Consider the following 144,179-nt stretch of genomic DNA (forward strand, 5'->3'; position numbering starts at 1 on the left):
GTTTTTATTTCAAGGCAACCTTTCCAACCCTTTGTGTCTTGGACCCTTGGACAGTCAGTCATGTGATACCTATAGGCTCCATCTCAGAATCATGTATTTAAATGCATAAACAACACACAGGATTAAAAAGAAAATCAAACACATTGAAATATAATTGTCAAAATGTATAAAAATTGAGTTCACAGAGTTCAGGGAAAGAATTATTTTGATTTTTTGTGAGGTCTTAAAAGTTTCCTAAGTATATACAGTGTTATATTATCTACAAAACATGCTTTAACCCCTTTGCCTCTGCACATTGCCATCATTTTTCCAATCTTGCTGATAGAATGATGCTTAAGAGTCATGGTGGAATGCTAAGCAAAACAAGCCAATCCAGGAATACATTGTACACAATAACAGCAAGATTGTGCAATAATCATCTATGAAAGATTTGGTTCTCAGTGATTTAGTGATCCAAGGCAATCCCAACAAACTTTGGGTAGAAAATACCATCTACATCCAGAAAAAAAGAACTATGGAGATTGAAAGTAAATCACATTATATAAGCTCACTTTTTTCTCTCTCATGGTTTTTCCCTTTTCTCATTTTTCTCTCCTAACATTATTCATGAAATATGCATTTAAAAAGTTAATATATTTAACTAGAATTAAGAGAGTTATAGTGGGACAAACAGGGCTTGTTGAACCCCGTATGGAGAGCGATAATGATTCCTCATTACATATAAGATTAACCAGTAATTTAAATACTTTTATGTTAAGGAAAAGTCCTTCTATTCCCATATTTCTGGATAGTTTTAATGTAAATTGTTTATTTTTAATACACTTTGCTTTATGAGACACATTGGGAGAGAAGAAACAAGAGAGAAATACAGGAGAGAAAAAAAAGTTGTGAACGTAGCATGTGTTGATTTACATTCAATCTCCATCATTCTTTTTCTGGATGCAGATGGCATTTTCTATCCAAATTCTCCTGGGATTGCCTTGGAGTTTTGGGATGTTCTTAATAGAAATGGGTATATTTTATCAAAAAACTTTTCAGTTTACCAAACATCTTGCTCAATCAACCACAGAATCACATGTTTATTACTTGAGTAACAAGCGCTCCTTGATGTGAGAAAATTTTATGGTTAATATTATGAGGGAATGTATGTGACTTGAACCCCAGCCTGTATCTACTCTATTCCCAGATCAAGCAGGAACCATAAGTCAAACAGCGAGCTATTTGAGACAGAATACCAAATAGCAGGAAGGGATAATAGGATCATTGTGATGTGAAGATGTCTTTCAGAGTCAGCACCATCCCGGGAACTTTCCTCCCAGAGGCCTCTGGGAGTCTCCCAACTTATGTCCATGTCATGACAGCATATGGTCCTTGAGTTCTTTTAGCAGGAGAAGTCGTCTCCCTCCCAGAGCACAGCCCTGCTTCCCTGAATAACTTCCCTCTGTAGCTGCTCCTTTATACTTCCATTATTGTGGAAATTTTATAGCATTTCCTTCAAGCTGCAATCCTTAAGGCTAGTCAACCCAGCATCTTCCATCTTTAATCTGCTTCAGGATTACATTTAGCAGGTACATACCAGGGCCCCCATAAGAAGCTGTGACCCTGATTTTTGTTCATTTTCTCAATAGAAAAGTCTTCCTCACTCCTATGGAAGGATAAGTAAATTCCTTTGACCTCTTTTTTATGGGATACAGTGTATCTGCACATGGTTGACACCTTGTATTGAATCTAAGACTGGAGAAAACACTTGTGTCCTTTTCTATATCTCATTTCAATTCTTTGTCACCCATTGGGTGGTTCCCAGATAAATTGAATTTACATTGTCTCAGGAAGGCACTAAAAATACTGTAAATGTACTTTAAGAGCTAGCAGCCCTTCCAGAAAACCAGAAGTTGTATATATGTATACATAAAACACATGTGTATGTGTTTTATCAATGTCTCTTGTCATGATATGCTTTTTAAGATTTTTATTTTCATGCATTGTTGAGTCAAGGAAGATAGGATATAAAAGCAAAGCATATGAGGGCAATTAGATGTCATGACGGTGGATAAAGCACCAGCCCTGGTCAGGAAGACTTGAGTTCAAATCTGACCTCAAAAACTTAACATATTAGATGTGTAATCTTCAGCAAATCACTTGACTCCAAATGCCTCAGACATGTAGCAATGACATGATCAGTGCCATCCTATAATCTGGTCCCCTAAAGCTCTATCCTAGACACTTTCTGATTTTGATATCGTATACCACCCTCCACAAGGTACAAGCCAGACTTACCAAGACTCAGGTTGGATGTCAGTGACCCTGAAGGCTGTGGTGGAAGAGATACTTAGGCTTTACCCTGGAAATAGATAAGCTACTTGCTTATCTTTACCATGTAGCATTCACAAAGGAGATGACAATGTATGATGCTATTAGCACAAGTTCTTTGATGCTTAGTATGGTGGAGATAATGTGTGCATTCACTAATCACTCTAGATGTCTCTTGTCAACTCCCAACCTCACCTCAAAAAAAAAAAGGCAACTTCAGGAAGTGACACTCAGTAAGAAGAGAAATATAGTCTATGAACTCTACAGGAGGACTGACTAAAAATCACAGAAGAAAATTATACCTTAGGAGAACTTCATGAAGACTCAGGAGGACAGGGTTTCCAGTAAGTATGAGCTGGGAGCTCTCTCTTTGCCATGTCATCTATGAGTGCCTCATTACTTTTATGCTTTGTTCTGCATTGATCTTATGTATTATTTGTGAGAGTTTAACCTATTCTTTAGAGGGGGAATGTTTTTGTAACTAATAATCTTATCATCTTAATAAATACCTTTGCCAAAAAGTTGACCAAGACCATTGATTGATCATGAGAGGGAAACATCTGTAGGGGCTTATGACAATGCTACTACAAAACCCATCCTTTAAAGTTCACTACATGGAGACTTCCTGCCAAGATGGCGGCGTGGAGACAGACAGCTGCTTGAGCTCCTCGTTTTCTCTCAGAACTTACTTCATGACAAGCCTCTGACTTAATGCTTGACCCAGAAAGAAATCCACAAATTATCACCAAGAGAAGACATCCTTGAAAGTCGCCAGAAAAGGTCTGTGTTTGTTCGGGGGAGGGTCAATCAGACTGGGCGCAGACTGAGGGCAGACAGCCAGAGCAAGACAGGCAGCTCACACAGCTCAGACCGGAGGGGGAGGGGTGTGATCTCGGCCGTTTCTGCGAAAGGGCTTTTGCCCCAGTGTGGATGCTCCATCTTGGCAGCAAGCCAGGAGCAGCGGAGAGGGTGTAAACACCGGAGGTGAAGATTAAAACCCCAGAAAGCCAGCGTCTCTCAGAGCCCGGCCACCCCCAACCCCCACCTGGACTGACTTGGTGCGTTCTCGGAGCCTCAGAGCGCAGACTCAGTACAGTCATTGCTGTTCTGTTAGTGGCTCTCTGCTGCCCTACCCCCAGTCTGTAGAGGAAGCCCATTAATACCATCCAGCCCCATCCCCCGCAAAACAGACCAATTGTTTCTCTTGTCAGTTTGTTTTCTTTGATTCCTACTCTGACAAAATGAACAAAAAATTCAAAAGGGCTCTCACCATTGACAGCTTCTGTGTGGAGAGGGAGCAGACTTCAAATGCTGAGGAGACTAGGAACAGACTGTCCCCAGATGTATCCCCTGGGAGGGATATAAGCTGCTCCTCAATACAAAAGAACCTCATAGAGGAAATCAAAAAGGCTCTCACAAGAGAGCTGGAAGAGAAATGGGAAAAGGAAAGGGAAACTTTGCAAGAGAGCCTGGAGAAGTCATCCCATGCATTCAAAGACAGAATGGATAAAGAAATCAAATCATTGAGAAACAAGATTAGTGAGCTGGAAAAGGTAAACAACTCCAAGGAAAACAGGATTAGTGAGCTGGAAAAGGTAAACAACTCCAAGGAAAACAGGATTAGAGAGCTGGAAAAAGAAATCAGCTCTCTAAAAAATAAAATGGATAAAATGGAAAAAAATTCCATAGAAGATAAAAACTCAATTGGACAATTACAAAGAGATATAAAAAAAGTGAGTGAAGAAAATACATCATTGAAAATTAGACTGGAACAAGTAGAAATGAATGACTCAAGGAGAAACCAAGAGGGAGTCAAGCAAAACCAGAGAAATGAAACAATTGAAAAGACTGTCAAGTACCTTACCAGAAAGACAACAGACCTGGAAAACAGATCCAGGAGAGACAATTTGAGAATAATCGGACTCCCTGAAAAATGGGAGGAAAAAAAGAGCTTGGACACCATTTTCGAGGAAATTATCAAAGAGAACTGCCCAGACGTTTTGGAAACAGAAGGTAAAATAGACATTGAGAAAATTCATCGATCACCTACTGAAAGGGACCCTAAAATCAAAACGCCAAGAAATATAGTGGCCAAGTTCAAGAACCATCAGACAAAGGAAAAGATATTGGAAGCTGCTAGAAAAAAACAATTCAGATATGGAGGATCCACAATAAGGATAACACAGGATCTAGCAGCATCCACATTAAAAGAACGCAGGGCCTGGAACATGATATTCCGAAAGGCTAAGGAACTTGGTATGCAGCCAAGAATAACTTACCCAGCAAGAATGAGCATCGTTTTCCAGGGAAGAAGATGGACATTTAACGAAATAAATGAATTCCATCTATTTTTGATGAAAAAACCAGACCTACATAAGAGGTTTGATCTTCAAATACAGAACTCAAGAGACTTCTAAAAAAGGTAAAAAGAAATCTTGAGAACTATACTTCTGTCAAAAAAATATGTAAAGAACATATGTACAATTTGTCTTAGAAACTAGAGGTGGAAAGGAGATTATATCATAAAAAAAGTATAAAGTGGTGGTACTACATCTCATGAAGAGGCAAAGGTAACCTATTATATCTGAGAGAAAGAAAGGAGGGAGATGAACATAGCGTGTATCAATAGACATATTCGATTTATGGTGAAACTTCTTCCACTTCATTGAAAAGTGAAAGGGAAGGAGTAAGCTAAGGGGAAGGGAATACAGTAATTTCGAGGAAAAGGGGTAAAATAAGGGGAGGATCTTTAAGGTGGGGGAGGGATCCTAAAAAGGGAGGGCTGTGAAAAGCAAGTGGTGTTTACCAGTTTAATACTGGATAGGAGGGTAAAAGGGAAGGAAAGGGGAAAAGCTTAAGCAGGGGTTAATAGGATGGCAAGCAATATAGAATTAGTCCTTCTAACCATAAATGTGAATGGGGCAAACTGCCTCATAAAGAGGAAGCAGTTAGCAGACTGGATTAAAAGTCAGAATCCTACTATATGTTGTTTACAGGAAACACACCTGAAACAGGATGAGACATTCAAACTAAAAGTAAAAGGGTGGAGCAGAATCTATTATGCTTCAGGCAAAACCAAAAAAGCAGGAGTAGCCATCCTCATCTCAGATCAAGCAAAAACAAAAATTGATCTAATTAAAAGAGATAAGGAAGGGCATTATATCCTGCTAAAGGGAAGCATCAATAGTGAAGCAGTATCAATATTAAACATGTATGCACCAAGTGGTGCAGCATCTAAATTCTTAAAAGAGAAATTAAGAGAGCTGCAAGAGGAAATAGATAGCAAAACTATAATAGCGGGAGATCTCAACCTTGCACTCTCAGAATTAGATAAATCAAACCACAAAATAAATAAGAAAGAAGTCAAAGAGGTAAATAGAATACTAGAAAAGTTTGATATGATAGATCTTTGGCGAAAGCTAAATGGAGACAGAAAGGAATATACTTTCTTCTCAGCAGTTCATGGAACCTATACAAAAATTGATCATATACTAGGGCATAAAAACCTCAAAATCAAATGCAGTAAGGCAGAAATAGTAAATGCATCCTTTTCAGACCATAATGCAATCAAAATAACATTTAATAAAAAGCCAGGGGAAAATAGACCAAAAAATAATTGGAAACTAAATAATCTTATACTAAAGAATGATTGGGTAAAACAGCAAATCATAGACATAATTAATAACTTCACCCAAGAAAATGACAATAATGAGACATCATACCAAAATGTGTGGGATACAGCCAAAGCAGTAATTAGGGGAAGTTTTATATCTCTACAGGCCTACCTGCATAAAATAGAGAAAGAGAGGGCCAACGAATTGGGTTTACAACTAAAATTGCTAGAAAAGGAACAAATTAAAAACCCCCAGACAAACACAAAACTTGAAATTCAAAAAATAAAAGGTGAGATTAATAAAATTGAAAGTAAAAAAACTATTGAATTAATTAATAAAACTAAGAGTTGGTTTTATGAAAAAACCAACAAAATAGACAAACCCTTAGTAAACCTGATTAAAAAAAGGAAAGAGAAAAAGCAAATTGATAGTCTTGAAAATGAAAAGGGTGAACTCACCACTAATGAAGAGGAAATTAGAACAATACTTAGGAGCTACTTTGCTCAACTTTATGCCGATAAATTCGATAACTTAAAAGAAATGGAAGAATACCTTCAAAAATATAGCTTGCCCAGATTAACAGAGGAAGAAGTAAGTAGTCTAAATAGTCCCATCTCAGAAAAAGAAATAGACCAAGCTATTAACCAACTTCCTAAGAAAAAGTCCCCAGGACCAGATGGATTTACAGGTGAATTCTACCAAACATTTAAAGAACAACTAACTCCAATGCTATGTAAACTATTTGAAAAAATAGGGATAGAAGGAGTCCTACCAAATTCCTTCTATGACACAGACATGGTACTGATACCTAAACCAGGTAGATCGAAAACTGAGAAAGAAAACTATAGACTAAAGTTCACTACATGAAACCTTGAGACTAATAGTAGCCAACCACCCTCTGGGAACCCTGAATCTGGATTCAAGTGAATTGGGGAGTGGCTTCACAAGGGGGATACACTCAGGTGCCTGCTCATGGTATAGGGGTAATCCTGGACTCTCAAAAATGCCAACAGCCCCAACAGCCCCAGGAAGCTAGAAGAGCCTTGAGCATAGATCTGACCTACATTCTGATGACCAGTCTCATTAATCTCAGAGGGACTTATTACTGGGCTTGCCACAGGGCAATAAATTCTGGTAAAAATATATGAGTAGTGGAAAAGTTGTGTTGTTTTTCAATAAAGAAAATATTTGCTCATAAAATCATGGATCTTTGAAGATTCATTAATTAAACTGATCATTTTCCTTATAATGAGTTATTCTTTTTACTCATCTTTGGATTCTTGGAATAAATCCTATTACATAATAAATAGCTATGCATATTACTCTATTCTATTTGCTACTGTTTTATTTTATATTTTTGTACAGGTACACATTAATAATGGCAATTCTCCAAGACTAAACTGTACCAAGCTGGTGCTGATCTACGTATAACTATATAGTTACATTTGGGAGTTCGTTCTTCCAACAACAAAGCCATAGATGTAGTTCCCTCTTCAAACCATTAGTTATATAGAACTCCTGTTCTTTCTCTACTTTATCTATGCCAGGTTTGGGGATTGAAAATATATTTGCTGGGGCAGCTAGGTGGTGCAGTGGATAGAGCACCAGCCCTGAATTCAGGAGGAGCCGAGTTCAAATCTGGTCTCAGACACTTAACACTTCCTAGCTGTGTGACCCTGGGCAAGTCACTTAACCACAGCCTCAGGGGGAGGGGAAAAAAAAAAAAAAAAATATATATATATATATATATATATATATATATATATATATATACCTCCCATAAGTAGAATGCTGTTGTCTTATTCCATTTTTGAAAAATGTATATGAGAATTATTTTTTCTTTGAATGTTTGATAGAATTCATTTGTGAATCTACCTGGTCCTCATACCTTTTTACAAAATAACTCATTAACGCCCTATTAAGTTAATCATTCTGTGAGTGGCTTATTTAGATTATTTTTCAAATTATATAAATTATCTAGACTTTAATACTTATCTTTTTTCATATTTCCATTTGTTAGTCCACAATAGCATATTAGTTTCTGGAAATTATCTTTTTGTTATTTCCCCTTTCTCATTTCTATCATTGGATTTTACTTTTTCCTTTGGCTAAATTTGTTAGAAATCAGTCATTTTTATTGATCTTTTAAAAAGGCTTCTACTTCTTTTACTAATTCAATCATTCTTTTATTTTCTATTTTGGTACTTCCTCCTACATCCTATGATACTTTGTTTTGTCTTTTTTTTCTAGCATATTAACCTATCCATTTTATAATTGTTTTAATATAAGCATTCTGAGACATAAATTTGCCTCTCAATATTGCTGTAGTACATCTATAAATTTTGATAAGTTGTATTTATGTTGCCATTATATGTAATTTTCATTGTTTCTCCTATTTCATCTTTAATCCAAGCATTATTCAAATAAGTCACTTACCGAGTCTCTCCACGTAGGCCCTATTTTTACTTATTTTCTTTAAGTACTATTTTTATTTCATTGCATTCTTATCTGAAAATGTAGTGCTAACATTTCTGCCTTTTTAAACTTGTAATTTCTCAGTGCCATAGAATACAACCAATTTTTGTGATTCTTTGGTGGGAATTTTTTTAAACATTGCTTTTCCCATTGTATTCTCCACATATTGTCAAATCCAATTTCTTCAGATCTCTGAATTCTATAACTTCTTTATTTAATTTCTCATATTCTCATATGAGGTTTTAAAATCTGATAATTTCCTAATTATTTTAACAATATTTTCCCCTTATAAATTTAGGTGTACAAATTTTTAATAAAACTCAGAACTGAAAGGAAACTTAGGGAGCATCTGATCTACTCCCTTCACACCATAGATAAGAATACTAAGCCCCAGGCAACAAGGTGGCAGAGTAGATAGAGTACCAGCCCTGAAGTCCGGGGGACCTGAGTTCAAATCTGCTCTCAGACACTTAATACTTCCTAGATGTATGACCATGGGCAAATTATTTAATCCTAATTGACTCAGGGGGAAATAAAAGAATACTAAGACCAAGAGATACTAAGGATACCAAAATCCTATTGAAAGCAAGTACCAGAGCCAGGATCTAAACAAATACTCTATGTTTAGTGAATTTAGCACCATAGTAGGTTGCCTCTTCAGTGCTATTCTTTCACTTGGATGGGCACTTTTGCTTTTTTCTCTTTTAATGCCTTCTAGTTTGGATTCAGTTCTGTCTGGTGCCATAGTTAAGGTTCTGAGTCATCTGGACTGTTGATATACAATACATCCTCTCAAACCCATAAGCATATTTTTGCATTAGGTGTGTTTCCTATGGGCAATATATTATTGGGTTGTTTTCATCCATTCAAGTAGCCTTTTTCTTTTAATAAGTGAATTGCATCAATATATATCTTCAGGATAACAGAATGAATTATCTTCTTCTTTGTCAAATTATTCAGTTTGTCAAAAAAGAAATACAATCTATTGTATTCTTCTATTCATATATTCCTTATATTCATAAATGGTGACAGCATGATATAGTTTAAAATAAAGACTGAAAAGTATTAAAGTTGAAGTCACAATTTCTACCATGTTTAACATATATTAGATTACTTGCCATCTAGGGGAAGGAGTGAGGTTTCACAAGGGTTAATGTTGAAAAATCATTCATTTGTTTTGAAAATAAAAACCTTATTAAAAAATAAAGTTGAAGTCACAGAATTTGAGTTGTAACCTCATTCTGCAATTACTCCCTCTGTGAGACCCTAACCAAGTCACTTTCCATTGGTGGACCTCAAGTTGCATCTTTAAAATGAAGGGATTGTATTTTGTGACCTCTAGCATAGTTTTTTCTCTAAATTATAAACCCTTTTCCAAGCCTAGCATGCACATTCACCAAACAATAGATATGGTGCCTGTATAATATTAACTCAGATTTTGGGGGGAAAAATTTTAAAAGCTTTAACTTTTCATTAGTTATTACCGCTATTCCTTTGTTCCTCATCATGAGATAGCATCAAGCCTTTGAAATTACCTCCTTCTCATTTGCCCTGATATCATTTGCTTTCATTCTTATACTATACCACCCAGAATTAGCTTTACCAACTACAGATATCTAGGTTTTACCCTAAATCCCTCTTCTTCCCAGCAGCCCATCTGAATTATTCAATTATTAATCAAAACATTTTTTTTAATTCCCTATGGTGATTGCCTTAAGAATATTTGCTAATCATAGTTGTAAAGTATCTCTTGTTCCCTTCTCAGTTTTGTCAGATACTGCTTTAAGACTGATTTTTTTTTACTGGCACAAATTTCTTAGTTTATTTATGCTTTTCACTGACTGCCTTTTCCTTTGAAAAGAACTTTGCTGGGAAAAGGATTTGGGGGTGATGTCCTATATCTCCTAACTTCAGTAGATAATATTCTAGCTTTTTGTATCAATTTTTTGAAATGAGTTTTTGAAAAAAAAAATCTGTTAATAACATTGGTATTATTTGACACATCTTTCTTCTAGGCTATTTATAAAAGCATCTTCTTGTTTTCTCAACTCCTAACAGTGAGTGAACTGAGTCTGGGCAGATTGGAAGTTCAACAATCCTATAAACTGTCAACTTGCAATTTGTCCCTAGAATTGTACCATGATTTTAAATTGGTTTGCACTTTACCCTAACCCTGCTTTTGAGTTTATGTAAATTATATCTAACAGTAATTTTCAACCCTACCTTCCAACCATGATTTGTCAAGCCCCAGTATTTATTCATGCTGCAATTCTGCTTTCCTATGGGATCATTTCTTGATGTGATGCATTTGTACTGATTCAGGAAGGTTATTGTATAAAAAGTCGATACTTACCTTCAACTAAGAGCACTAACAGAGAGCCCGGTATCCTCCAGTTGGCAAAAAGCCCCGTCTATGTCCCTACCTTATTCCAGAGTTGTAGAATCTAAGGCTCTGGAGACAACCAAGTAGCAAAATCAGTCTGTATTCCCGCATATATCCTTTGCACGATAAATCTGATTTGAACTATTAGCAGTGAATGTAGTAGCATGTTCCATGACTGAGCTCAGACCTGGGCCATAGATTGGCCTTCAAGGTCCAGCTGGCATAAGTCAAGAAAAGAATGAGCATAGGAACTCTATAGGGGAAATTTGTCAAAGGACCAAAAAATAGAAGTGGGAAAAAGGTTATGGTTTGGAAGAGCAATGGAGCTTTGGCAAGCCATGGCCAGAAAACTTATTCCTCTTTCTCTCTCATGATCTGATGTGATTAGAGGAAAGGATGCTCATTTATAAACAAAATAAGGCCAATGGTAGCCATTAAGGGAAAATGACAAAACATATTGAACAGTGGACTGGATTTGTCTCTTCCTACTTCAGCTAAAGAAATAGAACCAATGAGGTTGGAAACTGAAAGACTGAGAATGCTTAAGCATGCCCACTAAAAATGTGTCTGAATGGAAAAGATAGGTTGGAAATTCATTTCTGTGGTAGGGCCACAACCCTTCTCCCTTGAGGATGAGGGACAGATGGAAAAAGGTCAAGGGAAGAAGGAGCTCCATTTACCTTTGGGGATGCCCTGTTTTGCTTGAATGGAAAAAGTCCTACTTTTTGGAGTTACCCTTCTCCCTGATCTCCCTCTAACTGGCATTAATATGTGTTTCTTGACTGTTGAAGGCATGTCATCAATCACTGCATCAACTCCAATCTTGGATATGATCCATTCCAGAAAATCTCCTGTGGAAGTGTAGATCCCTGGCCGTTTTGCCCGGGCACAACCTGTGCCCCAGCTGGTGATGCCAGTCACCACAAATGTGTCAGTGCTTTTGTCCTTGCACATGAGTGGCCCACCACTGTCCCCCTGCACAGAAGGGAAACACTGTTACCATCCTTGTTACAAGGACCCCTGGTTCCTGCTCCCTCCCTAACATGCACATGGGTCTTCTCATCTCACAAGGTCACTGTCCTCCAAGAACATGCATTCACAGTGCTCTTAGGAACACAATCACTGCTCCATCAAAACACATGAATTATCAGGACACACACACACACACACACACACACACACACACACTCTCTCTCTCTCTCTCTCTCTCTCTCTCTCTCTCTCTCTCTCTCTCTCTCTCTCTTTCGGGCAAGATCCTGGGTGTTAATTTGGTATTGGAAAGCTCCCAAGGCATTCAGGAAGTGATCTACATGTCATGGGAAGGCACTGAATATGGAATAAAGGACCTAGCAGGCCCCACCTCTTGGGTTTAGGGAAAGATGTCCAGGTGAGAATTTATGAAGAAGAAAGTCTACAGGTACTAGTCATTCTCATGAAAGAAAGGGTATACAGAGCTATTCTCTCAACAGTCCTCCCAGAGAGCTATATAAATGATAAGTGGCTCATTGGGCAAAATTAGTTTTTGAATTAGGCATAAGGGTCTTAGCTGGAAAGTGGGATCTCAGGGTTTTGATTGGGTGGGCTAAGGGATGGAAGTAACTGAGGGCCCCAGGGAGGGATGTTACCTGGCAAGTGTCTATTTTACCCTCTGGGTAGCCAGCACACAAGTTGGTGGAATGAATGAATCCATGGTACCAGTCAGTCCCGTTGCATATTTCCAAATTAATGATTTTCACCTCTGCTTCCTGTAGAATACTTGCTGGCTGTAAAGCTGTAGCCAGAGGGCTCTGATCAGATTGGTCAGCAAAGCCCCAGTCCCATTGATTCCCACCCTCACTTCAAAATCTTTGACTTCCCATGGCCCCCAAAGCCATGACCTTTGGTCAGTTTCTGGGACCCCTCAACCTTTCATCACTCTAGGATGCCCTAAAGTTCTCTACATTCTCCATGATCCCATGTATACAGAAATGTATACTTTAAGACCAAGGCAAAGAGCAACCAAGAGGTTGTGAGGTCAGCAAGGAAGATGGCATCAGACATGGAAGGGTCCTGGACTACTGAGAAGAGACCCTGGCTTCACTGGCCAGCCCCACAATCCTACTTGTCTCTGTGCACACCAGACTCTTGTCCAATCCAATTATTTGATCAGAGAGAAGTTAAAATGGCTGGAGGAATTTCTGTCTTTCTGCTCTCATGGTATTTGACGGAATGGAAAAATACTGAAGAGAAAAAACTCTAATGTAATAATAAAATCCAGAGTAAAAGGCTTTTGGGTTACAGTTTAAAACCAATTACAATTGATACCAATGAGTCAGAAGGAGAATCATCTGATGGGACTGATGTGGCAACACAAGCTATATAGAAGACACAGAAGTGAGAAAAAGTACCTGAAGGGGAAATCTCACAGAATGAGTCTAGTCCTTGAAATATAGAGTCAGGAATAATAAATGTCCTCTCCCCACCCTATACTAGCTCCTATCCTGTCCCTGACTTGTTCTGTCCTGTTTCTTTTCTTGGATCTATCCCACCTCCTCCTGCCCTTGATTCTGCCCTGGTCCTGAGCCCATCTTCCTCTGCACTTTCTACTTATATTCCATCCCATTCTAGGGATTAAGGGCCTGCCTGGAGCCTCCTGATAGATATCACACACCATGAGAAGAAATACTCCACGAAAGCCCCCAGAAAATGTTAGTCTGTTTCATGTGCCAATAAAGCTCCCTTGAAGCTGTGTGAAGATCAGAATGGGAGGATGAAGAGATATCATATCTTTAGGCCATGCAGAGATTTAATTGCCCCTTTGGAAGACTTATTTGTTCAGTGCTATTTGTTGCAGTGGGTGAATTAATACTGCTTACTTTATTCATCCCTAATATTTTGATTAAAGATTTATATGAAATGTTTTAGAAGTGAGAGATGTAAGGAAGAGAATATGGGGAGGGGTAAGAGGGAAAGGACCGGTAACCCCATTTCACAAAAAGTCTGTAATTCTAGTGAAACAAGCATCATTATCCACAAAAGGACAGAACCATACAGAGAGAAGCAGCCAGCGTGGGCAGAAAGCCAGAGAGAATTGGTGGTGGTTATCCCAGAACACTCTCTGCTCTTGGTACTGTGAACAGAAAATTAAGATAAGTATTTGATTTGACAGCACCTAGTCCTTTCTACTAAACAGGACTGCACTCAGACAATACCTTGAAAGATTTCCTGGGAGGCAATTTCTAAGAAAGACCTAAAACATCTCTTATTGACAAAAATAAAATTAAAATTTATATAGGTTTTAAAACAAAGATCAAATCAGCAGAACTTTATCTGCCTACTCAATACTGACACAAACCAAAGCTTCAGCTATTGTGACTTCATCGGCCTTCCTAACATTTCAATGGACTTATGATAACATGGGGGGAGTGGAGGGGGAATTTTTCCACTAGGGTAAATATGAACCCAACCTAGTTTGTTCATCCAGCCATGTCCCTCTAAGCCATGTAAATGACTCAGTAAATCTTCCACAGGCAATCCATCTCTGATGTTTTCCATTTCACATGGGTACCAAGGCCTTAGCCATTTGCTATCTTCCACTACATAACCAACCCAACCCAACCCTTTCCTTATCACCCAAGTCTTTGATGAGGGACTTTTTGAGCACTTCTCATATACAAGTCAATATTGGTTGGACAGTCAACAAACATCTATTAAGCCCTCATTCAATGTGCCAGGTTTTTACCAAGTATTAAAGAATGCAAAGGAAGACAAAAAGCATCCCTACCTTAAAAAAAATACATTTTTTTGGATGCGGAGAAGTGGTAAATAGGTATATACATACATTTGTTGTTTGGTTGTTTCAGTCACATCCAACTCTTTGAGCCCATTTACAATTTTCTTAGGAAGATACTGGAGTGGTCTGCCTTTTTCTGCTCCAGCTCATTTTAGAGAGGAGGAAACTGAGACAAATAGGGTTAAGTAACTTGCCCAGAGTCACACAGAGTTAGGAAGTGTCTTAAGATGGATTTGAACTCACTTCTTCCAGACTTCAAGCCCAGTGCACGCTATCTATGACATCACCTAACTGCCCATACATACATACAGTGGATGGAATGTCATCTCAGAGGAGAAGGAACTAGCAACTGGGGGGATGGTAGACATGGCTGGGGGATCTCCTGCAGAAGGTGAGAATTGAGCTCAGAACTGAAACAGGAAAAACAAAAGGTAGAGGTGAAAGGGTGTCATGAGGACAGCCAGTATAAAGACCTGGAGGTGAAAGATAGAGTCTTTGAGGAAGTTCTAATGGACCCATGTAGCAAAAAGAAGGAGAAAGGGAAGGAAAAGGAGAAGGAGAAAAAGTAGTAGTAGTAATAGTAGTAGTAGTAGTAGTAGTAGTATAACAGTAGTAGTAGTAGTAGTAGCAGTAGCAGTAATAGCAGTAATATAGCAGTAGTAGTAGTAATAGTAGTAGCAGTAGTAGCAGTAGCAGTAATAACAGTAGTAGTAACAGTAGTAGTAGTAGTAGTAGTAGTAGTAGTAGTAGTAGTAGTAGTAGTAGTAGTAGCAGTAGCAGTAGTAGCAGTTGTATAGCAGTAGTAGTAGTAGTAGCAGTAGTAGTATAGTAGTAGTAGCAGTAGCAGTAGTAACAGTAGTAGTAGTAGTAGTCAGTCAGGAGCTGAGTGAAGAATAGACTGGAGTGGAAAGAGACTTGAAGGAGAAAAATGAGGCAGAAAATTATTGCAACCAACCAGGTAAGAAGCAATATGGGTTCAAAGGTGGCAATTGTCTTAAGGAAAGTATCAGTAATAAAGCAATTTGCCAAAGTGATAGGTTCGAGGGAAAGGTGATTCTTTCTGTTTGGGACCTTCTAAGTGTGAGAGGCCTGCAGGACATGCAATTGGAGATGTCCAAGAGACAGCAGGTGATTCAAGCCTGAGATATGCTGTAGCCCTCCTGTGCACAGTGTCACCTATAACTTGAATTAGAGACTTTGTAGGTATGGTGCATTAGTAGGAAAATATGAGGATTCAGCAAGATTCTTTATGACATTTCGATATCATTGAAAATCCTGAACACATTGTTGTTCAAGCTGGAAATTATTCTAACAAATTTTGAAAGCAATTGGGAATTATGCTAATAAAGTGACTAAAAGCTATTAGATAATATTTGTAAAGCTTAACACAATGCCTGGCAAATAGTAGGTCTTAAGTTAATGCTTATCCCCATTCCCTGAAAGGTCTATGCCCTTGACCCTGAGATTCCATTGCTAAATTTATTAAGAAGAAAGCCCCAATAAGCTCCAAAATATAGCATCACTTCTTGTATAGTAGCAAAGAACTTGAAACAAAACCCCCTATTGAATGAGGAATAAATGAACAAACTGTAGTACATGAATATTATGGAATATTATTGTTCTTTATGAATCAGCTAATAGGAAAATTATGGAGTATCTTGAGTAATGTGAACCTGAAGAAAAATCCCAGTTTTTTGGCTTCCTGCTTTGAGAAAAAGAACATACCATTTTGGATTCTGAAGAGAAAAAGTCTCCGGAAAGCAGCTAATATATAATAGAAAACCTTTATCATGTCCTTATTTCCAGCTCACTACACTAGAGATTTCAGGTATTTCCCCTTGGGAGAAATCTGAGAATCTGTCTCATAGTTGAACTGAGTTTTCTCACTCCCATTGGGAGAGCTCATTCACCCTGTATTGTCTGATAAATATTCTCCTATGTATATTTTCTCTAATTTCTACTTTGTTATGGCTTGGATAAATGGGTTTATTTATTATTTGCTAGGATGTTCATTATGAAACTGACATTTGGTAGCAGAAAAATTAAGACAGAAGCTTTAGTGAATTTTCTTCCCCATTAAGGGACAGTGATCAGGGTCTAAAAATAGTTTGGGTCTAAAAATTATTTCCCCAAGATTAACATTTAAGAGAGAAAACAGGTATAAGTCTAGTTCAATATACCCTCTCTTTGAGGAAAGTAGAATGTTTAGCTTCTGGCCCCAGTCTCCTGTTTCATCCCTTGGGAGAAATCAAAGTCTCCTTTCCCTTGGAGGAAAGTGGAAGACATTCTAGAGATTTCTAATCTTGCCACCCTGTAAATCACGTGTAAATGGGCACATATAACCTACATGGGCAAAACAGAGTATACCCACACACACACACACACATGTGGAAAATTGTAAATGAACTGATGCAGAATGAAGTAAACAGAGCCAGAAAAACAGCATATATAGTGACTATAACAATGGAAGTAGAAAAAATATATAAAATAGTTGAAAATTTATTACTATGAACAATCTGTTTCAAAGAAATGAGAATAGTTGAAAATTGATTACTACGAACAATCTATTTCAAAGAAATGAGAAGAATCCAGAATTGAGGGCAGGGGGAAGAAAGTGAATGAATCCATGATTGTGAAACATTATTTTATTTTCAGATATTTTAATGTACAATTGGTTTTGCAGATTTCCCTCCTTCATCTCTTATTTTTGGTAATCTTTGCTATATGTATTGGTCCCCTGAGAGGGATAAGGGAAGAGCTATCAAGGGAAATTGTATGAAAATAAAACATTGTTTAAAATATATATATATATATACATACATATATATATATATGTATATATATATATATATATATATATATATATATATATATATTTAAAACCAAAAAAACAATTTCCCAGGATATGGAGTTATCTACTATTATGGTATTCTGGACTTACTTAATTGTTCTTCTGACTGATACATCCAAGACATATCTATTAGTGAAATAACTCTTCAGGCTACCTATCCAGCTGAAGTAATAACCTGGTAGAAAATGCTCTAATTATATGCCTTATAAAACTGATTCTCATTGAAAAAAAAAAAAAATGTGGACTCCCTTACTTGTAAATCTTGGTATCTCCAGTACAGATAATGGCATGCAGTAGGCATTTAATAAATCTTTGTTTGTTAAATAATAATGTAATATGTCTAGGGAAACCAGCCAATTGCATGCTACTGAGAAGGCAAGCAGGTAGCACATGAGAATTGGGTCAGAAGGTTTTGAGTCAGGATTCCACTACTTCCATCTAGACCTTTGTTGATTTGCATAGGAATCAAGGTACTATTAGAGTTGAAAATAATTGTGTCATCCAAATTCTACAGATTTTTTTTTCCAGTACTAACTGCAGTTCTCCAGATGCAGGATGCAAAAGGAATGAAATCTAACAGTGTCAAGTTTTGACAATGTAAAAGGAATTTTTTAACCCTAAATCAGATAGAAGGCTGGGATCTGGAAAACTGTCTAGGGAGAAAGGGGGGGAGGGGGAAAGTTGCATAAATAGAAGCCTGAGGGCTTCTCCTGGCTTTTACTTTAGCTTTTAATTACTTTAGCTTTTTCCCCCCAGGAAGAGGCCTCCTAGCAGCTGCAGTCCAGCAGGTGGTAGAAGAGAGCAGTAGATGATAATTATAGAAGAATAGCTAAAGACCAATAGATGGGAGCAGAGAGTAGCTCAGCAGAAGTTAAGTAAGCCTAAAGAAGCAGCAGTAGCAAACACAGGTATCATGTAGATACAGGGAGAATTAAGCAAAGGAATACATTGTGGCAGAGAGACAGAACTACAAAGGAATCAGTATCAGTGAAAAAATCAGCATTGGCTGCTCTCTACAGCACTGAGGCAGAAAATTTCCCAGACACCAAATGGATCTGGCCATGTATGTTTCTGGGGAACCTTTTTATGTTCCCAGTCACATTCATACCTTTTAAGGATACTGTCTCTCAGTGGGTAGCAGATATGGTAGCCAATAATAAGCCAATAATAATGGAGTTGTACTCCATGTAATTGGAAGGAAATCTTTTTGCATGTTTTGCTATGCTATTTTTAGAATATCTTTTGCTTTGAATTTCTGTATTCTCTGGTTGACATCAAAGAAATTCATGTGCAAGCCCTGTCCCAAAATCCATTGGTATGAAACTCTCTCCTTATTGGGGGAGATGAGTCTTCGCCCTGCTTGAGGGATGAGGTAAAGTTTGTGAGAGTGAAAGAACTTCAGTTCTTATCCAGTTTTCTATGGGACTCTTCAAGCCTTTGAGGCATTTCAGGCACTTATGGCTTCCAGCTTCAAGAGGAAAAATGGAAAAGGCCAACACCACTTCTGGTTGTTGAAGAGAGAAAAGACTTCGGGAAAGTGTGAGATGAGTAGCAGGAAATCTCCATCATGTCCCCATCCCCAGCCTGCTATTTGAAAGACTTCAGAGAATTTCCACTTGAGAGAGATCTAGGATTCTTCTCTTGGGTGAGCTCCATCACTCTGTATCATCTGATATGTATTCTCTTATGTGTACTTTTTCTATGATTTGGATAAATGAGTTTTTTTGCTATTCTCTGTTTATGTTCATGATGGAAGTCCTATTTAGTGAGAAAGGGGTAAAGACGTGAATATATTGTTTGGAGTCCTCCATCCCCCATAAAATGACAAAATGATCAGAATGTAGATGGAACTGAATCATATCCCCCAGACAAATAATAATTAAGGGAGCAAATATATTTCTAGCTTGGTACCACTCTCCATCTGAAAAAAGCAGAGTGACTGCCTTTAGCTCCAACCTCTGCTTTTCTCTCTTGGAAGGAAGGAATGAAAGTATTTTTGAGAGAAGTGGGGGAAAGAAACTAGACATATCTATTCTGCCTCTATTTAAGCCACATAGTGATATACCCATGCTACAGATAGAAGGATGGCACTTGCTACACAGAGAGTTTGCTATACATAAGGACTCTCTGAATATTGGTAGAATTTTGTGATTTATGGTTTGAAAAGATATTGTCCCCTCCTTAAACCTGGAATATCACAAGTCTATAAATAGAAGAATTTAAATAAACATCACCTGTAGAGAATCAATTTTCTTCTATCTGGGCTCTGCATTTAACATCCTCAAAAATGTTAGTGAGGGCCTTATGTAAATTCTTCCCTGAGTGAAGGTCATATGTGTGTATATGTGTGTGTGCATGTGTGTGTGTGTGTGTGTGTGTGTGCTTCCCTTGAGGCTAATGCTTAATATATCATTGACAAAATGGATCTCTGGGGTGAAATATGACAATTTTATGATTTAAAAACATACATTTAGCATATCATACTTAATAAGAGCCTTTAGAGACCTATCTAGCTCTGCTCTCTACTTTTTTTTTCCAATCAAGGAGGAATACACATCAGAGAATAATCTCTTTTCTGCATCTCTCAGGAACATCTATGTTTAAAGATGTGTGATCTGAAAGAAAAATTGAGGAAACTTGCCTATTTCTTTCTCATTAGGGGGGAGTAGGGGCTCAAAATGGGCATCTAAAAACATGTAGAAATATGGAAGAGAAAGGTGCATGTGTCAGTCATTGCTGGTGAGTAAAGAATGGAGTCTTTACAATCCAGAGGCCAGAAAACTGGACTTCAATTTCTGAAAGAAGTCTTGAATATATTATTAAAAGGATAGTTAAAGAATATTTAGAAAGCAGCAGCAATCACTAAGGATGAAGTCAGCCTGACTTCATTAAGAAGAAGCTATAGAAACCTAACCTTGTTACCTTTCAGTACAGTTAAATCAGGGTACTACCATAAGAGATCATAAACATGGCTTTATAGGATATTCAGCAGGGCAATATGTGATAGTCACTGTTTGAGATACATAGAAAGGCAAAAAATGTCTGTCCTCGGGGTTTATACATTCTAATGAGAAAAATAACATGTAATTAAGTGCATATGGATATAGACAAAGTAGGTTGTAAAATAATCTGATAGGAGAGGAAGGGATAGGAGAGGAAGGCACCTGAAGGAGCACTGAGGGCTGAAAAAAAGAGATAATAGTTTTTTTTTTTTAAGTTTGAAAAGATCAAAGAATAGGGAAAGATTAAAGTGATGGGAAATGGTGAGTGGATGAAGGAATTTTGATGTTTTTTTTTCTTAAAATAAGATTTTAATTATTATTATCTTCTATTTCTAAATCATCACAGTTATAATAAATAGTCTTTCCCCTCTCTTTCCCAGCCCATATGACAATTTTTTTTTAAAGAGGAGAAAAAAACAAAAACAGTGCAACTTGTTAAAGCATTGGAAAAGGTCCAAAAACTTGTGCAACATGTGATACCTGTGGACCTCCCCCTCTTCATAAAGAGGTGGATGATTAGGGGGATCTTCCATTATCTCTTCATTCATGCTTAATCTTTATAATTTTGATATTTTCACTTCAGACTTTTTGTTTTGATGTTTAGTTCTTTCCATCTACTTGTTGTACTGTTATTTTATTTGCTTGGCTCTGCTTATTTTTCTGTATCAGTTCATATAAATCTTTTCATTTTTCTCTGTATTTATCACATAATTTCTTACGGTACAGTAATATTCCATTATATTCACATGTCACAATTTTTAGGCAATCCCTAGTTAAAGGGAATTTTGTTTTCAATTCTTTGATATCAGAAAAAGTTTTGTTATATTTTGCTACATATAAGGACTTTCTTGTTATCATGAGCTTTCTTGGGGTATAATAGAGTTTCTGATTCAAATCTGATGTACGGGGCAGCTAGGTGGTGCAGTGGATGGAGCCCCAGCCTTGAATTCAGGAGGACCTGAGTTCAAATCTGGTCTCAGACACTTAACACTTCCTAGCTGTGTGACTCTGGGTAAGTCACTTAACCCTAGCCTAAGGGGGGGGGGGAGAGAATCAAATCTGATGTACATCTTAGTCCATGTGTACATAATTTTATTTATTTGCATAATTTCAAATAGCTTTCCAAAATGTTCATCTTATTTCATAGCTCTATCAACAATGTCTTTGCCTGTTTATCATTATACAATCCTTCAAATGTTAATTATTAGCATTTTTGTAATTTTTGTCAATTTGCAGTGTCTGTGGAGAAACTTCAGGTTTCTTTTGATTTTTATGTATCTTATGAGTAAGTTAGAGAATTATTTCATATAGTTGTGGAAATTTTGCAATTATTTTAAGTACTGTATATTCATATCCTTTTAACATTTATCTATTGGAGAATAGCTTTTCTACATGTGTATTGCATACCTGTATATAAAATATATGTATCCATATATAATTATTTATTTATCTTAAATACTAAACTCTTATTGGAGAAATTTTATACAAAGATTTTTTTTTGTCCTATGACTTTCCTTCTTATCCTAGATGCATTAATTTTGCCTAAACAGAAGCTTTTCAGTTTCATGAAAACTTATTAATTTTCTCTTTTTTAATTGTCTTTATGCCTTAAGTTCATGCCTTTATGCCTTTATCTCTTGTATAATTATGAATACATTTCTGACTCAAAGCTGTGAAAGGCATATGATCTGTTTATCTTCTTTTCTTTTTTTTTATAGAATCATCTTTAAGATCAAGGCCTAGGGGCAGCTAGGTGGTACAGTGGATAGAGCACTAGCCTTGAATTCAGGAGGAACTGAGTTCAAATCTGGTCTCAGAACTTAACACTTCCTAGCTGTGTGACCCTGAACAAATCACCTAACCCCAGCCTCAGAAAAAAATAAATAAATAAAAAATAAATCAAGGCCTGATGTCCATTTAGAGTACATTGTGGAATATCTATAAGACATTAGCTTAAGCCTAACTTCTCTGCTTGACTAGCTTTTCAGTTTTCCTAGCAGTTTTTTTTAATCAAATAAGGAGGTTTTTTTCTTAAGCAATTTATGTTTTCCACTTTATTAAACACTGGCTTACTCAGAGTACTGCTATACTGTTTTTGAGTTATTGAGTTCTATTGTCTCTGTGTCTTCTCTGCTCAATTTATCTATATATCATTTAACCATTACCAGATGGTTTTGATAATGACTTCTAACAAAATTAGCGTTCTAGTACTACTCTTCCCTCTTGATCCTTTCTCCTTTGAATCATTTTCTGTTATTTTAGAACTTTTCCATATGAATTTTATGATTTTATCAAGTTCTACAAAGTATCCTCTTAGTCATTTGATTAGTATGGCATTAAAGCTATAGACTAACTTTAGTAGTATTGTCATCTTAACTATATTGGCATGGCCTAGCCATGAGCACTAAATATTCCTCAGCTATTCAAGTTGTTCTTTATTTCTTTAAGGAATACTTTATAATTGAACTCATACAAGTTTGTGTGTGTATATATATATGTTAGAGAAGTTTGATCCCCAAATATTTTATGAATTTTGAAGTGGGATTTTGGGTGTGGAATTTGGAGTAGGATTTTCCTCTCTCTTTTTGCATTCCTCTATCTATGTGACATACATAGAAATGAGTTCATTTTTGAGGGTTTGTTTTATAGTCTGCAACTTTGCTGAAGCTATTATTAAATTTTTGCTATTTTCTCTATTGTTTTCCAAGTGAGCCTTCATAACATCAGCAGAGATAGTTTTATTTCCACTTAATCTATCTTTACATCTTTCATTTATCTCTCTTGTTTTATTGCTGTTGCTAGCATTTCCAGAATTATATAAAATAGAGAGGAAAGTGAATGCCTTTGCTTTACACTTGTAAAGGTTCTAATGTAGTCTCATTAGACATGATATTTGCTTTTGGTTTTAGATGGGTGTTTTTTGTGATATTAAAAAAAAGAATTTCTTCTATGTCTATATTTTATAAAGTTTTTAGCTAAAAGAGGAATGCACTTTATCAAAGGTCTTTTCTGAATCAATTAAGATGATCATGTTGGTTTTGGATGTTTTGATTTTTAATATGATTAATTATGTTGAATCTTTTCCTAATGTTGAACCATACATCCCTACTATATAACCCACTAGGTCATAATGAAATTTCTTGGATAAATCACTATAGTATGTTTTATAAAATATTATTTTAAAATTTTGAGTAAACATTTAATGATGAAATTGGCCTATAGTTTTCCTTCTGTGTTTAATCCCTCCCTACTTTAGGTATGAGAACTATAGTTATCTCACAAAAAAATTCTGTAAGATGCTTTCTTTCTGAATTTTGAGAAGAATTTGTGAATCATTGGTACTAATTGTTCTTTAGAAGTTTTTTAAAATTCTCCCATGACTCCATTAGGAACAGTAGTTTGTTTTCTTTTTTTTCCTCTGGTAATCCCTTTGCAGCTAAATCTGTTTCCTTTTCTGACACTAAGTTATTTAAAATCTCTACCTGGCCTTCTGATAGTTTGAGTATTTTCTATTTTTTAATACATTCCCCTATTTATTTTGTATTCTGTGCATATTGCTGTGCATAATATGATTTAATTATTCTTTTTCATTTCATCTCATCTTGATTTGATTTCATCTTACTTATTTGCTATTTTATTAATTTGATTTTCTGCCCCCTTCTTTTTTAATCAGATTAGCTTAAGGTTTATCTATGTTATTAAATTTTTTAAGAAATAGCTTTTAGTCTTGCCATTTCTATATTTTTGGTTTTCAATTTATCTATTTCCTCACCAATTTTTAAAACTTTTTAATTTAATGTAACCAAAATTATCCATTTTGCATTTCATAATGTTCTCTTGTTCCTTCTTTGGTCATAAATTCTTCCCTTCTCCATAAATCTGAAAGGTAGGCTATCCCTTGTTTTCTTTAAAAAAAAAATTTACAACCAATGTTTCTGATAAAAGCTTCATTTTTAAAATATAGAGAGAATTGACTCAATTTTATAAGAATACAAGCTTCCCCAATTGATAAATTATCAAAGAATATGAACAATTTTCAAATGAAAAAGTTAAAGCCATTTTTTGTCACATGAAAAATGCTCTAACTTACCATTGATTAAAGAAATGCAAATTAAGACAAATCTGAGGTATCATTTCACATCTTATTGTCTAAAATGACAGGAAAGAATAATGATAAATGTTGGAGAGAATGTGGGAAAACTGAGACATGAATGCATTGTTGGTGGAGTTGTGAAATGATTCAACCATTTTGGAGAGCAATTTGGAACTATGCTCAAAGGACTGTAAAACTGTGCATACCCTCTGATTCTGCAGTGTCTACCTAGTAGACTCTACTACATCTGTATCCCAAAGAGATATAAAAGAGTGAAAAGGACTTATATGTGCAAAAAAAAATTTACAGCCCTTTTTTGTAGTGGCAAGGACCTGGAAATTGAGTGGATGCCCATCAGTTGTAGAATGGCTGAATGATTTATGGTATATGAATGTAATGAAATATTAATGTTCTATAAGAAATAATGAGCAGACTGATTTCAGAAAAGCCTGAAAAGAATTCTAAGAATTGATGCTGAGTGCAATGAGAAAAGCCAAAAGAACACTGTACACAGAAACTCAACATTATGTGATGAGAAATCATGATGCACTTTCTCTTTTCAACAATGCAGTGATTCAAGGTAACAGATTTGGGATGGAAAGAGCCACCTATATCCAGAGAGAGAATTGTGAATTCTGAGTGTGAATTGAAGTGTAGTATTTTCCTCTTTTGTTGTTTGTTTCTCTTTCTTGTGTTTTTTTTTCCTTTTGATCTGATTTTTCTTGTACAACATGACAAATATGGAAATATGTTTAAAAGAATTGCACATATTTAACTTATATCAGATTGTTTTCTTCTTGGGTAGGAGGAAGATAAGGGAGAGAGGAAAATTTGGACCATAAAGTTTTACAAAAATGAATGTTAAAAACTATCTAGACCCACACCTAACACCATATACCAAAATAAGGTAGAAATGGGTTCATGATCTAGACATAAAGAATGATATTATAAAACAAATTAGAAGAATATAGGATAGTTTACCTCTCAGATCTGTGGAGGAGGAAGGAATTTATGACCAAAGAAGAAGCAGAGACCATTATTGATCACAAAATAGAAAATTGTGATTATACTGAGTTAAAAAGTTTTTGTGCAAACAAAACTAATGCAGACAAGATTAGAAGGGAAGCAATAAACTGAGAAGACATTTCTATATTCAAAGGTTCTGATAAAGGCTTCGTTTCTAAAATATATAGAGAATTAATTCAAACTTATAAAAATTCAAGCCATTCTCCAATTGATAAATGGTCAAAGGATATGAACAGACAATTTTCAGCTGAAAAAATTGAAACTGTTTCTAGTCATATGAAAAGGTACTCCAAATCACTATTGATCAGAGAAATGCAAATTAAGACAATTCTGAAATACCACTACACACCTCTCAGATTGGCTAAAATGACAGGATGACGAATGTTGGAGGGGATGTGGGAAAACAGGGACATTGATAAATTGTTGATGGAACTATGAATGGATCCATCCATTCTGGAGAGCAATTTGGAACTATGCTCAAAAAATTATCAAACTTTGCACACCCTTTGACCCAGCAGTTTTTCTTCTGGGCTTATATTGCAAAGATCTTAAAGAAGAAAAAGGGACCCATACGTGCAAAAATGTTTGCGGCAGCCCCTTTTGTAGTGGCTAGAAACTGGATCTTGAATGGATGCCCATCAATTGGAGAATGACTGAATGAATGTTGTGGAATATTATTGTTCTGTAAGAAATGAGCAGCAGGATGACTTCAGAGAGGCCTGGAGAGACTTACATGAACTGATGCTGAATGAAATGAGCAGAAGCCAGAGGTCAACAACAAAACTATACAACAATCAATTCTGATGGACATGGTTCTCTTCAACAATGAGATGATTCAAACCAGTTCCAATTGTTAGTGATGAAGAAAGCCATATACACCCAGAGAGAAGCCTGTGGGAACTAAGTATGGACCACAACATAGCACTTTCATGCTTTCTATTGATGTTTGCTTGCATTTTGTTTTCCTACTCAGGTTTTTTTCTTCCTAGATCCGATTTTTCTTGTGCAGCAAGACAACTATATAAATATGTATACATATACTGGATTTCACATACACTTTAACATATTTATATTTAACATGTATTGGACTACCTGCTATCTAGGAGAGGAGGTGGAAGGAGGGAGGGAAAAATTTGGAACAGAAAGTTTTGAGAGGGTCAATGTTGAAAAATTACCTATGTATATATTTTGTAAATAAAAAGCTTTAATTTAAAAAAAAACTACCTATACATGTATTTGGAAAAAATTAAATACTATCAAAAAAATTTTAAATTTCATGTGATGCAGAGAAATATGTATTTTATTTTGTTGTTGTATTTAGATGCTGCCATAAACTAGAAACACTGGTTTCTCTAGCAATTTGTTTAGTTCCACATTTTCCATTTTTTTGTTTAGATTTAGCCAAAATGGAGTAAGGAATATTGAAGTCTTCTGTCACTATTGTGTTACTGTTTATGTCTTCTTGTAGTTCAATTAATGTTTTCTTTATGAATTTACACATTAAGGCAGCTAGAGAATTAAAGTTGATTACTGATATAGATTGCTATTGCTGGTTCCTTTTAGAATGATATAGTTTCCTTCTTTATCCTTTTGTGAATTTTTCATGTTTGTTTTTGCTTTGTCTGACAATTGTGACTCCAGAGTTTTTTTTAATTCATTTGATGAATTGTAAATGTTTTCTATGCCTCCTCTCTTTTATTTGGTATATGTCTTCAGTTTGCAAATGTGATCTTAAAAGCAACAGATTATAGGATTTTGTTTTCTTATTCAATCTGTCACTTTTTTATTAGATTATTTAATCCATTCCTATATTAAATTATGAGAATTATGTTTATATTTCTCTCCCTTTTTCTCTAATATTTGAGGTTTTTTCTTTCAAATTATGATTTTCCCTCTTCTGTTTTAAGAACAATATTACATTTTCTTTAGTTACTTTAACTTATTCTTTTTTTAAAGTGGCCCTATTCTCAATGCCTCTCTTCCCCTTTCTCCTCAAACCCTTCCTCCCATTATTTACCCCTTTCCTTTAAGTTTTTGCTTATTAGCAAAAATCTGGATTCTCCAGTCAAATATATTCTCTCTCTTCCTTCTTCCCTTCAACTAACCCTATTCTTTAATTTTTAAGATTTCATTGTTGTGCCCCTTTCTAGAAAGGGTTTCTTTCACTCTCCATTACCCATTTTCTTTTACTGACTACTCCAGACCTTCATTCTCCAGTGCATGACCCCCATAATTATCTATTCTCTATATTCCTCTTGGAATCAAAACTTCCATTATAGATGCACACCCTATTAGGCAGTTTCTATTGCTGTCTTGTAGAGCTTGCTCTTTTCTCTTGTGTCTCATTCCCAGATCCAAGCTAATTCCTGCTACTGACAGAAAAGGCATTGCCCAGTGGTAGGAACCTCTCTACATGCATACACATCACTGATTGAGCAGCATTTCTTAATTACTCCATTTATTTCCTCTTTTTCCCTGCACTAGTTGCAACAAGAGTTTCAACTCTTCCCATCCAAGATATGACAATTGCCAAATCCTTTAAATCTTACTGGGCACAAAATGTCCCTTCTCCCTTCAGAGGATATCTCCCATCCACAGAAGCATTCATTGTAGAATTTCCTCCATTGTATCTCCCTCCTACCCTTCTCCTTCTTAGTTTGTCCACCTTGAGTCATCCACTCTGCTGTATATTATTCTCTTCCAGATCCTACAGGTGCTGCCTCATTGTTAACCCTCAATCTGGCTCATATACATCACACATTTGCCTCTATCCCCTTGCTTCCCCCTCTTTTGCCCTTTTCATTCACTTTTTCTCAAAGCTTTCCTTTAAAAAAGGGAGAATCTGAACATTCCATATCACTCTCCACTATTCATCCAAATTTCTATTTGGTTTGAACTCCACAGAACATGCTGTCCCTACACTGAGTATCTGCTGATGTGCCACTGTCACTTTCCAGTTTCTTTCTATGTGTTGTCTTCCCTTTCCAGTTTCTTTCTATGTGTTGTCTTCCTCCTTAAAACTGTAAGTTCCTTAAGGACAGGGTCTTTATTTTTCTTAGCTGTATCCCCAGCACTTAACATAGTGGGCACTTATGTTTATTGAATTGAAATTTTATAATGTAGTTTCACAAAACATTAATTCACTCAGACAGAGTATTGCAAAGTTCTATGATGCCCAATTGTTCTTCACTGCTACCTCCCCACCTGACTTCTGCTTTCATCATAGTCTCCTTACACACATTTAGAAAGGAGCCTCTTTCTGGTCTCTCTGCTTGTTGTCCTTGGCAGCTACATTTATTCATCTCTTCTGCATTTCTATTGTCTGGGATATTCAATTAGAAAATAAATACTTCAGGTCTGGGTTTTTTTTTCCTAAGACTATTTCAACTGTCTCTTATTGAATGTCCATCTTTTTTCATTTGTGTTTAAGTTTCTATTTTTAGGATAAATCATCTAGTTCTGCATCCTGGACTCCCTTGCTCTTCAGAAAAATTATTTTATTCTTTCATATTTTCTCTGGTGGATGCAAAAAAGTCTTGAATTAGTAAGTTTCCTTTCCTTTATATTTGAATGTCTTTCTCCTGATTGCATGAAGAATTTTTTAAATTAAATTATTAAACTTAATTATTATGTGATTTGGAGTTTGCAGTCTTTTTTTTCCTGATGGCAATCTGTGACTTCTTTTAATTAGTATTTAGTCTTTTTATGTCCAGAAATTCTACACAATTCTCTTCTACTATTTTTCTATATGATGGTGTTGAGTTTTGTGATGTTTTTTTCTGGGAAGCCTATGATCTTTAAGTTGTCTCTCTGTGGCCTGTCTTTGAAATCAGTATGTTTTGCTTGCAAGGTAAACATATTTTCTTACAATTTTTTTTTGTTTCTCTTCTAGGTTGTCATTTTGTATCTGCATATTTGCATTTCCAATCTACTCTTTTCTTTGCTATCATTTGCCATTTCAGATTCCAGTTTTTCTACTCTGCTCATTATTTTGGCTGTGTAGACCACAAATTCTGTTTTCATAATTATTACTTTTTTTAAAAAATAACTTATTTATAAAAATCACAACAGTATATTGTGATTACATCTTCTCCTCAAATTGCCCAAGATAGATTCTCTGTCTCTGAATGTTAGATCATCTTCCTCTTTTTGACAATATGTATTCATAAATGCCTGAACTCATTCACGAAACCTGGAAACCCTATTTCTTTCAGTAGTTAATATTTTCCTTGTAAGAAAAAAATATATATTTTCCTTGTTGATATATCTGGACATATTCAAGGCTTTGAGTTTTTCTTCGTGAGGTCTTTGACAATTCTAGGATTGTTCTCCCTTATTTTCCTCTATTTATCACTTTCTAACTCCTCCCCTTTTGTGATTTCTTTGGGGGTCTGATTTTTAAAACATCTCATCCTCCCACACTGGGCAATTTATGGTTTCCTGGCTAGAGAGGAAAGATGGAGTGGGGTAGGATTCTGAGTTCTATTTCAAGGCCAGGTATTTGCCTTTCCCTTTTCTTTTTTTTCCTTTTTTACAACATAGATCATTGTCCATCATGGTGCTGGCTCTGTGACCCCAGAAAATTCTGCCCTAGAACACTGCTACGTCAATGATTGTCAGTCTGCAGCTGAAATCTCCATAACACTGATGAGGGGGAAGGAAACCAGGGTACGGGGTCAGGTTTTGTTGAAAAACTATGTGTTTATAGAATTCGCAATCCCTCTATTTTTGTCCGCCTGCCTTTTTGATTTCCTTCACAGGCTAAGTGTACACTATTTTTAAAGTCCAATTCTTTTTGTACAACAAAATAACTGTATGGACGTGTAAATATATATTGTATTTAACTTATACTTTAACATATTTAATACATATTGTTCAACCTGCCATCTGGGGAAGGGGTTGGGGGAAAGAGGGAAAAAGTTGGTTTTGCAATTGTCAATGCTGAAAAATTACCCATGCTTACATCTTGTAAATAAAAAGCTAAAAGAAAAAAAAAAAAAAGAAAAGAAAAGAAAAGCTATGTGTTTAGATCCTGGAATTGGATAGTGTAGTCTAACTTCTGCTTAAAACTTAGTAGGAAGTGAGAGAACAGTCCTGGATGAGATCAGGATAGACATCAGTTCATGCGCTGGTTTTTGAATACTTTTTTTTTTGAATTTTTTTTTTTGAATTATTTTTGAATTTTGAATTCTAGGTATCCTATATCATGGAAATAGCTGAAGTTACTTTATCTTTGACATATAACTTGTTTTTAAGAAATTTAAGAAGTCAGGGAGATAAGAGAAAGTGTAGCCCTCTGTCTGGTTAACTATGTGACCCAAAAGTCCCAACTTAAGACTTCTCAATAATGGAAGCAGAGCACTTATGATGTGAGCAATCAAAGGTGCAACATCTATGTGTAAACACTGCAGAAGTATAAATAAGTTACTAGTCATCGGGGTTAAGGAGATTAAGGAACTGGGAGGTTAGGTTTTTTGAGGAATATCCATATAAATGGGCAAGGGATTCCATAGGGAAGAAAAGATTGTAAGCCAGGCAGTGAGATCACCTTTAATAACCATCCTGTGACCTAGTAGCAAATACCTGGAAAATCTCAGACTGGTGATATTCATCTTAAGGGAAAATCCAAAAAATTAGTTGGTTAAAGACTGTGTCCCAGGGCAGTGTCTCTATAGAGAAATGGTGCCTTGGTAAGAAGGAGTGAATAGAAGATGGGTGCATGACTTATCCTAGAATCCACAAGAAAAGTTCATCCCGGCAGCCGGCCCAGACCTAGAAGACTCAAAAGTGGGTCCCGTGGCATTATAATATGTATTTCCATGACTCCTTTGTGATCTCTTCATGATTTCCTGGGTCACTTGATGAAATCTGTGCTCCCTCATTCCATTCCCTTCCAGTGATGACCGCCCTCCCCCCCCCCCCCACATGACCTGAATTCTACATATTCCATGATTGGTTAAGATGCCTTTGACAAACCCTCTTTAGCCCTTAAATGATTCTTGTAGCCCCTGAAATATCCCCTCTAGTTGCTATAGCCTTTCAAATTCATATGCCCAGTGAGTTCTAGAACCTATTCCCATGATCCTCCCAAGGTCCCATCTCTGGCTTACCATCCTCCTCTTTGTATCCCCAGCCAACAATGATGCAGGTCTCTGAGTCCTCGACTGGAATGACTGAGGGCCAGGGTAGACAGGCAATCTGGACCAGGTAACCACAGTGCACAGGCCCATCCATCTCCACCAGCGCGATGTCATTGGCCTCAGTATGCAAGTTATATTGCTCATGGAGCAGAATATGGACTGCCTTCCGTTCCTGTACAAGGGGGCCGAGGGTGCCTGCTTCTGCCTCCTGTACCTTCCATGCACCAACCACGAGATGCCACTGACTTGGGTCCCTAGGGAGATAGCCAGTGAAATGAAGGCTCAAACTTATCCCTTACCTCCCTCCCCCCTATGCCATCCCCTGAGGGCACATCCCTTCTGGAGGAATTTCCAGGTGAGTTTCCTAAACGCTTCAGAGATAGGCATTAGAAGAAAGGGGAGAGAGACAGAGACAGAGATAGTCAGAGAGACAGACAGACAGAAAGTGCTAAAGACAGAGAGAAATAGAAAGGCTGAGGGAAAAGTAAAAGAGAAAGTACCAGAGAATGAATTCTGAAGAAAAACAAAGAAAGAAAAAGGGAGAGAGAGAGAGAGAGAGAGAGAGAGAGAGAGAGAGAGAGAGAGAGAGAGAGAGAGAGAGAGAGAGAGAGAGATACAAAGAATTTCTGAGACCTGGGACTTGATAAACAAAGACTATCAGAAAACAAATCCCTAGGATGGCCCTTGAGAGTTTGAGAGAGAAAGAGAGAGGAAAAGCCCAGAGTGTCTCTTCAGAGAAACATTGCATCTGTGCCCCTGCCCCCTCCCCAAGAGACAATTTTTGAAGAGATACTATAAGATAAATTCTGGAAAGATACCCAAAAAATCTCAATAGAGATCAGTGGAGACCCACACTGTAAAGCTAGACCCCTGAAAAGAGAGAGGTGGAGAAGGAGGGAATAGAGGGAAGGAGGGAAAGGCAAAAGAAGGAAGGAAGGAAGGAAGGAAGGAAGGAAGGAAGGAAGGAAGGAAGGAAGGAAGGAAGGAAGGAAGGAAGGAAGGAAGGAAGGAAGGAAGGAAGGAAGGAAGGAAGGAAGGAAGGAAGGAAGGAAGGAAGGAAGGAGAGGGGGAAGGAGAGAGAGAGAGAGAGAGAGAGAGAGAGAGAGAGAGAGAGAGAGAGAGAGAGAGAGAGAGAGAGAGAGAGAGAGAGAGAGAGAGAGAGATTGACCCTGGAAAGAGTGAGACTGCCTCCCAACTCTTTCCATCCTCTCACCTGGTGCTCTTGAAGCAATGTGCAGCTGTGAGCACCCAGGTTGGAGCCAATAGAGAGCCCCCACAAGCATGGAACCTTTGGCCATTATGGGTAACCAGCTGCATACTGACCATCCAGGGCCAGGCCCCAGGTTGAGTGTCCTTGCCTCCCAAGATTCGACTGTTTGTATCCTTAATTTCGACCCCTGGCCGTAATCCACAGGGGCCACTAGAGGAAGAACAAGAGTCAGGGTTCATAGGACAGGGGGATAATGGGGAAGGTGAAGGAGGGAGAAGTAGGAGTTGAAAATTGTTTTCAGCTTTTTCTCACCCCTAGACAGCACCAAATGAGAAATTTGCCCCCATACTTTCCTGCCTAGCTCTGAGGCACCTGAAAAGAAGGAGCGAAGACAAGAACCTCTATGTCTTGCTCCCAAACTCGCATTCCTTCTCATGCGCTCTCCTACAACTGTACTCTACTTGTGCATGTGTCCTCCCCAACATGCTCTCTCACATACACACAATCCTAGAGGACAGGAGGCTCTGCAGGGGCCATCTAGTCTAAAACACCTTTATATGTGACCAATCAACCTCTGCAGGAAGACCTCAGGCTCAAAGGGAACTTTTGTCCTTTAGATGCAGCCCATTTCTTTTTGGAATAGCTGTAACACACCTACCTATATCTCTAAACATTCTCTACATTCATTCATATGTACCACAAACATGTGCACCATCCTCAGTCACTTGGACCTACGTACACATGACTTCTCACACATATCCCTATTCACTTACTTACACAATCCCTTATCAAGAGCCCCCAAATGCCCTAGAAGGGATAACAGCAGGACCCGGCATAGCCACCCTGTCCCTCCCATCCTCCAGCCTGAACTGGGATCCAGCATGACATCACAGTGCTCAGCACCCAGCCAATCCCGGTCCAGAGTCCTTGGTCATAGAAAGAGAGAATGGGGTGGGGGTGGGGATGGGGATGGGGATGGGGATGGGAATGGGGATGGGGGTGGGGGTGGGGATGGGGGTGGGGGTGGGGGTGGGGGTGGGAGTGGGGGTGGGGGTGGGGGTGGGGGTGGGGGTGGGGTGGGGTGGGAGGGAAGAAGTGGGAAGTATTCTGGGAAAGGGAAACCTGAAGGTAAATAAGGGTATAGATAATGATCGTGGTTCCCATTCTCATCACCTTTTAAGGTTCACAAAGCCTCACCACAACTACCATAAGCTATGGACATGATCAGTGTGGTTTTCTTCATGGATCACCATGTCAGGAGTATCTCAAAGTCCTTGTTCTGAGCTGACCAAATGGACAAGATAAAACTTTGCTCCAAGAAATCCATCTTATTTCTGTGCCTTTTCCCAGTTCCCTGACGTGAAAGAATGGAAAAGACTGCAGAGCCAAAACTGAGGGAACTGATGAAAATCCAACAGGAAGCTTTTTGCTGCTCTCTAGCAAATTTTTCTACATTTTTTCCCTAAGAGTTACTGGAAGAAAAAGTATATAGGCTTTGAGCTAAAAGAATATACTAATACCTGACCTTCCCTTAAGGAAGAATTAACCCAGGATTTCAGCCAAACAGGAAGATATAGGTGGTGAGCTGCAGACACAGAGATATTAGATGGAGCCAACCAATGTCTGCCAAGGTCACATCCATCTGATGAGAACTATGGAAGACTAGGAAAGCATCAGGGATCGGGCTAGATCAGGGCAGCCCAAAGATATCACTATAGAAACCATCAATGGCTCTTCTGTCAGAAATAGGAGTTGCCCTTAAATGCTTAAGCCCTGGCCCCAAATGTTCCTTCCACAAATCTTCCCTACATGTGCACATTCTCCCCATTGACAATATATGTATTTGTGGGAAAATACATGCCGGATTTATGGGGGAAATATATTGTGATTACTTTTGTTACCATGCTATTTCACTAAATATCTTTGCTTTTAACTGATTGTGTTCTTTGGCTGACATTTGAAATGAACATCAGTGCGGGCTCATAAATTATGATCTTATGGGATGGGGAGCACTTGGAAACTTAAGCAGTTGTCTAGGTCGGTGGTATCTAACTCCAATAAAATCAGATCTCTTTAGCCACATATTGACTAGAAAAGGACAGATCATCATTATCCTGTACTGCATATTTATCTTGTTAAACATTTTCCAATTATATTTTAAATGGGAAACTAAAATCTCCTCCTCTGGGATTGTGTTTGAGAGAGAACACATTGGTGGGGTCAAGGAGACATGTCCAAGGGGGGCACACATGTAGGACAGCTTATGAGGAAAAATGTAGGGGACACATGAACTCCAGGACATATATGGAGATGGATCTTGTTAATCTTTCTTCCCTTCAATTTAGGCTGCATTTACTTTTATACCCTTGTTCTCTGGTCTAGAGGATCAAACCTAAAAATGGTGGTGTGCCATCAATTGCTACAAACAGATGAAGAAACTGAAGATCAGAGAAACTCATGGATTTCCTAGGGGAGGGAGGGAGGACCCTCTAAAACTATCCACTCATAAAAGTTTTTGTCTTTTCAATTCCTTCTACACATTCTTATGTAGTATTTTCTTGAAAATCTTTAATAACAGAGAACTCATCGTCTACTCAAAACTTAGAGATGAAGTGACTGATTTAGGATGAATGATTACAATTTAAATCCAAGTTTTCTGGCTCAAAATCCAGAGTTGCCTCCACCACAACACATAGTAGCAAGTACGTATTATATGCTAGTCACTGTTTAAGATACTGAGAATATAAAAACAGAACCAAAATGTCAAATATATTCAAGTAACTTATATTGTCTCAGGGAATATGGACATGTATCCCAGGCATTCTGTCCAACATGATGTCCACATACTTCAAAATGAGCCCTCCTACTGGCAGGTCTAAAAGGATTTTAGAGAATGGGAAAGGGAAGGAAGGAATGTGGAGGGCTCAGCTAGTGTCTTTTCCACATGGCTATAACTCAATATATTCAGAGTGATGAGGAATAATTATGGTGAGGGGGAAAATCAGTTTCTACCACTCACCTCTGTAACATCTCTGCCTCTGTCAATATGCTCCCTATAAAAACAAATAGGTTACAATGACACCGCTGACTTATTTAAAATAAATTTTTATTGTTAGCTTTGGTTTTCACATTGACCAAATTTCCCCCTTCATCCCTCCTCATTCCTTTCTCAAAGAGACACCATTGCCTCTAAAACTTAAAATATTTGCTTAATAAAGCAAATTGGAAAATAACAATATTTATTATAATATTTAATCTATTTATTCTAATATTTATTATTGTTTAGAAGGCAAAAGCCAAAATAAAACTATAATTGTATGTTGAATCAAACTCTCTTACCGAAGCAGTGGGCACATATTTATGAAATTTAGCAGAAAGGCACATGAATAGGGAAAACAATATGCCTGGGATGCCTCTGAATGACAATTTTTGATGTCCTTGTTCACGTTATAGAACAGTTTTCACTAAGCATCACTTTTTGGACATAATGATTTTTTGAATAATCTCAAGCCACTGAATCAGTGGCAAGTTCTTTCAACAAACACATAGTTATCATTTGCAGGGTGCTGAGAAAAAGTTACACTTTTTTGGCAAAATGTATCCGCATAGCTCAAAACAGGTGCAAAGCCTATCTTTCTCCTTTACCTTCTTGTGGATTATAGATAGCAATGAAAGGTAATGTAGTCACTCCCAGAGACGTTTCTCCTTCTCAGGCAGTTGAAAGCAATAAAATAAGACTAGAGGGCTCTTCAAATAAACAATAACCTGCTTTTCTCCAATCAGCTTCCAGAAGTTGCAGAACTAAGTTGACTTCAGTCCTCTCTCAGTTAATAAAGTCTTTCTTCACCCAATCAGCTCTCAGCAAATCTCTTCTTCCAATCATCATGACTCTCAGCAAAATAGCTTCAGAGTCAACTTAACAGTTCAGCTCTTATGAGCTCTGGTATTCTAAATAACTGTGTTCTAAGTAACCTCTCCCATGGCCTTCTATATCTTTTGTCACCAAATCCTCATATGCAGCTGCTTCTCTTGCTTCAGTCTTTTTTTTTCTGGTCATCTATTTGGCCTTTAATGATTTATTTTAGAGCTTTTTTGTATTTAATGGCATATCTCTAAGTTATGATGTGGGGAAAAAAAACACCTGCTTTTCCATCAGGTATGACCACAACCATGCTTATATTATCTTCCCACAATCCTCCAAATAGCTATTTAGTTTATAATTTAATCAGTCAATCAATAAATACTTATAAAGCATTTAGTAGGTGCCAGGCATTGTGCTATGATTTAGGGGATACAAATATAAGAAAGTCTCTGCCTCAAGAAGCTTACTGCCTGTTTTTTTTTCTTTCTTTCTAGATCTGATTTTTCTTGTGCAGCAAGATAACTGTATAAATATGTATACATATATTGGATTTAACATATACTTTAACATATTTAATATAGATTGGACTACTTGCCATCTAGGGGAGGGAATGGGGGGGAAGGAGGGGAAAAGTTGGTTTTGCAAGGGTCAATGTTGAAAAATCACCCATGCATATGTTTGTAAATAAAAAGCTATAATAAAATTTTTTTAAAGAAGCTTACTGCCCAATGGGAGAAGATAATATACAAAAGGAAGTTTAAAAGAGTTGGGGAACCCATCATGAAATACTGATATTGTGTAACATAAACTTGTAGTTGACCCAGTCAGCATAGTTCCATGATTTTCTCCAGTTCCGTTCAGCAGCACCTGTATAAGACAAAGACAGCAGATGGTGGGACTCATCCAAAGTAGATTCAAGATCAGCAAGTAGGTATAAACCTTCAAAACTCTTCAAACAGTCATATGTAATTTGTGGCTTTTGGACACAGGGCCAAGAGACTCTCGATGCCCTTGCTTCTCCCTTTCTGGACTTAGTTATGTAGGTCTTAAGATCCTTGCCCATAATATATCTACCAAAGGAGAGTCGGGAATTATATGAGCAAAATTACGAAACACTTGCCACAAAAATAAAGTCAGATTTAAATAATTGAAAAGACATTCAGTGCTCTTGGATTGGCCGAGTGAATATAATTAAGATGACAATACTCCCCAAACTAATCTATTTATTTAGTGCTATACCAATCAGACTCCCAAGAAACTATTTTATGACCTAGAAAAAAATAACAACAGAATTCATATGGAACAACAAAAGGTCGAGAATTTCAAGGGAAGTAATGAAAAAAAATTAAATGAAGGTGGTCTAGCTGTACCTGATCTAGAACTGCATTATAAAGCAACAGTCACCAAAACCATTTGCTATTGGCTAAGAAATAGACTAGTTGATCAGTGGCATAGGTTAGGTTCATAGGGCAAGATAGTGAATAAAAATAGCAATCTAGTGTTTGACAAACCCAAAGATCCCAAATTTTGGGATAAGAATTCATTATTTGACAAAAACTTCTGGGAAAAGTGGAAATTAGTATGGCAGAAACTAGGCATGGACCCACATTTAACACCACATACTAAGATTAGATCAAAATGGGTCCAAGATTTAGGCATAAAGAACGAAATCATAAATAAATTGGAGGAACATGGGATGGTTTACCTCTCAGACTTGTGGAGGAGGAAAGAGTTTGTGTCCAAGGGAGAACTAGAGACCATTATTGATCACAAAATAGAAAATTTTGATTACACCAAATTAAAAAGTTTCTGCACAAACAAAACTAATGCAAACAAGATTAGAAGGGAAGTAACAAATTGGGAAAACATTTTTACAGTTAAAGGTTCTGATAAAGGCCTCATCTCCAAAATATACAGAGAATTGACTTTAATTTATAAGAAATCAAGCCATTCTCCAATTGATAAATGGTCAAAGGATATGAACAGACAATTTTCAGATGATGAAATTGAAACTATTTCCACTCATATGAAAGTGTTCCAAATCACTATTGATCAGAGAAATGCAAATTAAGACAACTCTGAGATATCATTACACACCTGTCAGATTGGCTAAGATGTCAGGAACAAATAATGATGAATGTTGGAGGGGCTGTGGGAAAACTGGGACACTGATGCATTGTTGGTGGAATTGTGAAAAAATCCAACCATTCTGGAGAGCAATCTGGAATTATGCCCAAAAAGTTATCAAAATGTGCATACCCTTTGACCCAGCCGTACTACTACTGGGCTTATATCCCAAGGAAATACTAAAGAAGGGAAAGGGACCTGTATGTGCCAAAATGTTTGTGGCAGCCCTTTTCATAGTGGCTAGAAGCTGGAAAATGAATGCATGTCCATCAATTGGAGAATGGTTGGGTAAATTATGGTATATGAATGTTATGGAATATTATTGTTCTGTAAGAAATGACCAACAGGAGGAATACAGAGAGGCTTGGAGAGACTTACATCAAGTGATGCTGAGTGAAACGAGCAGAACTAGGGGATCATTATACACTTCAACAATGATACTGTATGAGGATGTATTCTGATGGAAGTGGATATCTTCAACATAGAGAAGAGCTAATCGAATTCCAATTGATCAATGATGGACAGAATCAGTTACATCCAGAAAAGGAACACTGGGAAATGAGTGTAAACTGTTTTGTTTTGTTTTGTTTCTCTGTTTAATATGTATGGGAATGCCCGCCATCCAGGGGAGGGGGTGGAAGGAAGGAGGGGAAAAACTTGGAACAGAAGAGAGTACAAGGGATAATGTAAAAAAAAATTACCTATGCATATGTACTGCCAAAGAAAATGTTATAATTATAAAAATAAATAAATAAATAAATAAATTTTAAATTGTTTAAAAAATTAAATTAAATTATTTTTTTAAAAAAATCCTTGCCCATTACAGGGAGCTCTGGAGAAATTACATGGGGGTCTCCATTTTTCCTTTGAGATGGATTGGAAAATCATTTCCCAGAAAAGATTTGGAGAAACAGCATAGGAGGGAAATTCTTCCTATAGCAAATGAGCATTTAAGAAAGCAGCTTTGGGAATCCCAAACTCACCTGGAAAACTAGTTATCAACACTGTGTTGCATCATATTTTGATTTATTTTGTTAAACATTTTCTAATTACATTTTAATCTGGTTCTGCTAGAACTTTGCAGCAGGCAGTGAGCCTGTTACCTGTGAGCTCCTGCTGACTTCATGTTATAATTCTGAGGCCCAGAGTGGACCCCAAGAAAAGATTTTCCCACTAGATTCTCTACATAAGGTCCCAAAAGGACAAAGATGGGGTGTTGCATTCTACCTCTAATGGGATTCCAAAGGAAATGGAGGTTTGGGTTGGTGATACAGGAAATACTGAAAGGGTGGAGGTCCAGGGAGAGCCTCAGTATCAGCTTAAAACCCAGGATAACTTGTATATGAGACGTATGTGATCTTTTAGCCACTTTACCACAGATGACATGTGCTTAAGAAGTATTTGTTGTGGCAGGAGAGGCTCACGTGTGTGGTGCTCCTGCACAGGCTCACCGTCACCATCAGGAGACCTGACATGAATGGGGAATTCTCAACACCACCTGACTTAAGCCTTCTAAAGGAGGAAGAAAAGCCTAGAGTTTGGCACATTTGCCCTTTGCATTTTTCTTTTTAATTTTGGTGACTCCTGGGATGAATGGTACCTGTAATTTTTTTATTTTTCTTTATCTCCTGTGCCAGGAGGATTGTCTAGCAAATGCCCTTTTTTGTTGTTATTGTATTGTTCGGTCATTTTTTAGTCCCTAGGCCCTCTACTTTTCTCCCTGTATATTCTCATACTGAGCTCAATTCCCCTGGATTCAACAATGATCTGCCAATTTCTCCCAGATCTTTGTGGCTCCATTTTCTTAGCAAAGGTAATAGAGTAGTTTGCCATGTCCTATTGCAGCTTATTTTCCAGAAGGGAAACTGAGGCAAAAAGGGTCACACGGTGTCTAAAGCCACATTTGAACGCAGGAAGTTGAGTCTGTCTAACTCCAGGCAGCATGTTCTATGCATCATGGTGCCACTAGTTGCCTAAATGTCCTAAAAGCATTTAAATGATGAAAGGTTCTCTAGAATAGGGTTGTTCAAATATGGGGCCTCAGGACAGCCAGAACCTGATTAAGACATAATTGGGAAATATTTAGCAAAATAAATAGAATATAATAAACCATAGATAACATTACATTTTAAAACTAAGTCAAGTGGCTCTCTTCAAAGATGAGATGAACCAAATCAGTTCCAATTGTTCAGTAATGAAGAGAACCAGCTATACCACGTGAAAGAACTATGGGAAAAGAGTGTAGACCACAATATGGCATTTCCATGCCTTCTGTTATTGTTGGTTTGCATTTTTGTTTTCCTTCTCAGGTTATTTTTACCTTATTTCTAAATTAGATTTTTCTTGTGCAGCAAGATAACTGTATAAATACATATACATATATTGTATTTATCATATACTTTAACATATTTAACATATATTGGTCTACCTGCCATCTGGGGAAGGGAGTGAGGGGAAGGAGGGGAAAAGTTGAACAGAAGGTTTTGCAAGGGGCAATGCTGAAAAATTACCCCTGCATATATCTTGTAAATAAAAAGCTAAAACAAATAAATAAATAAGTGAATGAATGAATAGAACTAAGTCAATACGAAGCCTACAGCAGTCCTTGTATATGATTTAATGGCTGCATTTTTGATTCTAACACTACTGATCTTGAAGAGTGCTGGGAACTTGTCACCATTGGAATGAAATGTACCAAGACTATTGATATCTCCCAGAGTTCTCCCCCAGTCCACATGGGCGAGACTAGCTTTTTCTTAAAAGATGACACTGGGCCAGCTAGGTGGCTCAGTGGATAAGAGCACCAGCCCTGGGGTCAGGAAGACCTGGGTTCAAATGTGATCTCAGACACTTAATACTTACTAGCTATGTGATCCTAGGCAAGTCATTTAACTCCAGTTGGGGTGGGGGGGAAGGGAAGAGATTTTATTCTTAAAAGATGACACTCTTGCTTGATTTGAACTGCCCTTCCTATGACGCAGGTTCCTGGGAGCTCCCAACTGGGAGCATATTTGACATATCTTCCTGGTTACCTAAGGTCATAAGAAGATCCAGTTGCCTAGGGATGGAATTGGAGCATTTCAGATTTGGTTAAAGTCCCCAAAACACTCACACCCTACCAGCTGACCAGAAATATTTGCCAAAAAGAGAAAAGGGTGAATATCTGACCTGTATCTGAAAGTAATGGTCAGCAGATTCCCATAGTTCTTCCCAAGAGTCCCCTCTACACCCCAGCTGCAGCAGCCTGCTGTTTTCTCAATTACTCCATCTTCTCCCTCTACCTCTAAGATATCAAGTGTCATCTCCAGTTGTCCCAATCTATAACTTGCCACTGGCCCCATGTGGCTCTGGAGAAGAACATGAGGCTGGGGACCTTGGACAGCTCTTCCTCCCTTAAATCCAATCCAATTCATTTGCATGTCATGAAATCACCTTCCTGCTGTCATGGTCCTCTTTGAGAATGAAGCACAAACAACCCACCTCTGAAATGATTTTCTATTTACTCTGTCTATATTTTGTATCTAGGTATTGACATGTTTTTCCCATTAGAATGTAAGCTCCTACAATTTTTTAGCTACTCAGATGACAAAATGGTCTGTCCCACTATTGATCTTTGCCCAGATGCTTCCCACTTTGGCCCCTGCATCTTTTCATGAGCGTACTTTCATTGAAAGGATTGGCAAATAATAGCATTCTCCACTCCCTCTTCTCCTTTGGCATTTATGTGTATCCCCGAGGCTTAATACTTCATAAAGGTTGGTTGACTGTATGTCTGAGCTTGTGCATCTCAGTCTATGACCTTTTTGCTAAAACTGACATGAGAAGCCTGATTTATTGTTGGTCCTCTGGAATTGGGAGTAGGCCTGGAATTGGTCAGACTTCTGGCATCTTGCCCAGATGCTTTCCTTTAAAATATTGTAGGCAGATGAAATGTTCTCTTGGTTTTGTGCATCACTTCATACAGGTTTCTTTGAAGCCATCTTTTTTATCATTTCTTATGATGCAGTCATATCTCGTTCCATCTCTCCTGTCCCTGTTGAATGAGTTCTGCCCTTTCACCAATCCTGGTCTCATCCATATTTCTGGGATGCCTCAGCATCCAACCTACCTCTTTGCAATAGAACCTCTACTGAAGCTTGCTTGTTGCCTCTAGTTGGTACATTTGTGAATAGACATTGGGGACCGTGGGTTTCCAGGATCCTGGGTCCTTCTGCCCTTTCACCAGACCCAGTCTAATCCGCATTTCTGATTTGCCTCCAACATCCAACCTACCTCCTTGCCATAGAATCTTGCTCATTGCTTATAGTTAGTGCATTACTGATTAAACATGGAGGACTCTGGGTTTCTAGGATTGTTTCATGGGTATTTTTAAGTTATCTCAGCAGTAATTCTACTTTGTCTCTTTTCTGTCAGTAGTTCTTGAACTTGGCAGATATTCTATCGTTTTGCTCTTTCCTTTTCCATTTTCATGTACTTAGTATGTTTATGTGTGTGTGTGTGTGCCCCACATCCAGGAGCATTAAAAACTCTAAATAGAAGGCAGAGTTTCTTTGACTTCATGTTCTTGCCTTGTAGGAAGCCAAAGCCTGGTTCAGGACAGGTTCTCAGCTTGGATCCCTCCTTTACCCCACGATTTCCCCTTACAAAGGCAATTGAAACCATCTCGTTTCTTATAAATTTATTACATAATAATAATATAATAATTAATAATAATATAAGAAACATAGATCTCTGTGGGGTGTATCACAACGTCAGGGTCAGGAGGCCCCGGGGCTGGAGAGGGGAGGAGAAATCTCCCCACTGAACTCCATACAAAAGACGGGGGTGAAACTGAACTGACCCTGTCAAGTTAAAAACCCAAAACGGAATGGAACCAAAAACCCACAGGTGTGTGTGCATGTGTGTATGTATGCATGTGCATGTGTGTGTGCAGGTGGGTGAGACCGGATGGAGGGGACAGAGACTGGGTGAGACTGTGAGAAACCCTGTGAGACTCTGTAAGACTTTTGTGACTCCTGGGCCAGAGGCCATATACGTGCCTTAATGTGGCGTCGGGTTGTATTACTGCGCGGTTCTATGATTGTAACTGTCTGTGGCTGGATCACTGTGGGGCGAGGTGAGAGGCGGGCAGAACAGTGTGTGGGGAGAGCTGGTGAGAGTGGAGGGAATGAGGGATGAGTGGAGGGCAGAACAGTGTGCATGTATGTATGTGTGTGTGTGTGTGTGTGTGTGTGTGTGTGTATAGACACCCAGAACAACCTCAGCACAGACCTGCGTGCCAGGTCCCTAGGGTGTGAAATTTTCTATTTTCTTTTATTTAAAAAAAAAAAAAAAGTTAGAAATACAAACAGAACCTTGTGAGTGACATGGACGGAGCTTAGTCCAGACCCCAACCCCCAGATTTAAAAACAGGTCCAAGAGGGCGCCCCTCCCACCCCACAGACCCCAAAGGTCATTGCTGAGCATTAGAAGTCACAGTAAAGGGGCCGTGGGGGAGGGGGGAAAGGAACGGGCCGAGAGGAGGGGGGAGGGGCATCTCAAGATGAAAACAGCCCCCGAGATTCCCAGCACCCTCCCCTGAGCCGAGGCAAAAGGCTGGGGGAGCCAGAGCTCCGAGGTCTCCCCCCCTCCCCGCACCCGACCTGGGGCCCTGCTAGGAGCTGATGGGAGGTTGCTCCGAGGGGAAGGGTCACTGGTAGACCCCTCTCGAGGTGCAAGAGCTCCTCAGGCTGGGCCACCCCAGGCTGAGGAAGATGAATCCGATAAACAAAACCATCTCTCCTCCCCGCCCCCAGATTCCTCCCAGAGCTTGGGAGGAACTGGGCAGGACCTCGACTAAGGGGCCAAGCCTGTGCACTCACACGCTCGTTCTCGGACACCCAGGCCCGGCGGCCCGGCCAGGCCTGCCACTAGCGCGGCCCCCTCCGGCCCTGCCCACTTCCCGTGGGCACTCGCTCCCAGGCCCAAACAGCCGGCCGGTCTCTCACACAGGTACATTCTCTCACAGGCACACGCACGCAAGCACGCACACGCGCCTCACAGCCCCACGTTTCCCGGACAGTCGCACACGTTCTGGGTCACCGGGCGGGAAGCCCGGCGCCCACTCAGCCCTGATCGCCTACTGCATGCCCACGCACGCCGACCCCCCCCCACACCCCCTTGGCACACTTGCGCATAGCCTCGCGGCTTCACGTACAATCTCCCCCGAGGCAGGGGGTGGAATGGGGGACGGAGGGGGCCTCTTTGGGGATCCCAGACACTGGCAGCTGCATGGGGGGCCGGGGGAGACCCCCTCCTCTGGTGACTGCTGAATCCGGAGGAGAGGCTCCGGGAGGGAGACGGGGGCAGAGACGGTGAAACGCGACCGAGAGGCGGGGCTTGGAGCGGGGACCCCGAGATGGGACGGGGAGGGCGGGGGTCCTCGCTGCCCCCCTTATTGGCTATTGTCTCCCAAGCCAGCCGCGGCCCCTCGTGTGCTGGGGGCGGAGCAGGATCGGAGGGCGCGAGGCCTCACTCGTCCTTTCCTGCAGCACCTGAAGGGGGGAGGGGAGGCGGCGCGCCGGGACCAGCTCAGCGGGGGGGCGGGGGGGCGTTGGCGGAGCCCAGACCAGCTGGAGCGGACCCGGCCCCCCCTCCTCCGCGCCGGGCCGGGCCGGGGCCGCGGGGGCGGGTGGCAGTGAGGCCGGGCCCCGCAAGGCGCTGGGAGGTGGAAGACGTGGCGGCCGCGGGCCCGGTACACCCGGTTCCGGCGGACCCCGCTCGGCCCGACGCGGCTAAGCTGAGTAGAGCCGGACTGGGCCGGGTCGGGCCGGGCCGGGGGTGGGGGCGGGACAGAGACGTTTGTTCCTTTTCTCCTTCCAAATATAGAGCAGATTAAAAATATGCAAACCCGGGGGGAGGAGGGGCCCTGCTCAGCCCCGCCCGGCCCCCGCATGCCGGGCCGCCCCGCCCCGCCCTTCAGGACCACGTGCTGGGGGAGGGGGGGCAGGGCAGGGGGACGGGGGCGATAAGCAATGTACAGGGCGACTCTCCGAGCAACAGCAAACAGGACGATTCATGCAACATTCCGGCCCCGGGGCCGCGACGCGGGCTTGGGGGATACTGGGGTGGGCACTGGGAGAAAAGGCGGACGGGCGTGGGGTCCGGGGAAAGAGGAGAGGGGCGGGGCCCGACCGACGTCTGGTGGAGCGGCGGGGCGGGGCCCAGGCGGGCCCGTCCGCGGAGAGGCCAGCCCGCGTGCCCCCGCGGGGGTGGGACCCAGCTCGCGTCACGCGGAGGGATAGGCCCACGGCGCGGGGCGGGCGGGGGCCCTGCCGGCAGGGCGCCCGGCGGGGTGGGCGGGGCCGGGGGCGCGCGGTCAGCTGTCGGCCAGCGCCTTGAGAGCGCGCTCGATGTTCATTCGATGACCCACGCGCGTCACGCCCAGCTCCACGAAGTCGTCCTTGGTGAGCGCGGGCAGGTGCGCGCCCTCGATCTCGTGGTCCTCGAAGCGGTCCCGATGCTCGCCCAGGTGGATGCTGTCCAGCCAGTCGCCCACGTCGAACTTGGTCCAGAGCTGCAGCGGCTTCTGCTGGAAGGGGCGGGCGGGGCCCGGGGCGGCACCCAGGCCCGGCCCGGGCCCGGGGCCGGGCCCCGGGGGGCCGGGGGCCGGCGTGGGCGAAGGAGATGGCGAGCGGCTTCGCGCGCTGACGCTGCGCACCACGAAGCGCACCTCTTTGGGCTCGTGGGGGATAGAAAGGCTGGACGACTTGAGGATGGTTGGTGGAGTGAGGCCGAAGGGCCGCCCCACGCCGCCCCCGGGACCGGCGCCCAGCCCCTCGACGCGCTCCAGCGACGCCGGTTTCACGGGGCTCGGCGTCCGGCGGGCCACGGGGTAGCGGCTGCCGGGCCGGACGGTGTACGAGGCCCCGGGCCCCGGGGGCCCCACGCCGCTGCGCTGTTGCTGCTGCTGCTGGGGCTGGGGCGACGGCTGCTGCGAGATGGAGCTCAGCTCGCCGAGGCTGCTGAAGAGCCTGCGGGGGAGGAGAGGGTCAGGGCCAAGGACCAAGGCTGTGGGGGGGGGGGGGGGAGGGCAGCGGGAAGGGCGGGGCCGCACCGAGACACCAGGAACCTGGGGAGGCCAGGGTCGAAGGAAGACAGGAGGAGGGGGCCTTCAGAGGCTTAGGCTGACGGGCTGGGGGCCAGCCGGCTCCTCTTGTGGCCCTGTCCCCCACGCTACTCAGGCCTAACGGTGCCGACCAGGAGAGAGAGTCCCGTGTCTGTCCCTCCTCCCCCGTGGCCTTTGGGTAGAAGGATAAACGGCATCTAAAGATGAGTTCCTGAACCCCAGGCTTCTGGGCAGATCTGACCGCTTGGCCCTCCTCTCTTTCCACTGCTGCTCGTGATTTCCCGGGGACAACGACGCCCCTCAGGCACTGACTCTCCAAGGCCAGCAGTCCCCAAGAACCCGGAGGTCTGCGTCCATCCTCTCGGATCCCTCCCCCCTCCCTCCAGGCCAGAGAGCTCCAAGGACACTAATCCCCTAAGTACTCCCAGGACCGTGGTCCCTGGAACTCTCGACCCCCCCTCCCCACCTGCCTTCCTGCGGGGACGTGGGGAACTTGGATCAGGTGGGATTGAAGTGCAGCAGACAAAGACAGCAAACGCCGCTGCGTTAGTGCCCACACCAGCCGCATATTCAGGCTGGGCGCACTGGACAGCAGCCGCCTCACTTCCGGGCCTTTCGGCAGAATGGATCCGCCCCCAAGGCCAGCCCGCCCGCCGGGCCCCAGGGGCCAAAAGCAGAGAGGTGAGGCAGCTCACGCAACGACAAAGCTCAGCGATCCAAGCCTCATGCAGCTTCACCTGCGCCACCAACCAACCCCAAGCTCGCCTGCCTGGCCCCCTGGCCGCCCCCGGCCCGGCCCGCGTGGAATGGTGAGAGGCATGGGATGGGGCATGCTCACTTACACAGCCGGCGCTCGGGACCCACCGCCCATCTAGACAGAGCAGCCACATGCAGATGGGGCAAGAAGAAAGCAATGAGAGAGTGTTAGCCCGGTGGCCAGACATGGCCCCCCCTCCCAGCCCCTCGCCCGCCCAGTCACAGCCCATGCCTGGACACGGCACATGCCCCAACACACGGACAACACACGAGCCCGGGGAGCGGGGCCTGGACAAACTGAACCGATGGGCCCAGGGAGAGTTTGAGATCAGCATTCATGGATCTGAGCAGAGCGGACTGGGGATTGGGCCGGCTACCTCCCTCCATCCCCCCAGTGCTTGCACTGCTCTGATGGGGTCGAGTGTTCCAGTGGGGGTGGACGGATAATCAGGGGAGATCAGCGGCCCCACACCCTCTTCAGTTCTGAAAAGCTCCTGCTGAAGGACTTCTCCACCTCCACCCCATCATTGACACCTGCTCCCTTACAGCCCTTCTCTCCTGCCTTCAACTCTCTGACTCCTGACACTCCACGTTACTGGTGTTCAGTCATGTCTTCCTCTCTGTGACCCCATTGGGCTTCTCTTGGCAAGGACACTGGATTGGAGTCATTTCCTTCTTCAGCTTATTTGACAAATGAGGAAACTGAGGCAAAGAAGGTGAAGTGACTTGAGTGTCTGTGGCCAGATTTGAATACAGGTATTCCTGACTCCGGCACCTGTGCTCTATCCACTGAGCCATCCAATTTCCCCCTACTATCCGCCAGAAACTTCTATGTCTAAGTCATCTCGACTGTTCCTTGTCTGCATCACTAAATCATCCGATATAGAGCAGTCAAGGACCTGAGAAATCATGTAGTTCAACACCTACATTTTCCAGGAAAGGCAACTAAGACCTACAAGGAAAATGACTTGTCTAAACCTTGAGGCAAAGAGAGGAGGAGTAAGCAGAATCAGAATCAACAAGCCTTTACCTAGAATAGGGCAACTGGGGTTTGTTCTAGGGCACTGAGATTGAAAGGGGCATTGACCACACTTTCAATCCATCAGCCAAAATAAAAAAGTGAAGAGTTGGCACTTGGCAAACAAAAATAATTAGTGAAACTAGGAAGCTACTGTAAATCAAATTTCCTGATGGGATCCCATTTGGAATCAGAAAAACCAGCTTTAATGTTTATCACCTATATGACCTTCTATCAATAACCTCATCAATAAAATAAGGGGATTGCACTAGATCCCTGCTTCTTAGATTGGTTCATGATCCATATGGGGTCTCCTAACTCAATATGGGGTTGCAAAATGGTTTATTACTAGTAAATGTTTGAATTATATACCCCTTTTATATACCTATATATCCAGGGTCATGTCAAAATTTTGGCAGTGAAAAGGGGTCAAGAATAGAAAAAGTTTAAGAAGCCATGGACTAGATGATCTCTGAGAGTTCCTATTTTTAAATCTATCCTCATGTTCCAAAAAGGAATTCCTGATCACTATCCCTTACACTGGAGACAGACGTTCTGGAACAAAGAACAGGGAATGGTGTTGACGAGAGAAATGGTCCCCTTGGGAAATGGGGCACTTTGCCAAGAAAGGCAACCAACCAGGGCACTAGGTGGAATAAGATCTTCCTTGACCCTCCCTGCTCTTTGCCAGGAAGTGGGGGCTCTTGGGCAATTGGCATGAACATGAGTCATTTCTTGACGCTGCCTAAAAAGAGAGGTTGAGGAAACCAGATGGATTCAAATTCCTACCATGATTGGGTCAAAAGGAAACTGAGAAGTTCAGCACAAAGGAAGAGGACAGTCAAAAAGGAAAAGTTATTGGTGAAATAGAAGCGAGACCCTGGGAAACAAACACATCTCACACTATCTTTCTTTGTCTCCCCACCAAATTCAATCAATAAATATTTACTAAATGCCTACTACGTTCCAGGCACAAATTCCTTGACAAAGCTGGGTATACCCTTGGCCTTCATTTCCTCATTTCTCCCTCTTCCAAACCCTCTAAAATCTGGCTTCTGACCTCATTACTCAAATGAAACTGCTCCTTCCAAAATTACCACCAGTCTCATTTGCCAAACCAGATGGTCTGTTCCCAGTCCTCGTCCTTCTTGACCTCTGTGCTGCCGACCAGCCTCTCCTGGCTAGTCTCTCTGCTCTGGACTTTGATGACATATGGCTCTCTCTGTTCTCCTCCTTAAGTCTCTTTTGCTGGATCTTTATCCTCAACAAATTTTCTAACTAAGGGTCTCACCCAGGGCTCCATCCTGGATTCTCTTATCTAAAAAGGTTCTTAACTGTTTTGTTTTATAAACCTCTTTGGCAGTCTGAAGAATATGGATTCCTCTTAGATTCATATTTTGAAATAATTGAAAGAAATGCTGAATTGCAATTAGAAGTTGGTAAAAATTAAAATTTCATTTTTTCCCTACAGACTTCCATGGACCCCCTAAAATCTATCCAGGGAGCCCCTTGGGAGTTTTTGGACCCCAGATTAAGAATCTTTGCCATGTGGGGGTGGGGCAGGGAGTAGGGAACTCAATGAATATTGAAAATTAGCTCCACATTTAATTGGAAAAAATAAAATGCTAAGAAAATAATTTTAATAAATATATATGTATATATATATATATACATATGTGTGTATGTATATATATATATATATATATATACATATACATATATATAATGAAAAATAAGAAACCTTGCCCTATAATCTCTCTGGGTGCCCTAATCACCTCCCGATAGTTTAGTTCATCTACATGAAGATGACCCTAGATCCACAAACTCAGCCTATTTCTCTCCTTAGCTTCAATCCTATATCACCAATTGCCTTTTATACATTTCAAACTGTATGTCCTATAGATAACCCAAACTCAGCCTGAACAAAACAGCTCATTTTTTCCCCAAACTCACTCCTTTTTCTAACTTTCATATTTGTGTCAAGAACTTTGCTATCCTATCTCCACCATTTGGAATCTTGATTTTGATGCCATTAATTGATCAAAATTGTTATTTCCAAGATCAGCATCCAGTTCTTAATTCAAATTCAAGAGCTTTCTCTCACTTCTTATCCTACATGAGCTGAGGACATCATTTATCACTGTTCTAGACACAACCTCCACTTGGGGTTTTTATGACTGTTCTCTCTCAAAGATCTTCCTGTCTCTCTGATCACTCATTCTCAGTCTCCTTTGCCAGCTCATTAGTCATAACAATGGGTATACTCCAATGGTCCTGTCTTTTCTTTTTTTCTCTCACTCTACACTCTTATAGTCCCCCCATCAACTCTTATGGATTCAACAGTTTGCTACTAACTCTCCGATCATACATCTAGGACTAGCCTCTCTACTGAACTACAATTTTCCATCTCCCCCTACCTGCTGGATTCCACTCAGATGTCCCAAAGGCATGTCAAGACTCCCTATGTTCAAAGCAGAATTCTTCCTGACCCTTCCCTTAATGTTCCTAGGTCTGAATACATCCTAGGGACCAATCATTTTTCCAATCACCTAGCCTCAGTCATCCTTGACCTCACCCCTAGATGCAATATTTAGCAACCGATAAGTATTTTCAATTTTGTTTTAATCAGCAACACAGCCACTGCCCTAATTCAGTCCCTCTTCTCTCTCTTGGACCTCTCTCCTGGACCACTCCTTAGCGACGTTTTCTGCCTCAAATTTCTTCCCTCCTCTCTTTCAGTTCTCCATATAGTAACTAACTGAATATTTATAAATCAGATATTTGACTGGGTCACCCTGTTCCAGAAGCCCCATTGGTTCCCCATTATTTCTAAGATATATTACAAACCTCTGCTTGCCTCCAATCCATCTCTCCAGCCTCAGTTTCCTTTATTTCCCTCCTTACTCTCTCTCTCACTCCCCATTCAAAACATTTTATCTCCTACCTTTGGACCTATGCATAAGTTCTACCCCTCTGCCTAAAGTGCTCTCTCTCCTAAAGTCCTTATCTTGGAATCCCTGCCTCCATTCAAGGCTCAACTCAAGTACCAACTTCTCCAGATTAGAATTCTTCTCCTCTTTCCCCTCAAGAACAATAATAATAATACATTACTTTGTGTCAATTTTATATTTATTTATCAGTAAACACCAACATCACTCCATAGACTAAGTCCTTTGAAGACAAGCGGATATTGTTTTCTTGTTTTTGTTTTTGTTTCTTTCTTGCCTAGCAAACAGCAGGCAGATATATGGGCATGGAGAAGAACAATTATGCCCGGCGTGAGAGCCCATCCCAAGATGGAAGGGGAAGGCTGAATCTAGAGGGATCTCAAAGGATCTAGAATGTGTGCAGGAATGAAATCACCCATGGTGGCAACTTAGTGAATAACATTATTAAGGCCATTGGACATAAGGACATTGATAATCTTGAGGTGGATGAAAGGATGGTGAACAAGTCTAGGGATAAATTTATGACAGTTGTTGGGTTGCTGGGAAAGACAGTGTGGGCACCAGTATACATCTAAACAAATGCCCAATCCTCAGGGCCCTGGCTAAACAGTTCACTTCCCTCCTGCCCTCCCTCTCTTTATTTCTCATCATCCTCTATCACCAAATCCTGTTGAACCATCCTTCAAAATGTCTTTGTTCGATCCCACCCCCATCCTTCATCTGCTCCTCAATGGACAGCCATAAAACCTCTTCCCAAGGGTCTTTGCTTCCAGTCTCCCCACATCTCATCCCTCCTGCAGTCACCAATCAGGTAGTCTCCTTTCCAAAGTCCTTCAATAGCTCCCCAATGCTGGCCTCCACCTGCTTCCCTTGCTTAGTCTTCTATTTTACTGCTGCGGTTCAAACTAGCCACTATTCTTATTGGTTCTCATATACCCCTTCCTCATGTGACTCTCCATAGTATTTTATTCTGTTCCTTCACTGTTGGTCTGTTTTCCCATCTGAAAATGGTAGGATTTCCCTGAATGGCTTCAACTTTCACATTTTTATCTCTGTTAGGTCCCCCTTTTCCAAACCCTACATATTCTGTTTAGCAACCAAGGCCTCCTCAAAACCTGCCTTAAGTACCTAGAATGCAGCTTCCCCTCCACCATATAAAGCATGGCTTCTTGTTTCATGGACCCCTTTGAAAGATGATGAAGTCTTAGGTCCCTGCTTTTAACAGTCATAAAATACACAGGATTACCAAGGAAACCAACTGAGTTGAAATACATTTACCAAACTATATTTTAAATTGAAGGATCCTGAGATCCTTCCTCATGGAATCCCTTCCATCACCATCCTGTACCTCCATTTAAATGCTTTATTACTTTGGAGAGGTAGTGTGGCAAAGTGGAGAGTTAGGTGAGTCAAAGCCAGTAAGTTGAGATCTTGTCTCTGACATCCACTGGCTCATTCCATGTGACTATGGGCAACTCACTGAACTCCTAAGTGCTCTAAGCAACACTTAGAAGCAACTTCAGTTGAACTGACCTTTATTAGTAAAGAGAGTTCCCCCAGATGGGAGCTCCCAGTCCTGATGAGATCAGAAGTCTGGCCCCAATCTGGTTTCTGTTTGACTTCTAATGTGTCCCATTATTGTTCCTTATTTTCAATTAGACAAGCCTGCATTAGAGCATGCATAGGTTTGCCAGAATCACACAATCTCAGAGCCAAAAAAACAGCCTAGGAAATCCAGTCCAACCTAAACAAAAATGTCTTCTATAGTCTCCCTGATATGTGGTGATTCCACCTATGGTGGAGGACCTCTAGTAAAGGGGTGCCTCACCCAACACAGTGCTACGCCAACCTCCTCAAAGAACTTACAGTCTGATCAAACTGTGCATACCTTCTGATCTAGTAGTGTTCCTACTGGGCTTATATTCCAAATGGGAAAGGGACCAACCTGTGCAAAAATGTTTGTGGCAGCCCTTTTTGTAGTGGCAAAAAACTGGAAACTGAGTGAATGCCCATCAATTGGAGAATGGCTAAATAAGTTATGGTATATGGCTGTAATGGAATAATATTGTTCTATAAGAAATGATTGGCAGGATGATTTCAGAAAGATCTGGAGAGACTTACAGGAACTGATGCTAAGTGAAATGAGCAGAACCAGATCATTATACATAGCAAAAGCAAGATTATAAGATGATCAATTCTGATGGACATGGCTCTATCAGATGAGATGATTCAGGCCAGTTCCAATGATCTCATGATGATGAGAGCCATCTGCAGCCAGAGAGAAGACTGTGGGAACTGATTGTGGATCACAAAATAGCTCTTTTTGTTGTACTTTGCTTGAATTCTATTTTCTTTCTCATTTTTCTTCCTTCTTGATCAGATTTTTCTTGTGCAGCAAGATAATTGTATAAATATGTATGCCTATATTCAATTTACATATATTTTTACCATGTTTAACATATATTGGATTACTTGCCATCTGGGGGAGGAGGTGGGGAAAGGGAGAGGAAAAATTGGAAGACAAGGTTTTGCAAGGGTCAATGTTGAAAAATTATCCCTGTATATGTTTTGAAAATAAAAAGCTTCAATTTTAAAAAATGAGTTGACAATGAAAAAATAATTAAAAAGAAAAGAAATTACAGCCTGTTTCTGCTGCATCCCACAAGAACCCAGGCAAAGGTACCTTTGTGTATGAGTGTATGTGTGTGTGTGTGTGTGTGTGTGTGTGTGTGTGTGTGTGTGTGTGTGTGTGTGAGAGAGAGAGAGAGAGATAAAGAAAAATCCAGTGAACACACCTCCTTATCCATATTCTAGAACTCATCATTAAAAGAGATAGCTGATAAACATCTCAAAAAGACAGCAGAGATAATGACCAAGACCCAATGGGGCTTCATCAAGAACAGCTCCTGCCAGCCTAAACTCATCTCCTTTTTTAGACAGTATTACTAAACTAGTTGATAAAAATGCTATAGATAACATGTACCTAAATTGTAGCCAAGTTTTTAATAAAACATTCCATTTTATTCCTGTGAAAATGGAAAGAAGTACCTAGACAATCCTACAATTAGATAAATTCAGAACTGGTTGGATGTATTCCAAAAGTAGTCATTGATGGCTTAATATCAACATGGCAGAAGGTACCTCATAGAGTGTCCTCAGGGATTAGGAATGGGTCCTGACACTGGGAATTGAATGTAAAATATTAGCACTACTGTCTATCTATCCAGGTTACTTATACCTTCAGAATCCAATACTTAACATGCAACAGAAAAATTGGATTTACACACATATATTATATCTAGTTTATACTGAAACACATGTAAAATGTATGAGATTACCTGTCATCTAGGGGAGGGAGTAGAGGGAGGGAGGGGAAAATCTGGAAAAATGAATACAAGGGATAATGGGCTATTTGAAGCATGTAACAGTGATATGCATAAAAAAGGACAAGGAGACATTCACTAAATTTGCTGGTGGTACCAAGCCAACATGGGCTACTAGTACCTTGGATGCCAAAGCTAGAAGTTCTTAACAGGCTCAAGCCTTGGACTGGGTCTAAGAAAATGAAATTCAGTAGAAATGAATGTAAAGGTCTGTATTTGGGTATGGAATACACCCAGCTTCACAAGGAGAGCATTCTGGGGGCACAACATTTGGTCTCTCAATGATCTAGGGCTTTATATGGACTGCAAGCTTGATATGAGTCATCAGAGGGATGTGGCACTGCCAAGCCAACAAAAAAGGTGCTTTTGGCAGCTTTAGAATGTGGAGCTTCCAGGAACAGAGAGGTCATCTGGAGTATTGTGTGCAGTTCTGGGCATCACCTATTAAGGACATTGATAATCTGGAGGGTATCCAGAAGAGGGCAACCAGGGGAGTGAAGGACCTTGATATATAAAGGAAACAGGGTTGTTTTGCCTAAGAAGAGGAATGAAGGGAGGATATGATAGTTGTACTCAAATATTTGGATGGCTGTCATGTGGAAGATAGATTAGTTTTGTTCTGTTTGGCCCCAGAGGGAAGAACCAGGGACAATGGGAGGAAATTACAAAGAGTCCAATTAAGTCTTGACGTCAAGAAAAACATCCTAACAATGAGAGCTGTCCCCAGATGGAATGGGCCCAAGGGAAGCGGCAGATCCCCCTCTTCTGAGGTCTTCAAATAAAGGCTAGAGGACCATCTGGACGTGTGATAAAGAGGGTTCTTTTTCTGTCTGGGATTGAATTAGATGGTTGTTAGGGTCCCTTCCAACCATCAAAATCTGTGATGCTGAGATTCTGTGAAATCTTTAAGCACAACTAAGATGGCCAAAACACTAGAAAGGAAAACTTGGAAGCCCAAATCTGGAAGAATTCTTGCTTTTACTGAATGATCATTTCTTCCTTTAAAATGTAGAGGAACCAATGATGAGAACTTTTGTTCTGAATCTGCTCCTCACAAACAAGGAGGAATTACTGGCTGGGATGGACATGCTGGTTATCTTAGAGAGAAGCGACCATTCCCTCTTAGAATTTGTTGGTGAAGAAAGCTAGCTCTTGTCTGACATGCATGCTACATTTGGGGAGAACAGATATCAAAGGGTGGAAAGGAAAAGGAAGATTCCACAGCCTAAAATTCTAGAGAGAAAATCAGCTCATTTGAGATAGACTACTTTCAAGAATAAAATTATGAAGACACAAAAGGAAATAATTCTGGGGGAGGGGAAATAAGAATTGTCTGAAGTGTCTGATATTTCACCAGGGACCTTGGAATTTTTAAAAGAAAAAAGGGAACTACCTAATTGTGAAGTCCAAAAGCCACTCCCCAGTGGAAGTCAAAAGATAATAAGAAATAGGTCTCAAAAAATTAAAAATTATTAACAACCTTCTTTAAAAGTGTTCCAAATAAAGTGGAAATCTTCAACATAAAGAAGATCCAACTCACTTCCAGTTGATCAATGATGGACAGAGGTAGCTACACCCAGAGAAGAAACACTGGGAAGTGAATGTAAATTGTTAGCACTAATATCTGTCTGCCCAGGTTGCATGTACCTTCGGATTCTAATGTTTATTGTGCAACAAGAAAATGATATTCACACACATGTATTGTACCTAGACTATATTGTAACACATGTAAAATGTATGGGATTGCCTGTCATCGGGGGGAGGGAATAGAGGGAGGGGGGGGTAATTTGGAAAAATGAATACAAGGGATAATATTATAAATATATATATATATATAATTAAAAAATTTAAAATAAAATAAAATAAAATAAAAGTGTTCCAAATAGTCACAAATAAGGTAGCTATAACCCAAAACAATTCAGAAGTTTCACACTAAAGCCAAACTGGCAAACTGTCATCAATGTAGAAAGACAGCCACTCTAATGCAATGTTTGTGGAACTACGAATTGTTCCAACCTTTTAGAAAAGCCAATTGAAATTACGCATAAAGAGTAACTAACCTGTCCAGGCACTTTGATCCTGAGATGGTACTGATAAGTATTTATCCAAGAAAACACTGATTTAACCTCCCCCATACTGAAATATTTATAGCAACCTTTTCTGTAATCACAAACAACTGGAAACCATGTAAATGTCCCCTGATTGAAGAAGGACTAAACAAGATGTCATACAGGAATATCCTGAGTATCATTGTGCTCAAAGAAATGAGGAGTGTGATGAATACTAAGGAGCATGGGAAAGTATATATGAACAGAGGCATAATCAAGAAAGAAGAACCAGGAAAACAAACAACACAATGACTTCAGCAATGTTACCTTGTCAAGAACAATATCCGAACAACAAAAACAAAATAATTGACAGAAAACAATGTGAAATTATCATAAGCAGCCTGGCCCCAAAAAAGAGATATGATAATTCCCTACTTTCATTGCAGGGGCAGGAGGCTCTGGGTGAGAAACACTGCTCATAACATCAAATTTTTTTAAAGAATTGGTTAGTGTTGATTAACTTAGTTTTTCCTTTTTTGTTGTGATTCTTCTTGAGTTATATGTGATGTTCTATCTTCAGGAAGGAGGTGAGATATGAAACATCGAAAAATGGATGTGATACCTTCACAAATTTATTAAAAAAAAAAAAAGATGTGCAGAAAACAGAATCAAAGGTAGGCAATAAAAGATGAATGTTAAACCTGTGACGCAGTCTTAGTAAGACCGATTTTAAGAGTGGTAAACCCTATCATTGATGAGCCAGTAGAGGTTTATATTCCAAAGGCTATGCTGAATAGATGTACCACCACAACACTGAAGGATGGTAAATGTCATGTTAATTTTTTTTTAAGAGGGGAAAGAGAACGTAGATTGTGAACTACAAGTCAGTGAGCATGAAGTCCATTCCTGGTAAAATTCCCTAATGGATAGAAAAGGTGGTTGTTGAACATATAAGCAAAAGAAGAAGCAATTTACCAAGATCCAGCCTGGACTTCTCATTGATTTTGCTAACAGAACTAGATGGGTATATTCAAAAGGCTGTTGTGGATCCAGGATACTTGGATTTAGTGAATTTTTGGCTAAGTGTCCCATGATATCCTTTGGGGAAAAGAATAATAATGCTACTTCAAAGTTTACAGAGCTGAACATTTATTTTCTGGTTCAAGTCTTACGGACCTATCTTGAATGGTAGGTAATACAAATAATTTACAAATAAAGACATTGAGGCTTTGAGTGACTTGATCCTTTTGCTGGGCATACAGTCCCAGGAGGTGAGACAGAGAGCAACATCCCTCTTACATAAAATGTTAATCACAGCACTTATTGTGGCAGGGAAAAAAAAAACAACTAAAAACAAAGTGGGTGTTCATTGATTAACTGAGGAATGGCTAAATAAAACGGTGGTACTTAAATGTAATATGATTGTGCATTAAAAAGAATATATGATTCATTCAGTGAAACAGATTTATAACGAACTGATGCAATGTACAGTAAAAACCTAGGAAAACTGTATATTCAATCACGATGACAATATAAAGAAGGAATATGACCAAAAAAAAGATCTCAACACTGTAATTATAATAACCAAGTTAGGCTCTGTAAGAAGACATGAGAAAATGCATCTTCTTTCGTTTTAGCAGTAGGGGTCTTCTGGATATAAAGTGTTGCATGAGCTGTTAGTTTGGGGTGGTTTTGTTGAATTGTTTTATTTGTTTTTCTTTGTTACATGAGAAGCCTGTTTGGGCTTGGGAGTGGCAAGGAAAGGAAAGGATATAACAGGAAACAGCATCCATTTAGGAAAAAAAAAAAAAAAAACTAAGGAAAGGCAATAGATTCAGGGGACAGTGGGCCATTGGCATGACAATTTGATAACCTAGAATGCATGCCCAACCCATGGGGCTAACAAAACAGACCAGAGGTGTGGAGCCCCAACAGACACCTCAAGTCATCCAATGTTTCTGAAGACAGAAGAGTTTGCTCCATGGCCAACCCCAACAGGAAGTCCCAGACTTCAGCAGGACAGGATGCTGAAGGATTAGAATAGTGAGCAAAGTCTTTGCTCAAAGACAAAGCCCTGAATGGCAGTCAGGTTATGGGAAGGAGGCAGGGCTAGTGGACAGCCTTTCCTGATGGACTCTGTCCAGGCTACAGAGTGGATCAGTTGGCATTCGGACTCCTGAAGAGAGGGGAGATAGCATATTCCATCATCTAAAAGGGGAGTGGCAAGAGATAGTTCTCCCACACCCAAGTGAAGGATGGGAGCATATGTGCAGGAGTGAGTTTTTTTTTTTGTTTTTTTGTTTTTTTAAAGAAGAATAAAACAAAACAAAACAAAACAAAACCTTTGTTTTACACAGCTGGGGAAGAGGCAGCTGATCTTCCCAGAAACATAAGTGCCGAGGCCTCGTGCCAAGCATGTCAAAGAGTGAAGGGCAAAGTGATTCCAAGTATGGGAAGAGTCCTCCAGCAAGTGACTCTTCCTGGGGGAGAGTAAGGATAAGGCAATCTGCATATAGAGAGCTGAAAATGAGGGTCTGGCAGAAAGGTGGCTGGAATTGTTTGTAAAATTCACAAAACCAATGCATACATGTGTCATCTCTGCTTCTTCCTTGCCTTTCTTCCTTCAATTCTCCCCCTGTTTTTCTAGCATCCCTTCACATTCTCACTGCTTAGGAAAAACCAACCAACTTTCCCAGACACACAAGCACTGAGCCCTTGAACCCGCAACATTCCAACCCACTGGCCAGCTGGTTCCTTTCCATCTGCCAGCCATGCTCTCCTGACTTTGAACCTTAGCATCTGCACTTGCAAGGTCTGAAAGGAAAGAGTCCTTAGGCAAGAGGCATCCAGCAGTCAGAGGCAAGGATGGGAGACTGAAGGACTCCCCACGCTCTGGAGGGGAACACAGGAAGGTCACTGGAGGGGTAGGGAAAAGGCCTGGGGGCCAGATGAATCTGAGAAATGTTGTGAAAGTCACTTGGCAGGGGGAAGGAATGGGGGAAAATAGGCTGGTCAGACTAGCAGGGCAGTCCAGAATTGAAAGTCCATGGACCAGATATCCAGAGCTGAGCAAAGGGCAATGCACTATAGCTCTGAAGGGTCGAGACAAGAATCTGGGAGGTGAGCCCAAGTGGAACCCTGGCACCTGATGAATGTCTTCCCCTTCTCATCCATGGGACTCAAACTTACTCCCTCCACCTAAATGAAGCCAGGGCCTGTGGGATCCCAGGGCCATAGCCCGCCTGAAAGCTAAAGCCACAGGGAAGGAAGCAGGAGGGAAGAGTCTCTAGTAGCAGAAGAAGTTTCAACAGTGCAAGGTGTAGGAGATGATCCCTCCTGGTATCCCATTAGCAGAAATTATGGCTGATAGCTTAATTCCAAGAAAAGCTCCCCTGGGACCAGATAGAGGCTCCCCAATCTTAGGGGGATCAAAGCTTCCAATCCAGTGTGGCAGGATTTCAGAGCCTTGTAGAAGGGAGAAAAGCCTCTGAGTTGGAGGGGTAGGGGAAGAGGAGCAGAGACTGGGGACTCTGGTGAAAAGAAGAAAGGGTTGTCATCATGACCTAGGACCCCAACATACCCTTGAGGCTGGGAGATCCATTGCTGAATTTCACAGGGGCAGTGCTAAAATGTGACCAGGATGGGACAGATTTAGGAACACTGAGGGAAGGGGCAAAGGCATTCTGTTCATGGGACTGAAACTTTTATTTGGCTTCTGGGCCCAAGAGTGTGTTTTTGTTTCCCCCACTTGTGAGAATGAAGGTTCCCTGAAGATATAGAGAAAGTTTCACAACACAGAGCAGTATTATTCCATTTCTTGCCTTTTCACTACTACTGCAAATCTATTCCATAAAATTGGATTTGCCCAAGGGCAGGAATGTTAGTAATGGAGCCCTGAAAAGCAGGAGTTAGGTCTCCTTATACTTCCTTCTGTCTAGCATATTGGTGGAAAATCACAGGATCAAGCCATCTCTGAATTCCCAGGGAGATACAAAGCCAACTGCCCTCTCCTACTACAGTCCTTGGTCCCCAACTCAGTCCTCCCTTTCCTAAGCCTCTCATGTCCCAAGTCTCCAGCATAAATCCACAAATAACCCCCTTTCTAAGGGCCACAGCATGGAAGCCTTCATCCCATCTGACCCCGAGTATAAGAGATTTTGAGACCAAACTCAGCAGCAGCCCAGGGAGGATGGACAGATGTAAGCTGAGAGTAATGGCCAGCTGGAATGAATGGAAATAACAGGTGGCTATCTAAGAATGGGAAAGGGAACAAAGAGACAAAATAATGGATGGATGGATACTGGGGACAGATAGGGAAAAAGAGGAATGAACAGGAACACACACAAGAGAGTGGGAGACAACACTCTTAGTGCTGATAAAAATTAAACACACATGTTAATTTTTCAAAAAATCTCACACTTTGTCGAAATACAATGAAGGGGTTTGGGGATACATTCTAGCCATCGCCTCTGAATACTTGTGAGATCCTGGGAATCTGTACAAGGCAGAGAACCTGAATCAAGACAGACAGCTCCTTCTGATTCAGGTCATTTCTGCTCTTCAGGTTAGCCAAGAACTCATAGGATCTGGCAGTTGGGTTTAAAGAGAAAATCTTAAGTGTCAGGCCCCCAGGATGGGAGAGGCTGCTTCTGCTCTTCAGAGGAACATGACTAGATGTGGACAGTCTCTAGAGAGGAATGATGGTCCAGCAGTTAAGGCCCTGCATCTTAGACCTGGCTTGAAAGGGAGTGGGGGGAGGAACAGAATTGGGACCAAGCTCCATCAAAGGAACAATCTTTAGATAAGCCAACCCATACATGATAGAACTCCAGGACTAGCAGCTGGGAAAAATCCCAGGTTTGGGGTGAAGGAGCCATTTGTCCATTCAGGGAAATGGTGACCAGGATGCAGGCAGGTTTGGCTCGGTTCCTCACTGTTGGCAAGCTTGTCTATTCCTAAGTAATCGGGGTTTGTTCCACCCTCCCCCCAGACAGGTACATCTGTATTGCACACCTGAGCATCTGCTTATTTCTGATCATAAAGGGGAACAGCTGTTAGGGCTGAGAAGCGAGGCAAGGGGAAGGCTGGTCTATAATCCATTTGCTCTCTCCTTCCCCTTATTAAAAATGTAGTGACTCTAGTAATTAATTAGTTACAGTAGATATGTTTGGGAGTCAACCCCTAAGGATGTGTGACAGTACACAGTGTAATCTGGCCAAGTAGAGGACAGAGGACAACATGGACTGAGGAAAAGGTCTAGTAGGTAGGAAGGCAGTGGTTTTGGATAAACAATAGGCAAATTTGTTGTGGGGTTGCTTGTGCCTCAGTTTACTGACATCTACAAAATATCTGAATGGTACAAGATGGCCTTTTCCATTAGCAATCTCTGATCCTGACTCCAGACTTGGAAACTGATTCTGAGATCACAGAGTGAACAAGACTTGAGTCATGGATATGAAAGGAAATGTCCCTCCTGAGAGGAACAGAGGCAGGCAGCCCGTGATCACAATCACAGCTCCAAGGTCTATGAAGAGTCCGGGATGTTCAAGGATCCTCACTGAACATTCAAACCAATTCAAAGTTTTGTGCCCAGAAGTGCCAAGATCACAGGTGGGTACTAACCACAAAGGGTGGGAAGGCCAAAGGCTGCATGACACCTTGATTTCTCTGGGTACAAGGTCCTGAACATTCATCAAGTAAGGAAAGACATAATAAGATGCTCTGAAGCCTTGGATCCCACCATCTGAGGAAGGATCAGTTCTAAGGGAGGGCTGCAGGCTAATTCCACTCTACACAATTTTCTGTCTAGGCTACAAATTATAAAAAATTACTAGGACATAGTCTCAAGTCCTTATCAGTCTTTCCTTAACCATCAATCCTGATTGGAACCTTTTGTATCACTCCTATCCAAGCTACTCAAGAGACTTAAGCAGCTTAGAAAGGACTCCATTGAAATTAATTAGGGTCATGACAAGACAAGAAAAAAGAAAGTACATATTTGATGAATTCGATTCATAGAATTTTTTTTTTCACCTTTGACCAGGCTGAAGAAAGACTCCTGGGAAGGAGTATGATCAAAGTGGTCAGAAATTCAGTGGTTTTAGGGAAATAATTCCTTGAGGTGCAGCTAGAAGTAGGGACAGGCACTTTTTGATGAATCAAAATTGTTACCTAGACCTTGCCCCTCTTTTTGATCTTGATAATAGGAAGTGTCTTTGTTCTTGAACGCAATAAATTGTAACTCAAGGATGGCTTGGGTGGAAAGCTTTTCAAAGGGAGCATGAATTTCTGTCTCTTCAGATTTTCTCTCTCTAAGCAAAGATGCTTACACTAATTTGATTTTTAAAATAATCTTTGGCAGATGTGTGCCTAAAACCTAAGAGTAAGAGTTTTTCTTCCAAACAAGAATAGAATTGGAGTTTCTGAACAGGGCCCTTCCCACCATCACCCCAGGAGTAAGGGGGATGGGACCAGGAAACATGGAGGCTGAAGAGCTCTGCAATTAGGTTGTGTGAAGGGGCCAGACATGAAGGGGTGAGAGCAGACAGATCTTACATACATAAGCCCCAAGTCACATTTCCACTGACATCTGTCCAACACTGCTTCCAGATTTTTTACAGAATCAAACAAATGGAGAGTTTGAAGGGACCTCTGAGGTCATTTAGTCCAACTTCCTTCTCCACCCAGGCCTCAAGCCTGAGATCCTTCTGTAGTAGCCCTGACAAGTGACCACCCAGCCACTGCTAGAAGAACTCCAGTGACCAGCAGTTCACTCCTACCAAGACTGCCCTCTGCCCTTTGGAAAAGCCCTACTGTGAGTAGAAAGCTGCCTCCCTGCCATCTGTAGAGGCTACCCGGCTCCCATTTCTATCAGATTCCCAAGTTCGCAAAGCATTTTATTCACAACAACCCTGTGAGCTAGGTAGTTCAAGCACCAATATGTCCATGTTACAGATAATGAAACAGGGTCAGAGAGGGATCACACAGTTACTAACAGTGCTCATGTCCAGGTCATTACTGAGTCTGAGCCCAGCCTTTACACTGCACCACACTGGCTCTCTCACCCTCTGAAGCTAAACCAACCCTGTCTAATTCCCTCGGAGCCACCCAAAGAGCCATTTTGAAGGGTTCCCACAGTTCTTGATGGCGGCAGCAGCCCCAGGAGGGCCAGAACCATTCAGGAAGCTAGAACTGTGGAGGAAGAGGGGCATGGGAGCTACAATACTGGCAGGCTCGGAGAGAATAAAACTGGAAAGACACACAAGAGGGATGGGGAGTGGACCTGGACTGAGCCAAATTCCAAGCAGGACCTTGGACAGTGCCCCGCCACGCTGACAAAACACTCCGGGTGAGGAGACCAGCCAGCCCCGGGAACCAGGGAGAGGGACGGTGTTAGGGGAGACATCCCGAGGGTGAGAGGGGTGGGCAAGAGGGAACTAAGGGCCCTAACCATTCTGTCTACCTGGAGCTCCGAGGCTCAGGGACAGGCTGGTGATTTCTCCTCCTCAGGCTGGGGCCGGGAAAGGCCTTTCTCATTTGGACTAGATGGACAGAGGATGCACCGGAGGACAGAGGAATGGACATAAAGGCACGGTTGAGAGGGAGGAGAGAGGGTAAATAGCATCCCCATGCCCTGGACGTGCCCACCTCCCGCTGCCCCGGCCCGCCCCGCGCCCTTCCCCACCCCCACCGCACTCACCGCGCAGCCACAGCAGGCGATTTCTTGAGGGGGTCGAGCAGGCCCCCCAGGCCTCCCACAGGCTCCTCCCCTAGGGAACGGGTGTCTTTGTTGAGCTGCTGCAGTCGGGAGCTCAGCTCGGTGATCACAGTCGGTTTGTCGTCTTCGGGGCCTGGGAGCCCCCGGCTCTCCACCGGGTCCCCCCACAGCTTAGACCTTCTCTGGAAGAGGTAGCGAGGGCGGGCAGGCCCAGCTCCGGAGGCCAGCCCGGCGGCGGCGGCGGCGATGAGCTCGCTGTCCGAGGACTGCTTGAGCAGGGGGTCCCTGAAGGTCACGGGCCCCTTCCCGAGCGGGGACTTGAGTTTCGGTTTCGGAGGCACAGGCGGCTTCTCGAGTACAAAAGTGTGTCCGTCAGCGAAGGAGGTGTGCGTGTCCGTGGGCTCGCCGCTCTCGGAGCTCAACGTGGACATGCTGGACACGGTGGAGATGGTGCTCGTGGTCTCCAGGTGAGGGTCGCTGGAGCTGCGCGTGTCCACCTCCTCCACACCAGAATCCGCGGCTGACTCCGGGGCGGGGGGCGCGTCACTGCTGGGCTTCCCTGAGGCTGGGCTGGGCGAGGCCATGGGGGAAGGGGCCGGCCCGGGGCCCGGGGGGGGCGTGGTCACCAGGAGGCCGTTGGCGAACTCGTCCGGGGGCGGCACCAGCCCGATCCTGGCCAGCTCTTCCCGGGTCTCCTCGTCGCTGGACGACAGTTGGGCGGGGGGCAGGGTCACGGCGAACACCGCGTCTGGCTCTTCCTCCGAGCTGCCCTGGCCCAGCACCGTTTCGGCGGCAGGGGGGCTGCTGCTGGGGGGCTGGGCCCGGGGGCTGGGCAGGGCCCCGGGGGCGGCCGCGGGGGCGGCGGCCGGAGGAGGGGCCTGGCTCAGCTCCGGGGCGTCCGGGGCGCTCTCCTCCGCCTCCAGCTCCCCGGGGCCCTGCCCGTTGCCCGTGGCGTGGACCACGATGAGGCCGGCGGGCCGCTGGAGCGACGTGTCCAGCACGCTGAGGATCATGGACTTCTTGTCGTCGGGTGTCTTCCTCTCCTCCCGCGGGGACTTCTCGACCTCTCGGCGGGCGGGGATGGGGCCCCACGCGGGGCCCCGGGGGGAAAAGGCCGGGGTGGGGGAAGCCAGGCCGCTGCGCTCTGGCTCTCTGCTCTGGATGTCCACAAAGAGAGGGGCCGGCCGGTCCGTGTCGGGACTGTGAACGGGAGTCGGGGATCTCGAGGGCACCTGGGAGGCCAGGGCCCGCTCCCGGGCGGCCAAGGCCAGGGCTAAGGGCGAGCTGGGGTCCAGGGGCTTGCCGGTCAGGGGGTGGATGAAGGTGGAGCCCACGGGGGAGGGGCTGGGGCTGCTGACCAATGGCTTGAGAGCGGAGACGGGCGAGGGGAGGAGCAGGTCGCGGCCACTGCCCAGGAGGCGCTCGTCGATGGACCGCGAAGGCTGCAGGGACGGCATCTCCCCGGTGGGGGAGCTGCCCTCGATGGCCCCCACGGAAAGGAAGACGGTGGAACGGCGCCTCTCATCCAGCCGCCGGTCTCGCTCCTTGCCGGGGCCGGCACCACCGAACGGGAGGCCGGGCGGTTCCCCGGGCGGGTAATCGAGCCCGCCGAGCCGGTGCCCTCGGCGAGTGGGCGAGGGCTCCCGGGGGAAGCTGCTGCCGCTGCCCCCCACGGCCAGGGCGGCCCGGTCTTGCGCTTCCTCCACCTGCAGCTGCTTCACCAGGGGGCTCTTCCGGCGCTGGGGCTTGGACGGGGCGAAGAGACTGGCACTGAAGGCGCCTAGGTTGGCGTAAGGGCTGTCCTGGCTGCCGGGCACTCGGGCCTTCCGCCTCAGTCGCTCGGGGGGCGTGGCCGCGGGGGGCGGCCGGCTGCTTTCCGCCATGGCTGGTTCGTGGGGCGAGTCCTGCAAGATGATCATGGAGCGGGCCCGCTTCTGGCGCTCAGGGTAAGGGAGAGGCCCGTGAGCGCCCAGGCCGGGGGCGTAGAGCCCAGGGGGCCCCGCCCCTCCCAGCCGGGCCTCCAGCCCCGGCTTGAAGCTGGATCTCACGGTGTCGTAGGCACGGCCTGGCGGGGGGGGCGGTGAAAAGGAGGGAGGTGGTCCTGTGTCGAAGTAGTAAGGGGAGGGTGGGGGGGGCGGGGCGGTCTGGGGCGGGGGCGGGATCCCGTGGCCCTCACGGACGGCATCCTGCATAGACGAACTCCTCGGGAACTTCCCCTCCAGGAGAGAGGCCAGCTTCTCATCTTCCCCTACGGAGGGACCGGCAGTCAGGCCCGGGGACCCGGGGTGAGGCCTGGGGAGGGAGAGGGGGCGGGGGGCGTGGGGGAGCAGTGGAGACTTGGAGGCCCCTGAGAGACGTGATTGGCAGGAGGACAGCTACGGGAGGAAGGAGGGAGCTCGACAAGCGGGGCACTTAGCTACTCTCTGACCCAGAAGCACTCCTCAGAGGGCAGCCCTGACGGGGGTCCCGCCGGCCTCCGACCGGTCCGGGACCGAGAGCTGGCAAGAACTGCAAGTCGTGCCTCGGGGCCAGGTCTCGGCAAGTGTGCCCTAGGGCTCTACTCTCAGCCCCATTTTCTTTAACATTTTTATCAATGACTGGGCTGAAGGCATAGATGGCAAGCTGATTAAATAGGCAGATGACACAAAGCTGAGAAGGAGAGCTTAACACATCGGGTTATACAATCCGGATCCAAAAATATCTCTGCAGGCAAGAACGTAGGGCCGAGTCAAAAGAGATGAGATTCAACCGATAGATGGAAAATCGGAACAGTGAGAGCCCCGGAAAAGCCAAGGCAGAATGTCAATTCTCCCATTTCCTAACAATTAAAGCGTGAGTGGGAGGGGCAGGGCACACCCTCAGTGGAGGCCGAATACGGAGAGTCGAGGCCAGGAGGTCTTGGAGGACCTTGGAAGCCCCTTCTGCCCTAGTCTAAGGATGAGCAAGAAATGCCCTTCTGCCTTCTCTACCCAGAAGTCATGGGGCTCTGGATCTCAAGAAAAGTGGCTCAAAAGAGAGCCCAGGCCTTCAGAGAAGAGGCAGAGAAAGCCCGGGAGTTCAGGTGGGGGCCAGAAGAGACACATTGCTAAGGTAACCAGTGCAGCTGAGCCGGAGAGGCGGATGATCTGAGCCAGGAAGATACAGACTTCTTAGGGGAAGCGTGTATCAAGCTGTCGCAAACATGGAGAAGCATCACGCAGCCCTGAGAGAACATGGCAGAGGAGGCGTCACTGGCAAACCCCAGAGGGATGACTGGGGCCACGGAGAAGGGGAAGGGGGGAGGGGATCTGCCTCAGAAAGATAGGAGATGGGATGGGGTTGGGGAGGAGAGAAACAGAGGGAGCAAGGATAATAAAGACCCAGGCAAGAGAGCAAAGATAGTAAGTGGGATTCGTGGACAAGATGAGGGATGCTGGAATAGTTTTGTCTGTCAGGCAGGAGGGAACCCTTCAGAGAACCACCATGCAGGAACAACCATTGCCATCTTAGACTTCCCAGGGTGAGAGGAACAAGTAGCACCTTGAGATTTACAAAGCACCCCCTTCATACCAAGAATCAAAGTATAAAAACAAATATAAAAAGTATACAGAAGAAATATTTTTCAGATGAAGAAACTGAGGTCCAGGTAAATTACAGGATCACAGAGAGAGAGCTCTAAGGGACTTCGGCATCCATGTAGTCCAATCTCCCCATTTTACAAATGGGGAAACTGAGGCATGAAGAAATTATATCTCATCCAGGATCAACAAAACTAAAAAGTGCAAAAGATGCCATCTGTTGATTACCAAGAAGCACGTGACTTGACTGGTAGAACATAATGAGCTTTGTGTCTCCCTTGTATGTGTTAAATTCATAAATGCCTTTAAAAGATTCGATAATAGAGCTTTCTTCAGCCATTTTCTATTAATATTTAAAGGATGAACCAAGGAGCTAGATAACTACTTGCCAGATGTTTGCTAGGACAATGGGGGCCAACTCAGACAAGTCAAGATGGAAGAGGGCTTCCCTATAAATGGTGGGGTCCTCTAGATACTTCTATTTGTGCAATTTGGGGGAGAAATACACTGAGGCCTCCTAAATGAGAAAGCCACTCAAAAGAATGTGATCTGACCATCCACACAGGGAACTAAGTGGATGAAAGTCTTATTGTTCAGATTATAATTTACAGTTGAGTGAACCACCTATTTCACCACAGGCAAATGACATCTCTCTAAGCCTTTATTCCTACATCCACAAAATGGAAATTAAAAAAGCTATAGCACTTTCTACATAAGTTGTGAGGCTCCTAGTGACATGTAGATAAAGCACAATGCTATATAAATACCAGTTACAAATTACTTTTCTGGTGGTCAGAGTAATCTTGGATCATATGATGAAAGTTCTCTCGTGATATCTTGGGTAGCCAATACAGCTGGACAACAAGGGAGGTGCTTAATCGAATGAAAGGAAGAGAGGAGGCTAGACTGCCTTTGGGAAACTGTGTCTTGCTCTCAGCAGTCCTACCCTTTCTGAAATAAAAATATATCTTAATTGGCAGTATCCTTCCTATGATGTTAAATAGTAGCGCATCATAATATACCATCCTCCCTGAAGAATCAAAACTACAGGCCTTCTCTGAAAAGCAGTGAAGAGACAGAAGGGAAAATGATGTTCACAGAGTGGCATTAGAGGGGGTTTCAGAAAATGGCTGAATGGCACATTAAGGGATGGGAGAGCATGTTCATCATGTAAGGAAAGCAAGAGAAAGGCTTTCAGACAACATTGAGGAGCCCTTCTATAAAGAATATATGGAACAACATGAGCAAGAGATGAAAATGGGCATGGGTAACCGAATGAGAAGGTATGGGTGAACTGAGAGTTGTACCTTGGAGGGCACAAAATTGGAGGGGGACCACCCTCACCCAGATTCATAATATCTTGCAAGTTCCCTGGTGGCAGTATCTATGTTTGATAGATTTCTGTATTTTTCCCATAGCACCGGCACAGGACTCTGCACTCAGCAGATAACTAAATTTAATTGATGGGATTGAACTGAATTGAATCAAAGAAAAGCCAGGACTAGATATGTCTTAGAATAGATGCAAGATACAAAGCCAAAAGAGCTGATCTAGGGTACCTTGAGGGTAAAGGGGAAAATTGACATAAGGTAGGGTAATAGCAGGTAAATAACCAAGACTGGCAGAGACCTGAAACCACTCTGACAGGATGACCTAGGATTGGCTGTCAATGGAGGTTAAGGACAACAAAAATGATTTTTTTTTTTTAGCCACGGACAGTACTGATGCTCAAAAGTGGATGGAATGATTAATGGAGAAAAGGCAGAACTATTCAATCTTATCTGGGTCTGTTTTTTTTTTCTTATCAAAGGGAGCAATGCATAGTCTTGAAAATATAAAATAAGAAAGTGAAACTCAAAATAACTTAGGGGACAGTAAAAAAAAATCCCTTAATGACCAGATGAATAACACACCAGAGGGATGAATGGTTTGGAATATGAACTTGTTAAGCCACTGTGATCTTTGAAAGTTGTGGCAACCAAAAGAACCACCATAGGACTGAAGGGCGGCAAAGGTTACCCTGATTTCCAAGAAGTTTATTAAATATCAATGAGGGCAGCTGTTAGGGAACACCAAGAGCTAACACGGGTTCAAGAATAGGTTATGTCCAACTAGCCTTGTCTAAGCATAATCTCCTGAGATTTCAGTACTACATTGGACAAAGTCCAAAGCTTCTTTCCTGAGCAAGAGGAAGGTGGATTGCAATGCAGCTGGATGGATTAAAAACTGACAGAATGACCCCAGTGCAATGAGGAATCTCTAAATTAATGGGTTGATGTCAACTGGAAAAGAGGTCTCTGGGAGAAACCTTGAGGATTCTGTTTTCTAGAATTCAGCATTGTTATGAAACATTTGGATGAAGGCATAGATGTAAAGTTCATCAACCTCACTCTTCTGGGAGAAGTAGTTAATATGTTGGGGAACAGATAGCAGGATCTCTCCAAATCTTGACAGATTAAAATGATAGATTAAATTAAGGCAATCATAATAGGGATAAAGTTTGTTGGTTAAAAATGAATCAACTACACAAATACAAGATTTCTTGTTTGCAAGAAATCTTCTGTTTTGGTGGCTGAGCTCAATGGACCAAACATGGACCCAAACGTATGGTCAAAAAAAAAAAAAAAAAAAGCTATCACCATCTGAGATTCCATTAAAAAAGAAAAAACGGATGATAAGAGACAGAGCCAGAGAAAGAGACAGACAGAGAGAGAGAGATGGAGAGACAGAGAAAGAAAAACAGAGAAGAGGGAAGGAGAGACAGGCACAGAATGTGTGCCCATGACTAGGAAGGTGGTCCTCAGACCACATCTGATCACTACAAATGAGTACATCTAGCAGAAGGTGGCTAGGATAATGAAGGCCTTGAGTTCTTGGGACTGGGGACATTTAGCCTGGACCAGAGAAGATCCTGAGATTCATATGCCAGCTGCTTCAAGTAGGTAATGGGCTTTCATATGAAAGACACATCAGATCTCCTGACTTGATGTCAGAAAACAGAACCTAATGTGGTTCAGAGGAAGATTTAGAGGGAAGAGGAAGCCATCTAACCATTGAAACTATTCTAGCGTGGACGGTCCCCTCATAGGACCAAGCAGATACACCTAAGGTAGTGAGGCCCTCATCACTGGAAATATTTATATGAGGTTTCACAACTATCTGATAGGGATGCTATAAAATAAACTACCTTGAGAGGGGCGCTAGAAGAGATGGTATCTAAGGTCTTTGCCAGATATAGACAGACGGGGAGAGGTCATTAGTGACAGGATTTGTCAGGGGAGGACTATAGGAGAAATGCCGATGAAAGAAGAACTGACCATAGACACCTTCCAACCCTCAAAAGTCAGGGTAAGATGGCATCATAGGCAGGGCCCATGGGTCTCCATATCCCAATTTCCCATTCCCATGAGAACCTCATGACCTGCTTTGACCCCTCCCCATCCCTTCCAAAGTTCTATTCCCAGAGATGCTCATATCTTTCTAACAATTGATTCCCCTAATTCCCAGACTCCCCAAATTCTCATGATCCTACCATCAACCTCATTCCTCCATACCCATGAAATATACCCATCCCATCCCATTCCTTAGAATCCGCCATGGCCATACCTACAGACTTGGTGCGTGGGATGCCCTTTCGAAGGGATCCAGGAAGCTTCTCAGAGCCAGGGAGGCCCTGGCGTTCAAACAAAGACTGAAGGGGGAAGAAAACATGGATGGAGTGAGTTAAGCACCAAAGGACCTGCCTATAAATACCTCCAGATATACTATCCACAAGCATTCCATACCCCCCATTAGGGGGTATTCTCTATAACCCCCCAGTCTGTCACCCAACATCCTATTTTATCCCAACGCCCCCAACTTCCCCCATACTCATCCCCTGGATCCTCTCTAAAACCTTAAGTCTAACACCCTCATCAATCTACCGACATCCCCAAATACTGCTATACCACTCCCCAGCCACAATTCCTATGCTGACCTCAATGACCCCCTCTATAATATCCACAAGCATCCCACACAATTCCTGTATCTCCCCATGGTGCCATGCAACAATCTATACTGATCTAATACCCTCAAATTTCCCCCATACTGATTCCCTGATCCTTTCTAAAATCTCCCAACACCTTACCAATCTACCAACATCCTGCTATACTACTCCCCAGCCACAATTCCTATGTTGACTTCAATGACCCCTGTTATTTCTTGATCACATCCATACCAACCTCCTATGACTGGTCAATAACTAGTAGAACCATACCTGCATTGATCCTACTATGACATCTATAATTCCCATTTTCTGTGAATGTCATGACCTCGAACCCAATGCACAGATTCCTGTGACCTCTGAACTCTTCCCTCACCAGCCTATAATTCTACTCTTAGTGGTTCCCATTGCTCACACTGACCTAGACTAGCCCCTGTAAGTCCACTCTCAGTAAATCCAAGTATAATTGACAAGGATCTCAGTGGTTCATCTCCCCTTTTCCTTGCAATCTCAGTGACCCTTATGGCAACATTCACACTGAATCCCACAGCCCCACTCCCCTAGACTCTAGTCACCCAACCCACTCTTGCTGAGTCCTACTGACGATAGCCCCCTGACTCCACTACCAGTATCACCCTAGGGCCGTTCAGTGGCCTTGCTGCCAGAGCACCCCTCCCACCGCTTCCACGTCCCATTCCCAACAGCCTCCATAATTCCACTCACACTAATCTCCGCGGGAGTGATACGCCGACTAGTGGGCCGCTGCTTGACAGTGGCCGCCCTGGAGTCAGCATCTGCGATGTCCGGTCTCAGTGTGGGCTCTGCAGCTGCCGCCAGGATCTCATCCAGCTTCTCTGTATAACCCAAAGGAAGCGGAGGCTAAGTGGCCCATGATTTCTGGTGTTTGATCCCTGACTCACCCTTTCCCCAGTTAGGTGAAAATAGACACCAGAACCAGGTATAGACAAGATGGACAGTTCCCCAGGGTGCAGCATACAAGGGGTCCATCTGCTGGGTCATAATTCAAGTTTCCCACAAATCATTTATTTCGCTTTAAGTTGCTCCCATTACAGTAAAGTCTCAAAACATGCTGGGGCAACACAGGTGGAATGGGACTGAGGGGTGGGGAGAATTTTCAAGCCTTTCCCTGGATGCATGAATGCCTTATCCAGTTCTGTGGACTCCCCAGAGGGCTTAACGCCATTTCCTGAATTCCCCACCACCATCCCACCAACCCTCATACCTAAGTCTCCTCCCCCATCCCACCCTCAGTTTTTCCAGGAGCCAAACCACACCAGAAATACCCAACCCCATGTAGGAAATGACTGCCCAGCTGTGGCAGTCCCTCCTAGGTCTGAACCAGGGAGAACTGTTCCCACAGATCAGAGCTTCTCCCAAATGCTCCTGACTCCCCTCAGGGGCCCCTCCACCTGGAAATTTAGCCTAACATTCACAACTTTAAGGATGCCCCCATTCTTGAATCCTTGAATCCATCAACCAGTTGACCAATAAACACTTTATTAAGGAAGTGCTCTGTCCCACCCCCCTGCCCTGAGTACCCTGGGGTGGGAAGGAACCAAACTCTCCTCCCTCCCACCTACCAAGGGCAGAGGAGACTATTGAGCAGGACCCCAGGGAGCACCATTCCCTGGAGAAGGTGGGACACAGGAAGGGAATTCCCCTTTGAGGGAAAGCTCCCAGCAGCAAGGTCCCCACCAGAGGGCAAGGTCCAAGACTGGTAGCAATACCACATTTTTTTTTTGGCAAGTTTTGTTCAGTAAGCTCCATGCTGTACTAAGGGTACAGGCCCTTGCAGCTAGCTAAAGACCCTGCAGTCTAAAGGAGGAACAGCCAAAGGAGGAAGCAGCTTTGTTAGGCAACAAGCCGGCAGCTTCCCAGAAGATAGCAGCCTGGAGGGGGGAAACAAGAGAGGAAAAGTTACCTCGGGCAGACTGGGGGTAAGCTGGCGTGGGGGCTTTGGTGCTCTCGGCTGCAAGGCGCCCCAGGAAGGCGTGGCTTTCTCTTTTCTCTTCTGCCTCATGTGGAGAAAGGAAGAGGAGCTCTGAGGGCAGGGAGGTTGGAAAGGCAACCTAAGGCCATCCCTGTGATGAGCAGGAAGCAGTCACAGAAAGGACTCTCTCCTCAGAGAAGTAAAAGGCGCAGGCAGCTGAGGGAAGCAGGCTGGAGGGGGTTGGTGCTGAGCTAAGGTAAGCAGGCTGAGTTACAAAGGAGCATCCTAACCAGGGTTGCTACATCAGAATACATTCTAACAGTTCAGCGATGGGGAGAAAGGTACCGACTTGTACCTCGGGCCTCTGTGGCCTTTAAAATCTGTCCTCCAAGAATTACTGGTAGTAGAGGTCAAAACTATTTAAAGTAACATTTGTTTTTAAAGATTTCTTTTTAATAACACAGACTAAGTAGTGGAAGTTATTAAATTAATTAATCCAGTGAGTGGGCTGGAGCAGAAAGCCACCATCTGGAACCTGTCTCCCAGCTTCCACTATCACCTCCAGGTGGCCGCCGCTCAAGGCTCTACATCGAGGGGAAGGAGAATGTGGCGTCTCCCACTTCACCTACATTTTCAGCTACCTGTTGAACACCTACACCTCGATGTCCCACTATTACCTTAAACTCAACATGGTCAAAATTCAATTCAATCTTTCTTTGCTGATTTCTCGATTTCTGTTTATAGGACTGGCTATCATTCATTCATTCATTCAACAAGCATTTATTAAGTCTGTATGTGTAAGGCACTGGTAGCGGTGCTGGGGAAACAGACAAAATGATCTACTAGCCCCTGCCCCCTGGGCTCTGATCATGCCCCCAATCCCAGTCCTCAGGAACCAAAGGACAGAGTCCAAATTCCTCCATTAGGCATTCAAGGCTCTCCACGATCCCCCACCCCCCATGGCTCCCTAACTCACACTCTCTATTCTAGCCAAACTGGATCCACCCAGATTCCTTCAGCTATCTACTCCTTCCCACCTGGCAAAGCTGGAAATGTTCCTTTGTCTTCAGGACCTATTGGTGGAAGAGAAGGCTTTAGTGGAGCCAGACCTGGCTTGAAAACGTCAACAAAGGGGCCTGGTCACGTTGCATCAGCCAGCACCCAGTCCTCCAAATTTTAGAATCAATGCTGTAGAGCGTGGTCTGGGTGGAGTCAGAAGCCCAGAGTTCAAATCCCAACTCTCTTGTTGGGTGACTATGAGCAAGTCATCTCCAGCTTTAAATATCACGATCTGAGGAGTCACTTTGGGGGTACGGCATCTGGGCACACCTGATGGAGCCCGCTGAGAGGTGATTGGACATCTGACCTGGCAGCGGACCAGAAAGTATTAGAAATGACCAATGCTGGGTGTTGCCTTGGGATCCCTGTCACTGAAATTCTTCAAGCAGGACTCAGGTAATAGAACTTGTGTGATTTTGGCCAAGCGTCTTCATTGTCCTCAGCCTCAGTTTCCTCAGCTGTGAAATGATTTGGAGACTGGACAAGATAGCTAGAGATCTAGGTTCCTAAGGCTTCTGGGCAGTGTCACATAGAGCGTTCTTATGCAGGTAAGCAGATTCAGTAGGAAGATCTGCTTTAGATTCCCTATGGGAGCTCATTTAAATCCCTTCTTCCCTCTGACTCAGGCTCCTCATTAGATGGTCTCTGGGGTCCCTTTCAGATCTAAGTATCCCTGAGAGGGCCCTTCCAGCTCTAAACCTGTAGTTCTGACCCTTGCAATCACAACCAATGAGAGCAGTGAGGATGCTGATCCTTACGCCCTCTTCTAGGGAGAAGGCCAGCCACAAGAAATATGGACAGGCAAAGCCGGGAGGCCTACAGCGAGGCTTCTTTCTTCTGCCATGGCCTTCTGAGGTGTCTTTTAAGTCTCTGTCAACAGATGGTGCTCAGAAAAACCCAGACTCCCTCCACACACCTTCTCTGGGGAAACCTGAGATGTGGAAGGCATGAGGATGGCTGGCTGCTGGATGGGATGGCAACCTCCAAGAAGAAGGGCAACATGGGGGTCCACAAGGGATAGGGGCAGAGGCCCACCATTGAGGGCTGCCCATTCCATTTCTTCCCTTGACTGACCTGAACCATACCTATCCTATAGATAGAGTCCTGCCTCCTCCAGGTAGCTCCCCACTCCTCCATGATCCCAATGGCCCATCTTCTCTCAGAGTCCTGAGTTTTAGTTAAGCCTGCATCACAACCCCAGCCAGTTCCTACCTCCTCTAGGTAGCTCTCACTCCTCCGTGATCCCAACAGAGTCCTGAATCACAATCCAGACCAGTTGTACCTACATGGACCTTATCTCCCTAATAAAGCCTTCTCCTGAGGAGATCCAGAGCTCACAAATCAGTCTTTGCATCTATCTCTCTCAGTGCCTCAAACAGAGCTTTGAACAAAACAGGTGCTCAATAAAGATGACCCCAAAAATGGTGAATGAATGAATGAATGACCCCTGAAGAAAAAAATCTGTTTCGGGGCTCAGGTCGTGCCTTCCTCCCACCACCTGGTGACTGTTCATCAGGGCTGCAGACACCCAGAGTCCCTTGTGGTTAGCTGGAGCTATGGAACAGAAGCACAAAATTACAGCAGACACACACGAGGAGGGAGGCTGAGGCACAGGAAGCTTGCTCCTTGGGAGGAGGAGGAGGCGCCAAGGATTCAGCTGCTCTGAACACACTCCAGGTTCAGGGCCCAGAGCCAGGAGCCTCAAAGACTTTGCAGAAAGGATTATGGACACAAGGTCAGGAACTTCTAGTGAAGAAAGAAAAAAAGACGAATGCCATGGAGCTTAAAGTGGTCAGATGTTAACCCGATCCTCAAAAGGGAAAGGAAAATGTTTTCTGCCAACTAGAGGCTTGGGAGCTTGATATCCAACCCTGGCAAAATGTTAGAAGCATTAGAGGGATTAATCATGAGCACTTAGAAATGGAAACAGCCATCGCCTCGAGGTAGCCAGGGAAGGAAGGGTCATCTGAAAGCCGCCTGGCCGTGCCATAACATCCTCCCTTCTGTTGACAGCATTACACAATCAAGGAAGCACCGGGAGTAGAGGCTTCCTGCATTTCAGCAAAGCATGGACCAGAGCCTCTCATGATACCCAAGATGAAAGATGCGCGTTAAATGATCCCACGATCTGGTGGGTTCTGAACCGGTTCAGTGGCCAAATCCCAAGAGCGGCAATTAATGAGGAGGTGCCGGGCAAGTTCAAGTAAAATATCCTTGACTGTCGGCTATTCCAAATGCTTATCAGTAGCTTCTATGAAGGTACAGGTGGTATACTTCTCAAATTTAAGAGCGGCAGCGCAAAGCTGAATGGGAGAGTTCCCATTCCCAGTGAAAAGACCCTCATAGGTACAAATGATAAGACGAAAGCAACAAGGTGAGATGTAACTGAAACAAAGGCAAAGACCTAGACTGTGGTCCCAAAATTCAATTGCACAAAAACAAAATGGAAATGCAACTAGACAAAAGTCCATAGGTAATGGAGACAGCTCGGTGGCCCAGTGGATAAATCCGGAAGAACTGAGTCCGGAAGAACTGAGCTCAAATATGGCCTCAGACTTCCTAGCTGTGGGACCCTGACATGTTTACCTCAGTTTCAAGGAAATAGCAAGCCATTCCAGCATCTTTGCCAAGAAAACCCCCAGACAGTATGGATCATGGGGTCACAGAGAGTCGCACATGACCACACAACAAAAGGTTGAACTCAAGTGTCATCAGAGCAACATGGCAGCCAAGCAAACAAACAAAGCCCCGAACTGAATTGACCATAAGTCTCATCCACAAAAAAAGCCAATGCACTGGTCATGTGGGTCCTAGTCAGACCAGTCTGGAGGAGCACTGTGCTCAGTTCTAGGAGTCGAATCATTTCTAAAGGTGTTTTGACAAGCTGGAGCACGGCCAATAGAGATGATCATTCTATTGGTTGAAGGATTTAGAGGCATTTAACCTAGAGAAGAAACGAGCAAGCAAGGAAGTGATGGATGTTTCCAAAAGTTTAGAGAGCCATCTTGTGTCAGTGAGATTAGCCATGTTCCGCTTGGGGCAGAAAGGATGAGTGGATTGTGGTTCAACATAAGAAAAAATAAAAGCTGTCCAATGATAGCTCAGTGTTTTATCTTACAGGTAGTGAGCCCCTTGTTGCAAAAAGTATTAAGCAGAGGCTATGTGGCCTCTCCACCTCTCTGGTCCTTTCAGAAACTGTCCTAACTTCTTGTACAGTACAAAAATCACTGGTCTAAAGTTCAGGTCTGGTCTCAGTTCTGCAAAAAACTAAGTTGGACAAATTCATTCGTCTTTACAGGCCTCATCTGTAAATTGAGGGGGCTGGGCCCAATGGCCTCTGAACCTCCTTTCTCCTTTGTTTCTACCAGGCAGATGAAGTGTAAGCAAATGAGGATCATTGTCCCCAATGGTCTTTCCTCTGGTTTTTCCTCAGTTTCTCTGCATGTAATGTGAGCCTTTGTCTCTGGCTGTGGGAAAGGCTTTGGATTAATCCTCTGAAGGATTGAAGACAATCATCCTCTCTCCCTGGGGATGGTAGGAAGGGCAGAATGAAAAGAACACCGTCTGTATGTGTATGAGGGAGGGGAGAGGACTAGACCCAGTCTAAAGCTGCTTTCAAAAGGAGAAAGAAAAAGTCCTAGTTTTCCTTAAAGGGAAGTGGGGTGGGATAGCAATATGGTATGGATGGGGGGGGGGGGGCGGGGAACTGTGTGGGCATGAGGTGAGGATGGGGAGAAAATGGGAAGGGGAATCTGGGGAGGGATAGCTGTAGCCCTGGGTGGGGGCCATGGATTCCTTACAAGCAGGTGACTCACCCCCTTTCCTCCTCCGAATTGAGGCTTGGAATCAAGAAACAGTACAGGGGGTGAGAGGCAATCTTTCTCCCTCAGTCCCTTGGGACCCCAGCCCACTATCCCCCATCTTTAAGGTTCTCCCCAATTCCACATCCCCTTTTTTTTATACTCCCATCCCAAGCCCCCCAACCCTCCCTCCTCGCAGCCTGCATTCCCCCTTCCTCTAACACCCCATCCCCCAGAATTTTTCCCCCTATCCCCCTCCTCTAGCACCCTATCACCCCTCTTTTAGCACTATGCCCTCCAATATGGCTTCCCAGACTGTGGGCAGAGGGTGCTCTCTCTAGAGGCTCACACAGCACCTAGGTGAGGAGGGTGTGAATAAACCGCTCCAGGAGTAAACACTGAAAGATGCACACCCACACGCACACTCACACAAACACACCCATCTGCACACACTCTAAAGAAAGGGCTGAGCCACTACTCTGAAACTATACAGGCTTTTAAAAAATATTCCAAAAGGGGGGCAACTAGGTGGTGCAGTGGCTAGAGCACTAGCCCTGGAGTCAGGAGGACCTGAGTTCAAATCTAATCTCAAGACTCTTAACACTGCCTAGCTGTGTGACCCTGGACAAGTCACTGAACCCCAACTGCCTCAGCCAAAAACAAACCAAAAAAAAAAAAAAAATTCTAAAAGAAAAAGCTTTAAGAAGCAAGTCTGGAAAGGAAGCCCTTAAGCTGGATAATGAATCACCTTCAGAATTCTGCCCAAAGTGACTTTACACAAAGGGAAACAGAAGTATAGTGGCAAGGAGACTGTTTCCTGATTGGAAAAAGACGGTCCCAGAAGGCCTTGAAGGACATGTGTAAGAGCAGAGGCCTCCTCCACTTCTCTGCCAGGAGCAAAGTAGAAACTGGACCCCCTAGACTCTCCTGGGAAAGGAGACTGAACAGAGAAGGCAAGCTAGAGCAATTGGGGGGCAAAAGGAGGCAAGTTAAGTTAGCACCTCTTCCTCTGGACCAGCCAATCCAGGAGGGGAATGGCCCAGCCCAAGGCCCAAGCTCCTCTGAAGCCAGCCACAAACCAAGAGGATGATGGTAAAGGCTCAAGTCCAATAGGAAAGCCCTCAGGGACATGTTTGAATTTGAAATTAATCAATTTGTCCTCATTACGGGTTCCTGCATTGAGGACTGAGCATCTTCTCCATACCCCAGAGCTGCCATATGCTTTAGGGCTCGGGACTTAAAAATCCCCATTCTACGGAGAAGAAAGCTGATTCTCAGAGAAGTCAGTGTAGGCTTGCCTAAGGTCACATAGGAAATAAGAGGCAGAATCAGGATTAGAATGTGATTTTGTCTCTTCTGCTTTAGAGAGAGGGGTGCATCCTCCTGTCCAGGGCCACTCTCTCTCCTTGGGCCTTCCACCCATCTCCTTCATCCCTCATCTCACCCCTTCCCACAATCATGTCCTCTCCTCTCTAGACCTCCGGCCTCTACTTGCCCACTGCCACTCTTTCTTTATCCCCTGTGTAATTTGGCTTCTGATCCCAACACTATTCAATCTCCAGAGTCCACCGCCCAAACCCCTTCTCTCCTGAAAACTGTCTAGTCACATAAAGAACGGGGTCTCCCATGGCTAGAATGACATCAGGTTTACCAAGCGCTCTCCTCAATGCACTCCTGGGGGGCAGGAAGGCAAATAGGACTCTGGAGGGTCAATGACTTCTCTGAGAGCATCTGAGGTAGCATTCAAATAAGTCCTGTGTTCCATACACACACACACACACACACACACACACACACACACACACACATCCATTCTCAAATGCACAGGCATGTACAGCAATACACACACAAACACACACATGCACACACACACACAACATACACAGAGACATCCATCCTCAAATGTACAGGCATTTACAGCAACATACATATACACACACAAACACACATACTACACACTATATAGGCAAATGCAGACCGTCACATAGTGAGAGCTGGCAGGTGGTCCACACTCCGTATCACTCCAGCACCAAGGGAGAAGCTGACCTTGCATCTGAAGAGGTGGAGGATACTGCCTTATTTCCATGGTTAGTGTCTTTCTATTTCTTAAAGGCACACCCTAAGCCTCATACCCAAACAATATAATCTCCCTCTCCTTCCAGATTTCTAAAGACTTTGGGCTCGATCCCTCCTTCACCCCTTTAGTACATCTTACCCTAGCTGACATCTGTGGGCACATCCTGGGGCATCTTTGGGAATGTGAGTCCTTTAGGGCAGGGGCCAGCCTTCTGAAATTAAGGTGTCCCCAGTGTCTGGTACACAGTAGGCACTTAACAGATACTTATATAATTAATGAGGCAATGACTTTTAATTCAATCTAATAAACAGATATTAAACACAAAGATTAATGAAACTAGATCCTGCCCTTCAAAGGGATGAAATTTAAGTTTCCTTAGTACCAAGGGCTGAGTGCTGGAGCTAGAGAAACCAATACTATGTGTGAACCAACTTAATGTCAGGCCACTGCAAGGGGCTGTACTAAAAATTGGGATTGTGTGTGTGTGTTTGTGTTTGTGTGTGTGTGTTTGTGTTTGTGTGTGTGTGTGTGTGTGTGTGTGTGTGTGTGTGTGTGTGTGTGTGTGTGTGTAAGAGAAAGAGAGAGAAGAATTGAGTTGTTGTCAAGACAAACTCCAAACCACCAGAACAGCAGGAGGAAATGGATGACAAGTTCTTGACACACATCACAAAGCTGGCACAGCAAAGACTACAACAGTGATGAGAGACTCCAACCACCAAGACACCTCCCTCTCCTTTACTTCTCCTCATTTTACCTCTCTTTCCTCTCCTCCCCTTTCCCTCCCTCTCTCAAACTGTTAAATTATCATTCCATCTTTCAGAAGGGACAAGAAGTAGCCCAACTACTGTGCACATCATTCTAACCAAAAGTCAGAAAAATTGGCAAGAGGCGGCAGAGGGTAATAAAAAGAACACAGGACTTGGAATTGGGAGGCTGGAGTTCATGACTCAATTTAAAGCTTATTAGCTGCATAGCCTAAGATAAGGCATGCTTCTTCCCAATGCCTCAGTTTCCTCAATTGTAAAATGGGAATACAATTTCTCACATATTTTACCTCATCAGGCTACTGAGACCAAAACACTGCAAACCTTGGACTCCACTGAGTCACCAAGGAGAAAATGCTGATTAATAAACTGACATTCTTTTACCCTTGACTCTGTACTATTTAGCATTTTAAGTGCTTACTTGTAAGATAGCTTAGATGAGCTGTTTATTATTCAATTTGTAGAAGGCAGAACATTGGTTGGGATTACTAACATAGCACAGAGAGGAGTGATGATTCCAAGAGATCCTGACAGGATGGAACCTGAGGCTCAAGCTAACACATTCACAAGACCTAAAACTGAAAGGGAGATGGAGTAAAATAAGCCCCCTTTTTTTTTTTTTTACAAATGAGAGCCAGAGAACCCAAGATCACTCACAATGAAATCCAATAGGGATCAATGTAAAGTCCTGTGCTTGGGCTCAAAAAATCAATTTCTCAAATATCAGATGAAAGAAGGAGGTTTGTTAGATACATGGTTCTTGTGAAAAGGATTGGGGTGGGGAGTGTCTGGAGAGGGTCAAGAGCACTCAAGAAAGTTTTCATATGCTCTCAAGCAATAGTTGTACCACTGTATCCTATGACTCCCCAGGTCTTTCCATCTGCCCTGAATCTGAAATCCATCTATGTGCTACCTGCCTCCTTCATTAGAATGGGAACTCCCTGAGCAAAGAGACTGGACCATCTGGCTTTTCTATTTGTATTCTCAGTGCTTGGCACATAGGAAGGGCTTCACAAATGCTTTCATTCATTCATTAATAGAAATATGTCATCCAAAGTGAGGGAGATGTCTATCTCCCTTTACTCTGCCTTTCTCAGACCAGATTTGAAATATTACCATCAGTTCTGGGTATCACCCTGTAGAAGGGATTTAGAAGGGAGACTGGAAATTCTTGAGAGAATGCCTACCTACAAGGATGCTGAGGGCCCTCTGAACCCTGAGGTTCATTAATTAAATCATAATTAATGGATGAAAGGATTGAAAGTATTAAGCCTAAAAAAGAGAAGGCTCTAAAAAGAATCGTCTTCAAGCATCTGAGGTGCTGGAATATGAAGACTTATTTGCCACAGCTCTAGAGGGCCGATGAGTGACAGAAGGACCAATTCTGGCTTTGGGTAATTAAGAACATGTTAATAGTCATAGTTGTCCCAAGGTAGAATGGACTGCTTTAAGAAGTAGGGAGAGCCATGTCTAGAATTGGTCAGAAGGCCACTTGGGGATGCTGGAGAAGAGTCACACCTTTGGGCATGGATTAGAGTAGCTGGCCACTGCAAACACTTCCAGCTCTGCCATTTTATGCTCATCAGAGAAGTGAGCCATCCATCCTGTGTTGTAGAGAAGGAACCCTTCATCCCAAGGTACCAAGAACCTGAGCTAGGCAAACCCTGGTGCCATTTCTCTCCCTAATTCCATTCTAGAATCCTGGTCCAGGCTCGTTACACAGAAACGGCCCTGGAGTGATGAGGGTCAATCCCTCAGGTCACCCACAGCCCCAAAGCAATTCAGAAATCGGCCTTCTGAGTGGACCAGGGCACACGGTCCTGGACATGACCCTCCGTGAAAATGACCCAACTGGCAACTGGTAGCCATGGTTCAGTCTGGTGAGAGGGGCTCAGCTCTCAGTACAGGCTGAGAAAATAAAGCCTCTGAGATTGCAGAGCTAAAAATGACCTAGATCCTGGGCCAAGACAGTCTCTTGGAGCCCCAGCTGTCACCTCTCCCCAGCAACAGCAAAAGACCACCAGGATGAGAGCCAGAATATGTTCAAAGGCCATAGGAATCACACAAGATTACAGATGAGAGACTCAGAGACCTTCCATTCCTAGTGCCCATTTTACAGATCAGGAAGGAGAGACCCAGAGAAACTCAGAGACTTGACCAAGCAAGGAAGATATCTCTGTCTCTGAACTTTGCCCTTCTCAGACTAGCTAATTCGTGGCAAAGCTGGGGCTCAGACTAAGCTCTCCTGATAATCCAAATCCCCCGTGACTAAATCCTGTTCACCTCAGACCTCGGACTTCAGACCTCTGTTATATTCATCTCTTGCTCTAACTGACCAAAGACCCAAGGATGAAGGGAGGATTCCAGAAAGGAGAGGAAAGGGGAGACAAAGAGAGACACAAAGAGACGGAGGTAGAGACGACGAGGCGTGGACACGGACGCTCAGCACCCAGAGACACCATTCACACAAGCCTGTTGCTTGTTCTCCCAAATAGGCCTCCTGCTGAGCCCTGCCTCCCACAGAGGCCGAGCCTGGATCAAACGCTGACACTCCTGTTGCACCTCGGTTTCTGGGCTTCTGTCGGTCCTCTTTGAGTAGACCCAAACCTCCATGGATCCTGGCCTGTCTGTCCCCACATCCCATCTCCCAAAGCCTCAGAGCTGGCAGCTGGGGTATCCCCCATCCCCTAGTCCAAACCTCCCATCCAAAGCAGAGCATCCTGGCTGCTGATTGAGCACCTGTGCGACTTTGGGCAAGCTCCTCCTCTACGGGCCTCAGTTTGCTCATCTATAAAATGAGGGGGTTGAACTTGATGACCTTTAAGGTTCCTTCCAGCTTTAAATCTATGATCCTATGACAACTTCACAGATGAGTTCGGAGACATAGGAAAGTCACCACTTCCTGAGGCAGCCCATCCAGTGCTGGACAGCTCCAATTGTTAGGAAGTTGTCCTTAAATTAAGCTGTGATATCGCACGTAGCTTCTACTTCTGCCGAACAGATGGAGGGACTCCTTCTGGGTCCTCACATCCATCCTCATGCTCCAGCCATTCTATCTGCTTGGTCCATCCCTAGCCTCTGCCCTCCATCTTCGTTTTCCTGCCCAGCCTTAGTCTATTAACCATTCCCATCCCTCGTTCCATCCTTTTCCCTACACCCATCCGGCTCTGGCTTCTAGCCACCAGCGCTCCATGACTGTCCCAACCATCCCACCCCTCCATCTGCTCCCATCCCTTGGGCTATCCCTATGCACAGATTTACCACCATGTCTCGGTCTGCCCCGGGCCCCGCATCTACTCCCCAAACGCTGACATCCATTCCCAGTTCCCTTGTGTGTCCCTGCCCAGGAGCCACCCCCACCCTTATATATATCCCTATCCTCATATTCACTCTCATCCCGAGTCTCTCTCTCCATAGAGCCGTACCTCCTGCTCTGACCTTGTCTCCAGATTCATCCTCTTCCCAAGGCTATCCCAGCCCCATTTCTGCTCCACATTAACACCCATCCCCTGGCTGGCCTAGCATGCAGACACCCACCCTTCATACTCCCCTGACTCACCTCCCTTTCCCCAATATCTAGCCCCTTCCCCATGCCTGTTCCCCTCCCTCCTCCCCTGGCCTGTCCATACCCACCTCCATCTCCAACCCCACTTCCCCAGGGGGGCCCGGGACCCCCACGCTCCCCCCCCCCATGCCGCCCCTCCCCGTCACTCACCCAGCTCCTCCAGCTCAGCAGTCATGGACTTGGAGCGTAGGGTCAGCGTGGTACTGGGTGCCCTCTTGGGGGGCGGAGGGGCTGGAAGGAAGAGGGACGACTTGGACTTCCTGTCCAGCAGCAGGAGCCTAGGGGTGGCCAGGTGCAGGTGCCACTTCCGCTCCACAGCCTGAATCTCCTCGTACTCGCGGGAGGACGAGTCACACTGAGCCAGGATCTTGTTCAGGCTGCGGCTGGAGGCGAACTTCTTCATGGTGTTGGGAGGGGCTGGGGCTCAGGAGGGAGGGGGAGAGGGGCACTCTGAGGGGGACCCTGAAGCCTAGAGAAGCCCCGAGGGGTCAAGGGCCCCAAGGGGCTTGGGTGGGGTTCAGGGGAGTCCAGAAGACTCAGGAAGGAAGGTCTGTGCATCTGAGAGCAGTGGTAGCTTGGCTGCCCTGGCCTGAGAGTGGCGGAGGAGGCCAGAACGGGCTGGGTGTTCAGGGAAGAGGGCACACCGGTACCATGAGGTCAGAGGTTGAAGTGGAGGGCAGGGCCCGGCTCACAGATCCTGCAGGGCCTATACCTGCCCCTGGAGGAGGCCAGGGCTCCTCCCTTCGGCCGCCACAGGCCCAGCCCACCGGGAGCTTGGGTGGCAGGGTGGGGCGAGGAAGCCAGGGATGGGGAATTCCGCAGGGCTCAGGGATGCCCGCCGGCCCAGGGGCCCCTCCGAAAGCCTTCCGGGCCCTGAGCTGCAGCGCGATGCTAAACAAATGCTTCTCCTCTTCCCTTCAGGTACCGCCTCCTCCCCTTCCCCCCCCCCAACAATACGGTGGCTTCAACGCTCACTGTTGCCACGGCAACGCAGGCCTCCAGGCAGCTGCCACCACTGCCGGAGACTCCCTACCCCCCCATTCCTCCGCCCCAGGGCGGGGAGCCTGACGCCAGAAGGGGGGACACAAGGAGAGGGCAGAGAGGGAAAGAAACTGGGGAGACACGGAGTCCAGCCCCCTTTTCTTCTTGCTCTCCTTTCCCATCTTTCCAGAAAGCCCCGCCAGAGCCCCTCAGCCCCCTCATCAGCTCCCAGGCTCTCGGCTCTCTCTGCTCCCTGAGTCTCCTGGTCCCCCTCCCTCTCTTCTCAACCCCCCCCCCGGTCCCCCACCCCTCCAAACCTCTATCTTCTCTGCTCAGTCCCCCAGGACCCCCTCCCCCCGCTTTCTCAGCCTCCCTCACCCCCTACTCTGCTTAGCATTTCCAGGTTCCCCTTGCTGTCTGCTCTCTCAGTCCCTGACCTCCCTCCTCTATTTTCAGCCCTCTAGGCTCCCCTGACTTCTCTCTCGGGCCTCCACATCCCCCTGCTTTCTCCATCAAGGCCCCCCTCACCTCTCCGCCGTGCCCCCTCTTCCTCCGGCTTCCTCGTCACTGACACGACCTTCATGAGCAGGCGGTTCCCACCCTGACGGATCAAGGCTACAACCTGCTTATGTCCAACCTTCACCACATTTACTCCATTCACCTGTGGATGGATTCACCCCAAAGAAGGGAAGAAGAGAAGAAGTGACCTCTCTGACCCTGGAGCTCGGTCTGGACCTTCCCCAGGCCGCTGAGTGCCCGTCTCAGACAAGAGGCTGAGGGCCAACAGAAGGGAGGCCAGCAGCACTCATCCTGGCACTGCTCTGGGAGTCAGAGAGCGGTCCCTCAAGGGCGCATCTGACCCCAGGGGAGTTCCCAACCGGGGCCTGCCATCCCTGGGGGAGAGGAGGTGGAGCTAGGAATCAATTCTCAACACTTCCTTCCTCCTCCCAGGAATCTGCTTGGGTTGTGAGGGCTTGGGGGGGTGGAGAGAGAAGCAAGATGATGGCAAAGGGGAGCTAAGGAGAGGCAAGGGGAATTAGGGGAAGGGGGGGGCAAGGGGAATCACAGAAGGGATAAGAGGAGAGGGTCATGGGCTTGAGGATACAGGCCCAGAAGGACAGTGGGTGGACCAGAGTCATGATGGAAAGGGGGCTGGCCGGAAGGAAGAGCCGGGAAGGGAAGTATCATAGATTTAAAAGTAGGATAAAAGCTTAAAGACCATCTAGTCTCTCTTTTCTTTTCTTGGACAAATGAAGAAACAGAGGCTTAAAAAGGTTGTGACTTGCCCCGGCTCATACAGCTAGTAAGTTCAAAGACAGAATTTGAAACTAGGCCTTTTGGATCCGTCCACTATGTCACACAGAAGGCCTTGGAAGGGCTGAGGAGGGAGGGAGGGGGAAAGGATGGTCTAAAATGACCCAGTTACTGAAGCTGGGAGGAAGGGAAGGACAGAGTGATGATGGGAGGGGCTGGGAAGGGCTAAAATAGGGAGGGACGACTAGAGTTGAGTTAGAACATGTGGTTGGGCTGGGCAAGAGTGGAAGTAGCCACAGGGGATGAGGCTAATGGTCTAGGAAGGTTGGGGGAAGCACTAAAGTGATAGTGGCAGGGTAGGCTGATAAGTTGGCACTAAAGTGATAGTGGCAGGGTAGGCTGATAAGGTGGCACTAAAGTGATAGTGGCAGGGTAGGCTGATAAGTTGGCACTAAAGTGACTATAGTGGCAGGGTAGGCCGAGAAGGTGAGGGCTAAGAGAGCCAGGGAAATGGCATAGCCTTTAATCCTAGGGTAACATGAGTCTGGGAATGGGAAGGGCTGGGTAAGAGAAGGGGGAGCTAAGGAAGGATTTAAAAACAATAATAGCTTGCATTTACGTAAGCAAATATCTGCAGTGAGTCTCACAACAACCCTACGAGGTAGGTGTTTTCTTTAAAACCATTTTACAGTTAGGTGACTTGCCTAGGGGATAGCTAGGAAGTATCTTGGGCAGGTTTTGAACTCAGGTCTTGCTCAACCTACTGCTTGCTTCTATGCCCAGCACTGAGAGAGGGTTATGATGGTGGTGGGAGGAGCTGGCAAGGTCAGTAGTGTAACAACTAGGGGAAGCCTAGGAGGATAACAGAAGAGGGCGTGGGAAAGGTGAAGACCGGAAGGGCAAGGGTGAAAGGATGCAAGGGAGAGAGGACAGAGGAGGAATGAAAAGGGTCAGAGAGAAAACAGTTCTTTCTTCCTCCAAGATCTTGGAGCCCTTATTTCCTGAGTCTCCTCTATACTTCAGTTGCTCCATTTTGTGCTCAGCTTAATTCATCAGATCACAAGTTCTCAAGCAGGAAAGGACCTTAGGGGACATCTGCAGAGGAGGAGACTAAGGCTGCCCAGAAGTGGAAAGATTTGGACTTGTCCAATGTCACAAGGCAGCAAATAACAGAGCTGAAATTGAATTTCCAAGTCCTCATATTCCAAATCCAGTTCCCAGGTCAAATTAAGAAATGTCCCGAGGCTGGGCCCTGGTGTCCACAGTGATGTGTGTATGTGGCCAGTCCCCATGATGGGCTGTGAACTCCTTAAGAGTAAGGACCATGTCTCTTGGTCTATCCTTAACCCCCAGCCTGGACTTTGCACACAGTAAGTGCTAAATAAATGTTGTATTGCTCAATCTAGGGGACAGGGATAAGGGTTGGAGTGGGGGGGAGGGAATATAAAAACTTACCTCAATAAGGAAGTCTCCCGTCCGGAGTCCAGCCCTCCAGGCCACACCCTCATAATCTACAGATTCTAAGTACTGGAGAGCAGGGAAGGCTGGGGTTGGTGTGAATTCTTCAATGGGGGTCTCTGCTGTAGGAAGATACAAAGAAGAGACATGTGGGGGAGAGGGAGAAACAAAGGGGAGAAAGTAGAGAGAAGAGGATTAAGGAAGCAGGAGGTCAGTCAACCGTAGAATCAATCAACAAGCACCTATTAAGTGCCTACAGTGTGCCCGGAGGCATTAGAGACACAAAGGCAAAAGTGAGAGAGGCTCGGTCCTTAAGAAACTGCCATTCCAATTGGCTGAGAGGGGAAACATGCAAAAAAGACAGGAGAAAGAGGGGAGGAGGAAAGCTGTTGAGGAAGAGATCCCAGAGAGGTGCCAGGTGGGAGGAAAGAAATATGGTAAAGGAAGAGGACAACATGGGTCTGGAGGAAAGGAAACGGGGCTAAGGAAAGACAGGGCCTTGTAAGCAGAAATAGAAAGGGAAATACAGTATGTGTGATTCAAGAGGTCAGAGCATAGGGATCCAGAATCATGGATCTGAGCCAGGGACAGATAAGGAGATGGCTGGCACCCCTATCACTCTTTCCTCCTCCACTCCCCCTACAAAGTGCCTTTCCCTCCCAGAAGCCCCTCACAATGATCTCCTTCTTTGGCGGGAGGAGGGGGAGAGCAGTTAAGAGTTATTTCTCAGGTTTCTTGAGCAAGAAAGGGCCATCTCAAAGATCTCTTCCCAGCAGGAGGGAACCACAGGAAGCTCCCAGCTGGTTACAAAGTAGCTAGTCACTCTGCAGCCAACTACATTATAGTCAGATACATTGTATCTAGTGACCTTCCAGCCAGCCACCCTATAGCCAGCTACATTGTAGCCAGTTACCCTAAAGGTAACTGCATTATAGCCAGTCACTCTGTAGCCAGCTACATTGTATCTAGTTACTCTGCAGCCAGCTACACTGTAGCCAGTCACCCTGTAGCCAGCTACATTGTAGCCATCCATTCTCCAAAGTTTCCAGTGTGAGGAAGAAGGGAAAAGGGAAAAGAAGCTGCCAGGGGAGCTGATGAAAGGGAGGAGGGCAATCAGGCCGCTTAGTCCCAAAGGATGGGGCAGCCCCTGAAGTCAGCTCAGCGTGGGAAGTGCCAGTCCGGAGCTGGGACAGGAAGGGATGCCCCAGGCCATGAAGGCCAATTTCTTCACTTTACAAGGATAGGACGGGAAAAGTGTTTAAATGATCTATATCTATATCTATATCTAGGGCTGGAAAGGCATCAAGGCAGCTCCATCAATTTACAGAGGATAAAATTCAGGTCCCATGAATTTGCCACTTGCCCAAGGTTTCATGGGTACTAAGTATCCAAGGCTGGATTGGAAGGCAGGTCTACTTCAGAATCAGTACACCCATCCCCTTTTTTATACTTCTTTGTAGTTTACTTCAATTTCTTAACTAACCCCACCTCCCATGTCACATGGAGACCTTTGGAGAGAAAGCCCTTTCCTTGCCTAAGTGGGAGAAAAGTCTGCTGTCCTCTCCAGGGGCCAAGGCAGGTGTCAGCAGCAGAACCACCCACAAGACTAAGTGCTGAAGGGGTTCAACGGGAGAATCCCAGAGTTGGAAGGGATGATCAAGGTGGTCACTATATGAATACCCCAGGGGATAGTGTACTAAACCTGGTTCAGGAGGACCTGAGTTGGAATCATTGTTCAGTCCTCTCTGACTCATTGTGACCCTGTGGACTTGTGTCCATGGCATTTTTTTTTTTTGGCAAAGATACTAAAGTGGTTGGCTATGTCCTTCTCCAGTATACCCCCATTTTACAGATGAGGAACTGAGGCAAATAAGGGCTAACTCTCTTATGCAAGTGGCTAAGGCTGAATTTTAATTCAGATCTTCCTAACACCCAGCCCAGTGCTCTAACCACCTACCTAATATTTATTAACTGTGTGACTCTAAGTAATATCTTTGTTTCTCAGGGTATTACTATTCTCATCTGCAAAATGAGGGGCATAGACAGTGATCTTTCAGGTTTTCCAACTCTAAATCGATGTTCCTATGATCTTATAAGTCACTTAATATCACTGTTCCTCACCTGACACCCAGCCCAGGGCTCTAACCATTGCACCACCTAATCACCTACGAATATTTATTAACTGTGCTACTTTAAGTAAGATACTTTGAATTCAGATCTTCCTGACACTCAGCCCAGTGCTCTAACCACTGTACCACCTAACCAACTATCTAATACTTATTAGCTGTAAAGTAAGATTGTTTTTCTGGGTATTACTATTCTCATCTGCAAAATGAGGGGTATAGACTTGATGATCTTTAAAGTTTCCCAACTTTAAATCCACGCTCCTATGATCTTATAAGTCCTTTAACATCACTGTTCCTCAATTTTCTCTTCTGTAAAATAAAAGGGTAAGATTTTGCCTCCAGGGCCTCTTCCAGCTGAGCTTTATGTGAATGGAGCCTTGCCTGCCCAAATGGGCATCCAACCTTTATCTGTGTTTTTTTTTTTTTTTCTTTTTCCTTTTTGTGTATATGTGAGGCAATTGGAGTTAAGTGACTTGCTCAGGGTCACACAGCTAGAAAGTGTCTGAGGTTGAATTTGAATTCAGGTCCACTTGCCTCTGGCCAGTACTCTACCCACTGCACCATCTAACTGCTCCCATCCTTTATTTGGGACTCACAGAGGCAGAGAATCTACCACTACCCCCTCCACATTATCCTTCTCCCTTATTGTTAGGAATACATGGATGCTGGGGAGGAGATACTGAGTCCCACAGTCCAGGCCCACAGCCTTCCATATCTGCATGAGAATAAGGAAAGATTAGGGCTGATCTCCTTAGTTGTGCTCCAGCTCAGAAAGGGCAGGGAATCGGGGAAACCCAAGTAGAGTCAGGGCCTCTCAAGTGCCAGGGACATGAACCTGACAGACCATGGTCTGGAACGATCTCTGACCTTACATCCGTTGGCTCCAGTCCCACCTGATACTAATATCCCAGGAGCCTCTAGCTGGAATAGGACCTTGGGGACCTCTGGTCCTATCCCATGTGAACAAGGATCTCCTTTCCCTACCCACACACCAACCCCCTCTTCATTAGAAATAAAAACCTTTCAAAAACCCCAGTTTCCTCCTTCTGTCAGAAAGGGAAAGAAAGACTTGGGATTAGCTCCAAAACTGGGCTTGGAGGGTTCCTTCTGAGTGGTCACTTTGAAGGTAACTTTGGGGAAATGAAGGAGCATGAGAGTTCCTGGAACTTGCCTGTAAGAAAGTGCCTCAAGTCACAGAGTCACTAGCCTGGGGAGAGAATCAGCATGATGGGGTCCCAGCACTACACCTCACCAGCCCCAAACCTCTTCTACCTCTAGTGTGTTACTTCTACCCCATCTGAGACCATTACCTTCCATACATGCCCCCTGGTTCCCTCTGGGCTCCCCTTCCTAAAAAACCTGTCTGTGCCTTTATTCCCATTTGCTCCCCACTCTTCCTGCCCCTTAACTTGCATCTTGTACTTCTGTATCATTTATCTTCCATGAGAGTTCCCTCTTTCCCCACTTCTTCCACATCTGGCCCTTCCCTTTCCCACTGTCTCCATGGCTCCCCCATCCCATTCAGTTACCTTTGGCTCCTCGAAGGACAAAGCCAAAACCCTCCTGCTCTCGCTTCTGCAGGACAGCCACCTTGTCCTCAATGACGTAGTCACTGGGAGAGGGAAGGAAGGGAAGGGGGAGGGGGAAGCTTTCTTAGCCCAGGCCCTCCCAGGCCCTAACTCCCTCCCCAACCTGTGACTGCCCCCAGTGGACAATGTGGGAGAGAGACCTTGGTGTGCCTCTGTCCTATGAGAGATGTCTGTCCATCCACATGTATTTCATAGGGAGCAGAAAGGTGGAGAGTGTGACCAAATGTAGGGGGGAGGGGGAATAAGAAGCTCAGCCCCCAACCCCCATTCTTACACCTACCCTCTCCAAAGGGTCACCTCCCCGTCCCCATCCCTTCTAGCCCCCTCCCCATCCCAGCTCCATACCTGTGTGAGGTGAGACTGTCATAAGAGCCCACAGTATAATGTCGGAAAAGGCGCTTGGTTCGGTCCTCACGGGTTTCTGGGGGAGGGAGGACTTTCAGGGGCTGGAGGGAGTCTTCTTCCCACCCCAACCCTCAATTTGATCCCAGGAACCCTTATCTCAACCCACTGTTCAAGACAGAGAGTTGAGCATATAGAGGGAAGCAGAGTTCTATGGCCACGGGCTGGGAGGGAGCTGAGCCCAGAACTGGGGAACATGGAAGGGGTGAGGGGCGTGAATTAGGTTAGGGCCTGGAGAGATCTTCTCTTTGAAGCTTCAAGACCCTGAGGAGAGGGGAGCCTGGGCCTCCCCTGGCCCAGCCTCCAATTGCAGTCAGAGGAAACTGAGGCCAGATTCTGAGACAGACACGAAAAATAGAAGGAGACTAGACACTGTGTGTGTGTGTGTGTGTGTGTCTGTGTGTGTGTGTGTGTGTGTGTGTGTGTGTGTGTGTGTGTGTGTGTGTGAGACAGAGAGAGACAGAGAGAGAGAGAGAGAGAGCGCGCACAAGCATGTGAATACAGTGTACTCTGAGCTCTGCCTGGGCCTTGTGTCTGAACTGCCATATTACCAGGTTGGAGAAAGACCTGGCTTTGCCTCTTGGATCTTGTTTGCTCCCTGTGTGACCTTAAGCAAGTCTTAACCTTTTGAGTGTCAGTTGGTTCCTCTGAAATGAGGGCCTTGGTTCAATGAGCTCTTTCAATTTTCTATCAGCCTTATTCCCCAGCAGCCCAGAAGCTCCCTGTGGGCAGGAGCTTGTCTTACTCTTCCGAAAGCACACCAATGTCAAGGCAACACAAGCCCCAGAGGTAACTGGCAGCTGTCCAGGAGGCACCGCTGGGCCCAGTCCTGAAGTCCCCTGCTAGGGCGCTGCTCAGGTAATGTGTTCCTACTCACCTCAGCACAAGCTTCTGGCTTCCTTCCAGGTACAACTAGCTCCCAAGGCCCAAAGCCCATTACCGGCATCGGCCTCCCTCAGGTAGTGGTCTCACTACATGAAAGCAGCAAAGCCGATGTGCTTTTGTTTCTGGCACACGGAACAGGTGTTTAGCCAAAATGCTGCTTGGCTGACCTTCGTTCCTTCCTGTCTCCACATTTCCCAAATCCAATCAGGTGCCAGGACCTCTATTTTTTACCTCTTTTCAATATTGCAACAGCCTTCTACCTGGCCTCTGCCTTCAGGCTCTTCTCCAATCCATCCCTCACAAGCTGCCATATTCCACTAAATATTCAAGTCTCAGCATGTGGTATCCTACTTTGTGCATGCTCTACCCCAACTACACTGGCCTCCCCAGCATGTTCATGTGTGTGGCCATCCCTGGAATGGCCCCTTCTCCTTCCAAGTCTCTCAAGGCTTAGCCATCGCCACCAGAACATGATCTCTCTCACAGAGACGACCTTCCCTCTGAATTGCTGTCTTTCCTCTGAATGATCCCTCCTGATCCATTTAATCATTTTCTAAGTTATTTCTCAGTTTCTATGTATGTCTCAACTGCTCCTAAGCCCCTTAGGAGGGTAAGGCCTTCACAGGACTTGTATACAATAGGCAATTAATAAAGGTTATTTGAGTTGACCGAAATCCTGTCAATTCCATTTCTGCTGAATCTTTTATTTGCCTCCCTGGTCTGCCTGTGCTCCTGCTGACCTTCACTTAATCACCTTTCACCTCTAACCTATGGCAAAAACCACACTGGCTTGAAGTTCAGAACCTCTGGGCTTCAGACTCAGACCTACCACTTATTTGCCATCCTACTCTCTCCTCTGCCTTTAAGTTTCCTCTTTACAAAAATGAAGAGCCCTGGATTCACGATCCCTTCCAACGACTGATGTTCTATGACAATTCCCAGCACCTCCTAACCATTAGCTCTCCAGCTTCCATCCCTATGATCTGTCCCATCCAGATTAATAAAATTATCTTCCTAATACAGTAGTCTGACCCAGTCACCTCACTGCACCCCATTTCCCAGAATCACAGACATCAGCAGAGGAAGGGATCTCCCTCAGCAGCCATTTAGTTCCGAATATATTTTGCAAATAGCCTTTCCAGTGCTAAGCTGAATGTATTCCATATTCAATAAACCGCAAACACCTACGGTGACATTCAAAATCTGTTGTACTAATGGCCCTTAGGAACATCTGTACACACACACCCCTCCCCCCTGCAAAGTTTCCTTCCCATTATTCCCCTTCTCTTATGTTTCTGCTCAAGTCTTAGGTCCTCTATGAAGGGTCTACGAGAACTCCATTCATTCAACAGATACATTAAGGATGGAGCAAGCCGAGGGCCGGGCACCAGGTCTGTCCCCCATCTATAGCCTTCCCTTGGCACCTCGCAGACACTATAGCTTCCTTCTGGCTGTGCCCCAACTCTGTCCAGACTGTCTGCCTGTCTGTCCCTCCAGGGCCGGGCCCATGGGTTAAAGTTTCTTTCCTACTAGACCTCAGGGGCACCCCTACAATGCAAACCGGAGGGCCCTGTGGCACCTCTTCAGTGCTCTGTGCCTTAACTGACCAACCAAGATCTGAGCTGGTCCTGACCCTGCTGCTCTGCCACCTCCTTCAGGGTAGGCCTGAGACAGACACTGTCCAATGCCATCTTTGGTGTGACCCTCTGTGGCCCCCTCCGATACATTTCCCCCTCCCTTCAGGAGGTGAGAGAACCCGAGACAAGCTGGAAATTGGCCCTACCTAGATCCTGGAACCCAAGTTTTATTAGGATTCGGGTACCACACCTGAACTACATCCCCTTGGTATCAACCTATCCCTCCAAGACCTCTTGCTTTTTCAAACCAAAGTCTCATCATTTCAGCCAATCTTGGCCTCCAAAATGACCCTTGCTCTGAGCTACTCTCAGACTGATAAACTAACCCAAAGGGACACCCTTTAGATGTCCAGAGTCCTCAAGCAGACACCCAGCCCTGGGTCAGGACATGATCCCCAATCTCTCTCCAGCCTTCCTGGGTGGCAATGGCATCTGGCTGTAGCACTGCCAACCCCCTGGAAGGAGACTTGGCAACCTCTCCCTCCCAAGCCTTCCTCACAGCACAATTTGCCGGCCACTCCTCAGGCACTCACATGATCTCGAGTGAAGGATCAGCTCTGTGAGGACAGGGATTGCTTGTTTTTGTCTTTACATTTCCCCAATCGAGCACAGAGCCCGGCTCCCGGTAAAAGCTGGGTAAACGCCACTCCCCAGCTCTGCTCGCTCCCGTGTAATCTCCAGCAAGCCTCTCCTCTGGGGCCCTCGGCCACCTCGGCTAGGAAAACATTCAAAGGCAGGCTAATGGCTGCAAGGGTCCTCGGAGGCCAGTTACAGTCAGAGAAGTTCCAAGGGCACCGTGAGAAATTATCATTTAGCCCAACACTCTGCTCCCTTCTCTAAACTGCTTCCTTCTGCACAATTTACAAATCTCCCAGACCCACAGTCATCCGTGGGGTCCTGAGCATGATTACAATCTGCTCCCCAGTTTCCCAGATCTACATGCTCACTTATCCCCTCCCAGAATCCCAAAGACCTACACCCCAACCAGACCCACATAGCCAATCCTTCGGCCACTTATCCAACGAGATCTGCTCCACCTGACTCACCAGTTTGGAGCTCCCAGGGACCCCCTCTGGAGGCCTTCGGACAGACGGGACTCCTACGGGCACTTGGCCAGTCCTCTGGCCTGAGGGCCATGGGCAAGGACCAAGCGCACATTCCAGCAACCAACTCCAGTTTCCCCCTGGTGGTGCTTCCCAGCTGTAGATGCCAGCCCTTCTGAGCCCACAATTTTTCCAGGGATAGGGAGCCAGAAGACTCTTCAGAGGTCACTGAATCCACCTCCAGTTTTTTACAGTTGAGGAAACTGAGACCCAGAGGTTCAGGGACTTGCCTACGATCACACATACAGGCAGTGGCAGAGCCGACTTGACTGATGGGGCTGCCGATGCTGGCCAGGTCCAGTCCATTTCCCCCTGCACCAGTCTGCCCTTCATACCCTCTGTGTCCATTTGGGTAGAGAACATTCTAAGCGGGTACGTAAGCCAGCAGCAGCAGCAGCAGCAGCAGCAGCAGGAGCAGCAGGAGCAGGCTCCAGAGACAGTGAGGAAGGCAGACAGCCTCCTTGGCCCCTTCTCAGGCTGGGACCCGGCCCGATTCCTCCTTCATCCCTGCTGCTCTCCTCCTCATCCCTTCGTCTATCAGGCCCCTCCCTCTCTGAAGTGCCAGGCCCTCTCCCGGGCTTAGAGGCCGCCCACAGGCCGCTCCTCCCAGGCTCTGGCCTAATTTCTCCTCTGCCCCAACTGGCCAAGCTCTGTGGGCTTCCCTGTTCTGCTCGCTTGGGCAATCTGTCCATTTGGAAAGACGCCTTTTGTCCTACAGTGACCTCCTCCTTTCCTGCCTCCCTCCCTCCCCTGTCACTTGCCTAGGCAGGAGCTTCTCCCCAAGCACCTGTACGTACACACGTGAATGCAATGCTGACGCCATGTGCTGCATGCATGTCCATATGGTGCTTGTGTCACGTGAACACAGGTGTGTGCAGCACGTCGTGCCTTGCAAGGGTGTCTGGACAAATGCGTGTTCTGTGCGTCGGGGCACATGTTACAGGTGTGTGTTGGTCTGTGTCTGTCGTGTGCTGCCATCTGTCTCTGAGAATCTGGGCATGTGCTTCCCGTGGATTAACGTGAGCAAAGGGCAAGGTCTCTGTGGAGGTCAAGGGTCCCTCTGGGAGAGCGGGTATCAGGCACTCACCATGCCGGGTGTCATATTGGCGCATCTGGACCTCCTCCACGCAGTCAGCTGGGAACCAGCCCGTCCGGCCTTTCACTGTTCCCTCCCAGAAACCGCCCTCCCCGATGCTGAGCACTGGGAGGAGACAGACAGACACATCACACAGAACCCCCCCTCTTCTCCGGGCCCCTTCTTTCCCAATGTCCCTCCCTCCCATCTCCCTGCTCCAGCTCTGCCCGTTGAGCAGTTTGGGACTAGATAATGGGAGAAGAGAAAAGAGCAGATGGGAACCAAACAGAATGAACAAGGCGAGGGGGGAGGAGAAGAAGAAGAGACTGAGAAAGAGGTAAAGGAGGGGAAGAGAATTTAGGAGCACAGGAAGAAGATATAAAAGAGATATTAAAAAAAAAAAACTGGGAAAAGGCAAAGACTGAGATGGAGAAATAGAGAGAGGGCAACAGACACAGGGAGAAATGAGAACCAGAGAGAGTGAAGGGACCTGAGGGATTGGGGGAGGGGGGGTAACAATGGAAAAAAAGTAAAAGGAACCTTGTCAAATCCTTCATTTCCATCCTTCATTCTTCATTCCCTCTCCCCATCTTCTTCCCAAACTATCCTCATCCATACCACCCCCAACCCCCAGGGGATTGAACCTAAAACAGCCACACCTGGAGGGAGCCAGAGGCTCAGACCTTCTGACTGGCCCAGAGTCCCAGGCCTAGATGCCCGGGAAGCTAGGATGGGATAGAATTCCAAGCCAGTTCTCCGAGACAGAACTAAAGAGCTGAGTTAACAATGAGAAAACTCAGAGTGAAATAGGAACCTCTTATTGTAATGCTGAACCCCCCCCTAACTACAGCCCCCCGCCCCGTCCCGTGTGTATGTGCATGTGTGTGTGTGTGTGTGTGTGTGTGTGTATGTGTGTGTGTGTGTGGTAGATATATACAAAGTAAACTAAGGATATTCCCCTGTAAAGGACATAGGGAACCCCCTCTGGTGGAAAGAAAGACAGCCCCCCCTCTTAGTGACACAGGGATTCTTGAATATGACCAAATGGCCTCCTTTAGGAAGAAAGAAACATCCCATAGAGGCAGTGCATAGTGACACTGCACCCCATCTACAATGGCCAAGAGAACCACTGACATAAGCACCTGCTATATTTACGAGGAACCCCATATTGACAAAGATTCCCTAACAAAGTGACTCAAGGACAACCTGAACTAACATATGGCTTCCTCTAGCGATAAGACCCTTTTATGGGGCCCCAGGGAGCCCCTCCCAATGACAAAGGCAGCTTCAGCGGGGGTCCTTAGCCTTGGATGTGTCAGGACTCCCTGAGCAGTCTGGTGAGACGGATGGTGACCCCCTCCTCAAAATCATGTTTTGAAATGACTAAGATGAAATGGGTATGATGCAAAGAAAACTCTACTGAAAACCAACAAGCAAACCATACAGAACATACACACGCAGAAAATAGCACTGACCCCACATCAACAGTGACACAGGGACCTCCTCACAGGACACTGAAGGACAGTGAAGGCCCCCTAAAATTACCCAGCTTCCCCCAGAGTGACAGTGTCAGATAGAGATAGGATAGTGACATGTGATCCCGACAGAGAGCTCTCCCTCCCAGTGATAGGAGCCCCCATATTGATGGTGGGGCTCCTCTCAGGCCAGAAGCACAGAGGAGCTCTTCATACTGTCTTGGATCTTTCAGGATAGTGACTGGAGACCCCTGGCAGAGAAATCCCCCTGTGGTGCCATAGGAACCCCTTCCTAGGGTCACAGACACACCCTCTAGTAACAGAAGGTCACCCTCTATGAGTGACACAGGGGACCCCCCTCTAGTGAAATTGGGGAGTCCCTAAAGTGGCAGGGGGACAGCTCCATACTGACACAGGGACCCCAAGCTGGTGACTCGGGGACCATAACTAGGAACACAGAGACTCCTGATGTGACTAAGGGAGCCCCAACAGAGTAGAGACCCCTCGAGAGTGACTGAGGGAATTTCCATAGTAGCACCTACCCATCCTAGTGGCCCACTGAGCCTCTAGAGGGCCCTAAGGCCCCTCCCACTCCCCCAGTGACACACCCCCCTCTTCCAGCTCTCCGGTCCCTGGCCCCCCTCCCCCACTCACCTTGGTTGGATGCAGCCACAGCCGGAGCTCCGAGCCTCCCTCCCTCCTTCCTTCCTTCCCTCCCTCCCTCCCTCTCTCCCTCCCGCCGGGGCTGTCCAGGGGCCCGGTCCGTCGGTCCGTCCGCCTCCCCAGCCGCCGGCCCGTCCCCCCCCCGCCCCGGGGGCCCCGGCAGTCCGGCCCCCGGCCCCCCGTCGCCTCCCCGCCTCGGCCCGGCTGGCTCACCCTTGACCGCCTCGCCGCGATGCAGCGGGATCTCGCCCTCGCCCCGCGGGCTGTGCGCATTCACCACGATGAACTTGCGGCCGGGGACCGCGCTGTAAAGTTTGCGCTTCGGGCCCCGGGGCGGCGCGGGCGAAGGTGCGGGCGCGGGCGCGGGGCTGCTGGCCGCCGCGGGGCCCAGGGCTCCCGGGCCGCCGCCGCCGCCTCCTCCGGGGCCGCCGCCGGGGCCGCTCGGGCTGTAGACAAACACGTAGGTGACGGAGGCGATGCCTGCGGGCAGCTCGCAGGCGAAGCCGGCGCCCGGGGCCTCGGTCATGGCCATGGCGCCCCGGCCTCGGCCTCGGCCTCGGCCTGGGCCGGCCCCCCGCTCCTCCGGCCCCGCCGGCCTCACCGCAGCCGCAGCCGCAGCCGCAGCCGCTGCGTCCGCCGCCCGGGGCTGTGGACCGGGGCCGCACCAGCCGCCGCCGCCGCCGCCTCCTGGGCCTCCTGCAGCCGCCGCCGCCGCCGCCCGCCCGCCGGGGGCCGGGCCCGCGGCCGCCGCCGCTCCATGCGCCGGGCTCGGCTCCCCGCTCCCCGCTCCTGGCGCCCCGCGCCTGGCCGCTGCGCCCGCCTGCCTGCCCGCCCGCCCCCCGGCCCGCGCCGCCGCCGCCGCCGCCGCCGCCGCCGCCACCAGCGCACGGCCGCCGGCCGCCCCGCCCCTCTGCTCTCCTCCCCTCCCCTCGCTGCTCCCCCGCCCTCTCCGCCGCCCCCCGATTCCCTCCCGTCAGCGCCGGCTCAGGACGCGCGGACCGGCCGCTACCGCGGGGCTGCGCTCCCGGGAGCGCCCAGCTCGCCTCCCTCCGCGCCCCGTCAGGCTCCCTGCCCGCTGCGGCGGCCGCGCCGGGGGACCCTCCCCTCTGCGGGACGGGGACGGGGGCAGCTCTCCTCGGACCCCCGGACCCTCCCCCAGGTAGCGGCACCCAGGGCCCCGGGGCGGGGAGAGACCCGACCTTCAGGGATGGAGAAGGGAGGGGGAAGGCTGAGGCGCAAGAGCAGAGATCGCCCCGCAGGCCACGGGGACCGCGGAACAACTCCCCCGAGGCTTCCTGGGGGCTGCAGGGGCCACGGGAGCTGCTGGGGCTACGGGGGCTGCGGGGGCTACGGGGGCTGCAAGGGCCACGGGGACCGCGGAACAACTCCCCCGAGGCTTCCTGGGGGCTGCAGGGGCCACGGGAGCTGCTGGGGCTACAGGGGCTGCAGGGGCCACGGGGGCTGCAGGAGTCCGAACCTGCCTTTGTGAAGGAGGCACTAGACTGAGCTCTGCCCTGCGGAAGCACACAGCCAGCCGACACTGGCCCCCATCGCGCTCCTGTCTCCCAGGCGAGGGGCTAGTGGGCGGGGCCTTCCATCCCAGCGCTCCGGAGATCCCCAGATCCCAGGAGCATAAGACCAAGCCACAAGGCCGAAGGGCTGAGCCCACGCCTCCCTTTGCTGCCCTGGCTCCCTTCCATCACAACCTCATTGACAACCTCATTTACCCTAGAGGCTTCAGGTATCCTGCAGATGACTCCCCAGTGCCTCACTACAGAGACCCCCAAGTCTTCCTCTTGGGTTCCAAAAAATCAGCCTCACCAGGGCCAGTTAGGTGGGGCAGACACATGGCTACATAGAGAATGAACTTTGGTTCAGGTGAAAAAGATCTCATATTCTTGAGTGGACCACAAGCTCAATTTGAATCAAACCTCACAAGGGAAGTTCTTAAGAAAAGCTAATGCTACTTAAACCCAAATGCCTTGTCAACTGACTAATGCCCTTTTGACCTGTGTGAAGAAAAGCATAAAGACAGAGGTACCTCTGTCAACTATTTGCCGCATGACCCTGGGCAAGTCATAGATATTCAGTGAACCTTGATCTTTTCATCTCTTAAAGGAGCCTCTCTAGCCCCCATCTGGGACCAGGCTACTTGGGTAGGAAGCTGCTCTATGCAGACGTAGGTCCCTTCCTGCTTCAGAGTCAGAGATTCTCTGTCACCCACCTCTTTTCTTTAGCCACAGACCAGCACTTCCAATTGCCTTCTGGGCATCTCCATCTGACTATCTCCCTGTCATCTTAAACTTGACTCTTCCACCCTGAAGTCATCATCTTCCCATGGAGCCTTCCCCTTGGCTCAGCCTCACTGTTTCTCTCTCAAGAAGCTCCATAATCCTTGTTCCTAGAGCCAGAAGGCAAGAAGCCTTCCACATGTCCTCTCAGCTCCGTTTGCTCAATTCACTTCTGCCCTCTCCAGCAGGCTCCTGCCTCATGTAAGCCTTTATCTGGCTCAGTAATCTTCCTAAAACCTATGAATCATGAGCCTTCCCTGCCCGAAAAAGCTGCCTGCCTTCCACTGCCTCCCCAGGCCCTCCGAGCTCCCAGGGGGCAGGATTTGGGGCTGTCCCTCGGTCTCCTCAATTAGGTCCCTAACCAACTCCTTCGTTGACTAGTTGGGGAGATCTCTGTGGGCAGGCAGGCTTTAGGTTTTCTTCTCCTGACTCCCCTATAGCAACCGAGAACAGAATTGACCACACAGAAGGGAAGAATCGCTGACTCAATCAATGGCTTCAGAGCAAGAAGGGCCCTGTTGAATCCGCCCCTTTCCCATATTACAAACAAAGAAACTGAGGCTTAAAGAGATGCCCAAAGTCACACACCTAGTACCTTTCAAATGCTCTCATAGGATTTCAGACCTAGAAGGAACCTTCAAAATTATCTGCTGAGAACCCCTTCATATTGCAGAGGAAGGTCCTGACCTGTCACAGGGCTAAAAAAGCCAAGTGTCCTGCTCCCCAGCCAATGCTTTCTGAGTATACTACCCTGTCACTCTCCTAATTGCTGAACAACCAAGCTTACAAAGATCCTACACAACCCTTCCACCACCAGAAACTATTCTGTCTCAAGTCTATATATGGCCCCCATTCCTGAGACTTTAAACTGCAGCCATCTAAGATCTCCCCACCTTCTTTCACTATCCTACATTTGCTGGGGTGGGGATGGTCCTAGTGATGGGAGTCCCAAGGGCCAGCAGGTCTGAGGGAGGTGCTGGAAGAGCAGAGGAACCGCCCAACAGAAACCCAGCAGATGTAGCCATGGAGTCGGGCCAGCCTGGAGCCAGAAGGAGCCCCTTCTTGCTCCTTATTCCCCTGATCTTATGGCCAGCTTTCCCCATAGCCTCCATTCCCTTTTCTCCCCTCTTCACCCACCTCAGCCATCTCCATAATTTTGCCTTGGCCAAATCCTTCACCCCTCACCACCATTTTCCTTGCTCTGAGTCCCCTCATCCCATGACCCAGTTCTTACCTGCTCTTGCTTCGGCCTCCTCTGACCAGGGTGTGAACAGTGGGATCCTTGTCCCTGTCCTTATCCTCCTGCAGACGCTGAAGGGATGGGGATCGGCTCTGGGAGCCTCGGATCCCTGCCACGGGGCCCATGCCTGCTTCTTGCATCTGGAGCAGTAACTGGTGGGGGAGGCTTCTGAGCGAGGGCCCCGGAGAGGGACCAGAGCGGGCTTCAGCCTTCAGATCGTTATCACTGGCTGAGCGCTGCAATGGCCTCGGGGAGGCCAGGCCGCTGGGACCTGCCAGGCGTCGCCGCTTTGTGTAGCTGGGAGTCTCCCGGAATGGCACTAGAGGAAGGGGCATGAGGTAAGGGGAGGCCGATGGCCCCCCGAGATTCCCCCACTCTGATAGGCTCCATCGGCAAAATACTGCTGTTACTCATTGGGACATTAAGTGCCAACATTACCCATGAATGCACACGAGCCCAGATGAGCTCGGACATTTCCCATCACTGCAGTTCTGAAATTATCCATCGGCCCATGTAAACAGTGTCATTAGCCATCAGTTACCCGAGCTCCACCGCTATCCACTGACTCAACAGCCTGACGTGACTATGTACTCTCCAATATTACCCAACGTTATTCCAATATCACCCAATATTACAGGACAAATGCTGACATTACCCATGGCATACAGTACTAACAATACAGATATATACATATAGATATATAGATATAGATATAGATATATACATATCCTAACATTATTCATAAACACACATTAACTTTGATATTACCCATAAGTACATTCAAGTCTCAACCATGTCACATAAAAGGTTCAATATTCCTCATTAGTACATAGAAGCTCTGACATTATCTACTGCTCTAGGGAAGCTCTATTAACCTTCCAGCCATCAGGCCAAGCCCAACTGGTGTCTGTGAATGTATGTGGGCATTTTCCTTTCCCTTCAGTGCCCATGAGTCATGGCGCTAAGAGCACAGGAATCCCAACTTTACCCATGAGTACCCAGCCCCGCCTATGAGCACTCCTAGAGAATATTGGAATTGTGGTCACTGGCTGCAATTCCATCTCTATATGTGGTCAGAGTACACACACAGGAGAAATGTTCATCACAGGAAAAAGGAGCTGGGAGAAAACACTAGCTGTGCTTGGGAGGGACCCGTGGCCAAGCCACTTTTGAGAATGTTGGGCCACGTGGTGAGCCACCTAGCACCTGTCACAAGAGACAGACCGCTCAGCCACCCAAGAGAATGGGCGATCGGGTCACCTGACTGAATCCTGGTCAAGGGGAGTGGGTAAGAGACTAGAGGCCACAGGAGAGAATGGGGAGGAGAGAAAAAGCCAAAGTGCCACTCCATTCTTGTGAAAGAACACAGACCAGACTGGAAGACAGACACAGAGCGAGCCCTGGTCTCCAGAGAATGAAGGCCAGGACACAACAGAAGCCCAATCCACGGCCAGCATAGAAGGATCGGAATACTATCTGGGGCACAGAACAATGTGAATTGCCCCATGTGGGCACATGGGAGAGAGAGAGCTGTGGGATAGAATTTTGACTTCCCAGACTTCTGACCCCTGGAGGACAAGTCAAAGCCCAGGGAACACCATTCCCTGACTTGGAATAAGGAAATCAGATAGCAGACTGGCCTCCCCTCCCCCTATGCTGCCACCCACAAGGAGGCCTGGCTGATTTCCTGCTTCAGAGGCAGAATGTCCTCAGGGAGACTTCAGCCGTCTGGGAGCCTCCCTCACACCCAAACACCACTAGGGATCCTCAGGGGGCTTCTCCCCAGTGATTCAGGGATCCCAACCACACCCATCCACACATCAGTCGGCTCCATTGTCTGACTACCTAGCTCTTTCATTTTAGTGACACTCCCCCCCCCATACACACACACCCCCTGCTCCCTGGCTGGCCTCTCCTTCAACTCTTTCTGGTTCCCTGACCACCAGAGAGAATCTGCGTCTGTCCCATTTGCACCCCCAAATCTCACACTGCCCATCTAAACCACAAACTCCTCTCACTCCTGCCACATCCAGCCTCCACTCATGAACACAGGCTGACTCAATTCATTCTGAAAGCCCAGAGTGCTGACCCTAGCCACTGAGAATCTTCAGATTATCACAGAAATTCCTCCAGGCCTAGGGAAACACGTCTGCTGACCTCCTTCCCAAAGGTCCCTTCTCAGGGGCAATGAATTCAGACTTCAGAGTCTTGGGGTCAAGGGCTCCTCAGAACCAATGCCCACTGTAAACTCTGGGGCACTTGACCCCATGTTCCCTGCCTGAGCCTCGTTCTCACAAGATCACAAAGTGAGGACCTGGCACAGAAGAATAAAGTACGGAAAGGAAGACACAGCTCAGCTGAGTCAGGGCTAGAATTGAAAGCTCCAAACTCCAGGGCCAGTGCTCTATCCATTGCACTACCTGGTTATCTCCTGACTCAAAACTCTTAAGTCCCTCTGATTCCAGGGCCAATGCTTTATCCACCAAGGCTGCCTCCCAATTCTGAGCTCTAGATCCCTTGACTCCAGAGCCTGTGCCCCGCTCACTGGCTCTCAGTTCCAAGCTCTAGGTCCCCCCAATTCCAGGCCAATGCTCTTCCATTACACCTGCCTCCTGAACTCAAAGCCTCAGGGCAGATGGTAAAGTGGAATAGGACCCTGGGCCTGCAGTCCCCAAGACCTCAGTTCAAATCCAAACTTAGTCACTTAAATTACTTATGTGACCTAAACAACTCTTTTAACTTCTGTCCCAGTTTCTTCATCAATAAAATGGGGATAATAATACCACCTCCCAGTACCAGCTCTAAAGTCAGGAGGACTTGAGTTCAAATCTGATCTCAGACACTTAACACTTCCTGGCTGTGTGACCCTAAACAGGTCACTTAACCCCACTTGCCTCAGCAAAAATAATAATAATAATATCACCTCCCTCCTAGGGTTGTTGTGAAGATCAAATGACATGATAACTGGAAAGGGATTATCAGAGTGCCTAAGAGCACATAATAGATTCTATAGAAATGTCAACTATTATAAGTTATATTTATTTATTTTTAGTCTGGGGTTAAGTGACTTGCCCAGGGTCACACAGCTAGGAAGTGTTAAGTGTCTGAGGCCAGATTTGAACTCGGGTCCTCCTGAATTCAAGGCTGGTACTCTATCCACTGCGCACCTAGCTGCCCCCCCCCCCAGCTATTATAAGTTATGAGCAACACGAGCACCATGTTTCTCCCTTAAAAATCCTATGCACATTTGTGGGCACGCACACACACACACACACACACACACATACACACACATGAACTTGCTGAAAAGAAGCCATCCCTCAGACTTAGCCTCCATTCTGCCATCTTAAAGAATCAAAAAACCATCAAATCTCACCCCTGGGAGGAGACCCAAAAGGTCAACCCACCTCTCTGTGAATAGCTATGAAGGTCACGGATGACCCCTCACTTGCCCCGGTTACAAGTCCAGTGTCAGAGTTCAGAGTAAAGTCTGGCTTTCTGGGTTTTTCCCACAATCCCATCTGGACTTTTGCTCCAGAGCCAAGACAGGACCCAATGCAGGCTCTAAGCAAGGTGGGGAGTTGGTGTCTACATTTTAGGCATTTCCCTAACACATGTAATTCAACTGTCCATGAGATAGGGACCTCTGAATTGGGCTGCCATTTAAATGAAGTGAACTTATTAAAAAAATAGTAATATTCAAAAGTGTCCTTCATTGGGAGCTCAGTAGGCTGCCTTCTCCCAAGAAGGCTGCCTCCCTCCCGTGCTGATCCGGCAGTGACTTTTCAATGGTCACAGCCTTCAATGGAACTCAACCTTAACCCCAACTCAAACTCCAACCTAACCTGACTCCAGAATCCGAATTATTTCCTCACCCTAAAACCAGTCTCCAGGGCCCATCCTGAATTGAGTCTTACCCTAAATTTTGGACCCAAATATAGACACATAGCTTAGGCACAGAAACAGGAAAATAAGCTGCTTTCCTAAACCACGTTAGAACTTGGGATCACATCCCAAACAGGAAAGTCTTGGAGACATAACTGTCCTCAATGAAATGTTCTTCAAGAAAAAAACTACCAAAATCCATGTCCCGAATCAGAATCTGAACCATGGCCCTCCCTCGTAAATACTGGTCCTTTTTCAAAATTGAACCCGAACTCTAAGCTTGTTCCAACCCAACTCAACCTTATTGACCCCAACGCCAACCCAAGGGAAACCCAATCTCTCCAATGCCAGCCCAAATGTTTAAATCATCCCGAGATGGCCAGCCAAGAAAGAGCCCATTTCTAGCTCACTTTCTGCTCACCAGTGTTTTTCATGTATTGCCCTGAAGGCAGTCTTCATATCCCTAGATCAGAGGTAAGAAAGTGAATTCTAGAAAAGGGAAATGACTTGTCCATAGTCACACAGATCAGCTAGCAAACAGCAGAGCTGGGATGGAGTCTAAGCACCCCCTGCTGGAACTACCAGTTATTCTACCCTGCCCAATCTTCCTCTTCCCAATAATGCCCTTGTCTCTACCCCATACCTTTGCAGGGTCACTGAGCAGGCAATTTGAGAACCAACAGACCACAAACTTGAAGTCAGACCAAGAATCCTAGCCAGAGGAGGGAGCTGTGGCCAGTGGAAGTCTCCAGTCCCTTTGGATCCTCAGTGGCCTTCTCTTGCTTCCATTTACCTTCACTAACATCCCTTCCCCAGGTCTCAACCCACTTACTTCCCTGACCTCCAAAGAGTTATATTACAATGACTAACAAGGACCCCTCCCCAATCCCAACATCTCTACTCTTTACTGATTCCACCTTGACCGGTGACCCTGGCCATCCCCAAAGGAGCTCACGGCCCTCGATAACCCTAATGCAGAGGGAGGGGAAGAGGGGGAATGGGACTCACCAACATCAGAATCCTTATGAGTTTTGATGACCTCTGCAAGTTCAAAGTTCCCAGCAATGATGGCCACCTTGGGACCAAAAGAGGGGGAAATGAGCTGCCTGGCTTCTCTCTCAGCTGACCCCTCCCACTCACCCCAGTTCCCTGATGCTCCTCATCCTAAATGAGACAACCTCCCCATCACCTTAACCCCCCAAACACCCACCTCTCCTGCCAGGCCTCCTACCTGAAAAGCTGTTTGACTGTTGTAATTACGGACATCCTTACTGGCTCCCCGGAAGAGGAGAACTCGGGCACAGCTCTCCTGGTTGGCAGGATGGGAGAGAGAACCACAAAATCGGGCTCAGATAGAAGTGGGAGTGGTCACAAGAAGTGGAGGCAGAGAACTGGCATACACACAGGTCACATACACAGTCGTGCCAAGGGCAACACTCATATACCCATACATGTACACACTCACACACAGGTCATGTCATAGTCATACCAAGGATGCACACACACACACACACACACACACACACACACACTGTCTCTGTGTGTGTATGTGTCTCTCTCTGTCTCTCTCTCACACACACAGGCATGTGTATGGACAGCACACATTTACATGCATATAGACCACATTTGGCCATACAGGACACTCACAAACTCATTCTTCATGCTTTGTGTTGTAGAGGGCGTGTAGATACAGGTTACATTTGGTTTTCCAGGGCAAACAGCCATAGATACAGGCTAAAGATGTATGGGCTATACCCAAAGGCTTCACACACTTCCCAGCTTATACACACAGGTCTCTCTCACACACACAGTTCTCACACATTTCTCACACACAAATCTTTCTCTTTCTGTCTCTCTGTCTCTCTCTCTCTCTCTGTCTCTCTCTCTGTCTCTGTCTCTGTCTCTCTGTCTCTCTGTCTCTCTGTCTCTCTCTCTTTCTCTCCCTCACACACACACACACACACACACACACACACACACACACACACACACACACCCCACACACACACACACACATCACATACTGCCCTACCTGATTGTACAGGGCACAGATATGCAGAGCTGTGTTTCCCGATGCATTCTGGGCCCTCATGTCAGCTCCATAGAACAACAAGTGCTCTAGGTGCTGGACGTGCCCAAAGCGACAGGCCTAAAGAGGAGAGGCAGGGAGAAGAGGATGAAGGAGGTTCCTTGGGTGCCCTCTTCTCCCCCCATGCCCTGATTCCTCCATGTGCCACCTCCCCCCACAGCTCCCTGGCTTCTCACCTGATGGATCTCTTGCCATCCATTCTCATCAGCTGTCCCTATCTGTGCATGGTCATGGAGTAGGAGCTCACAGCAGAGGGGGTCCCCACCTCCCAGGGCGCTATGGTATAGAGGGGTCAGGCCACGGCTGTCCTTGTAGTCTGGGGATGCCCCAAGGTCCAGCAGAGTCTATGAGGAGATTGGTGAGGGGGAAGGGGGCTCAGAGGCCAGATTCAGGGTCACCAAAGTCTTAGATTCCCTCTTCTCCCTCCCAACCTTCTTCCTAGCATCTTTTCACACACTGACCGTCAGGGCACCGGGGTTCCGGCAGCGCGTGGCGATGTGCAAGGCCGTCAGCCCTTCCCGAGTGCGGAAGTCCAAATGGGCCCCACCATTCCTCAGGATCTTTAGTAAATCGGTGGCACTATCCATCTGGGCAGCCAGGGTCAGGGGGCACTCTGGGAAAATCAGTGCATCACAGACAGAATGAGGGCTGGCCCCATGATCTGCTCTTCAACAAAGGCCCCAACAAAGGCCAGAGTTGGGCCGCTGTCTTCACCCTGCCTTAGCTGCTCACCTCCTGTGTCAGGATCATGGAAATTGGGGTCCAGCCCCTTGTCCAGAAGCCGGGCCACCTTGTCTGTGCTGTGAAGCTGGACATACTCCATGAACTTCTTAAGGTTTGCCTAGGATACCGAAGTGTGTCCTCAATGGCCCGTCAGCTGGGCCCCATGACCCAACACCGGCCCCCAGGCTCCGTGATTCTAATCCACCCCAAGCATCCAACCCATCTTAACTCTCTAGCCCGTTTCCCACACCAGAGCTGTGCCATCTCACCCCATTGTCCTGATCTCTTATGCCAGGGGAGACTGAAGCTAAACTGAAGGGAGAGGGAGGAAGACTATACCAGGAAAAGTCATATTCCTGGGAAGTGCTTTTGAAATCATACGTCCCCTTGTCTGGATTAGGGGAGCAAATGCCTGCCTAGAACCCAGGAATTGGATAAAATGAACTCTGGAGGGCCCCTCTCTCACATGTCCCATAATCCTCCCCAAAGAACCTTGACTACATCACCTTGGTGTGTAACTTTGCAAACTGCTTATCGTCCAGCAGGCTCTGGGTATAAACTCTTCGTTTGTAGCGGAACTGTCCGGTGAGGGGAAAACAAAGAGGGAGAGGCGCTTTCAGCCCGGTCACTGACGTCCCCATGCCCACTGCCACCCTTCAAGCTTCAGAGATTACCCAGAAGAGGAGGTGGGTGATCCCTGCCGGGGCCTTCACCAGACACCCTTCCACTGGGAGAATCAGTCCCTCTACCCTCACAAATACGCAAAGCTTTAATCACCGGACAGACAGCTCCCCCTATATGTGCCCACTGGACACAACCTCCATCATACACACAGCTCTCATTGGGCACACCCAGCCACTGTGCACACCCATCCCCACGGTACCTACACAGAATTCCCTGTGCTTGAGCGCACACACACACTGTCCTTCCACACATCTATCCCATGGTACTTACATGTGTCCATGTGAGAGCATACACATGCACACACACTTACATACATCTCTCTTGGTGCACACACGCATGTACACACATATATACCCTATATAGCCACACATGCAGCACTTATATGGGTCTCTGTGCACACACCTGCATGCACATGGTCATACAATACATCCTATATTGCCACACCCCCCCACATCACTTACATATATCTGTACACACGCACATGTACATACATGCACACCTGTACATACACACATATACATCCTATAAAGCCACACCCACACCCACATCACTTACATATGTTTATGCACACTTATACATGCACAATACACACACACATATACCTTATATAGCCACACACACAGCACTTACATGTGTCTCTCTGTGCACACACATGCGTGCATAAATACACATATGTACACCCTACATAGCCACACCTCCACAGCACCTACATATCTCTCTGTGCAACACATACATGCACACGTACACACATATACACACATAGCCACACACACTCACACAGCACCTACATATATCTGTGTACACACACATACACACGTACATACATATACACCCTCTATAGCCACACACACACCTCACAGCACTGGTATATATCTCTGCGCACACATATACATGCACAGGTACACACACACACACACACACACACACACACACACACACACACACCATCCACACAAAACTGTCACAAAAACTACCTCCCACCCCCAAGTCAAGAACAGCTGTCAATCTCCCAGGCCCAGGCTCCCTGGCCCCGCCCCTAGCTCCACCCCCTCCCCAGCCCCACCTCCAGGTAGGGCAGGGGCGTGTCCATGTTGGGCGGGTAGTCCCGAAGCAGGCGTTCCTCGTCCAGGAACTTGCCCGCCCGCCCTTGGGAGGGGGGCTGGAAGAGGCCATAGTTGAGCACATCCTGCAGGCTGTGGTTGAGGGCGCAGAGCACCCGCTGCTTGGACACCCACACGGGAGCGTCGGGGTTCAGCCGCAGACATTTCTGGGGATGGGAGGGAAGAGGTGACTCAGAACAGCCAGAGCATGCCCCCTAACACCCTCGCAACTCCTCGGGGGTCTAGAGCGCCCATTTTTGTCACGCCCTCTGCTGGCCATCGACGAACTGGCCTGGGGGAGGGCTCCGTGGGGGGCGGGGCTTAGGACCGCCCCGCCTGGGAGGGGGGGGAGATCCAGATGGGGGCAGGGCGAGGGATCTCGGCCTTAGAAGGGAATGGGGGGGGGGGGTCGGGGCAAAAAGGAAGAGTCAGTGAGAAGAGGGCTTCGAGGGGCTTTGGGGGCCGGACTTGGGCGAGAGTCCGGTGGGAGGAGGCGTAGAATCCAGAGGGATGCTTGGGCTGCAGTTGGTCTGGGTGGGAGGAGGGACCCCAGGACTGGTCATGGATACTGGGGGATGCTTGAGGAGGGAAAGGAAGAAGTGAGATGGCCACGGAAACGGGGAGAGGTGTGGAAATAAGGGGCAGTGGTCTCATTATCAAGGGGCATGAGCTGGGGGAGGGGACGAACGAAAGAGTCCCAGAGGCGCGAGGGACGATTCCCGGGGCAGGAGTAGGAGGGGTGGTCGCCCGGCTGGGAGGAGGGCAAGGGACTGAGAAGAGGGGGCCCTGAGGTAGGAGGGAGAGAGTCCTGAGGCTGGGAAAGGCGGTCCCGGGAATGAGAGGAGGTCCGGGGGCTAGAGGGAGGGTGTCCCGGGGCTGAGAGGAGGTCCAGGGATTGGGGGGTGGAGATCCTGCGGCTGGGAGGAGGTTTCGGAGCTGGGGCGGAGGGGGGTGGTGGAAAGAAACAAGCAGGGCTGAGAGGAAAGGGGGGTCGGTGCTGGGAGGAGGGGATGCTCGGGGCTGGGAGGAGGAGGAGGTCTGGGGGCCAGTGCGGCGATCGGAGAGTGGGGATGGGGGTGGGGTGGAGTAAAGGGTCCCCGTGTCAAGGCGGGCGGATGGGCCAAGCTCACTCACCGTCTGCTGCAGGTCCGGGATGCCGATGCGGACGACCACGGCGTTAGCCCCGGGGCCATCCATGCCGGGGCCGGGGCCGGAGCCGGAGCCGGGGCCGGGGCCCGGGCCGGGGCTGGCCGCTCCCGGGGCCCGGAGCGAGTCGTGCGGGGACTCCCCGCTCCGCCCCGCCCCCCCAGGCCCCCCCGCAGCAGCCGCCGCCGCTGCCGCCGGGGCCGCGCTGCGAGGGAGGGGGGAGGGGGCCGGGCCGGGGCCCGGGGAGGGGGAGGGGGAAGGAGATGGGGAGGGGGAGACCGGGCCGGGGCCCGAGGCCGGGACGGGCAGCGCCAGGGGCTCGGCGGGGGAGGGGGAGGGAGAGGGGGCGGCGGGGGCGGCGTTGGCCGAGCGACTCAGCGGCATGGGCTCGGGCTCCGGCTCCGGCTCGGGCTCCGGCTCCGGCTCCGGCTCCAGTGCCTTCGTTCCCGGGGGGCGGGGGCGGTGAGCTGGGGCCCGGGGGGAGGGGGGCTGGAACCCAGGTCCTGGAGGGGACCAGGAGGGTCCCAAGGGGAGGGGGAGACGGATTGAGGGAACTAGGACCCCACGAGAACGCCACTGGGAAGAAGGAGTGGGGGACTACGGTGAGCCCGAAGTGGGGGAATCTAAGGGGAGAGGTGGGGTCCGGAGAGGGACTCGGGGGACCTGGAGGGGTTTCGGAAGCCAGAGGGTTCGGAGCTCTGGGGTAGAGGAGAGGGGGGAGTCGGGGGCTCAGGATGTGAGGGTCCGGTGGCCAGATCTGAGAGGGAGGCGGGGGCTTTTCGCCTCAGTTGCCCTGGAGAGCCTGGGGCCTGCAGGGAGCCGAGGCAGGGCTGGGGGTCGTGGGGGCGCCGGGCATAGATAGAGGCCTGGGAAAATACAGGGGAAAGGAGGAGACGATAGGAAGGGGAGAAGAGAAAAAAAATCATAAGTTAATTGGGGAAGGGGCGGCGGATTCCCCCCTCCCCCCATTCCTTTCCGAAGGCCCGGGGAGGGGGCAAATAGCGGCCCCTCCCCGCCTGCTCGGGGCCTCTCGATCCCCAAAGCCAGGCAAGGGTTAAAGGGGGGGCCGATTTCCATCCAAAAAGGGTGAAGTTTTCCCTGAGGTTTAACTCCTTATGTGCCTTCCCCCCCCCCTTTTCTTTCTGAGAGAAAGCCTAGTTCAGGGAGTTTGTTCTTTGCCCCCCCCTTCCTCTCACCCCCCCCATCCAGGACTGACACCTGCCCCCCCGTCACCATAGTAACGAATAGATGGGGGCGTTGCTGCGTGGGGAGGGGGGAGCGGAGAGGAGGGGGCGCTCAGAGCCTCCTGCCACCGGGGAGTGATTTTTAGTTTTACACGTTGTCATAGCAACGCGGGGGGAGGGGCGAGTGGGTGGAAGGGGGGCGGGAGACCAGGAGCGAAGACTAGAAAGTCTCTCAGACGCCCCACCCCCGCCCCCGCCCTAAAGAACAGCCCTTGATCCACCCCAGAACAGCCCAGAACCTGAGCTGTCCCTTTCTCCTCCGGAGAAAAGAGCCTCGGACCCTGCAGAGTGGCCATAGATCACTATTTAGAGAGTGCTCCTCCCCACCCCACAATCCTTGCTGCCCCAGATAAGAAACCACAACCCTCCTCTCTTATCTCAGCAGGGATCACTCCCCAAGAGTGGCACCTGCTTCCCTCTAGGACCGTCTCTAACTACCCTCTCTCTCAGCCCTCGGCCCCTCTGAAGCAATCCCTAATCACCCACTGATTCCCCCCCAAAAAAGCAGTCGCTGAACCACTGATCGTGAAGATCAAACTCGTCGCCTACCAGGCAGAACAGCCCTTAATTCGACTCTCTCCACAGCCCAACAGCTTCTGACACCTCACACCAACAGAATAGCCATTATTAATTACCCTGAGAAATCACTCCTTCCCCAGAGAGAAAACAGTGTCTCCTCATCCCAAAGAAATCATCCTCTGAGCCCCTCCACGTGGAGTACAGCTCTTGAGCCACCCCCACCCACCACTCCCCAGAATAGCCTCAGACCCTCCAGAGAATAAAATCTAGCACCCTTCTCAGCCCACCTTCTGCCCTTCCCAGCAGCCCCTTCTGCCATCCCACCCCTAAAGAAATGTTCCTCACCCTTTATCCTTCCCACCTTCCTTCCAGTGAAACTGAGCTTTAATTTTTGAGAGAAAATCCCCTGTCCAGCCCCACCCTTTCTCCAGAAATCAGCCCCTCTCCACCCAAAGAGAGAGCAGACCCTCTGATCCCCTCCCCTTCAGCCCCTAAATTCCTGAGAATAGCACTTCCTCCTTTCCAGGAGAAATCAGGCTGAACCCCACTCTCCACAGAGAGGATATCCAAAGGCCAAAGGCCACTCTGTCCTTCTAGATAATTCTTGATAGCCCTGGAAGCTACCCCCACCGAGATCAGTCCCTCACTACCCTCCCCATCCTTTCCCCATATTAGCCCCCACTATCCAGAAAGAAAAGGTCTTCATCCCTCCCCCAACACACACACACCCTTCTCCAACAGATCCAAAAGCCAGTGGCCTCTCCCCAGATCATTCCCACCACCCCCAATCTCCACCATCCCCTACACACATGCCTCTGGGCAGTCTGGATCCCCACTGACCCCCTCTGTTCTCTGTGACTCCTGCCTCCTTCTGAAAGTCAGAGTGTGAAGTAAGCTGTGTCTGCTCAGGCTACCCAGGAGCCTGGAATCTTTCCTCCCCAGGAGCAGGAAGACTCCCCCCACTCCTATTCTGGGATGACCAGTCCCTTTCAAGGCCAGTGACTATTGGGTTGGGCTATGTTGAAAGGGGGGGCAGTCCTGGGGAGGAGTGGGGAAAGCAGGATATGTGACCAGAGAGAAGACAAGAAGGGGTGAGGGATAGAGGCGGGATCAGGATGGAGGAAGGTTGAACTGCCTTATCGGCAGGAAACACCTTAGGAAAGACCAGGATTGAATTTCCTGTGGCCCAGCTCAGGAGAGAAAGGAAATTGCCCTTCCCGCCCACCCCCCCTTAGGCCATTTACTCTCTGCCCCACCCCCATTCCAGACTACTCCCAACTCTGTTTCCCCTATCCGCAATCAGGAATTTTCCCTGACTAATCTAAACTAATTGAAAAGTAGATAGATAGATGGATAGATAGAAGGATGAAGAGAATAGTAGAGAGATGGACTACAAAAGAGATTCATGGATAAATTAATGTAAGGCTAATGGATGAGTAACTAACCAATAGTAGTTGGAATCTCAGAGATCGTGGGGCCTCAAATGGTCTTCTGGATATAACCCTAACCCAAACCTCTAGGCTCTGTAAACTGCCTCTCTTATTATCTACTATTGCTCTTGCTTCTGCCATCTGGGTCAAAGAATCTGTTGACCCTACAAAGTGCTATATTCCTCAAAACACACTTCTCATGATTTTTGAAAGACTCTGGAGAATGGAAGAGATGCCAGAAGACTAAAGAGGAGCAATGTTTTTTAAAATAAAATAAAAACAAAAGGTAGTCTGTAAACTATTGACCATTTCATTCAATTCCTGGCAAAATTCTACAGCATCTCTAAAGAGCCTTAAATGTTGAGAAAACTTTTGCCAGCATAACAGGATGGGAAATTAGAAGAGAGCCATAGATTTTAGAAATACCTTTGATATTCTTCCTGGAGAGGATCATCTGAGGTATGGGCTAGCTGATTATACCATTAAGTGGATTGGGAACAGTTAAAGGACCAGCCCCAATGAATTATGTATAATTATTTGAGATAAGATTAAAAGGAGATCTCCAATGAAGTGAATCAGGCATCAGTGTTTGCCACTGATTCTAGGATGGTACAAAATTTTTATCAATGACTTGGAAAGGCACAGATGGCAGGCTTATCAGATTTGTGGATGACATAAAGCTGAGAGCTAACATGTTGGGTGGGAGAGTTGAGATCCAAAAAGAATTTAGACAAGCTAGAACAATGGGCTGGATCTAATCATATAAAATCTAATAGGGAAATATGTAAAACCTTCCACAGGGGTTCAAAAAATCCACTCGATGTGTACAAGAAAGGGAAGGTGATGAAAAGCAATTCATCTGAGGTGGGCCAGAGCTTGCAATGAACAAGAAACTGAAGAAGAGTTAACACTGGTAATGCAAGAGAAGAAAGCCAATGCTTGCATTAAGATAAGTCCAGGTTACCAAAGATATGTACTTCATCCTAGGCTGACCAGGTGTGGAGCCCTGTTTCAGGTCAGAGTGCAACATTTTAGGGTTGACTTTGATAAGTTGGTGAGCAGCCAGAGGAAAGCACCAGAACAATTAAGGATCTGGGGATCACACCATTCACGAGGATCAGTTTAGTCTAAAAATGGGAAGAGTTGATTGAAGGGAAGGGGATGGAGATGAAAATTCTTTTTAAGTATTTGAAGGGGTATCCTGTGAAAGAGGAGGGTTGCTTAACTTTAGGAGGAGGGATTAAATGTTTCAGAAAGATAGAATTCAGTTTCATGTGAAGAAAAACTTCCTAACAATTAAAAGTCATCCCAAAGTTCTAAGAGGTTAACAGGATATCCCTACCAGTGAGCTCTTTTTAAATTTTCTAATTTTTAAATTATGAATTTAAAAAGACATTTTCATAGACATGGTAGAACCAAAAAGGAGATTCTACATAAAACTGAATATTATGTATAACTGGATTGTCTATTTCAATGGAATTCCACATGTCACTTTCAAAGCTATCCTGCTTGTCTGGGGCTCTTTCTGGCCTTTTTAAATGACCCTTTTCTTTCTTTTCTTCTCTTTTTTTAGTTACAAATAGGCAGATCTCATATTGAATTTGGTTCTTACCCACAAGTGTGCTACTTGCCTCTTTAAAAACCCTGACATTCCTCTATCTAACCATCTTTTCTTTTATTCCATCATTCCTAATAATTTACTCGTCTTAGACCTCCATTAAGAGCCTCTCCCTACACCAGCTCTTTTTTACTCACTATCCCTCCTCTGACTTCACTATCCCTCTCCACCTTCAGTCCAAAAACTAACTCTTTCAACTTTACACTGTCCTCTATTCCTGAATCTCTTCCCCTTGTCATGTCACTGTTCTTTGCTTTTCAAACCTCAGCCTTGGATTACTCTGCCTCCATCTACCTCCTCTGCTCCAATTTACTGATTTAGCCACTGAACAAAACTGGAGGAAATCTCACAACAATACTGACTAGGTACTTTACAAATTCCTATTATCAGACCTTAGAGGGGCCCTTGCTGAAGCAAGACAGTCCTTTTATTCCTCTTTAAGTGATTCCCTATCTCACTCCCCACAGAAGCAAGTCTAAATTTTGTCTTCCCTCCTCAAATCTCCCACACCTTCCCCTCCTCTTCTCTCTTAGCTAAGGACATTGCCTCTTATCTGGTTGAAAAAAAAATTGAGGCTATTCAAGCATGAGTTCCTTGTTCTCCTGCTGTCATCTCAAAAACCCTCGACACTTTCATTTCCCCCAGTCTCTGACAAATAAGTGGTCCTTTTTCTCCTTTGGAAGGCTAGCTTGTTACATAATAATAATGACGATGACAACTAGCATTTATATAACACATACTATGGACTGTCTTCAATATGTCTTTTCCATATGCTAGTTACTATGCAAAATACTTGATAAATATTATCTTATTTGAACCTCACAATAACCCTGGAACATAAGTGCTATTATTATTCCCATTCTACAGTTGAGGACACTGAAGTTAAATGGCTTGCCCAAGGTCATGCAGCTAGGATGTATCTCTGGCTGGATTTGAACTCAAGTCTTTCTTATTCCAGGCTCAATATTCTATCCACTGAGACATCTAAGTGAAAATACACATGTGCACTTGTCCTGACTTCTCCAGCAGATTATGTACCTAGTCATTCCCCTTCTTTCTCAAATATTCAGGATCTATCAATAGGTTCTTTCCTCTACAGACTTCAAAATTGTTAACAATTCCTCTATACTTAAAAAAAATTCTTCACTAGACCCTACCACTTCTCCAAACTATCATTCAAACTATCTTCATCAAGCTTCCCTTCTTTTATTGCAAAAAGCTGTCTATTATATGAACCGATGCAAAGTGAATTGAGGAGAACCAGGAGAACATTGTACATAGAAGTAGCAGCATTATATAATGATCAATTATGAATAACTTAACTATTCTCAGCAATACAAGAATCCAATGGCTTTCTGTCTTAGGGAGGAAAGGGGACAGAGGAAGAAATTTTTGGAATACAAGGTTTTGCAAAGGTGAATGTTAACTATCTTTGCGTGTATTTGGAAAAATAAAATACTGTTTCTTTTGAAAAAGAAAAAAAAATGCAATGATCCAAGACAATTCTGAAGGACCCATGATGAAAAATCCTACCCACTTCTAGAGAGAAAATTTATGGCGTCTGAATGGAGCTCTTTCTTTTTTTTTTTTTTTTTTATTCATTTTTTCCAAATTATCCCCTTCCTCCCTCCACTCCCTCCCCCCCCCCCCGATGTCAGGTAATTCCATACATTTTACATGTGTTACAATATAACCTAGATACAATATATGTGTGTAAATACCTTTTTCTTGTTGCACGTTAAGTATTGGATTCCGAAGGTAGAAATAACCTGGGTAGATAGACAGTAGTGCTAACAATTTACATTCACTTCCCAGTGTTCCTTCTCTGGGTATAGTTATTTCTGTCCATCATTGATCAACTGGAAGTGAGTTGGATCTTCTTTATGTTGAAGATTTCCACTTCCATCAGAATACATCCTCATACAGTATTGTTGTTGAAGTGTATAGTGATCTTCTGGTTCTGCTCATTTCACTCAGCAACAGTTGATTTAAGTCTCTCCAAGCCTCTCTGTATTCCTCCTGCTGGTCATTTCTTACAGAGCAATAATATTCCATAACCTTCATATACCACAATTTACCCAACCATTCTCCAATTGGTGGACATCCTGAATGGAGCTCTTTCTTTACAACTTTCTCTTTCTTCTATTTTATTTGCATTCTCTTTGGCAACATGGTTAATATGGAAATATGGTTTGCATGATTTCCTATGTATAATCTATATCAAGATGATTGCCTTCTCAAGATAGGGAGAGGAGAGGGAGTAAATATGGAACTCAAAAAATTTTCTAATAAATACTAAAAATAGTCTTTACATGTAATTAAGAAAAATAAAATAAAACCCTTTTTTAAAAGAAAAGAAAAAAGTTGTCTACACTAACTGCCTCCACTTTCTCTCCTCTCACTCAGCCCATTGCAGTTTGGCTTCCAAGCTCTAAACTGAAATTGTTCTCTCCAAAAATACCATCATTCTCTTAATTGCTAAATCTGATGGTCTATTCTCAGTCCTCATCTTTCTCAATCTATCTGTTGTATTTTGGCTGCTCTTTTCTCCTAGGTTTTTGTGACATTGCTTTTTGTCCTGATTTATTTACCTGTCTAACTCCACTTCTTCAGTCATTTTTCTAGGTCATCAAACACATCGTGCCCTCTAACTGGATATTTCCATAAGGCTCTATCCAAACTTTCTTTCTCTCTTTCTGCTCCTCCTCCCTCTCCTCCTCCCTCCCACCATGTATTTAATTATCATCTCTCATGGAAATGATTCCCAGATCTACATATCCAACCCCAATATTTCCACTGAGCTTCAGTCCTAAACGACATTTCAGATTGTAGATCTGAGACATCTTAGTCAATATGTCTAAAATCTGACTCATTTGCTTTCTCCATAAAGAATCTCCTCTTCTAAATTTTTTCTATTTCTGTTAAAGGTATCACATCCTTCCAGTATTTTCCTGTTCATACTTTCAGTTTTAATCTGGATTCTTTCATCTCCTTCACTGGACTCATCATTAAAAATCTTGATATCTCTGCTTCCACAAAATCCCTAACATCTCTCTCTTTACACAGTCACCACCTTAGTTAAGGTCTCATCACCTCTTATCTAGATTATCTCAACAACCTCCTAACAAGTCTTTCCTCATTCTAGTCCATTCTTCACATGGCTTCCAGAGTCATTTTTTCAAAGAAATGATCTAATATTGACTCTCCTCCTACTTAACCAACTCCAGTGACTTCCTGTCGCTTACAGAATAAAAATAGAAAGTCCTCTGTTTAGCTTTTATAGTGTGACAAAACCCAACCCCAATCTATCTTACCTATATTCCCAGTCCCACTGGACAATACTCTTCCTTTTGCACTTGATCATTTTGCCAAATTGTCCTTTTCTTTGTCCCTCATCTCCCATCAAAGTAGGATGCATTAACCACCTTTCATGCCTAGAATTCATTCCCAAATTACCTCCACATCTCTTTTTTAAAGATCCAGTTCAGTCATGAAGACTTTTCTGATCCCCACATCTGCTAGTGCCTTTCCTCGCTATTGTCTTTGCATTTAACTACCTTATATACAGTAAATTTTATTAACTTATACTGTAGATATTTTTATGTGTATATAAGCTTATAGCCCCAAACAAGAAATATGAGAAGACACCCTCACCTCACTTCTTTGCAGAGGTTAGAAGTCCACAACTTTTTTGTTTCTGATTTTCTGTTTTGTTTTTGATATATTGATCGGTTTTTAATGTTTTTTTTAAATATCTCTTCCTTTTTTTTCCCTCTAAGACAATTAAAGGTAAGTGACTTGCCAGGGTCACACAGCTAGGATGTGTTAGGTGTTTGAGGCCAGATTTGAACTCAGGTCTTCCTGACTTCAGAGCTAGTGCTCTATCCACCTAGCTGCCCCCTCTTCCTCTTTAAAAAAAAATATTATGTTATATGGGATGGCTCTCTGGGAGAGGGAAAGAAATCCTGGAAAAATTTTGGTGAAGAAAAGACAAACTATATCAATTTTTTTTTAAAAAGAACATATGTTTATTGTGATTAGGGATAGTTTATTTTTTGTAGTCTAATTTTGGTCTAGGACCTCTTGGTGGCCAATGAGAAACAGATTGACTCAGATTGAATGTAAATAGTAGTCATTTCTGCTTTGGCCAGAAACCCTGAGAGCCTTCTCTACCAGATTCATTCATTCATTTAGATTTTTTTTTGGACTAGGTGAAAGAAAGAGATTTTTTTTTGTCTCAATTGCTACCTAGCCTTAATCACTGAATGGGTGCAGTCAAACTGAGACCTGTTGAAGACCTTAGCTTAAAAAGACTGACATCTCCCACTGCATCCAGGGTCATCCATCTTCAGTCCAGTCCAGATCTCTATCTTGCCAAGGGATCCAGATGGCTCTGGAGGGGAAAGTGAGACAGGTGACCTTGCCCAGCCCTCCCTCCCTGAAATCCAACTCACTGGCATATCATGACATCACTTCGCTGATGTCATGATCCTCTTTGAGAAAGAACAAACAGCAATTCTTATGTGCAGCCCCTCCACAGTAATTGGCTTATAGTAGATATTTAAAAATTTGTTGATTCATTGCTTTGGATACCACTGATATTTTGAGAAATATTCCATTTCACCTCCTAGATTAATTTCCAACTGGCCAGCAAGGGTTAATCCAAACTATTTAGTGCAGCCACACAACCATGGTCTTGGGCAGGGAGGAGGAAGAGAGAAAAGGGAGCAAAAAACAGAGGAGTCACCTAAGGGTTTTCAGATTATTTATTCTTCTGGGGTCCAATAGCTAACACTACAGACTCTTAGACTGTTCGTAGAGAGCATTACAATACATTGAAAAGTCTATTGGATCTAGATTCAGATCCTGGCTTTGTCACTTATGAATTATCTGACTTTGGTCAAATCACTTAACTTCTCTGAGACTTGAACTCAAAGACCTCTAATGTCCCTTCAACTCTAAATCTGTAGTCCTATTATGTTGTCAAAGAGAACCAACAACTTTGACTTAGTGGGTCAATTACAGCTTTAACTGGCAGCCAATTTAGATACTGTATTCCCTACTTGGATTCTTAAAACAGTAACATACAGCTCTTCTCTGGGCTTAAAGAAAGCAACCCTCAGCCCATGATCCCAGATTGAACAGAGGTACAATGTAACAAGTGTAATAATAAAAAGTATAATATAATAATCTTTAAAACTATTCAAGATTTACAAAACATTTTCCTTGCGATAACTCTGTTAAGAACAATAATAATAATAACAGAAACAACCTTGGACTTTTATGGGCTGTATGAGCAGAGCTCTAGCTCTGGTAGTTCTCCAGCAGAAAGCACTCTGCACCCAGTCATAACCACACATCATGTCTGCTATTTGATGGCCAACCTAGCTAAAACCAGAAAAGTCATCACTAGCAGGTGATTCTCTAGATCATCACTACAGATGATTCTCAAATATTACCTCTTATTTAAGGTCCTGGTGACTAATGTCATAGATTTCTGCAGAGTGTTAGTTGGATGTCCCAACAGATTCACAAGCAGATTAATAGTTAAACCATAATCAACACATGCTATGTTCACTTCTTTTTTCTTCCCCCCCCCCCTCTCATGGTTTTTCCCTTTTGGGAAAAGGGAAAGACTTTTCTCCCAACATGATTTATAAAGAAATGTGTACTTTAAAAATATACAGGTGTAGGGACAGCTAGGTGGCGCAGTGGATAGAGCACTAGCCTTGAATTCAGGAGGACCAGAGTTCAAATCTGATCTCAGACACTTAACACTTCCTAGCTGTGTGGCCCTAAGCAAGTCATTTAACCCCAGCCTCAAAAAAAAAAAAAAAAAAAAAAAAAAAAAAAAAAAAAAAAAAAAAAAATATATATATATATATATATATATATATATATATATATACATATATATATATTTTTTTAAATATTTATATATATGTGTGTGTGTGTGTATATATATATATATATATATATATGCAGGTATGACAAGGAAAAAAATTTTTAAAAGAGAAAAAAAAATTAAACCACAAAAGATTTTATTAGAAATTCCCCCCAGGGGCATCTAGGTGGCCCAGTGGATAGAGCACCAGCCTTGAATTCAAAAGGACCCAAGCTCAAATCTGGTTTCAGACACTTAACACTTCCTAGCTGTGTGACCCTGGGCAAGTCACTTAACCCCAGCCTCAGGAAAACAAACAAAACAAAACAAAAACAAACAAACAAACAAACAAAAACAAACAGAAATCCCCCCCCCCAATAATAATAAAGCAGAGATATTGCTGTAGATATAGATATAAATACACCACTCACCACATTCTGTTGTGGTTAACATGGCAATGAAGAGTTTATCAATGCTTTCATTCTAGTTATATATAACTAAAATTTCTTTGAGGTAGCATTTTACACCCATAAAATTGGCAAAAATAATTGAGAGAAATGAAATATTATTATCAGGGTTGTGGAAAAGCAGGTGCACTCATAGGTTACCCTTGGATCCTTTTTAGAAAGTAATCTAGCAATTCTCTGCAAATGTAATAAAAATAAATTCTACCCTTTGACCTAATAATTCCATTGTTGATAATATATATGGAATATTCTGTCCAAAGATATTTATAGCCGCATTGCATGTGGTCATTAAAAAAAAAAAAAAAAAAAAAAACTGGAAACAACCTAAAAGTCCAACAATTGGGGAATGATTAATTTCTGGCACATTATGTCATGGAATATTATTGTAATGGGTCATGCACAGAACTGCCCTGCCTACTTGTAGCTGATGGACTGTGTGCTACCTCAGCACTTGAGCTCCTGGAAGATGATGAGTTCCTGGGTTCTTTAAACCAAATGAATGTTACTCTGGTAGCATATATCTCCAGGATTTCCCATGAACGATCAGGAAGGGTGGCCCTTCCCAATCCTGGCTTCATGTCAACTGTTCTTATATAGCAGCTACAGCAAAGAGACTTAGCCAGGAAAGCTGAAGTCTGGGTTTCTCTCTACTTTGTTTTGTATTTCTTTGCCCCCAATATTAATCCTGAGTTTGACTTGCCCAAGGTTGGAGTCCACTATGTAAATCTGAGAGATCAATCCAGAGATCTAGAGCCTTGTAGTAACTATATGTTAAAGTATAAGTTAAATACAATATATGTATACATGTCCATACAGTAATTTTGCTGCACAAAAAGAATCGGACTTTGAAATAGTGTACAATTAGCCTATAAAGGAAATAAAAAATGCAGGCAGACAAAAATAGAGGGATTGGAAATTCTATGTAGTGGTTCACACTCATTTCCCCAAGTTCTTTCACTGGGTGTAGCTGGTTCAATTCATGACTGTTTTATTGGAGCTGATTATAAACATCCCTTTTGCCAAAGAGAATAGCCATTGTAAATTCTTCACATGACTGAACCCCAACATTTGGGGCCTACATCAATCTCATCTTTTGGTGCTGTACCTCAAATCCATCTCTAAGTGTAGGAAATATAAATACCAACATAGCCTTTTACACACCACCATGCAAAAGTGAAGATGGTTGTGGTCTTCAAGGAATTTCCATTTGAATGGGAGACCGTAGAACCTGGGAGTGATAGCCTGGGAGAAGTAGCTTGATTGGGAAAGTTAAGAGAGAGTGAGTTGAATCAGAATAGAATACCCTTTCCAGAAACAATAGCAGAATTTGATTTCACTATAGTTCAAGAAAAGGAAAGTGAGTGAATGGGCTTTATGCAAGGCTGCAGGTGAGGAAACAGCAGGTGAGTGGGAAAGCTTGGCTGAGTCCCCATCTAGATCTATTGGGAGACTGAGGCAACTCCCAATTGAAACTAAAAGAATAAAAACGAAGAGGAATAAATAGAAAAAGGTAGAATCCTGATAGATGCTCAGAGAGAGTGAATAATAAGTTGTTAAGGACATCTCATGGGTTGAAATTCATTTATTCAGATATAAATCATTATAAAGCATGTTCACTTTGCTTTATCGATGACTAAAGTGGAGTTTGTAATAAATATGAAAATAAATGAAGTCAACTCAATAACAATAAAGTTAAATTCATAGCAAATCTTATTTTTTATAAATGTCAAGCAGCAACTAGCCAAAGATGAGGGAATCCATTCACTAGAAAGTTTTCTCCAAGCTGCCATTTCAGCAGTAAAGCATATCCTTGAGAGCTGACACCCCACTAGCTCCAAAGCCACCGGAACTGTATTATTTGCGTATCCCATATCTCGCCAGTTTTTCCCACAAGAATAGGATGAAAGACCTGCTCAAAAAGCTTTGAAGAAATCTAGGTCTGGGTCTAGAAAGTGGGTCTATAGCAGGGATGTTGGAGGCTCCTATGGTATTCAGAGTGGTGAAGTCCACAGATCCCTTCCCAGAATCGTATTTTTAAAAGGATAAAATAAAATGTGGATGATTCTAAAGTAAGGGAAATAAAAATGTGTCATTTTCCTCATTTTGTTAAAACCCCAGATCTTAACCTAGTTCAAAGGGAGACCTCTTCCAGTATAAATTAAGGCATGGTGGAAGACTAGGATCACCCCTAACCCACACCTATCCCTCAAGTATCTACTGTTAAAGTGGGACACTCTCCTTCCTCCCTGGCACCAACTTGTTTATAGAGAACCAGCCTAGTTTAGGTCGTCTCTTGGAAATGACTTTCCTGCCCTTGCTTTTCCTCAGCAAAGTTAGGGATAACTTGGTCTCCAAAGGGGAGGCCAAAAGAATAAGAAGACTCTTCCTTTAGACAGTTTTTGCTTTTCTTGCCAAGATTGCCATAAGGGAGCAGAATCTCATAAAAGTAAGTAGCTTTTTAAAGTATCAGAGTCTGGCCTCAGACATCTTCTAGTTGTATGATCCTAAGCAAGTCACTTTAACCCCGTCTGCCTCAGTTTCCTCATCTGAAAATGAACTGGAGAAGGAAATTCAACTCCAGTATCTCTGCCAACCAAAATGGAATCACAAAGAGTCAGACGTGGCCGAAATGACTGAACCACAAAATGTAGAAAGAGGTCATACTTGAAAATCAGTCCATTTGCCTGAGGTGCTGATTAATCGTGTTATTTGAGGATTCCTACAGCCTTCTAACAGGGAAGGAATAGGGAAGAGTTAGGTAATCCATCTCCTCATTAAAATATCTACCAATCAGGATTGTCTTACTTTTGCCAGGAGAGGTTCAAATGGTGTCATTTTGGGCCAATCAGGAAGACACACCTAGATTAGAAACCCTGTTGACCCTCACTTGGGGTCTTTGGTCATTGAAAGAAGCCATTGACCCAATCTATGGGTTATCAGTAGCCTAAATAATAAACTCATCAGGTTCGGGTCCCTGACTGTTTGGCTAAGATGGTCTGCATGACCCATTTTACTAACAGTTTATGCATTATAGTTAATAAAATGTTTCCTTGCTCTGTCTCCACCTGCCTTTATTGCAATTCTACTTGCCACAAAAAGAAACCAATTATATTGAAATAAAGACGTAATTTTTTTTTCCCATCCAAGTTCAGGTCTCTGATTTTCAGATTTTCTGGGCTAGAGAATTATTTCCCTGATGTACTGGTGTAAGAACCCTGTCAACAAATGCTATGTCCTGGTCCAGCCCTGCTGGAGCCATGATAACTATTACTAATGACTGCTTCCCTTTTGAAATGATGACACCCTTCCCTTTAATAATACTCTCTAGAATATTGTCAAAGTTTGAGATCAAGTTAATTATCCTATATTTGCAAATTCTCTTTACTTTGATTTTTTTTTTTTTTAAATAAGGACATTTCATCTTTCCCTCATGTTTGTGGTACTTCTCCCATTCTCCATGTTATTTCAAAGAATACCAATAGTGGCTCAAGAATTACAGCTGATGGTTCTGTCAGAGGCTTGGGATTCATTTCATCCATGTATCTAGTTACTTAACTCAGTGAGGGCACCTACCTAATCTCTTCCTTCTCATTTTAACAAAAATGTGGTTCTCCCTAATGATAATATATATGGGGGCAACTAGTTGGTGCAGTGGATAGAGAACCAGCCCTGAAGTCAGGAGGACCTGAGTTCAAATCTGGCCTCAGACATTTAAACACTTCCTAGCTGTGTGACCTTGGGCAAGTCACTTAACCCCAATTGCTTTAGCAAAAAAAAAAAAAAAAAAAAAAAAAGATTATATATGTCTTTCAGCCTTCTCCACTGGTGGCCATTCCACATTTTCTTGATTTAGATGTCCAGGAAGAAGAGTGAATATATTCTTTGCTTCCTGTAGTAGGCTCTTAATAGAGGAAAGGAAGGCATTTATATAGCCTGTGCTAAGTATTTTTACCAATATGATCTCTCTGTAAGGTAGAGGTTAGCCCCATTTTACAGTTGAGGAAACAAATTTCGTCAAAGTCCACAGCTAGTGATTGTATTGATTAATTAATTAAATGTTTGTTGACTGGCTTACTGCGGGAACATATCTCAAGGGATAAGGTTGGTGTCTGGCCTTCAGCTCACTCAGATTTCCCCCTCTCCAGTTGCTGGTACTATGACCCTCCTTATATTACCTTATGTTATACTTCTCTCTATCCATGCTATATTGCTCATCCCTCTTCCTCAAGTAGAAACCTTGATTTTTCTCTTTGTGTCTCCACTGCCTAGCATAGTGCCTGACATACAGAAGGCACTTAATAAATGCTTGTTGCAAAGAAGAGAATACAAAGAAACTGTCCTAAGACAGTTAGGTAGTGCAGTGGTTAGAGCGACAAACCTGGAGTCAGGAAGATCTGAGTTCAGATCTTGAGTTCAACTCCCTGATCAAGTTTATCTCTATTTGCCTCATCCACAAAATGGAGATAATAATAGCACCTACTCCAAAGGGCTGTTGTAAGGATCAGATGAGAGAATCATTAGAAAGCACTTAAGGCATTTCCTAACATACATTAAGTGCCATATAAATTATTCCACATTCATCTTTTTCCCCCTGATGCAATTGGAGTTAAGTGACTTGTCCAGGGTCACACAGCTAGGAAGTGTTAAGTGTTTGAGAGCACTTTATAATTGAGGAAATTGAGGCACACAGAGGCTTAAGTGACTTGCCCAGGGTAATCTTCTGAGATTAGATTTGACCTTGGCTTTTCCTGATTCCAGGCCCAAGACTCTGTCCACTTCACCACTTAGCTGGTCTCTAAAAACCCAAGTGGACAGAATATCCAGAAGGAGGAGAAATTGATGGATGGGATTAGATGCTTGAGAATGGGGATTAAGAAAAAGCTCTTCAATTTAAGCAACTGAAAGATCACTGGTGGCTTTGGAGAGAGCAGCTTTCATTGTGTGGTAATGTTTGAAACTATTGCCAAAAACTGGGGAGTGAGTGAGAAGTAAACCAAAGGGTAAAACCAATTTTTTTCAGATTTGGCCGGGAAAAGAAAAAAGATAGGACAATAGCTTGAGGGCTAATAAGAAGCAAAAAGGTTTTTGGGTTTTTTTTTTAAGGATAGAGAAATTTTAGGCATATTTGTGGGCAGGACAGAAGGAATGAGTGCAAAGAAAGATGGCAGATTAGTAGGAAAGGTCATAGGTATAAACACTGTGAAATACATGGAACCTTTCCTTCAGTCTTTTTTTTTTTTTTTTTTCCTGCTGAGGCAATCATCTTGAAGTGACTTGCCCAGGGTCACACAGCCTGGAAGCATTAAGTGTCTGAGGCTAGATTTGAATTCAGGTCCTCCTGACTTCTAGGCTGCCCCCTTTCCCTCGGTCCTTAATCTTGAGCTGTGGTTTCAATGAAGGAGTAAACAGCTCCCTTTTCTTTAATGGGACTCTTTCTACTAATAAGAGCTCTAGCTATTCTGAGATTTATACTGGGGGGGGGGGGGAAATTGAAAAATTAGGAGGCTCCCAGTAGAAGATCATCCAGCTAGATGTGTCAAAGGCACACGTGAGTCTTCCCTACTCTGAGGTCAGCTACTAGATTGTAATGCCTTTCTATACCTCAGAAAGATTCAGTAGGCAAGCTTGGATTACTCAGAGAAAAACCTACTAGGAAGGAGTTAATTGAAATAGTCCAGGTGAATGGGTAATGAAAGCAACCGAGGGAGAAAGACAGGAGGTAAGAAATGTTGTCGAGTTGTATTAACAGGATTTAGTAGCTAGTGTCATGTGAGAGGTAAAGGAAGAGGGGACCAAAGAAAATACTGTTTCCGAACTTGAGGGCCCCAGTGAATAACCGTGCCACATTCAGAAATACACATGTATAAACTAAGTCAAGCTTAGCTTATGATCAGAATACTGTGATGGGAACTCAGTTCTGTCTCTTACTTATTCCTGATTAGTTAGACATGGATAAAGGATCCTGGATCACCCTGAATTCACTGGGTCCCATAGGGAAGTGCCTCTTGGCTTTTAATGATCAGCTAGGGAGCAAGAGAGAAGTGGTCAGCTCTGACCAATCGCCTTGGAGGCACATAGCTCATGCAGGAAGTTCACTGAGCCCCTCTCCAGATGGAATCTCAAAAACTTGTCAAAGTGGAGAGTGCTGGAACAGGTCCCCTCTTTCTTCACTTCTGCACTCCTCCTCCTCCTGCATTTATGACTCAATGGGTGATAAGAAATCTGAGGTGATAACAAGACTCCTGGAGGCCATGGTTCTTCCGGACACTTAGAGCCTGGGGAAGGATAAGGGCTGGTGGGTAGGGTCTAACAGAAACAGCCACTTCTCCAGATGGTTTCTGAGAAGAACTTCCCTGGAGAATAAACCAGGGGAAAGGTGAAGCAGCTGCCAGGACTGGGAAGAAGAACAGACAATGTCAGCTGACAGGAAAAGAGTAATCAAGAGGAGGCTCAAGGAGAGCTGTTAGCCTTAGAAGAAAAAGAAGGCTCTGTCTTGAGGCAGACAGGAGTGTGTGTGGGGAAAATCAGCGAGAGTCTACATAATGGGAGCACCTTAGCTAGAACCCTAAGCAAACAAGGTATAGAAGAAGACTGACCTCTGCTGGCCCATTAACCAACCAAGACAGACTTGATCATAGCAACAGGCCAGAGGATAAATCCAGACTGTTCAGAATTGACCAAGACAGAGCTGACTGTGGAAATGGGACCGAGTGCTGTGCACATAGTAGATACTTAAGTTTTTGTTGAATTGTGTTGGAGATTTTGCTTTTACAACCAGAAGAGCAGATCTAGGGAAGACCTATACTTGCTACAGAAGAGAAAGTTCCCAAGGATTTTCTGAGACCTCCAATCATTATTGTTCCAACAGCTCTCATTTCGAGAGTTGCTTAAGGCTGACACAGCACTATAAACACTTCTGTCAAGTGAATATCACTCTTGGAGGACCTGTGGTTAGAAAAGTGATGCTGAGAAAGGCAATTCTAGCCCAAGACTTAGAATGTCAGGGAAAGAGAGAGAGAGGAAAGGCCTGAAGTCCAAGCAGAAAATCTGTTATGTCCAAAACAATAAGAATAAGAGTTATCTCTCTGGTCCTTATCAACTCTGCACCGGAGACAAGTGGGGAGAGAACGAATTAGGCAGTTAAGTGTGGCTGGGGACTGATGCATTCTGGGGGAAACAGTGAAAATGGTTTGGTTTGGTTTTTATGTGTAAACATATTTATACAATTCTCTTCCTGCAGAAGAAAAATCGGATCAAAAAGGAAAGAAAATGAGCAAGAATACAAAATGCAAGTGAACAACAACAACACAAAGAGTGAGAATGTTATGCTGGGATTCACACAAGGTTCCCACAGCTCTCTCTCTGGGTGTCCATGGCTCCCTTCATCATTGAAACTGGCTTCAGTCATCTCATTGTTGGAGAGTCACGTCCATCAGAACTGATCGTCATATCATATTGACCAGTGAGAATTGTGTCAGGGCCCAATTTACACTAAGAGTATGGGGGATTCAGCAGATTCGGGGATGTGAATGGGCAACCATTGTGTCAGCCACAGCCCGACCCAGTGAGTGTCCCCAGCTAGGTCAGGCGGGGGAAACCAGATCGCTGACACCCCCAAGATGGACCCTAGGAATGGAATGATCGGAAGGGAAGGGAAGGGAAGGGTTGGTACATCTCGCCCAAGGTGTTGGGCACAGATGGGGAAGACATTTTGGGAGATTCCCCCCCAGGTCTGGAGTAGGCTAAGACCAAGACCTCTGGGTGACTGTCATCAGCACGGAGATGGGCAAAATAACCTTGGGGGGGGGGGGAGGCTGTCAGGAGAATTCTGCTTGTGGCAGGGGGCTGGAGAGATCACCTCCCACCTTTTCCCATCTGCCCTTGGAAAGCTCTTGGCGTTGCTGTCCTGCTCCGGGCACGTTTTAGGAAGGACGCTGAAAAATTGCAAGCTGGCTGGTAGAGGGCATCCAGGAGCAGATGGGGAAAGGGCACGGCAACGTTTGGTCTGGAGAAGGCTCAGGGAGACAGGAGACCGGAGTCATCTGGAAGAGGGATGAGCCGATTTGGCTTGGCCCAATTGGGCTGAACCACAAACAGGGAGGTGCGTGGTAAAGAGAGACGTGGAAACGTGCTAAAAATGAGCGCTCTCTCCCAAAAGGAATGAATGGGTTACCTCCCAAAAGAAAGCGCTCTGCTTCTTGGGAATTTCCTAGAGGAGGCCGCTGGCTGACCGGGAAGGGAATCTCTGCGGGACGTCCCATGGCACCCCGCCCCCCTCCCTCCATCCTCCTTCCCTTCCCCCTCCCCCCCCCCCCCCCCCCCCGGCCTCTGCTCCGGCCTCTCCAGCGGCGGCTACTTCCTGGCATTTTCCGCGGGCAGCCCAGGGAGGGTGGCAGTGGGGATGAGATCAGAGGCGGGACACACAGAGAACACGCAGCGGCCGGCACAGCCTCTGTCCAGTCCCGTGGGCAGGATCTCCGGCAAAAGCGTCCCGCCCCGCTTCCTCCGGGCGCGGCTCCTTCCTTAGATCCCCGCCCTCTCTCTGGCTGGAGCTCAGGTGGTCCTCCTTCCGTGGGGGGACCCCACCCCCAACAGGCTGCCCCTCCTCTTCCCAAGATGCTTCGCTCCCGGCCCAGTCACGGGTATCTCGCGCGGGAGGTGGGGATGGGCATGCGGGTGAGGACTGAGTGAGGCGGAAGTATCCCCGGGGAGGTGGAGGAAGCTGGGGCGCATTCCTGCCCGGCTGTGACTGGGGTGCCCTTCCCCCTACGCAGCCCGTCCCGCCCCCTCTCCCAGCCCCCCTCCGGGCCGGGGCCAGACTGGCAGCAGGACGGCGGACAGCGCCTCGCAGCCGCTGGGCTCGTACTGGTCACTGCAGGCACGGGACTGTTCGGTCAGTGGGGGCCCCGGTGCAAGGCGTGGGAAGGGGTGCAGCCCGGGGTCGGGGCACCTAGCAGTGGCCCAGAAATCCCTCCTTCAAGATTCCCAACTAGGGTGCCGTCCCCCTTCCCACTTGGGTCTGGAGTCTCCGACTCCGCTTACCCCGCTGTTGGACAGCTCTATTCTCTCAAGGTCCCACCGTCTACTCCTAGTACTCCAGTTTTGCCCCCTGGGGTCGCGCAGATCAAGTGGGAACTCCCTTGCTCCCGCAGACTTAACCGGGGAACCTGGGTTTTTATCCCATAATGCTACTTTGGTTATCTGGCTAACATTGGGCAAACTTTAAACTCTGGACCTCCAGTTTCCCAGTTATAATGAGACAACCCCCAAGATCCTTCCCTCCGGCTCTGAAGCCTAAAATTCTAATAGTGATCAGATCCAAGATCCCCAGAACTTTGGAGCGGGAATGGGGTCAGGTCTGAGTTTGGAGGGAGATCCCAAATGGGGATTGAGAAGGTTCCGGGGCTCATGTGTAGGTTTGCCTGGACCTGGTTCCTGACAGCTGGTCAGCAGGCAGAAGGCACAATGGCCTCTCTGTGGCCTTTGATTCTGGCCTCAGCCTTCAGCCTAGCCCTTGCCCGCCCCCCCAACATCATTCTGATCTTTGCCGATGACCTGGGCTATGGGGACCTGGGCAGCTACGGGCACCCCAGCTCATCCACACCCAACCTGGACCGAATGGCAGCCTCCGGCCTCCGTTTCACTGACTTCTATGTGCCTGTCTCATTGTGCACCCCATCTAGGTAAGGCTGATGAACCCCTGGACTTTGCCTTTTGAATCTCATCTCCCCAATCCTCACTTGACCCACTAGCCGTGACCTCCCAACCCTAGTTCCACTAACTTCTGCAAGATTCCCTCCCTGTGTGCCCTCCTTACCCTAGAATTCCCAATTCCCACTTCTTTCTCCCTCTTTCCATCCACCCTCATTCATACACACACAACTTTCTCTGGTCCCCCCCCTTTTTTCCCCCTATGGAGATCTCTCCAGACAGCCTCCAAGGAATCCTTATTCCCAATCATCCCTTCTAGGGCAGCACTATTGACTGGGCGGTTCCCTGTACGTTCAGGGCTCTACCCAGGTGTCCTATACCCTGCCTCCCGGGGTGGACTACCCCTGAATGAGGTGACCATAGCTGAAATCCTCGCTGAGAGGGGCTACCTCACCGGGATGGCCGGCAAGTGGCATCTGGGAATGGGGCTCAATGGCACCTTCTTGCCCCCACATCAGGGATTCCACCACTTCCTAGGAATCCCCTACTCCCATGATCAGGTATGGGAGCAGGGCCTGGGGCCAATGGGCAGATTGATAAGTGAAGGGAAAGGGAGGTACTAGGGAGGCAACCAAAAGAGTACAGTGGACAAAGGGTCTAGGGTAGTTCTGTAGGGATTGGGAACTGGGGGCGGGGGAGTGGAGCAGGGTTAGAATTGGGCTGGAGCTGGAAGCAGTGTGGCAGAGTCCACCATCCTACCCACTCTCTCCCTCATCCACTTACTGTGTCACCACAGGGTCCTTGCCAGAACCTGACCTGCTTCCCACCAGACACCCTCTGCTTCGGGGGCTGTGACCAAGGCGACACCCCCATCTCGCTGATGGCTAACCTGACCGTGAAGGAACAGCCTCCCTGGCTGCCTGGGCTAGAGAAACAGTATGTGGTCTTTGCCCAGAACTTCATGGTGAATGCTGCCCGCCAAGACCGGCCTTTTTTTCTGTACTATGCCTCCCATGTGAGTGATCTCATGTCATCCCAGCCCCTGCCCTTTGACACTGAGCTGATCTTTCCTGACCCCCAACCTTTGCTGGGCTGGGGGAGGGAGGAAGGAGATCCCCCATATCCTTGTCCCAGGGACAAAGAAGCTGTTTCTTTCACATGCACACCTGGCTGTGACCCTGTTTCTGCCCCCAGCATACCCACTACCCCCAGTTCAGTGGGAAAAGCTTTGTGGGGAACTCTGGCCGGGGACCATTTGGGGATGCCTTAATGGAGCTGGACTCAGCTGTGGGGGCACTGCTGAATACTGTGGAGAGTCTTGGATTAACTGAAGAAACTCTGGTCTTTTTCGCAGCGGATAACGGGTACAGGGGCTGGGAAGGTGGTCAAACAGACATTTGTCATTGTCACGATCGTGTCTGTCTTGCTCTCACACACCTCCCTCCCATCTTCATGTTTGTCCCCATTGCTGTAGCCCCGAGACCATGCGTTTGTTCAGGGGTGGCTCCTCTGGAATTCTCCGGTGTGGAAAGGGGACGACTTATGAGGGTGGTGTCCGACAACCTGCTCTGGCTTTCTGGCCAGGCCACATTCCGCCAGGTCAGTCTTTGACCAGCTGCTCCTTGGGCAGAAACCATTCAGGGAGTCAGGGTGGGAATACACACAACACCGAGCCCTGCCCCTTCTCTGGGAGACTCCTCTGACTTCTATTGAGGGTTGACCCTTCCACTTTGCCCATCTCCTCCAGCTCAGGGGGCCCCTTTGGGGAGATCATCTATTATAATCTGACCTGGAACCCTTCTACCATCTTCAGCCTTTACTCGAAGACATTCCAGGGACAGAGAGTTCATTATCTCCTAAAATGAACCCTTCCACAGCCTCCTTAATCTGTTCCTCTCCCAATCAATGTCTTATGTCAAGACTTGCCCTATGTGTTGCTTAATTTGGGAGCAAGGGAAAGAAGGAAGAAGATCCCACATCTTAGCTACTAGAATGTACATGGAGTATTGAGCAAGGCTCACCTCTGTCCTAAGGAAGGAGGCCACATGTCCATTTTGTAGATCAGTGTTCACACAGCTAATTAAGGGCCGAAACCGGCATCTGAACCCAGATTCTCAGACTCTAAGGCTCATGCTGCCTCTTTTAAGAACATTGTCCAATGCCTCCAGAAATCAACCTCCTCCAATCCTACCCCATCCTCCCCCCCCCCCATAAAGGGAAAGAGACTCAGCACAGAAGAGAGAAAAGACATTTCTTTACCATCCTCACCTGGCAAGCCCTGTGAGGGGTCTTCCTTGCTGATTGGCTCCTCCACACAGGGGTCTCCCATGAGCTAGCTAGCACTCTGGATCTGCTACCTACCCTGGCTGCTCTGACTCAAGCCCAGCTGCCCAATGTTACTCTAGACGGAGTGGATCTGAGCCCCATTCTGCTGGGCACAGGCAAGGTAAGAGTGCTGGGACCCTGGGGAGGGGTCTTTCTTGGTGGTCTCCAAGCCCCACATCCCTTGACTTCTCTATCCCTCTTGTCTCCAGAACCCACGGAAGACCCTCTACTTCTACCCTCCAGATCCTCAAGAGACCCTAGGGGTCTTTGCCATCCGACATGGAAAGTACAAGGCGCACTTCTTTACCCAGGGTAATTCTAGCTACTCAAAACTCTTTGAAACACATTCACCATCAGCCAAACTCAAAACCCAAGTGTTCCTTTCATTCAAGGACATGGCCACTGAGGAGGGTCTCTCACTGTCTCATCTTTCCTGTCCTTCCCAGGGCCCTCAGCTCCCATAGCTCTGTCCTCTCCCTGGTCCAGCTGACCAAGCCCCTTAATCCCTCTGATTGCCCCTTGCACCCTATGTGATTCTACCTTCATATTACTTCAGGATTTCCTCCTCTTTATTCTCTACCCTCATCACCCTCTAGGTTCTATACACAGTGGCATGGTTCCTGATCCAGTCTGCCAACCCATGACCCCACGGATTCAACATGACCCACCACTGTTGTTTGACCTGGAGATGGACCCCGGGGAGAACTTTGAACTTCTGAAGTACGGTTCCAAGGAGAACATGGGAAAATACTTTGAGGTCCTGAAGGAGATTATTCATCTCAAGACTAAATTTGACAGTGCCATGACTTTTGAAAAGAGTGAGATGTCCAAAGGTCTAGACCCAACTCTAGAACCTTGCTGCCAACCGGGCTGTTCCCCCTGGCCGTCTTGCTGTAATTGTCCTGGCCCTCATTAACACACTCCCCCACAAGTGACTGCATGGACTCAGTGATCTCGAGGCCCTTGTGGCCCCATTGACTACTAATCCTTAAAATTGATTTTCAAGGACTACTCTCTGACTTCTGAATAGGGGCACACGTCCATCATGGGTCCTCTCTACACAGATCTCAAGCTCAGGTCACGTTACTGGATACTGAGCATATACCAGTATTGGGGAAGAAGGGGAGTCATCAGCCAGGGGCTCAGACCTCCCAGCCAGAACTTCCTTCATGCAACCAGTTGAGGTAACAATTTTTGCACTACCCTGGGATCCCAAAGGATCAGGTATTTCTTCTGAAATCTTGATGTAGAGATTCCAATATTTACCTCTGTCTGAATGGTGATGCTTTGGGTTATTGAATACAGGTCAGATTATTGTGTTCATTGTCATTCATGGATATTCATGGGAGATTAGATAAAAAGGTCCTCAGTGTTTTCTATTAAAAGAAACTCTTTACTAAGATAATTAATACAAGTATTAAATAAAGCAGTAATTATGAATTTTCCAATAAAATTTAAGGGAAAATATCATTTGGAACAAGATTTAAATAAATACCAATATCAAAGCACAATTTTTTGCCTTTTCCTTTTCTTCTCACCTCTTTCAAAATTCCTGTTGAATACTGCCATACCTGATGACAGGAAAAGCTTAAACTTATATTCTGGACACCGTCCACAGCTTCTTTTTATGCATGTACTGACTCCTGCTCTCCCTCGGTAGTTTCGGGGAGAATATGATATTATTCCTTAACTGGCTGCCACCTACAAAATTCTCAAATCTATTGCCTCTACCGTATCTCAGCAAAGAAGTTTCATTCTTCACTGTCATTAGACTGGGAAAACCCACTCCGTTATTGAGACAACTTTTTTTTTTTTAAGGTACTAAAAGTGGTGACTCCATTTTGTTCTGCCTTTGTCCTTGTGGGCTGTGAGTTGCTCCAGCTGTGGGACCAGTTTGTAACAAGCAGAATTGCTCCGTTATCTTGTCTTATGACTGGGGACCTGCAGGATTTGCTGGCCCTGAGAAATATGTTCCTTCTCTTTATCTTATCTGACTGAGGAATGATGGTTCTCTAAAAACTCATGGGAATGAGTATGCTAATAAAGACATCCTTACATGAGCTGCCAGTCTTCCAAATAAAACGGCTAGGTATCAAAATGGATACTGGGCCTGGAGTCACACCTAACCTTAAGTACCCTCTACCAACGTGAACAGAACCAAATTGCTTATCTATCTAGATTTTTTGCTGAGACAATTGGGGTTAAGTGACTTGCCCAGAGTCACACAACTAGGACATGTCTGAGGTCAGATATGAACTCAGGTCTTCCTCACTTCAGGCCATCTAGCTTCCCTCATTGCTTAACATCTATCTACCAAAGTTTCCTCAACTGTAAAATTAGGATAATAACAGTATCTCCCTCTCAGGGTTCTTGTGAGGATCAAATGAGATATTTATAAAGTGCTTAACATGTTGTCTAGAACATAGTAGACACTTTAAAAATGCATATTTTCTGCGTTCTTTCCCTCCATCCAGCCTCCCCCCACACATGACCAAGAAGAATGTCTCCTCTTTTATCTCTCTCAGATAGGCTTAACTAGGAGAATAGTATAATAGTCTTCTGCTGGATTGGGACACACACACATATCCATCAGCTTCTGCTGGTGACTCGGAGTGAATACACTACAGTTCAGCTTCTATATTGTTCATTCTTGGCTGTACCTAGTCAGTGAATAACTGGGCAACTTTGTCATACCATATTCTCCATATTTTTTTCCCTTTATGGACATTTGAAAACATAGCCTAAGACATAGGCCGTCGTATCCTTTGGGTCCTCGTCCCCATTGCCCTAGCTAAGGAAAACCTCTTTCCTCCTTAGCAAGCCTGCTGCAAGTATGGATGAATTAGCATTCTTCGCATGTATTTTCATAAGGTCATTTACTAAGTAGGCTGACTATTCTCAATTGCACCAAGATTTTTTAGAGAAGGATGTGCCCTTTTTTCTTCTGTGCCTTTTTAACATGTTGGACAAAAATCAAGCAAATGTGAACACTTGTATATGGTAATTTCTTGCAGGAATGCAGTAGGAGAAGACTCCCAGATTATCAGTGGACTGAACCGAATAGTTCTTTTGGACCTCCGTTCTAATTGTATAACTCGCAACTAGCACTACCAAAAAGAATGAGGGAAGGTGGGAGTAAACAGAAAAATTTCAAGGACCTTTGAGTAAAAAGAGAGAAGGGAGAGGGTGATAGGGTGCTAAGTGAGTCAGTGAGTAGAGCACCTAACTTGGAATCAGGAAGACAAGTTCAGATATTTACTATCTGGGTAATGCTGGGTAACTTATTTAACTTCTGGTTGCCTCAGTTTTCTCAGAAAAGTGGTTATAATAATAGTACCTACTTCCTAGGGTTACTATATGTTAACGCTACCTATATAAATACTAGCTATTAATATAAATATTGCCTATGAAAGGAGAAATGGCTGTTTTACCCTAGCCATATTGAGTAGAAGATGGTGACTATTCAAGCCATTCTCCATTTTCAGCTTCTCTCTTTTTCTTCCTCATCATGTAAGTGTTCCTGCCTTAACTACATAGAATAAGAACATTGAGTTTATTTCTATTTGCTTAATTCATTTAATAGAACTCTATTTTTAATTTTTAAAAGCTAGTGAATTGAACCTATTCTTTCTCTTTAAAAAAAATTGATTTTTAAAAAATTTTTGTGTGACTTTTGATTAATGCTGCCTGTAGGACATTATACTTAGAGAGAATAATTAAATAACTGGTGGTGATTTTGAGACTCAAAACCTAATAAAGGGATGGAGGCAATCCCTGTGCTCTGAAGGCTAATATTGAGGATAGAGGCACCACTAGTACCAGGGACTCAAAGGAAGAAGAGATCAGCCACAGTGGTTGGTAACTTCCTTCTGATGAGTACAGAGGTGGATTTCTCTCTCTCTCTTTTTATTAAATATCTTTATTTTCAAAACATATGCATGGATAATTTTTCAACATTGACCCCTACAAAACCTTGTGTTCCAAATTTTTCCCCTCTTTCTCCCTACCCCCTCCCCTAGATGGCAAGCAAATCAATACATGTTAAACATGTTATAATATATGTTAAATCCAATATATGTAAACATATTTGTACAATTATCTTGCTGCATAAGATCGGATCAAAAAAGAAAAAATTAATAAGAAAACAAAATACAAATGAACAACAACAAAAAGAGTGAGAATGTTATGATCTGCACTCAGTTCCCACCGTGCAGAGGTGGGTTTCTAAGTGAATGGTGAGTAGGTCTGTTCCCTTCCTTGTCAAGCCTGAGACTATTATCTATTTGTGAGACAAATGACATCTGAAATAACCCAGGAACTGTTGATAGGGATATCCATGTGCTAAGCAAAAAATGAAAGTCAAGAGGAAAACAGGTGACAATTCAAGTTACTGTTGGAGGAAAGTTAGATGGAGAAGGCAGTGAACATCTGGGGAAGATGACGGAGATGGATAACAGTATTTTCCTTTTTTGACCAAGTCTTAAAAATACAGGAATGACAAATTCTTAGCCACGGCAGAAAGGAACATATCAGAGTCAAGGAGAATACATTTTTGTGGAGATTTTTTGATCGAGGGATCCTAAAAGGGCAAATGGAAGGGAAAAGGACAAATGGATCACTCAATAACCACTAGACCAGGTACAATGACCAATAGCAAATACTGCCCAGTTCAAAGAATAGCACTGGAAGGGACCAAAAAGTCACAGGAGACAATATACAGGCAAAGCAGCTTTGATAAGAATCAGGGCCCCAGATATCTATGAAGGCATAGAATAAAAGCAATAAACGTGAACTAGAAATCTGAACACAGAAAGTAAATGCACATTCATCATTATCAGGGACTTTAGATAGCTGGAATATGGTGGTAAAAGCATAGCACAGACCCTCAGAATTAAAAAACAAAAAACTGAGGTTATCTATGCTAACCTAGCTTTAGAGAGCAGTTTCCTCCACAAGCTCCCCCCAGAAGTGACCATCCAGCTTCTAATGATGAACTCACTTCTATGTTCCTGTTACACTGCTATCTCCTACTAAACTTATGGTGCCATCAACCCATAGTGCAATTTTTTGTAAGTGTAAACATTTTGTTTTGACACATAGGTAACTCTGACACAGTCTAAGGAGTATTTATTGGCACCTACTGTGTTGTAGGCACTAAGCTGGAGGCCTGAGATACAAAGACATCCCACCCCCCTCAAAAAAAAAAAAAAAAAAAAGGAGGAAGAAAGTCACTGCCTTCACTGAGTTTCCATAATAATAATAATAATACATAAACTGTTGGAATACATGGGAGCCACCTGACAGTGGCTGCTGAAGATTCAACCCAGAATGGATCTTCTCTTGTGAGAGGATGATACAAGGAGACCAAGAGGCAGTTGCTGTTCTCTGACTGAGAGGCAGTTGTGCTGTCTGACCTCTCTCCCTTCCCTCTGCCTCTAGTTTCTCACTTCCAGTCCACCACACCTGTGTCAGCAAGGCTGCCCTGCAGCTCCTTCAGATGTTATGATCCATAGCTGTGGAGGCTCTTGGGTAATTGACCTGTCCCTTAACAGGGGTTGAATGGAGAAACCACTGGATATAAGAGATAAGGGAAGATAATGTTAAGAGATAGGGAAGTAGGAGAGTGTTTTATTTGAGGCAAGTGGTTGAGATGGAAGCCATATTGTGAAGAGTTAAGAACTAAGCTAGTGAGGAAGTAGAGGAAGCAAATGTGTGTCATGATTTCCTTGAGGACAAAATGGAGAGCAGGACATAGTTAAGATGAATAAAGGAGAAGTAAAACTATTTCTGTTTGTTGATAATATGGTATATTTAGAGAATCTAGGGAATCAGCAAAAATAACAATAGTTGCAAAGTAGTAAGAGTAAGAAGTAGACCCTCAAAAACCAATTAATTTCTATAAAATAATACTAAAACCCAAGAAGATAAATTCCATTCCAAAAAAACTACAAAATTCATTAAATATCTTGGAATTAACCCACCAAAGCTTACAAATGATTTCTATCGAGTCAATTACAAAGTGATTCTTAGAGAAATAAAGAATAACTTAAATACTTGGAGGAATTGAATAGTGGCTAGGCTGTGCCACTATAATAAAAATGACAATTCTACGAAATTTAGTTCACACTTTTAATGCTAGACCAATCAAATAACCAAGAGTATTCTTCCTAGAGCTTGATAAAGTATAAATAAATTCATGTGAAAAAATACAGACTATGAGGGGAAGCTATGAAAAGAGATAGGGGAAAGGGAGAAATAGCCCCTCCAAAACTAAAAGTGTATTATAAAGCAAGTAATCATCAGTACCATCTGATATTGGTTTAAAAATGCAGAGGTAGATCAATGGAACAGGGAATATTCAGAAACAGAATAACTCAATAACCCAGTATTTGATAAAGTGGAAAACAAATTACCTGGGAAAAAAACTCATTTTAAAAAAACTACTGGGAAAATGAAAGCATCTATAAAGTTGGTTTATACAAATACCTTGCAACATATTCCACATTTTAATATATTAGATAATAAATGAATATATGAGCTTAATATTAAAGATCATATGATAAACAATAAAAGAGGAATAGATTATATACTTCTCACAGCTATGAGTAAAAGACATTCTTTACCAAACAAAAAACCCCAGAAAGATGAAAGAAATAATCTTGATTATTTGAAATCAAAAAGCTTTTGCATAGACATCAGTGCATCTGGGATAAGATGGGAAAGGGTCAAACACAAAATTCTTTTTCCCCCTCAATTTTATTTTATTTTTTTTAAAGAATAGTTTTTTTTTAATTTTCAAAATACATGCAAAGATAATTTTCAATATTCACCCTTGGTAAAATCTTGTGTTTCAAATTTTTTTCTCCTTCCCTTCACCTGCACATCCTCTCCCAGACAGCAAATAATCCAATATGTGTGAAACATGTGCAATTCTTAATATACACACACATGTATATATTATTTATATATATTATATATTATAATATATATACACACATGTATATTTTATATACATATATACACATGTATATTTTATATACACACATGTATCTATTTATATACATATATACACATATATGTATTATATATATGTGTGTGTGTGTGTATATATATATATATATATATATAAAGATGTCTCCCACATCCCAGACAATATTTATTATTATCTTTTACTGTCATCTTAGCCAATCTGAGAGGTATGAAGTAGTACCTCAGGGTTGTCTTAATTTGTATTTATTTGACCAATAGTGATTTATAGCATTTTTTCCTGACTAGAAATGATTTTAATTTCTTCATCTGAAAATTGTCTGTTCATCTCCTTTGACCATTTATCAATTGGAGAATGGCTTGTACTCAAATTTGAGTCAATTCTCTAAATATTTTAGAAATGAGGCCTTTATCAGAATGCTTAGGTATATTTTTTTTCCTTAGTTTCCCGCTTCCCTTCTAATATTGTCTTCATTGAATTTGTTTACCAAAAACTTTAACCTAATATAATCAAAATTATCCATTTTGCATTTCATAATGTACTCTAGTTCTCCTTTGGCCACAAATTCCTTCCTTCTCCATAGATCCGAGAGGTAGACTATCCTTTGTCCTTCTAATCTGTTTTTAGATATATCACTATGTTGAAATCAT

General features: G+C 45.1%; 3 protein-coding genes across 9 annotated transcripts; 1 reads left to right on the forward strand and 2 right to left on the reverse strand.

Moving 5' to 3' along the window:
- Positions 1-10,866: 10,866 nt before the first annotated feature.
- Positions 10,867-33,720, reverse strand: ACR (acrosin). The gene is made up of 5 exons (XM_074271936.1): positions 33,650-33,720; positions 32,880-33,086; positions 31,637-31,920; positions 12,408-12,553; positions 10,867-11,757 (listed from the first exon to the last, which is right to left on the reverse strand). Exons 2-5 carry the CDS (start codon positions 32,990-32,992, stop codon positions 11,437-11,439), a joined length of 864 nt encoding a protein of 287 aa, XP_074128037.1. The 5' UTR covers positions 32,993-33,086; positions 33,650-33,720; the 3' UTR covers positions 10,867-11,436.
- Positions 33,721-43,528: 9,808 nt separating this feature from the next.
- SHANK3 (SH3 and multiple ankyrin repeat domains 3) lies at positions 43,529-116,150 on the reverse strand. Of its 6 annotated transcripts, none has more exons than XM_074271942.1 (24): positions 115,980-116,148; positions 113,392-114,269; positions 112,221-112,424; positions 110,980-111,051; positions 110,483-110,591; positions 110,212-110,363; positions 109,927-110,094; positions 109,694-109,810; positions 108,893-108,970; positions 108,670-108,736; positions 103,771-104,095; positions 100,459-100,691; positions 98,120-98,233; positions 93,351-93,426; positions 92,946-93,028; positions 89,288-89,412; positions 87,107-87,239; positions 85,748-85,828; positions 74,324-74,413; positions 73,105-73,235; positions 72,006-72,090; positions 64,825-67,090; positions 47,815-47,843; positions 46,706-46,877 (listed from the first exon to the last, which is right to left on the reverse strand). In XM_074271942.1, the coding sequence occupies exons 2-24, from the start codon at positions 113,785-113,787 to the stop codon at positions 46,852-46,854; spliced, it is 5,160 nt and encodes a 1,719-aa protein (XP_074128043.1). In that variant the 5' UTR covers positions 113,788-114,269; positions 115,980-116,148; the 3' UTR covers positions 46,706-46,851. The 6 variants fall into 6 exon arrangements, with proteins under 6 accessions (XP_074128039.1, XP_074128038.1, XP_074128040.1 ...); XM_074271941.1 differs by lacking the exon at positions 47,815-47,843 and adding an exon at positions 64,588-64,666 and having other exon boundaries at positions 46,830-46,877; XM_074271938.1 differs by lacking the exon at positions 47,815-47,843 and having other exon boundaries at positions 43,529-46,877; positions 116,007-116,150.
- Positions 116,151-133,071: 16,921 nt separating this feature from the next.
- On the forward strand, positions 133,072-138,052 carry ARSA (arylsulfatase A). Of its 2 annotated transcripts, none has more exons than XM_074271945.1 (10): positions 133,072-133,207; positions 133,340-133,458; positions 133,982-134,248; positions 134,536-134,776; positions 135,013-135,231; positions 135,411-135,580; positions 135,691-135,815; positions 136,535-136,662; positions 136,751-136,853; positions 137,138-138,052. In XM_074271945.1, the coding sequence occupies exons 3-10, from the start codon at positions 134,031-134,033 to the stop codon at positions 137,455-137,457; spliced, it is 1,524 nt and encodes a 507-aa protein (XP_074128046.1). In that variant the 5' UTR covers positions 133,072-133,207; positions 133,340-133,458; positions 133,982-134,030; the 3' UTR covers positions 137,458-138,052. The 2 variants fall into 2 exon arrangements, with proteins under 2 accessions (XP_074128046.1, XP_074128045.1); XM_074271944.1 differs by having other exon boundaries at positions 133,167-133,241.
- Positions 138,053-144,179: the final 6,127 nt, after the last annotated feature.

Source organism: Sminthopsis crassicaudata, chromosome 5 (genome assembly GCF_048593235.1).
Source record: "Sminthopsis crassicaudata isolate SCR6 chromosome 5, ASM4859323v1, whole genome shotgun sequence".
Classification (NCBI taxonomy): domain Eukaryota; kingdom Metazoa; phylum Chordata; class Mammalia; order Dasyuromorphia; family Dasyuridae; genus Sminthopsis; species Sminthopsis crassicaudata.

Excerpts from the sequence above, each read along its gene's own strand:
- SHANK3 (XM_074271938.1), bottom strand. The coding sequence starts at position 113,787 with ATGCCGCTGAGTCGCTCGGCCAACGCCGCCCCCGCCGCCCCCTCTCCC. Across the intron at positions 110,592-110,979 it reads TTGCAAAGTTACACACCAAG|GCAAACCTTAAGAAGTTCAT; the intron begins GTGATGTAGTCA and ends TCGGTATCCTAG. Across the intron at positions 93,029-93,350 it reads GACAGTCTCACCTCACACAG|TGACTACGTCATTGAGGACA; the intron begins GTATGGAGCTGG and ends TCCCTCTCCCAG.
- ACR (XM_074271936.1), bottom strand. The coding sequence starts at position 32,992 with ATGGTCAGTATGCAGCTGGTTACCCATAATGGCCAAAGGTTCCATGCT. Across the intron at positions 31,921-32,879 it reads CATTGCTTCAAGAGCACCAG|GGACCCAAGTCAGTGGCATC; the intron begins GTGAGAGGATGG and ends CTATCTCCCTAG. Across the intron at positions 11,758-12,407 it reads GTAAAATAGACACTTGCCAG|GGGGACAGTGGTGGGCCACT; the intron begins GTAACATCCCTC and ends CCTTCTGTGCAG.
- ARSA (XM_074271944.1), top strand. The coding sequence starts at position 133,182 with ATGCTTCGCTCCCGGCCCAGTCACGGGTATCTCGCGCGGGAGGTGGGG. Across the intron at positions 133,459-133,981 it reads TGCAGGCACGGGACTGTTCG|GTTTGCCTGGACCTGGTTCC; the intron begins GTCAGTGGGGGC and ends GCTCATGTGTAG. Across the intron at positions 135,581-135,690 it reads TTTTTCGCAGCGGATAACGG|CCCCGAGACCATGCGTTTGT; the intron begins GTACAGGGGCTG and ends CCATTGCTGTAG.